Source organism: Melanerpes formicivorus, unplaced genomic scaffold (assembly GCF_026170545.1).
Source record: "Melanerpes formicivorus ecotype bairdi unplaced genomic scaffold, bMelFor1.0.p_v2 SCAF_4, whole genome shotgun sequence".
Taxonomy (NCBI): Eukaryota; Metazoa; Chordata; class Aves; order Piciformes; family Picidae; genus Melanerpes; species Melanerpes formicivorus.
Genome location: NW_027142356.1, coordinates 17,442,594 through 17,579,505, shown reverse-complemented (window position 1 = coordinate 17,579,505; position 136,912 = coordinate 17,442,594). Strand labels below are relative to the sequence as shown.

The following is a 136,912-nucleotide window of genomic DNA, read 5'->3' as shown; positions in this document are numbered from 1 at the left end:
GGCTCCTCCGGCTCTCTCCAGTAAATCAGGCCTGGAGTGCCGGCCAGCGGCTGCCAGGCCCCACGGAAGGAGGAGCTGGGAGTGCTGCGGTGCCTCGAGCCTACAGCCACCCGGCCAAGGAAAGGCTCCGCAGGCGGAGCGAGCTTGTATAGGGTGAGGGGTCCTCTCCCGCGGGCGCTCGGGTCTGCACGATGGCTGTACGCCCTCTGCTCCTAGCGCAGCGTTTCGATGGGAAGGGATGAGGCCAGGGTCGGGGGCGGCGCGGCGCTTTCCGCCTCTCTGGGCTATGGTCGGGCGCCGAGCTGTTGGGTATGGGCAAGGAACAGGAGACCAAGTACTGTATCACATCCTGCTGCCTCTCTCAGGCTCTTGCAGACTGCTCTGTAGTGAAGTCGAATGACAGCATAAAGTATTAATCTGGGGGGTGTGTATCTCTGTCAGAAGGATAAAGTTATTTGCTAGCATTGCTCAGATAATCAGCTCAGGTCAGAACTTCTTCAAATTGGTGTGTGTCTCTTGATACACATATCTGCGTTCAAGAGATGAAGTGATTGGTAGAGTTCTATGCGAAATACTTCTCTACAAGGCTGTGGGCATGAAGGAGGAAGTAAACCCTAAGGTGCATACAAATTAGCATTAAAACAAAGGATACAAAGGATTTTTTTAATGCATTTTTTTTTAATCAGATGCGGCAGCTTGTCTGTGAATGGTGGAAAAAATCTAGATATAAGCTACAGTTAATTATCTTGTCATCTGCAAATCAAAAAGGAAGCAGTCTGAAAGCTTTTCAAAAGCTTCCTTCTTGTGGGTATACTTTTGAGCTATTCATGTTTGTTGTCATCCTTCCTGAATTTTGTGTGCATATAAAAAGCCTTTTTATTCCCCTTTCTTTCTTTTTTCCATGGGTTGTACAGGTTTGTGTAAAAGTTGATAATGTGAGAGGCTGTTCTTTCCTGCTCTCTGGACTTGTTAGTTTGGTTGCTTTCTACATTAATGATATTCTGTCACTATTAGCATTTCCAAATAAGTGGTCATGTATGCATCTCTAATTTATGTCTTTTTTTTTTTTAGTAGCAGTAGAAATATTGAAAGTGTGAAGTATCTATGGTTTGATACGAAATAAGGTTTCCTCCGCCATGAATTCTGGAGTTTAGTCAAACTGATACAAATGGGGTTCTGGCCTGTGTCTGTGCTTCACGCATGTATAAATAGGAGAGAAGGGTATAAACATCTGGCACTTAAGAATATTCCTGTGTCTTGTGTAGCTGCCACTACAGAAACAAGGATAATCAGTACATTTAAAATAGGGACTCGTTTAAACAAAAGTTCAGCTCACAACTGATTTCCCTTTTGGCCATAGGTTTTCAAAAAGATCTCGTCAAGGTTCCACAGTGATAATTTGCTAGTCTTTGCAGCATAGTTTAGTAAGCAACATAATTATTGTTGTCTAAACTTAGCTTACTGCCAAAGGAATGTAAAATATCTATTTGAATGATAGAGGAATTTACAATACAGGGAAGCAAGATGAAAGTTCAGGGGAGTGGGATATAAAGATTAGCCCTTTATTAGGCTGGGCTTTGATAATATTTTCTGTAAAGTCTGCAAAATACTATATATATCTTGGGATACTAGCCAAAGCAGTAAACATGCTGAAAAGTATCAGATAAATACGTTATTTCCTCAATAGCAGCAGTAGTTAATTTTCAAGCAAGTATCAGCTGTATAATGTGCTGTGGGTGTGCGTGCTGATGTACACCACTGCCCTCTTGTGGATTGAGTGTTTGGCTCCGAGTGGCTGGAATAAGCTGACACCAGAAACAGAACTGCCTTTACACTGAAGTATTTATTCATTATCATTTCCACCCACGAGCAGGGAAATGTACACTTTGCATATTTTTAGACAAGGAGACAGCCATTCTTTAAACCATTCCATTGTTGTGTATAGTTCATTGGTTCTTTGCACAGCTTTTACTAAGTAATTGATGAAAGAAGCAATTGCACAGGGCAGACACAAATTTGAAGGCAGAGGCCTTCCATTTGCTCAAATTCCAGTATTTCTCCAATGTATATGTATTAATATTCATATTTGTGAAAACTTATTTTACATTTTACTGTTTTACAAGTTGTTCTGAAGTTGTTTTTCAGGCACTTTTTTCCCCCTTCCAGTTTATGCAGTTTCTCTTCATCTGGAAGTGGCTGGGTAAAGGAAGAAGCAAAGAGTGATAAGCAAAATTGCTGATGCCCAGTTTCTTTCTTGTTTCTGTGTCCAGCATCCCTGCTGCAATAAGCCCAGTAGGTCCTCTGTGCTCCTCCTTCCCTTTTGCTGATACCTTCATCTGTGGGCCCACCAACCTAAAGACATCACCCTACGTCTTCAGTCCTCTTTACCAAAGCAATCATACATAATATTCCACCTTAAACCCTACTGCAATCATTCTGGTTTCTATGACATTTCCAAGTATCCTTAGTTTTTCCTCTGCCTTTAAAATGTGAGGCTAATTCATAAGTTGGCAGGCTAAGCAGAAGAGAGAACTTGACCTTTGCTGCACCATTTTCTGCAGAGGGGAAATGAAATTTTAGATCTTTCCTGGATATCACCATTGTTTTTCATAAAACCTACAGAGCCTTAATATTTGTACAAATATTCTGTCAGGTTTTGCCAGTGAATTATAAATGACTGGTAAGAGAGGCCGACAGATGCACTCTGTAATTATTTACATCTAGTTCCTTAGGAAATTTAACTGAGACATTTCAGAAGAGGATTCCAACTGCTAGAATGGAAATCTTTTGAAACATACAGACATTTGTAAACTAATGCAGAAAAGAGCAACAGCATTAAATGCACTAAAATAGACTAATGCATCAAAAAATAAAACTGGGTCCAGTCTCCACTCTGATACTAGAAATGTCCCTGTAGATTGTGACCCTGATGGCAGGATAACCCGTGTGCCTGAAAAAGTCATGTGAGTGGTCTGTATGTTTATATCTGTAGAAGACAACTGAATGAATGCCAAGTAGAGAAATGCTGGCCTGTGAGAATAAACATATGAAGGCATATTTAATTTATTTGTGAATTCCATCTTTAAAATCTTGAGATTACTAACAGGAGACTCAAGGGTAATAAGAACCATGTAGCAGGAGGTGTTCTGTCATGTGAGAAAGAAAATACAACAGAAGATTGTGTCTTGTGGCAGTCATAGTCTGATTATGTTTATTTTTCATTTGCAAATTCAGGAATTAATTTTTACCATTAAGATGGTATCTACCAAGAAAAAAATGAAATATATATTCTTTGTATTGAACTATTTTTGGATCTGGTTTTGGTTGGTGTTTTTTTTTTGTTGGAAAGGATGATGCTTTTCAGTTTGTAATTGTCCACATTAACCCATCTTTTCCATGCAGTATAGATCTTTATCATGGGCCTAAAAGTTTAAACTTATTTCCTTGTGAAATGACCCCTAGAGGTGTAGCAGTGATTTCCTTTCCAAGGTCATGCAAAATTCCCACTATCATGAATTTATTAAGAGTTTTCCTACTGACAGCCATGTTAATATTGCTGTCTTTATACTGGTAAGTGCAGCACACAGTGAAGCATGACCAACTTTTTCCAGTCTCTGATGGAAATGAGCATGGATGTCCTTCAATGACTTGTTCCTTCATCAAAGAGTTAGGGATATTTTTGTGTGATTTTATTTTTGTGAGTTGAGGGGATTGTGGTTTAGTTTTGGGTTGGTTGATGGTTGTTTTTTAACAGCAAGATGTCTGTGCTGCAGCTATTGCTAGCTTTACGTTGGTTAGCTTGGTTACTGTTAGCGGAATTCTAGCAGCATGGAGCTCAGCATGGTTGACGTTGATCCAGTCAGTTTGCTGGCAACTTGAGTTTTGTGCTGCCCTTGCTGCACTTCCTGTGTGGTGAGCTAGTTGTAACTAGACCAGTGACTAATACTAAAGTACTTCTAAGGTTTCTGCATCCTGCTGGAAGGTCTTGCCGTTCTAGTATTTGTGATGAGGGAGGAGAAATGGGTTGTCATGATTTCAGTATGTTTTGGCTTCTATTTTTTTAATATCTTTATTCAGTTTGGGGTGTAGATAAAACTTGTCTGGCTGTGTTCCAGACATGACATGACAGAAATGATATTTAGTTTTGTTTGCTTTTTAGTTTCCTGTTTTCTTGAGGAGAATATATTTTGTGTGTTAATGTTGTGAACTCGCTCACTCTGACAATGTGAAGCAGGCCTTGTACCTTCACATATGCTGATTCTTTTCTAACATCTTAATTTGTGTTGCAGTGAGGGAATAAGCAACAGGAAAAGTGGCTGTGGCATTAAAGAATAAATATGTTATAAATTCTCACTATTTAGGTGAGGTCTTTCTTACTTCAAGACATTTCCACTGGGCTAGTCATAGGAAAATACTGGGCTTTATAGGTGCCTATATGATCTACATAGCCCAGCTGCAGCATCCAGTGCTGTACCTTGTAGAAATGCAGTGTGTATGTGGGCAAGAACTTGATTTAATGATCATTACACTGAGAACATCATGCCTGCATCTCATTAACCAGCAAGCTTGAAATTGCCTTTACTACAAACAAGGTTAAACAAAAAGCAAAGGAAAATGTTTGTTGAACAAAATCAAACTAGATGGCACAGCTGTGAAGATTAGAGGCACAGAAATTTAAAGATCCATTCCTAATAAGTTTATTCTAAAATTGAATTATCTTTTTCATCTATGAGTCTGTAGAGTAGGTCTAATGCTCCCCTGCCTCTACAATTAGTGCCGTGTCCAAAGGGGAGATTCCTGTGGGGACAGAGCTTGCCAGATATTATGTTTATGTTTTTCTAGGTATTTCTTAATCCTACTTAGATCTACTCTCAGAAAGATTTGTAAGTGATTCATGATGTAGTTTTAAAATTGCTGACAGCCCTAGACTTTCTGGAATACTTGCATGCTGTTTTAATAGTTTGCTACATTGTTAGAACTGTAATAGAATAGAACAGAATTAACCAGGTTGGAAAAGACCTTCAAGATCATCAAGTAATCGGCTACATCAAGTGATAGTGGGCTGGAGTGACTAAACTCCAGTTTCGTCTTTGAGGAACATTGTGACAAAGGTTTGGAGCTTTCAAAACCCCGAGCTGTAGAGCCCAAACATTTTTTTTCTTTTCTTCTTTTCTAAATGTAATATCATGATGGATATTCAACACTCACAAAAGTTTACTTAGTCTTCATTATCACACCTCATTACCAAGTCATCTAAAAGAAGCTGAACTTCTGGAAACTGGATACTTGGCATGTATATTATTTGAGCAACAAATATTACATAGGAGGAGGTGGAACTATTGAGGAGAAAGAGAGGCACTTTTGTACATGGACTGTGCAGTGGGAAGGAGTCTGGGTGCATTGGAAGAAGTCTGTATCGATCATGTCAGATCTATAGTTTACAGAGTCTGTCTTCTGTTGTACATATAGAAATGCACTATGGCTTCACTCTAAAATCCTGTGAGACAGACAAAGCTAGTCAGTAAATTTCATAAATAGGGAAGCACTGTGCTATTTTATCTAGAGGGGTCCTGCATTTAAGATAACCATCATAGAGCAAACATTCTTGACCAAAGTCTTGGAGTCCTATCCTCTGTTCCAGTCCATACTGAGAGTTTTCAGATCATCAGCTGTTTGGTGTTGGTTTGCTTTTATTTACTCCAAAGGAATTTCTGAATCATAGCACAACCTCCCCTGCTGCCTAGGGTTGGTGTGGGACACCAGGTCATGACATCTGGTGAGTCCTGCAGTTCATCCTACTGTCCAAATCAGGAAATCACCTTGAAAATTGCCATACTGCCTGTACCTAGATCTTCTCAGCAATGGGAGTCAGTTTGGATTTTGTGCCTCAACAGAATCTGAATGTAACTGTGCCACGCTCCCGGGTTTAGGAGCAGGAACTAGTAAGGCACTCCAGGATAAATAAGTTATATTTTTCCATAGGAAGCTCATGTGGGTTTAGAGCAAAATCTACAAGAATTTACTTGCTTGTTCAAATTCTAAACTAAGCTGGCTTAGAATTTTGAGAACTGTAGCAGTTAGTGTGCCAAAACAACAAAAAATGCAGTTGTTATGTTAGTTCTTAAAAGCATGCTCAGCTAGTTTTTCAAAGAGATTTCTTTCCTTTAAATAGCATTTTCCTACTAAAACTGCCTGCTAGGCAGACCTGTCTTGACAGGCAAATAGAATTATCAGCATGTTTACTTTTCAAACATCTCTGCCACACTTAAACAGTTCTGCTGTGGTATCCAACATGAATGAGTGTGATAAGATTTTGTAAGATTTTGTGTACTAGAATATAAAAAATAAAATATATTACAGCATTTAAAGTGCACTAACATTTTCATTCCACACTAGACAAAGCAGTGTCCTTACATCAAGGTGAATTGCTTTCTTTAACTGCTATTTGGAAAGTAGAAGCTATTGCCTTCCCAATAGGACAAGTTTTCCTTCTTGCATTTTCTGAAAGGAACATCAGCTCCTTTATGGCTTCAGTTATTTGCAATTTCTAGTACACCTAATGAAGGCATACAAGCAGAGGTTTGGATGTAATCAGTGTACCACCAGTACCCTAGTGAACAGTGTACTATTGGTTTTGTCTGGATTATGGTAGAAGCAAAAGGCGATCATTTCCAACATATCTTAACTCTGAAGGAAAGATGTGAGTTAAATTTAGATGAGAGGGCATAAAGGGACAAGTTCCCCAGTAGTTTTTTTGTTTGTTTTGTGGGTTTTTTTTAATGTACTGTCCCTCTGCTACCACAGTTTCTTATACAGAGACAAAAGTAGGGGAAAAAACAAACCTCTGAAACTTTCCTTGCTCAAAATAAGATTAAGAAAGGGAGAGAAATTTATAGAGTATTCATGACACTATAATGGACTTCTTTTATAAAGCTTGAGACTTGGCTTTTAAGTCGATTAAGACATTGAGATGCAAGATGAATTCTCTGTGGCTGCTAGTGCTACATGGCTGGATAATTGCTCTGGGATTGCCAAAGTTTGTGGTGGTGGCGTGGGTTGTTTGCTTTTTTTTTAGATTTGTGTCACTTTCACTCCCACACATCTGGCAAGAGACCTCTGCACTGGCTTAGTTGAAAATCTTATCTCATAGATCATTACTAGCAATAAATCCCAGCCTTTGTGCTTACTTATATTGTCCCAAAGCCTGAAGTCACTGATTTTTGTGGAACTGGGAATTCAGGCTGTAAAATACTTACTCACTAACACAACACCAAAACAAAACAACAACAAAAAAGTAACCCACCAACCCATCTCAAAACCACCCCTCTAGCTCTTCCCTTGTGAAGTCAGCTCTGAAAATGTTAATCATGTCAAACTGACTCTCTGAGCCAAAGAAAACAGGCAGCTGGATTCCATCCCTTTAGCTAAGAATCACCCTTTAACTATCTCTTCAATATACACTTTATATAGTCAAACCCATTCTCAATTAATGTTTTCCCATGTGTCCCAGAACACATGAACTGCAACTCTCTGCGTGTTGGATAGAGTGTTGATAATTGTGAAGTGTGCCAAAAACCTCTTCACAAACATCAATGCAAACTGATAATGCAGTGTTAGCACTACCCTAAGGTCACACCCACACTGAAAAAAAGGATGTATTTTTTAATCTGTGTTGTAGACCTTAAACAGAGCTAAGGCAGCTGTGCTCAGAACAGTTGTTGGCAAGTGGTTTGTGCAATTCTCCTAGGCGTGGAAACGTGCTTTTTGTGCTGTTCCTTTTCCATATGACACAGATGGGGAGCACAAAGTTATCTCATGCACTGATGACTGCAACTGGTAATGAAAAAAAATGGAAAGAGAAGGCAAGCCAAAACAGGGGAGATAAGGGCTGGCATAGATGCAGCTATCTCTGCAGGGTAAATTAAATAATTTTCTAGGGATAAAGTAAAGCAGAATTAAACCACAGATCTCCAGTTCAGGAATCTGTCTCCTGGAATAGGGGACATGAGTAGGGGATCAGAGTTAGCAATGACAAGCAAGGGTTGCTGGGTAAGGGATGCATTTTCTAGATGTGAGGAGAAATGGCATGGAGATGCATCAAATGCAGTGTACTCCATACCTGATCATCAGCTTCTGAAGGCAAAAATGGCAACTGGCAGGTAATAAAGCCAGTATATTTCCCCAGAGTCCCAACAATCATTCTTGAGTAACTTACCCCAGCAAAAACGTGGCAAAATAAACAATTGGGGTATAACAAACTTGAAATGCCTTCCCCTTGTCATAGGACAAATTGAGGATGTCATGACTCTAGGTAGTGTTACATAATATGAACCGTAGTCATTTTAATCAAAATAAAAGGATAATCCAGAAACACACAGTAACTTAATTTTTGGCATTGTTACTTCCAGTTTCCTAGGTGAATTCTAGTGAGTGCATGGAAGTGTTTTTTAATCAGTCCTGATACACATCCATATACACTGCTGACTAGAATTAGGTTAGTGCATTATAGCTGCTGTGGGAGCCTTAACTTGCTTTCATTGACTTTAGGAGGATTAAGTCAGAAACAATACTATTTTAATGCCTTTTTCTGTATTTACTTGGCAAATATTCTTGTCAATTTATTAAGTTTCCCATGGGAGGTGTCAAGAGGTCACTGAAATTTTCCTGGGCAAGGGAGGGAGAGTGGTTAAAACCTTGGGCTCCCTGCTGCTTCCTTCAGTGTTTTTCTTCATGTCATTAGTGCTGTACTCTGGCACATTTCCCCCAGCTTCCATTAGAAAAGGAAGGGAATGAATGTAAAAATGTTATTGAGAAATGAAGGCAAAAAACACAGAGAAGGCTTCCCTGCTGTTTTATTTGGCTAATTCTAGGCCTCAGTAACTGTAAACTTAGTCACAGAAAGTGAGTATAGAATATGTTGTCTAGTATGCACAAAAAGCTCCCAGATGCTTTCAGCACTTACCCCCTGCCCAGTTCATTCTGCTATTCAATACAGCGTTCTGTCCAAGGATCACAAAGCCTTCTGACCTCTCTGTCATCCTACAGCATGGAACTACAGTTCTCTTAGGCTGAAAAAGCATCAGGGTTTTATTTCCAGAAACGAGGTACCTGCAATTTCCATGAACATCTACGCAACTGTAAGCAAGCAGCATATTTTTCAGACATCACTAAAACACAAATATACAATGGAGGGGGCAGGAGAGACACCCCATGTCTTGTATGCAAGGCTTCTGAATTTAAACTGAAAATACCTGAGTCGAGGTGCCAAAGATCTTTGTTAAAGCTATTAACTCTAGGAAAGGATCTGACCTGTTTCATACCCTGGGTGAATGTGATCCCTCTAACATGCCCCTATGGTTTGCCGTATGATAAAACGGCCAGGCTCACAGTTACAGATCTGAAAAACTATTTCAGTTATACATTGCACACATTTTAACAGAATAAAATAACTGTGGGGAGTTTATCAGCAAGTGAAAACAAAAATAGTATTACATACATTGCACCATTGATTGATACAAGATAATATTCCACACTACACAGTTTTTGCTCCTCAGCAAGTTTATTTCACATTGTATATTCTCTTGCTAACACTGCACAAAGCAGTCTTGCATTGTCCTTGACAGATGAGCATTAGGAACTCTTACAAAGAGGTTTAAGTTATAACCCCCCCTTGTGATTGCAGAATAGATGATGTGTTCATATCCTCAGCAACTTGGCTCAAACTCATCTTCTCAGCAGTTTAATCAATGACACTGCTTTGTGCCAGAGCATGAGGGTTGGTGCACATTTCATTCTGCTAGTCTTCATAATCACTGGCACAGAGAAAGCATAGACAGCTGAGACAGGAGCATCTTAATAGATTGCAGTGGGTTTTGACTCAAGCTTTCTTTAACTTTTACTGGGAGAAAGGAGGCCTTAAGACCATGCTCATCTATGCTGCACTAGTGCATGTATATGGCTAGATACTGGTGTTTATGGTGGAAAATCTGTTCATTACTGGTCTGAGCAGCCCAGTTACTGCATTTAATGAAAATTGCAGGTCAAGACTGAATTATGCTCTGTCTCCCAGATGTCTCTTAGAGTCAGAAATTGCTGGAGTCTCTTCCTGGAGAAACAAGGCTGCCCAATGTAGAGAAAACAAGAATGATCATCTGAGGATAGTGCAGTGCAGTGAATTAAGTGAATACAGTGAGTTAAGTTATTCAGAGCGCTGTGATTATTAACTACTATATTAAAGTGCACAGTAGAACAGGAGATACAATTCAGTGGAATCAGGCTTATCTACAGTTTAAAAAAAAAAAATCTGTATTAATAAAGTATCATCAGAGATGATTATTAACAGGTAAGTACAGATCTGATAAATAAGGCTATACAGTATTAAGCATGAAAAAACACCAAACTAATATTTCTTAGAATTAAAAAGGTGTAAAAGTATGTCCAGCGTTAAGTCCGAATTTATTCTGCTGAGAAACTCAACTACTGTGATCCTCAGGGTTTTTTTTCCCCCTTGCAAAGTTTGATGAACAAGACTGAAGTACTTCTAACTGCTAAGTTATCAAAACTAACATCACTGGGGAAGGATCAGCTAAGTGCTCTACAGTAATGGCAAATTAGATGTATTTAACTACTATCCTCTAGGCATCTTTATCAAGAGTTGTTACAGCTCAATACAGAGAAGGACATGTTAGAAAAATACTACAGCAGTTAAGAAAAGAGATACTGTGTGACCTTTTAAGTAATAGTCATGTTGGAATAGCTTCACAATAGGTAGAGCTCTAGTTCATCATTAACAGCAATTTAGGTTTTCTGTCTTTGATTTTGATTTGATAATCACTTTTCCAGAAAAGAGGCTACATACCTTACTTTTGCAAAGCTACTCTGATGCCATTCAAAGTTCCAGCAGCAATAAACCACAGCAGTGAGAACTCTTGACTAATGATGCGGGTAGCAATAGCGGGGGAAAAATAGCATCCCTTCAAGTATTGCTTGAGATTTAAAGTTTTATTGAGAGCTAGAACTGCAGTTTTTCAATTTGGGAAAGTTCTATCCTATATTGAGGCTACAGCAAAAATGCCTACTTCATCCTTTCTCCTAGAGAAGGGATAACCGTCAGGACTGTCTGCAGGATTCAGCAGAAATTAGGGTATGTCAAGGACCTGATTATCTTGGGTGACAGGTTGGACTTAATGATCTTTGAGGTCTTTTCCAACCATGTTGATTCTATAGTTACATTATCCTCAGAGCATGTGTGGCCGGTTGACGTTGCCCCCTTAAGAAAGGGAACATGGTGGACGGAAGTTGGTAAACGGAAGGAATAGTCTAAACTAATTTCATTGGACGAGTGGGAGGAAGCACTTCTGAGCTGGGACTATACTGGACATTTCCAGCACTTCTCAGTCAGTCTTGCTTCCGTCTTTGCTCCGTGCAGCAGCTTTCTGTGCTGGGCTTTCTGCCAAGGCCTCGGCCTTGAAAACCAGATAACAGGCCTGTATACTAACTCCCTTCCAATTAACACAAAACTGCTTTTAACTTCTTTCTTTCGCTCTCTCTCTCTTCTAACCTAATCTGGGGAAAGGGGGGAGAGAGGGGAAAGAGGAGGTGGGGAACCCCCCTCTCTGCCGAGAGGGGTTTACTCTCATTTCTGTGTTACTCTGTTGTATATCTTTGTATATATTGTAGATATTGTAAATTTGTAAATAATCCCCTGCAAACCCTACATCGCTTTGTAAATATAGCTCCACTGCTTTGCTAATTCAGCTTGCGAGTTTTTTTTTCCTTTCCCTTCAATTTTTTTTTCCCTTTTACTTTACAAGGGGGAAGGGAGGAGGCTTCTCGGCCTTACCCTTCCACCCACCACAGCATGTCTGCATCAGCTTGAGCTGCAGTGCCATTTGAAAACTGAACTGTATTTTCTCTTGGCTGACTATAGTCCCTAAGGATACATCATTCAGCCAGGCAGAAGTGACTCATGCAACACCCCAGCCTCACACTTGATACAATCAACCTCAGGAATGACTTGTGAAGAACTGTCACAGCCATCCTGAAACTAAGCAAACATTACATCACTGACCTTTCCCCACTGTGCAACTCTCCTAGTTTTGGCTTTTGCTGTGTAGCCAATGTGAAAAAATCTCTCCCTGTCCTTGGCTATGTGAGTTTTTAAACTATATTGTTAAAAAGAAAGTTAATGGAGACAGCTAAATCCCGTCTTGGTTTGAAAATGTCTTGGAAATAATGTCTGTGAGAGTGCACCAGATAGAGATGCTCAAGGCAATTTATCTGGAGCAGCTAAACTCTTACGGGTCTTACAAGTAACTACAAATTAGTATATCTTTATGGAAACAATTCAATTAAGGGTTTAGTTGCTGAAGAAGTGTTTTGAAGCTCTTTACAAGCCAACCGTTCAAAGTGCTGCTATTTGAATTGATGAACTCATTAGCTCAGCTGGAAAACATATTAAGTTGGAAAGGCATTTGAAGTGTGTGTTGCATTAACACACAGACTTAATTCAAAGAAAGAAGCTCTTTATGGACTTCAAAACTAGTACTTAAAATATGCAAATGCTCCATTTAAACTGCTACACTAATAATGGCCAAAAAAAGCATATTCTAGGAATGGTAACCACAGGTTTCTATTTTGTGCTGAATTTCAGTCTACATGGCTCATGAGTGAAAGCACACAATTATTTGGGAAGAAAAACATTTAAGAGGATTGAAAAGTCAAATTTCTGTATTTATCCATGGTTTATCACGGTTCATAAAATTAAGTAGAGACTAGCTTCATTTGACCTTTGATGAGATACTTTTGGCAAAGTAAAAAGTCAAATCAGTAGTTTCATCAGGGATATGCTTCTACCCCACCCACTGGCTGAGGGGCAGACTATTGCTTGAGTCCAACCACACACAACATCATGACTGTGCCAAGAGAGTTGTATTCTTTAAATTCACTTCTAGTTGTTCGGGCAAAGTGGATGTGCTGTACCCCTGTCTCCCAGGAAAAGAAGATTGCATGGCTGAGGCAAAGCTGAGAAGCTGTACTTTGTCCAAAAGCTTGTAACTTTGCTGGGTAAGTTGTGTGCTTTGCTCTGATTTTTGGTAAGTAAATTATTTGCAAATAACTTCTGTCAGCAGAGGAAATACTTATAAATCTTGAAATTTCAGAACTTCAGCGTTTCCATGCTGATTCAGAGTCCCGACCTACCAGCTTCGGACTGTACCCAGGACAGCAGGTAGCTCCGCATCCTTGCGAGCAAAGCACGCTCTTGCACCCCTTAAGAAGCCGTGCCCCCTCGTCTGGGGGCGCGGCGCTGCTGCCCCCTCCCCGCGCTGTTCTGCTGCCGCCTAGCGGACTCACGGCGGCTCCACAGCTGCACGCGCCCGTGGGAGGTACGGAAAGCTCCGGGTTCAACCCGAGCTGGGCCAGACGGAGTTCGTAAAGGGCGGCGTTTGCCCCTGAAAACAAACGTTAGCCAAAAAAACCCACCAACATCCCCTGCAGGGATTTAGGCAAGGTTGTAAAGCCTTCGAACAAAAGGGCTAGTACAGAATGCATGTTTGAACAAACATGCCACATTTATGTGCAAGTCAGAGTGAGACACAAACACTAAAAGCTTAAATTAAAAAAATAACATGGATAAATTACATAGATGGCTCCAGAGCACAGAGAACCTTTTCAGGATTATGGTTCCTTTGTTTTGTCAGGAAACAGAGCTAAACTTTGTTTCAATCAGTTATTCACTTTACAATCTCTTACCAGAGCGTAGGGATGTAAGTGACCTGCATTGGTTTACATAGAATTTACATAGAATAAACCAGGTTGGCAGAGACCTTCAAGATCATCGTGTCCATATCACCCAAGCAGGTAATGTGTTTTTCTGAAGTACCTTCTACTCATAAGTTTAGATACATACAAATTCAGCAAACTGAAGTCAGGCTCTGTACTTCAAAAAATCTGTTAGGCATCAATGCTTTCAGGGTTACTGTACCTGTTGAGCTTACAATGAAGTCACGTAGCAGTCAAGGCTCCATGAAAGTCAGCAGGCATAGATACAGCTGTACATAGCACAGGAGATTCCAGCATCATGGACTACATGTCTGCAGGGCAGCACAACACAGGGCTTGTTTTTTTGATGTCATGGTTATATAGTTTTAGGTTGTGGTTTGCTTCTTTTGTTGTGTCTGGTGGGGACTTTAGGGTCTTTTTTGGTTGTTTTGTTTGTGGTGTTGGGTTCCCCCCCCCCCCTTTATTTTTTCCCCTTAATTCCTCATCTCAACTACAGTTGGCTTTATGGGTCAAGAATGAAGACTGATGACAGGAACATATTTTGAAACAGTTCATAGAGTTAAAAAACAGAAACAAAAAAACAACCAACCAAAAAACTAGCTCTCTGTCCCATTTTTCCACTAGAATTATGACAGAGAATTCTTTACAGTGAATGTAATATGAACAAAAGCCAAATACTGAACTAATTTCATTAAGTTACTACATACAGACCAATAGATCAGCCTGAAGTGACACTGGCCCTGGTGTTGGTACAGTGTACATTAAATAGGGATTTAAAATTTGAGATAAAAGTATTCCTTTAGAAGAAAAACTTATTTACCATGTCAATTTTAAATTAGCTTCAGGGATTTCAGAGATATCCAGTACTGGTTGGCAAGTTGAATGTGCACAATCTACTTGTATTTTCACATCGTCGCTAGATAAAAAGTTCTGTCTGCAAAGATTGAGGTCTGCAAGATTATGTCAGATCTTCTTACTAGAAGCAAGCCAGCAGGCTAAGAAATGAATAATGACAAGAGTGATATGATTTCAAACACCTCCCAATCTTACCTTCAGTAAGACTGTATCACCTACAGAGTGCACAATATACCAGTTGCTATACTTACTTCTTTCCATACAAATCTACATTATTTTAAGTCTAAAGGTGTGGGGTCCTCCCTCCCTCAAAAGTTGGGCAAAGTATAATCTGAAAAGCAAACCTGCAAAACACAGACTCATTCTTTATTCATGTCTTAAAAAGTGTATTTGTAAACTATCATGGATGATGTAGCTCATGAGGATCATCTGTCTCAAACACATCAGTCAGCAATGAAAAGTGGAATGGAGAGAAGCTTAATGGAAAAGCCCCAAAATTACCATGGGCAAGTTTAAAGAAAAAACCAAAGGGGTGGCAGGGGAGGAGAAGAGAAACAGCATAGGACAAAACCAACACCATTTTCAGCAATTATCATATTTTCTTACCATATGAACCAAGGTGTTTATCAAGTAAAGATATGGGGAAAAGAAAAATATGAAAGGTATTTGATGAATTTTATTCTCATTGCAGGTTCTCAGGATACAGCTAAAATGCAGTAAATCTGGTCTATCTTTAAGACTTGGATGTGCTTAAAATAAACAACCCACAAAATGAACACTTTTCAGTGGGCAAAACTTTAATAACACCACCATAAAACAATTATACAAAAATCATGTACATATGTTGACAGACCTAAATAATACATATATATATGTGTGTGTGTATACATATATACACACACATACACTTGATTTTACTTTGTGGAAAAGTACCTTTTGACAGTTTTACATTGTGACTGGCTATAGCTGGGGGGTGGGGGGGAAATAAAATCTATTTTTCTCCAACAGGGCAGTTAGAAGTTTAATAGTTCAGATTTATGACTTTCAGACTTACTGGTTTTGAGATGATGATTGGCAAACAGCAGCATACCCGATGTCTGACAGGAGGAGCAAGGTAATGTGGGGGTCAGAAGAAAGTTGGTTTTTTTTTTGTTTTGTATTCTTTTTAAATTTTGTGGTAGTGGAAATCAACTACAAAACATGAGCTAAAAGATGAGAAGTACTTGTGCCTGCAGTATTACATTTTCCCCAGTGGCTGCTGGAGCCATGAATGTAATGTTAACAAACTGGAGAAAAACTACTGCTTTCAACTGAGCAGCCCTACTGTGTTCTCACTGAGTAGATGACAAAATTCAAAACAGTTCAGTACTTTGCATTTTTGGAAAGGGCTGAGAGGCAGGAAAAAATATTCTAGCTCCAAATTAATTTTAACACTTTAAAAAACCCCAAACATTTCCGTCATGACAGACACGCAAGTACCAATTTGATTGAGAAACACCATAAAGATACTTCAAATGACTGGTTAAAAAGTGAGAGAAGCTTGAAAACACAGTTATTTCTTTATTAAGAAAGAAGTGCAGTACCATTAGATTAAGAAGCTATTAAAATATAACTACAAGGGTAATTTCTTTCTGTAGGTATAAACAGAGACTATTTTAAGTATGTAAGTGAATACTTAGATGTGGGTACTTCCACAACATGGTAATGCTTCCAGTTGCTTAACCATACCAGCCACCTGTTGATAGGGCAGAGATTTTGTATTCCAGGGCTCGGTTTTGTATCAGATTATCTACAGGTATTTCATTCTAGAATTATTTTGGAATTTGAGAGATTACTAGAGGTTTGGGTTTGGTTTGTTGTCAGGTTTTGTTTTTAAAATTTTGGCCATCTATTATTTACTGAACACATATGCAAGTACATCCAAGAGAAGTGTATAGGTAATCTCAGTCTTAAAAGGGATGGTTTCCTCCTCTTCATGGAATCCACGGTCTTTTGTTGAAGTCTGGCTTCTCCCACCCCACATTACATTCTCTACCATAATTTATTATTCAGCTGTGCAGGCTTCGAAGACAAGTATGTACTGCAGCACTAAGGAATTTCCTGAGTCAGTTTTATTCATCATTATCTGTAAAAAGCAGGAGAGGGAGACAGACAGGGGTGAAAAGGAGCAGGACACACACACAAAAAAGTGAAAAAAAACCCCAACGATGTATGTTTACAAAACAAAGTAGGAACCACTATCTAATAAGCAATACAAGAAATCACAGTCACCAGTGAGGTGACTGTTACCAAAACTGCCTTTAAAGCACTACCTGTACTAATATTGAACATGTCATCTCTCTTGGATTAGTGAAATTAAGATAGTTTGATCTCAAGTGGCCTGCTGCAGTTCGAACAATCCTCTTACTAAAGAACAATACAGATTTTTTCTAACTTTCCTTATTTGAAGAGTATAAATTGAGACAGATGTTTATGAACATGCTTGTCTTCTATTCACCTGTATCATAGGATTTTTTCTTTAAGTGTCTGAAATGTAAAGAACTACTTTAAATGCAGTGTATTTTAAATGCCTAAAATGTGAAGTACTGCACCTTTATGTTTTTTTACCACTGATTTGTAAACTCCACAATTAAACTTGAAGCTATTAAAAATAGCCAGTCATGAACTGGCATTTTGCAAGATGAAAGTCGGCTCATTTTAACAGGAGTCATTCAGACAGCAGCTTACAATTTGTGTGCCAACATTTCAGCAAATTGTCATTGAAGCCTTTTAGTACTACTTTTCAATTATCCTTCAAGGCAACGACGTAAGGAAAAGAAACTCTTAACACTGTAGGTACCACTTTCTTCTTCTAAATTACCAGTCCTTGGGACACTGCAAAAATGAACTACTACAATCTATTTTTCCCATTCTGTTATTAAATCAATAAACTGGGGCTGAAAAATTATTTTCAGACACTTTTCTATCATAGTGCTGTAATACAGTATGAAAACAACAGCTGGTTGTTGAATCACAGAACATTAGGGTTTAGAAGGGACCTCAAAACATCATCTAGTCCAACCCCCCTGCCAGAACAGGATCACTGACACTAGATCACACAAGAATGTGTCCAGGCAGATTTTGAGTGTCTCCAGTGCGCTGTCACTCTCACAGCAAAACAGTTTTTCTTTATGTTCACATAGAACCTCCTCTACTCTAGCTTGCAACCACTGCCCCTTGTCCTATCATTGGACATCACTGATAAAAGCCTGACACAACTGAGTGGTTCTGTATCACTAGTAAAGAAAAAATGGGAAAATCTTATTTGCATTAGATTCTTTTAAAAAATATATTTTTAGAACTGTTTTTTAAGACTTCCCCCACAGGTGTTTACATGTAAAACCCATAGAAAGCTGTAATCTTATTTGACCCTTGTTCTTTCCTGCTATTGCAACAAATGTGAAAGATGCAAAAAGGTGGTGTTAGTTACCATGCATTACAAAACTGCAATACATTAGTGATCATCACACAGTTTCCTAAAGCCAATATAATGCTTCTTATCTCAATAAAAATGAGGTTTTAGTTTTTTTTTTCCTCCTCTATCCAGTAGAGGTCTTAATTATAAGAAATCTAAAACCACCTAACTGCAGTTAAATATAGAATTATATAGCTGCTCCATTTTTCACAGGAAAGACAACAACACCCAGATCATCTCTCACCAAAAGTGAGACTCTGAAAGGTCTAGGAACTATCTGTCTAGCTAGTAATCTGTGCTAAGCTAGGCAGGGTTCCCAAGCAAGATCATTTTCTTCATGTATTACTGAGCCACCTGAAAAGTAAGATGGATGGCACCTCCACATCAAGTTCTTCTGTAAAATGAAAATTCTAAGATAAAGAGCCACATGAAATCTTTTCAGAAAAGCAGTGATACTGCAACTTGTTAAAAGTAGAGCTTTGAAGAACAGTATTGTTTTTGCTAAAAAAACCCCCAACCAAACAAACACAACAACCACCAACCCAAAACACTACATAGAATTATCAGGCTTGGAAGGGACCTCAAGGATCATCTAGTTCCAACCCCTGTGCCACAAGCATGGACACCTTACACTAGATCAGGTTGCTCACAGCCACATCCAGCCTGGTCTTAAAAACCTACAGGGATGGGGTTTCTACCACCTCCCTGGGCAACCTGTTCCAGCGTCTCACCCCCCTTGTAGTGAAGAATTTCTAACATCCAATCTGAATCCACCCATTTTTGTTCCATTCCCCCTAGTCCTATCATTACCTGACACCAGCTTTCTTAATTAATTTCATTAATTCTTAAGAATACATTTGTTTTATATCTGGAAGTTTTATTCTAGACTTGCATCTTCCCAATGTGCATAACTGTTCTACATAAGTTAAATAATTTTACAGTGCCTTTCATAAGACAGCTGTTGTTACAACTGATTGTGTATATACATACTGTGGGCAGCATGTGTAATCCAAGTTTGCCACATTTGCTTGCAGCAATAAAAATATCCTTTGGGGGGAAGGGGTGGGGAAAGAAGATGCTTTCATCAATTTAGCCAGTCAATATAACAAAGCACAGATGTTTTGGAACTGCATTATGACTTATTGTATATAACCAAGAAAAACCACAAAACAAGCTGTAACTGCCAGCATGCAGAGAGATTACCTTCTTGGTAGGCACCGTCTGCCATTACTAGGTGAAGTATTTTGGGATACAGATGTTTGTGTTCATTTCCAAGAACAGTCTGAACTATGGTTGAACAAATATCAATATTTTCATCTTCATCTTCATGGATAGCCTGTGAGAAAGGACATTCCATATTGCCAAAATTAAAATTGGTATAGAATGAAATAGTTCAAATTTACTAAAGGCCATTCATGGTTTTCCTCTTTAATCTATAGACGCAGCATCTTCTCTTAATATTTTTGTGTGCCTAACAGAATAAAAGGCTGAAGAAATAAGCATTGATTCTAGTCATATGATGACATTACTGGCACAGTAAACAGCCCTAGGTACTTGTTTTTAAAAATATTCTCCAGTTGAGGTTATTCCACAAACCTTTATTTTCTCATAAACTTCAATGAATTTGTCAAAGCCTATTTCCTGCTCCAGTTTGTATCTCAACTCTTCCAAATGGCTGAAGATACTATCACATTCTTCACATTCACTGGCAATCTCTCCATCACTATTATCTATAAAGAAAGAAGACAACAGTAAAAAACCCCTCAGTTTTCCTACATTCTTAATGCTGTGTCCCTAAAATTGACCACAGAGCATGCAGATCTCTGAAATGAAAGCAGGTAAGCTCAAGGAGCACTAGACAGTACTGGTAGATAAGCAAACACTCAACTTCCGATAAGACAAACTCTGAAATCTAAGATCATTTAAAAAAATATGTCGTATTGCCTGGTAGATCACAGACTTTGTGAGTTAATATTAAAACTCTACTAGTTTCAATTCCTATATATTAGTAGCGTGAGGTACAATCCTGACCAAATCATATCCTTGATTCATGAAAGGAAAAGTTGTAGATGGGTTAAAAACCCAGTGGATGATTTCTAACCATGCATTTAACTTCTGGGTCTTGAATAGATTTGGTTTCAAGTTCTGTCTGTTTCCCTGAATTTTGAAGGCCTTCCTCCCACCCCAACAATCAAACCTGAAATTCTGGTGAAATTAATCTAATAGGCAGGACACTGACACCTGATACCATAAGGCTTACAACAACAGAATCACAGATAGCACTGGTCCGTCTATACCGTCAGCACTGTCAAAAAATGAAAGAAGGTGGTATTTTCTAAGTTGATGAAATACTTATTGGAATGGATTATACAGGTAACATTGTAAAGGTATAGTCAGAGATTTTCCATTTGTTTAAAGTTGTCTTCAATAAACTGAAATTACACAACAGCTAAGTTACAGATTACTTACCGATTTTCTACATCTTTTTATACCTGTATTTGTAGACGTACCTTATTTTACCACAGTAGTAAAATACTTCTATTTCAAAGAGAATCTACAAAACAGAACTGAGACTTCAGGACACCATCATGTATAGCTAACACTAAATGCTAAAAGCAGTAATAAATGTTTCTGTCTCATTTTTAATTTGACTGCAGTAATAGCTATTTTGAGCTAAGGACAAGGTTAATAATTTCATGTTCCTTTTGACTGCCTGTTAAGTTACTTAATTGTAACGCAAGCTGGATCCCAGATACTCCAGTCATGTCAGTTGCTTTTTGTTTTTTTCACTCTTACATTACAGTCATGAATTATTCAAAACATGACATACACAGTGCCTTTAATCTTCCCTGAAAACAATTTTTAGACAACTGTGGGCAAAGTGACTTATGATTACTGCCTAACAAATAGCCAACATTTTATCTGCAATACTTAACATTTGGAAAATCCTATTTTTTAAAACCTTCCCTATAAAAACTATTGATTACAGAGCTTTATTTCATTGTAAGTACACTATGCACAAGCACTAATCATTCAAACAAAGAATAATGTCACCAAATAACTTAAAAAACAGGTGCAACAGAAATGATACCTGACTGCCACTCTTCATTAAGTGCATTTTCACTGCTGGGGTTATTGTCATCATCTTCATCCAGCTCTGTACCATTTGTTAGGCATTCCATGACATTAGCCTTTAAAGTAGACTCCTCCTCTTCACTGAATTCCTCACTAGGCTGCTCCCTAAGCAATTGTTCCATTGAGGCCTGGAGTTCCCGCAAATCTGTATCTGTTTCCCCAAACATACTGAAAGAAAGTGAAAGAAAGTTCATAATTACTTAACAAGACAAACCCTTTAGGAAGAGCTCATTAATTTTGTTAAGTCAACGAAGGGGAAAGCCGATGTAGCTGAAGAGGGTGGTGAAGACAACAAATATTTATGATATTTACATGATTACAGCACTGGTATGCAAGACACAGGGAATAAAGATTAGTGAAACAGATACCAAACCATTTTGTAAAAAGATAATATTAGATCTTTAAATCAACTTTATGAGTAAGTTAATTTAAAAAATCTTTGTATTCACACACTATTTGGAATCCCAGAAGGTATAACATTCCAGATAAAATATCTGGAATAAACATGAGGTCTAGATCTCATAAGAATAGATACAACACATAATGAGATCACTGTAGACTACCTAACCTACGTGAAAGAGTTAAGAGCCACAGCCAGATTTTGAAGGCCCTGAAATAATTTGGGGCACTCGAAGGACATCCCAATACAACGCTAGAGAAGAGAAGATCAGAAAGATTCTCAGAACGTACAAAGAAAGAAAATAGTCATGAAATCTTAATTTCTAGAAGAGCAGTGGCCATCAACTTGGATCTGCTTTAGCCAAATTCAAGGCACAAGAAGCCAGACATAATCACATCTTGGATGGAATTTGGAAAAGAAATTCAGGCAGCTATTGTAAGCACTACATCCCATTAGCTCCTCAATCCTCTGGAAGAAGACTCAAAGCAAAGGGTGACTTAACACAGCATTTTAAAAATTTGGGTAAAACTCTACTGGCAAACTATGCCTACTTGTGTCTAACCAAAAATATTCTTGATCTAAGATGCCTTTTAAAATACTTGATAGACTTGATACACTCACTTTTCCTCCGAATCAGAGGGTCCTTCTTTGGCTTGCTCATCTTCTGTATCATCTACTTCAAGATTATGTTGATGCTGCACATCTGCTACACTGGGAACATCGACTAAAGTTCTGTAGAGTTTGTAAAGATCTGGGAGCGAACACGTTCTCAACATCTGCAAAGGTAAAAGACAGTCTGAGGTTACAAAATACTTTGAAATTAGGTATTAGTTTTTTTTCCTTTTTCATTTGAAGGCTGATTTCAAAATATCATCTCACACATACTCTTAATTGTTGAAAAGATGACATGAATTCAGCTAAAAATAAAGTGTTCCTTCTGCCTTTAAGGGTTACAGTGATTGGAAAGCTGTAAGAGCAGCAAGTGATATACAGATCCTGGGTTTGGGCAGATTTATTCCTCACCTTGATGGCTACCTTAAGAAAACAAACATTGAAGTAGATTAATTACATATATATACACACACATACATATATATATGCAGTTATTTACAATGTATGCATGCCAATCACTTGCAGCTTAGAACCATTCTAAGTAGCTAGCAAAGGAATATTTTGTAAAATGACACAATTACTTTTTTAGATCAATGAAAATAGCAACTTTCATGGTATATTTGAAGGCAGTGCCTACAGTATTAAAAAAGTTCAAATTACAACAGTCACCTGTTGTAATGGAGATAAAGCAACACAGAAACAAAGTAACTGCTCAAAGATCTACCAGATGTCTCTTTTAAGGAGTATTCACCATAGTATTAAAAAAACAAAGGAACTGACACCTAATCTGCACTAAGAAGTTTTGATAATAAGCCTTCCCTTCCTTCAAGAAGGCTCTGAATACCTGCAAACATGCAGTGTTTGCTCCATATCAAATCCCCTAAATGTCAGTGAAAAAAGTTTCTCAGCTGCAGTTTAACCCAGCAGTGTGTTCATACGCATGCTCAAATACCTTATGTCTGTCAGCCCATGGCCAGAATACTATTGCCATCAAATGAGTAACTACCCTTTTTGACAACTATGGGACGACGGAGACGGGAATCAATATGGCTGATCAATATCATCTAGTATTGTTCCTTTATTGCTTCAGCATTGTTCCTTATAAAGCAAGCATAGTACAGAGCAGACAGTAGAGCTGACAGGCTAGTAAGAAGTGCGCAGAAGAAGTGTGTATTAAGAAAAACTTTACAACTTACATAAACTTGGGGGGCATTGCTGGCATGGCTTCACTGGCCCCTCACGAGTGACCACACACTGTACTACTATGGATTATTGGTTAACGTTGATATACGTGTGCGTTCTGTTATTCCAAGATAACTCTCTGTGTTTATGGCTACCAGTACCCTGCTTTGGTTACAGAGTGCGGGCACAGCACTGTTCTGCTATACTGCTAGCCACTTCCGCACTCATGCTGGACACGGCCTACTACCATGTCAGGCTCTAGGCCTACACTGCCAGATTGCTCACACTGCTTATTACAACCATTACCACAGACAACTACTACCAAAGAGAAGGAATAATCAGAAGACTGACTTTACCACATCATTTGAAAGCTTCCAGCTATTTTAAAAAATGGTTCATCACCTGTTACCATGCAGATGCGCCTACAGATAGGACACTAACTCTGCCTTGCTCCCTGCTATAAATTTCCCTACTTTTTGGGCAATAGCTGCAGCAGAGGTGTATTTGGGAAATTCCAGAGTTAAATTTGCAGTTATTGCAAAGGAGCACTGAATGTCCTCTTGCTGCAACCAAATGAGAGGGAACTGTTGCTGTCATCAAGTCTACTGCATGAGTAACAGCAACATATCTGTTGCTTTTCTCAAAGCTCTCTGCAATTATCTAGAGCTCATCTGGTACTGTATTAGCAATTCTGTGATGAACACTTAGGGCCAAAACACAGGCCAAATATGCAGTAAAAAGTGACACCCTGAAGCAATTCATATTGATAGATTGAAGATTTTAATTACACAGCACATGCATGACTTCCTAAATCAAATATGGATATAAAAAATGTCTATCTTCCACCTACTCCAAAATTACTTTTCCTGAAGTCATTTGCCCAAGTGCCAGATAAAGAGCTTCATAAACCAGGGAAGCTAATAATTGGCTAACTCTTGAAGAATCAAAATTAGAGTTATAAATCTGTGTATGCCAATATATGGATTTGTAAAATCAGATGCAAGCTTTATATTCCTGCAGATGTAAACAGGACTACAACTGATACTACACTTCCTAGCAATGCATCATCCAACAGATATTATTCAATATTCAAATAATCAACAGTGCAAATTCACTCATACACTCACAAAAAGAAAAAGAAAAAACAGGGTGGGAGCCAAAAGAAGAAACATTCTTCCTTATCTGGCATTCTCTGACCCAGGAAATCCTTTACTACTCATTGACTGAATGCAACACAGGTGTGCAAGTTTCCAGAAACCCTTGTCCTTGTCACTGCTGTTTTTCCCCAAACTGTTCTGTTTTCTCCAAAATTTGTTCTGGCTTCCTTCAGGCTTGGTAAGAAAATAAGAACAATATTATTATAGAAAACAAGCATTCCTTTTTGGTTTTTTTTTTTTTTAACTTGCCTTTGGGTCATTTGCATCAAAAAGCCCTGTAGAAAGTCCAATCAACAATGAACTTTTGCCTTTATGTTTTGCTGGTGATATGGAGCGTGAACGAGGTACAAAAGGCTCTTCCTGTGAAGACTGAGCTGACAGAACTGGAGAGGCTGTTGTTACAGCTGCAGGCTGCATTACCCTCTGGAATAAGGGTTCAGGTTGTGGAACGTCACTGGAACAAGTTTCTGGTGTAGTAAAAGAAAGTCTGTTACAAATCTAAATAGATTAAAACCCCCATACTCTTAATGAAAAGTTAACTAATGTGAGTAAAAGTTATTTCTGTTGTACAATTAAAATGGAAAATAGATAGCGCTTTAAAAGTACTACAATGTCTTTGGATTATTTTAGTAAATACATTATAATGTGAAATTTTCCCATTTTAACTTCTTGAAATTATACCCCTCTCAGCTATAGCCTGTTCCATTCTCATGCCTCCTAGTTTCTTATTAACTAATCCATGCCTGAAGTTATGGTGTCATCCATTTTCATCTGTTCCTTCTTGCCTTACAGTAGGCTTTTTCAAAGCAAGCTCAACATTATTCACTCAAATAGTGTTAAAAAAACCCCAGTTGCTTAAGCAACCCATACACAGATGCAATAGTATCACCAATTATACTTGACACTATTGCTGATGTACTTTTTAATGTACTGTAAAATATGCAGACCTTCTGAAGTTACTTCAAAGACCTCCAAGAGCAAGCTATTCTTCTATGCAATAAAGGTATAAAAGATTCTCATTAGCAGCTGTTTAAAACAATTTTTATCCATGCTGCAGCTTAATTTGTCTAAAAACAAAGCAACAATTTTATTACGTAAATAATCAGATGTCATAACATTTTAAACAGTTGTTTTAAAAGGTTGCAACATTCAGGAACTTGACATTCACTTTTAACTATCAGAGTTGGTTCATCTGTAGATGGCGTATCTTTGTTGTTACTTGGTTTTTTGGTGACAAAAATGACACCCACAATTTGCCTTCTTTATCCATCTAAAAGTATGATGAACTCAACTGAAAAACACAACAACAAAAAACAACACAAAACAAAAGAGAAAATTAAAACAGAAAAGCTGCTCTGCCATGGTTAGTGAAAAAGTAAGAAGGGTAACTCAAGTACTCCACAACAATAGCTACAACAAACAAAATGAGATTTTGACTGACCTTCTGGAGCTTCCTTTTGTGGCTGAACCTCATCAAGCACTAGTTTCTCAGAAGCTGCCTCATTTCTTCTGTCATGTTGTGTCCTGTTAAAGTACCACATCCAGGGGAAACACCATGTAAAATAGTCATTAGCCTATTGAAAAAGTCACCAAGTGCAGTAAAACTAACATGTCAGTCACTGCTTCATATTCTAAGTGATGGGCCTAAGCACTACTCAATAAAGCCAGTAGTCTGAAGAGAGAGATCAGAAAAGAGCACTTACTTATCCTCTTTCTCTTTTACCCACACTTCATTAACAGTGATGGGATAGTTCTTATTCTGGTGCTTTTTTTCTTCTTGTGTTTCTTCCAACATCTCTGCTTCCAAATCATCAGGCTCTAAAATTAAGTCATATACCTCATGAATAATTAATCCCTAACAACAAACAAAGCAAACAGGAAAGAGCATTCATTTTAAGATTACAGTTAAATCCCTGAACTTGATTAACTTTCTGCATTTTGCAGGAACAACTGATGTTTTGTAACCCCAGAGCATGAAGTTTGTTTCTGATACAAGACAAGAATCTTAAAGCTCCAATGAATTGTCTTTTAAAAACCTCAATGAACAATCCCCCAAATGTCAGCAGGGTGCTGGTATCATATGAGGGGAAATATTCCAGCACAGTTGATAAGGAGAAATGAAGATAAACCAAAGACAACATCAAAACATTTGAAGCACTTCATAATTCCACTTATATTCTAAAGAGTCTCTATAAGCACACAAAAAAAGTTCTGTTAATTTAAATTAGTGAGTCAAATTACAGCACAGGGATAGAAAGCACTTAATCTTACCTAGAAGTTGGTAATAAATAACTGCACGTTATTTTTGGGAAGAAATAAAACTACACAGGATCCTTACTTCCATCTCTGCCTTGGCAAACAGATAGCAAGTAAAATAACTACTGAAGTGACTTACCATCCAGCAGAGTAGGTCCACTCTGCACCTGGGTAAGTCCACCTCTTTGACATTCTTCTGGTATGGTCATTTCAGGCTCTGTGATACCAACTGGTGCTGAAGACTGAGCTCCAACAGTAGGACAAGCTTTCTCTTCCTTCTCCTCCAATGAGGACTGAGGGTCTCCTTCGAGAAGTTCTGCAGTACCTAACACAAAATTATTATTTAAACAGCGTTTTGACAGTTTGATGATACACAATGGTGGGGCTACAAGGTAAATTGGTAACTTTCTGATTCTGTATTCCTTTAAAGAAACAAGAATCAACCAGACTGGAAGAGACCTCCAAGATCATCAAATCCAACCAATCACCCAACCCTATCTAATTAAGTAGATCACAGCACTAAGTGCCTCATCCACACTTAAACACCTCCAGGGATGTTGACCTTACCACCTTCCCTGGGCAGCCCATTCCAATGGGCAATCACTCTTTCTATGAAGAACTTTCTAAAATCAAGCCTGAACTTCTCCCTTCTACAGCTTGAGACCGTGTCCTGTTGCTGGTTACCTGGGAAAAGACGCCAATCCCCACCTGGCTGCAGCCTCCCTTCAGGTAGCTGTAGACAGCAATAAGGTCTCCCCTGAGCCTCCTCTTCTCCATGCTAAACAACCGCAGCTCCCTCAGCTGCTCCTCATAGGGCTTGTGCTCCAAACCCCTCACCAGCTTTGCTGCCCTTCTCTGGACACATGCCAGCAACTCAACATCTTTCCTAAACTGACACAATTCCTCAACTGGACACAGTACTCAAGGTGTGGCCTAACCAGAGCTGAGCACATTCTGAATACAGAATGCATGCTTGCTTTTATAATAGCTATTATCATAAAGAAATTTAGAAATATTAAAATTGGAATTTTACTTCTATATTATCTTTAACTTCAGTTTATACTCAGAATAAGTCTTAAGTCCTTTTGTGCCTGGAAGGACAAAAAGTAGGGATTAACAAAAAAAAAATAAATCCTCTGATATGGTAAGTCAAACACTAAAAAGAATAATATATAGGACCTAGTGTTCACTTATGACATCCTTTTAAAAAACAGACTTGATTCCATCAATAAGCAAAGTCCAAGACTTTCCAATAAAATGAATATTCTTCCTTTTCATTATATCCTTCTTAATTTCTTACCACTTCAGTGAGTGTAAAATATTTTGCTGTCTTCTGGTGTCAGCTTGTGCTGCCATTTAGAACATTTAGTACTGAGGCAACATACAGAAGTAAAAAGCAAGACCGAGGATAGAATATGCTTGTATGACTTCAGGATTGTTCTCAGTGGATATACTGTCCATCTGGCACTAACTATTCTCGCAGTACAGATTACCACCTCTGCTTACCATTTATTACATCTAGTTCCTCAAGTAGGTCGGTTTGCAGCTGCAACTCAGCTTCTCCTAGGATCTTCAGGACTGAATCAGTGGGGCTTTTGCCCCACACTTTCCTGTGGGGTTCACCAATGTCTAACTTAATTACTTCGCCCAGAGTTTGACCTGTTTGGACATAAACAGAAATATAGAAACTTTTATTCATTTTATATGTAATAAAGAAACAACCAACCTCCACAAAACTACAAACTACGAAGCCAGATGCCACCTCGCCCCAAGTCAGGCAGCCTAAGGGTAGTGCTCAAAGGTCTAGTGATGTTCTTCTGCCAATTTCTATTAATACCAGGAGCTATTCAATGCCAGTCAGCATTTGTAACTTAATAGCAGCAGGTGATCTTTGCAGTAATTCAATTGCTCCAAAACAAAGCAGCATAAGAAATGTTTAGAACTGGCACGAGATGCTCTTAACTTTATCTGAAACAGGAAACTACGACATCTCCTGTCTTGCTGTCCCTGGACACTGGTTTCTGCTATTGCTTCCTCCAAGGAGGACAGAGGATACAAAGCAACAAAGAACATAGCAAAAGATGACACTTTTTTTTTTCGTTTTCTATGCTATGGAGTCAGTCAAATTCCCAATGATTAATTATTTCTACAATGTGAAACAGACCCTTAGCAACACAAAAATTGAGAAGACTCTCCATCTTTCTTGTTCTACCAGTAACATGAAAGGATTTTAAACTTAAGGTATATGAAAATTTCTCTTTTAAGTGCTTATTTATTCATTCTTTTAAATCAGTGCTTTTTAAAGAGCCATTCACAAAGAAAGCTCAAAGAAAGTAATCATGCATTTAATAACACATTTGCTGAAATTAGGAAACCTGTTGACTCTCCTTCAGGCCATTTAACTACTCAGCCTGTGTGTTATTCCTCATCCCAGGGAATCTCTAACCCCTTGTTTTTAAAATGACACTGCTACTAACAAGACTATAATAACAAGTACTTGTTTTGTAGGAACAGGCACTACTTACAGTAGACTGATTTACTGATATCAAGGTGATGAAAAAAAGTACTTACGGTCTGTTCCGGAGAGAGAATCCTCCATTGATAACTCAGCTAAAGGAACCACCAATTCAGATGCTCCAGATTCCCATTTTTTACGATCTCCTAGAAGTGGATGGTCACCTTCTTGTTGTTCCTTACCATCTTCAGACCCAGTTGATTCAGAAACGTTTTTACAGTCCTTTTGCTCTCTCTCATCTTCTTGAGCTTTAAGATTTTGATTTAATCTTCTCAGTATTTCTCGTTTATTCTGAAAAAAATAGCCAACATGTATTACTCAAAGCAGTATGTTTCTCAAAGGAAGAAATCACTAAATGAAGCTGAATATAACCTGGCATACTTGCATTGCCAAATCTGGCTTCTTTATTTCCTCCTCAGCATCCTGGATAGCAGTTACATTTTCATCCTTTAAGTCCAAGAAGCACGAAAAAACAAACAAAACAAAACAAAACCTTGAAAATATCAGCAGACATAATAGTGAAAAATTATGTCTATAAATTTTCCTTTGACAACTGCACACAGACTGCAAAAGAACATATGATCCTTCTGGTTTTATGGGGTTTCCCAAAGACAGAATTTCAAAGGAGAAGAGACAATTTTAGTGATATGTAAATAGACTGAAAATCCAAGTTGAAATTGTAGAATTTGTAGTCTTTTTGTACAAGGCTTTACTTCTCTAATGGAAATTGCTCTGTGTGCAATTTTTCAGTCAATTATAGTTGTCATCTTGCATCACTCTAAGACAAACTATCCATGTGTAAAAAATCTGCTTACAATTTAGTATCTGTCAAATGTTTTATTTTTCCAGCTATCAACTGACATCTTCCTATTTAGCACTTGTTACTTAAATGGTGATAGTTGAGCTAAGTGCATAAGCATTTACAATATAAGAACCCAAGATCACAGAAAAGAGAAATGAGGAAACCTCTAACACTGCTCAAAACAGTAAGGAGAGACATGACTACCAGATTCAAGTCTTTTACACCTTATATTCACTACGAGCTTTCAAACTCACTGAAAACAAGAATGAATATAAATTAGTCCTATTATTCAAAATTTATTTTCTCACTTCCACCAGGTTACCAACTCCTTAATGCCCCTCTTCAAAAGGCTGATGAAAGTGCTGCCTGGATCAAAACTGTAACTGCAGCCTAGGGTTCATCAGAAACCATTTTTTTATAAAAATGAATGAATTTGAGGTGCAGTGTGGAGATGTATTTTGACAGCTGCCATGCTTGGTTTCTTTTACCCTTCTTTTTTTCCCTAATTAGAAGAAACAAGTACTCCTAACAATTTTTTTTTTCCTACCTGGTCCATAGGTCCTTCTAAAAACTCTTTTTTTATCTGAAGTAGCTGCTTTGGTTGTTGATTTTTCCATTAATTTTACCCTCCTAGGAAAAGTACCTACCACACCCACTTCCTTCAAAGCAGAAGTCATGGAGATGACTGGTGTACTGGGCTTCACTAGAAGCTGTGGCTTAGGAAGAGCTGCTTCAAGCTCCTGTAGTCCATGCACAGGACTGTGTTCTGTAGTTCCCACATGAAAAGGCACATCAGAATTCTTTACCCCTTTTGCTATCAGCTGTATAAATTAAATTAAAAACAAGTATCATATTAACTTCAAAACTTTGCATATTAAACAGTATTATCAAATAGATGTCTGTGAACCTTAGAAAAGGACAGTCATGCCACACGTTTTCTAAGGAAAGATAATTTACAACTGTACATGTGAGCTGTTTCAAATTTATCAGCTTTGAAACATCTTTATGCTCCAGTAAGTTACAGATTATTAGTAATATACTTCAGGTGATCCTAATGATTCTTTGGTTTAACGTTCTTAAATTCTTGAACCAAATTCTTCATTCAAATATAACTACGATAAGGCTTCTCCTAAGAGAATTCTGACTGACAGATGCTCTCCTCTGTTTCAGAAGGGAATCTAATTATCTAAGCATGAAAAAAAATCACAGTACAGGATTTGAGTCATAGAAGATACAGCACCACAGACTGACTGCATTTAACAGATTTAACAGTTTTCTTACATGTTCTTCCCACGCTATCTTCTCTCTTTCATATGCTTCCTTTCTCTTTCGATCTAACCGTTCTTTCAGAACTGCAGCTCGAGCATTTACTTGGGCCTACAGGAAACCAGCAGCAAAAGCAAACCAAAACAAAAACCAAGAGACAAACAAGAAAGGAAAAAAAAATTTAAAAATCAAGATCATAAACCACATTAGTGCCCCATTCTATGGAACATTTTCAGCTTAAGTTCATTATTACTGTATAGACTGTGACAATCAAAATCACAAGTAAGCGTAACAACTGATCTATGTTGCAAACAGTGGTAACTCCTCACAACTTAATTCGCTCTTGGTTTGCTTATGTTTTTAGTATACACTGTTATCTTAAACAGTAACATAAAATTAGAATCTCTACTTAAAATTAGTTTTGAACCGAATTTTACTAAGTTACTTAACAAAGTTTTAGTAATTGTTTCACCTCTAGTTTTAAGGTTAGGCATATGGTTAGCTTATTTTCACATTGCCCCTTGCAGATGATGGGGAAAGAGAAAAATCATAGAGTAGACACAGTAATAATACTTGCCATGTGTCATATGGTAGATACAGTTATTGATATAAGAACATTATATTGATACAAGAACATTACATGCATTTACCTGAAACACACTTCATCAGAGAAGTATACAGCTCACCTTCCAAACCACATATAGACCATGTCAGCACACTTAAGGAGCTTTGCCTTTATTTTTTTAAGCTAAAATAATATTATTTAAGATACATCTTCCCTCTCAGTATCAAAATGCTATTTTAGTTATACCAAAGTGCCTTTAGGGCTACAGCTGACCTAGAGATGTCAAAGACAGATCGGAAGAATCCTTGACTTGCTATGCTATGGCACAACATTTCTTTTGGGATTAACGGTTGAACATTGTTGTCACTTCTCTACGGTTAAAATAAAAACCTCCTGTAGTGCATGTATGAACAAATTATTGATAACAAAAATCAATATAAGAAACTTCACAAAACAATTTAAGAACAGTGAGTTCTATCTCCTCTACCCCCACAATTACCTTCTGCATTTCTATCTTCTTGCGTTTCAGTTCTGCTTCCTCACTTGATTCTTGTCCATCAGAACTGGTGGCTTCACTCTGCAAAATAGGAGTCCTCAGAAAATTATCCTTTATTAATGCATTTTAAAAAACTGAGTCATTTGAGTGGCTACTTGGATCATTTAGACTGACTGTATGACTGACACGGGTCATAATTTCACTAGGTAACTCCTCACTCAAACTTAATGTCTACTTGGATAGAATTTCATATTTGAGATTTGTAAAGGGCTAGCTTTGCTTGTTTTTCTTCAGTCCTTTGGGATATTTTTCCCTTTTTCTACAAAAAGACATGAATCTCTTAGAAGCCAAGAAGAAAGTAATGTGCCTGCTGCTGCAAGAGAAGTTACCTGACAATGCTGATTCTCACCTGCCATCCCTCATCACTGTTGCATGCTCTGCAGGTAAGGTATACAAGAAAGGTTAGATGTTCTAGAATTCCAGTTTCTTCCATTGTATGCACCCCAAAGAAGTGAGGTGGTGGGTAAGGGCTAAGTGGGTGAGGGGTAAAATGGAAACAAGTAAGTCTATCTCTGAAATCTGTTTCCAGTCTCTCTTACTTCTTTTCATAGCCTCTGCATATTCCTATTTACAAAACAAACTGAAAGAGCTACAGAAAAAGGTTCTGACAGGAGCTTTTTATTGTTCATAACCAACTTGTGGAGATCTTTTAGTTAAACAATTTAGAAGGTTTCTTGCAGTGTTAGAAAAAGAGTATTAATAGAAATAATCTGACAAAACAGAATCAAGAATGTTACCAATTTTTTAAAGTTAAAATTAAAAATTATAATAATAAAAAAAGGTTAATGCTTTCAATCACCTAACAGGAAAAAAAGATGACTGGAAAGTACATTTCACTTTCCAGTGCAACAGAAAACCTTCAGAAAAAATAATTTGGCACTTGTCATAAGCAAAGAAATGAATACAGATTAATCTATTGTATATAAAATACCTGCAGCTAGGGTGGGTGAACTCATTTTGAGAGAAGTGCGGCAGCTGCTCATTGGAAAAAAAGAAAGAAACAGTGCAGTAGAGCCATGGCTCTATGCTGGTAACATCTCGGCACTGCTCTCAGTATTTTAAGGGTACTCACGACGCAGTAAGATTTCAGAGGGCCGTGTATGGGGATGACTAGTCTCACTACGGCAATCTCGAAGCTTACTTAAAAGCAGCAGAGTAGACCTAGAGTTATGAGTGTAATCAGCAGCAAATGCAACTACAGCCACATGGGTTTATGGTGAATCACCTTCGTGTTTTATGTGACTCAGGTCTAGCGATAGACTTCACTGACCAGCCTCCACAATAACCTTCCAGACCCCAAATTTCCTCATGCTCCCATGAGGAAATTTAGGAGAACAATCCATGCTGGTCACAGACATATCCACTAGCACAATTGTAGAAAGTTTGCATGCTGTTTGAGATAGTCTGGGTCATCTGTATCAAGATTTGAAGGGCTCCTCTTCAACACACTAAAATGTTTCACCTCAGTCAAGGCACTGAATTTGGTTCCCTTGCATCTGATTAATGAGGTGCAATCCAAGTTAAAGAAATTAGGAAAACAATGGACTATTTCAGCATTAAAAACAAACCAAAAGCCAACAAAAAAGACAAAATCAAAACCCAACAACCACCCTACCACAACCTACAGCAACATAATTTTGGAACTCTGTTTAGCTGATGTGGTAGTCCAAAGAAACTGAGTGGTACTGGGCATCAAGTAAATGGATTGTTTCCAGGGGTGCCTTGGACTACTTGACACCTTCGGAAGCATTCATTCTTCATCTACTTAATGAACATACTGTTTCAGTTTTGTTTTATTACAAATATATTTTGGAGAAGTTATGTTTGGGGAAAAAAAACCTGTATTGATTAACCTTATGACAGGAATTTCTAACTTTAATACACAACTACAGAATCTAGGAAAAGAATCACTTCATATGTACTCTGTTTGACCAGACAACTTTTCAAACCAACCTTCTCTCCACGCAGTTTTGCTCTAATCTGTTGACGTTCATTAAAGTTTTGTAGCCGGATCTGTCTTAATCTTGCCAAATACTCCTAAGGGAAAGAAAGTAACTAAGTTTCAGTTATACTGAAACTGTCTTCAGTATGGTTAATTAAAGGACATAAGACTCAACAACTTTTAAAAAGAACCCAAACAAGAGTTGGGTGAACTCCCCCATAACTATCATCACATTGGCATTTACTAATCCCCAGAAAAAAATCCCACGTACAGAAAATAAAGACAACTACCCTTGTGTTTTATATATTGGAGACTAGGACTGGTTACATTTTTCACTGCAGGATTAAGTTATAGAGAGTTATGTCTGTATGGATGCAAATTCAAGAATTTCTCTGAGACACACAACTATTAATTTCATTATTTTAAAAAAAAAATCCCAACAATAGACACACTCAAATCTAAAACTTTATACAGTAAATTACTTCTTTGGGGTTTATAAAGTCCTTTTATTTTGTTATACAGATAAACCATGCAGGGAGACTAGGCACAATCACGGTCAAAACAGCGCTATTCATGATGAGCACAGTGGCAAGCATGCAGCAAGCATACCTCTTCCTCCTTGTTTCTGGATTTCCTTCCTCTTGCAGAAATGGGCCTGCCTCCATAGATATCTGCCACGTTTTGCAGTGTACCCTGTTTGCCATTTAACGGTATCACATTTACAGTGGCTGGGGCAGTACAATTACCTGCTTTATCCAACAGCATTCACTTAAAAGAAACTAAATCCATCAACGATCTGCAGTTCTTCTGAAGTTAACTGGTAACACCTTTTCACTTACATGAAACATGACAGTAGTAACTCAGGAGTTATCCTGAGTAGCCAAAGAGAGAGAGAGAGCAGAGATTTAAGAATATAGTTGTCCCCTCTCTGCAATTCTGATCTCCTCCTGTGTTCGAGAACTTAAATTCTGATGGTCACAAATCTGGATTACATTCAAATTGTATAGAAATTACGGCACAAATTGGCATTTCTGCTTGTTGAGCCAAGCCTAAAATATAAGTGGAATCTTTCTATGGTCTTACACTAAGATTTTTCCACAGTGACAACTTTTTAAAAAATATACTACAAGTACCAAACTCAAAACCCTAATAAAATACTTAAATACACATGCTACCTCTAAGAAGCTGTGTTAAATCCCTAATACATATGCATTCATAGTGTACAATCTTGATTAGGCGGTGTCCTAACTGTCAACAAATGATTCAATTTTAAGGAAGTCCAATACAAAATATTGTAAGAATCACTTAACTTGAAGTTTCCTGCTTGGATTAAAATCCAAAATAAATCCAAAATAGTTAAATTATTTTGTTCATAGTGCACCATAAGCCTCTGCTGAATAGGTTAAATACATCTTGATTTGTTAACACACAGTCAAGAAAGCAAGCATCTACATTAGATGGATGTTAGATAGACAGATGTTAGTTAGATAGATCGGTCTTATTAAATACCAGCTTTCTCAAGTTTGAGTGCAGAGAACCATGAGTAAGTAAATACTCCAGTTAAGTTCTTGATAGAGAGGCCTGAAGCCAAATATTCTGGCTGAACAGCCTCTCAAAATGATTTTAAAAAAAATGTAAAAAAATCAATAACTCAAGGAAACAGCCCATTTCTGCGGTTCAGTGATTGGGGGATTAAAGAAAAAAATTGAAGGAACCATCCTGCAGATAAGAGAAGTACCGTACATTAATAAGGACTAGAATTCTGGTTTCAGCTTGAACATTAAGCCCCACCTCCACTGAGATCTACTGCCAGATAGTCAAATTGTTTTCCTACACAAATAGAAGAACTTCTATCAATGGCAAATAATAGTACATCAATTTGGAATCCTGACTTCAGGTTCTAAGTCTTAAAACATCTGGAAATTACTTCTGCAACTGCTCAGTAACCTCCTTCGTTCAGTATTCAGTATTCCTAAGGTTGGAAGAGACCTCAAAGATCATCAAGTCCAACCTGTCACCACAGACCTCATGACTAGAGTAGGAAGGACACTACTGCCCACTGCAGGCTTGAACTCATGACCTTCCCATTAAGGGTCTGATGCGCCCTTGCTTTATTACACCAGCCAGTTAAGAATAAAACATTTGGGTTCAGTTGAATGTATCAGAGAAACAGTAAGCTAAATACTTGGGTATCTTGCATATCGATCTCATACATTTATATTAATGCCGACAAAGTTAGCAACAAAATGTCAGCAAGTGCTGCTAAGGACTTGTCTAAGAGGCAGCTCTCTTAGCAAAAATTGTTTATTTTTCCAAAATTACTTAGTGGTCTTCCAAGTTTTTAAGATCAGAATCGGTTTCAGACTGCTTTAAATCACACACACACAAATCTAAGGATACTTCATCAAGCAGTGCATCCAAGTACCTAAGAATTGCTTACTGTAAGTGAAATAATGCCTGAAACAAAGACCTGGCTGTAAATCATGATCTGATGTTCAGACATAACTCAAGATGCTTCTATAAATCTGCAGTTGGTCTCATTTCACTGCAGTGCCAGCATGGTCAGTTTAATTTCAGCAGCTGACAGTGACACTGTGAGACTTCCTTGTACAGGAATAGTGTGGAGAAGAACTCAAAATCAACATTCTCTGCATTATGAAAACACAGTTCAACAAGTCCTACTGCCAATGAATAATTTCCAAGATACCTTTATTGCAAAAGACACTTCCTGAAGCAATACTGAACTTAGAACTGCAGGCATAAGAACACCAAAGATTTTATGACACTTCCCACTAGTTTCTCTCTAAAGAGTGAAGGCTTTAGAAACATTAACCTTAACAGAGAGACTGCTTCATAATACCTTCTCAATAAGCAGAATGTCTTCTTATAAAGCACAGCACTGTATCTGATCATTAGTTGTATCAAGCTTAATCAAATGTCAATCAAACTACAAACAGATCAAAACAAATGTTCCAAAACACACAATATCAAGTTAAAGATACGGGGGAATTTTTTTTTCTTTTGTAAATAAATGGACTACCATGAGAAAGGTATCATACAATTCTGCTATGTTTCCCTAAAATCAATAACAAAATGATGAAAACCTACCTTATATATTTTTTTTCTTCTTTAATACTCAAGGAAAATATTAGCATTAGAATTAACCAGGTTGGAAAAGACCTTTGAGATCACTGAGTCCAACACTGTCTAATCAACTAAACCATAGCACCAAACGCCCCATCCAATCTCTTCTTAAACACCTCCAGTGACGGTGACTCTGCCACCTCCCTGGGCAGCCCATTCCAATGGCCAATCACTCTTTCTGTGACAAACTTCTTCCTAACATCCAGCCTAAACCTCCCCTGGCGCAGCTTGAGACTGTGTCCTCTTGTTCTGGTGCTGGCTGCCTGGGAGAAGAGACCAACGCACACCTGGCTACAGCCTCCCTTCAGGTAGTTGTAGACAGCAATAAGGTCTCCCCTGAGCCTCCTCTTCTCCAGGCCAAGCAACCCCAGCTCCCTCAGCCTCTCCTCATAGGGCTTGTGTTCCAAACCCCTCACCAGCTTTGTGGCCCTTCTCTGGACACGTTCCAGCAACTCAACATCTTTCCTGAAGTGAGGGGCCCAGAACTGGACACAGTACTCAAGGTGTGGCCTAACCAGTGATGAGTACAGGGGCAGAATGACCTCCCTGCTCCTGCTGGTCATGGTGTTCCTAATACAGGTTAGGATGCCATTTGCCTTCTTGGCCACCTGGGCACACTACTGCCTCATGTTCAGCAGGATGTTAACCAGTATCTCCATGTCCCTTTCTGTCTGGCTGCTCTCCAACCGCTCTGACCCCAGCCTGTAGCACTGCATGGGGTTGTTGTGGCCAATGTGTAGAACCCAGCACTTTAGCCAGTATTTCATGGTTATGGTACTACTTCGAAGATTCTTAAAGCATAATGCAGCGTTAATATACGTAGGAAGACAAGATTCCATACCATGTGTCCCTGAGCTCGAGCTTTGTTTTCCATGGCTTCTCTCTTTCGTTGCCAGAATTCTTCAACTTGCACAGCTCTGTCTGCAGCTATCCATCCTTTTTGCCTAAGTAATTGGAATACAGCAAGATGAAAGTCTCTGAAATAAGACACTGAAAAAAATCCCTCTGCATTTATTCTAACTAGAACATACAGAAAAAAAGTAAAATATCTGTCAGGAAGACATCTTCATAAAAATGCCTTTTGTAATAAAAAATGGAAGCCAGAGTTCCACAAAATGGAGGATAATAACCTCAGCTAAATTAAAACAACAATTAAAAATAAAATAAAATCAAGAAAACCCAAACAACAAGAAACAAACCCCAAACCATTACTTTGTCCTTCCAGATACTGGTTGTCAAAACAAAAATTCATGTCCAAACAGTTACATTTTCAGAAATCTCAGCTTGATTCGTTAGTGCTACAAGTTGTGAAACAGAAGACTCCTTCCATCAGAAATGGGCAAGAATTCATCACCTGAGTCAGTCAGTAAGGTCAGTACTGCAGCAGACTTACAAGATTGACCTATGTTTGGACTAAAAGCTTCTACCACTTACATAGTTAGTAGAGTGCTAGAATTTTCCAAGGGTTCTGGCAACTCCTTTTGAGGGATAATGGGGAATTTTTGTTTGATTTTTAAAGGGACTGTAAAAGAATTTTCCTACTTTAGAATTAGCCATAACAAGATGGGGTTTTGTCACATGTTCTATCCCAGGTCAGGGACCTGCTTAGGTAGACAAGAAGGCTATGTTAAGTTACTGTAACTGAGCACCTGGCAAGTCTCCTACTGTACACACATGGTCATTTTGCAGAGGAGCCTGTTTCTGACAAATCATTTAGAAATGCACTCAGAGGAAGCTTTCTATCAAAAAAACCTGAGCAGTGGTGTAAAGTAGTCTAATAAACGGTGAAATGATGACAATCTCCCTTCCAAGGTTCGACTAGCCTAGCGTGACCGAAGAGTACTGGGGGTCCACCAACAGGTGGGAAATTGCAATAAGCCAATAGCCATAACCCATCAGGCTGAGACTGTTAAAGAATCATTTTGCAATACAGGAGCTCTTGCGAGCAATGCATAAATTAATCAGCACACTAATTAAACATCCTTGCGTCTTCCATATGCTATGATTCATTAGAAGGAAGATAGAGATAAAACTCCTTTGATATAATTAAGCAAGTGCTGTAGCTGCTCTGAGAAAGCACGATGATCCATGCAGGTGTTATTAGTAAAGAAACAAACACTTGTTAAGTTTGTATACACATACTGGACTCACTCTTAAGATTTTTACTCTAACTGTTAATTACATATGAACTCAGTTGTTGGGCAGTGAAATATACCCAAGCCTGTGTCATATAGCTAAAGTTCAGCTTGTAATGCTGGAGAGAAGCTTCCCAAGCAAAAAACTCTGTATCCATATCTCAAACCAAATTCACAGGAAAAAAATTATTTCAACTAAATTTTATGTACATTTTTCTCCCCACTCTGAAGCTGAGTGACTCATGTTGCTAAAACACATTCTAACTAGATTTCTTTGAGGCTGCATTTCTGTACAAGAGAGACTTTTTAAAGATTGCTGAAGATACTTAGCTTTGCTTTAGTTACAATAGTGTACACAGGAAGACTGCAACTCAAGGGGACAATTTCTCAAGTTATTTAGTTTATGTTAACTGTCTTTAGGAAAGTTGCAATTATTTAAATTCTTTGCTTGAGATAAACATCCTGGACACTTAGCTTTACTTTTCACATTCAGCTGAAAAAAATCAAGTTCAGGAAAGAAATAAAGGTAGACTAGAACAAAAGGACACAGTCACAGGCTGTGCCAGGGGAGGTTTAAGCTGGAGGTTAGGAGGAAGTTGTACACAGAGAGACTGATTGCTCATTGGAATGGGCTGCCCGAGGAGCTGGTGGAGTTGCCATCACTGGAGGTGTTCAGGAGGAGACTTGATAGGGTGCTTGGTTGCATGGTTCAGTTGATTAGGTGGTGTTGGATGATAGGTTGGACACGATGATCTTGAGGGTCTCTTCCAACCTGGTTTATTCTATTCTATGTCAATAAAATGACTTCCAAGTAATAAAGTACAAACACTTTGTAATTCACTTCAAAAACAGAAAATTTTAAAAGTCCACCTATTTAGAAACTTCTGCACTGCATTTCCATTTACAGTTTTCAAGTTCATTTATTTGAGAATTACTGAATCAGTTTCTCTTCAGGAACTCCATGTTACTTCTAATTTGGAGCCCTCTACAGTTCCTCTTAGTTTTAACACATTTAGAACAGTTTACCCAGGCACAGACAAGTATAACAGTAGCAGTGATACTGTTTAATGCATGAGGCAGTGTTTCCTAGCATAGGGAAGATTTGAGGACTGTGGCACTTTGTGCACAGCATGGAGAATAGAGGAGGATAAAAACATGCATCTACATCATCTGGGAAAATGCACCTTCCGGTATTGAGTTGTATCAGGAAGAATTTTAGAAGAGCTCACAACAGCCTGAATTACTATTAAAAAAAATTATAAACATTTTAGCTTGCTGTGGTAGTTTTAGGCTATGTCTTTAAAAATTTTTCACAGATCTTGAACACAAGGTAGTAAAAAGTAAACAAATCGCTATTGTGCATAAAAAGGAAAATAATGATAATTCTAAACAATCCTATTGGAAAGATAATGGACTTAAGCTAGTAATGTAAACAATTTCTTCTCTCTTCTCGCTTCCTCAGGCTAGGAGATACTAACTTGCTTCTGCTTGACCTTGGCTGCACTGCTTTTGTTGTGACTAGTATTAACTTCTCTGCTTCTATCTCTCATCCCTTTTGTACAGGAGGCAAGGGGGAGGGCACAGGGGGAGAAGCTAGTAGCTTTTCCTGGTCCTTGGCCAGGGGAAGTTCTTGCGCTGTTCATTAATTGTAAATACTTGTGCATATTGTAAATACTCTATGTTTTGTGCATATACTTGTGCAAGTTTTCCACCAATCAATAAACAGCAGCTAACAATTCTAGACACTGTCCTATGCTAGAATCAAATGCTTAGATGTAGCAACAGCGGTCAGATTCAGATGACAGGAGAAGTAAGCATCTTGACAGGTAACACAAAAAGTGGAGCTATGAAGAAAAGCAATGGACAAGGCTTACAATGTTATCTGCAACTGCATCAAGCCAAGTTGCAGCTGTTAGCAAACCAATTTTTCCCACTACTAGGGAAAGCCAAGTTTTCCACTGATTCTGAAAGAATTGTGGTCTGTGAGGGACTAAGACAGAAACAGACAGCACAGTAGCAATCGATAAAAGCGATTCTGACTACATGGAACAAGACATGGAACGAGAATCTAACACGTAGGGACAGATTTATGGATCATCACAGTCCAACCTGTTTGCATTGGCTTGTTTAGACACCTCCTTCAATCTTTTCACTTTTTTCCTAACTGCATCAGCATCAGGTAAATGGTGATGACCTGCAGGCCCCTTAGGAGCTCCTGGATGTATTCCATGTGGAATTCCTCTGCAGACAAATATGTACAGTAACTTTCACTACTTTCATTTAAAGCATATCACATGTAGCTTCGAATGGAAGGCAGCCATACCTTTGAGCAGCTTCTCGGCCTTGTACTTTTGCATTTAGTTTGGCTTCATCTAGTCTAGTGTTTTCCTTTTGCTGATGCAACTGGTCAAAAATAGCATGATAGTGTTCATATTGTCCTCTGGAAGGCACAGGAAAAGGACTGACACCACCTCCACCGCCATAATACGGTGCCTGGAAATCAGAAGAGATTGAGTGGAACAGTGTTTGTTTTTTTCACAAGTTCTTCAAATTTTCACCTCTTCAGCAGAACTAAAGCATTAATATGCCTTGCAACATATTAAAACTTATTATTCTGTTAGCGCTCCATAACAAAACATCATTTTCCCTCCGTCTAGTTACACATCTTTCACATATTTTCAAAGTTATTGGTAGCAAATCCACTGTAGTGTGACTGAAGGTAGATGTTCCACACGGCAAAAATCAAAGTTTCAGCACAGAAGCTGAAAGCAGCACAGTACTAACTGCAGTACTGGTGAGTGATTTATAGCCAAACATCAATTTTTTTTATGAAACCGGAAATTTTTAAGTACACTTCCAAGGTTGCTGAATGGCATTAAGTGAGATTTCACTGAGAATCACCATTGCTAACAATCTATAATTTGGCTTTGCACCCAGAATTCTCTACTAAAGCTCAGAACAGAGGAACATCTATCTTAAGTTTCACATGAATTATCCCTGTCATTCTCAAAGATTCTGAGTTCTTATAGAACACTTTCATGTAAAAGAAATAATAAAACAAAGCAAAAAACCAAACAAAACAAGATGTTGCAAGCAGCTGAGTACTAGCCAAGGATGGAAGCAGAAAATGTGAAACTGGCAAAATAAGGTTAAGGTTGTCAGCACAAGCATCAAAATGTTCCCTTTTACACCTGCAGGAAGCAGTCAAATAGTCCATCTTAGGGAATCTATGGAATTTGTTTTAACAAGTATCAATGTTCCTTCCAGAGTGGTCTTAAGCATTTTAAATAAATTCAGACATGTGAGTGCAGATGTGACAAGTTTAAGATAGCCTACTTAGAAGCTCTTGAACAGATTATGTTTGACAACAAAATATAGCTTACATCTTGAATTGCTTGACTCCCATCAATAGCTCCCAATAGTCCATATGATAGAGTAGCAAGAATGATTTATCCAGGCATTCAAATAAATATGCAGGTATGTTGTTCACCTTATTAACTTACTGTATGAAACTATACTTTCTACAAACAGAAGGAAAAGTCTTGCTTTGGACACCATTTCAGGTTCCAGCTATCATCAGAATTCAGTTTTCAAAGGGATTATCTAAAGAAACAGGATGATCAATTTATAGGCAAAAGCTATGAAGCAGGTGCTCATCAACAGCCTGCAGAACAGGTACAACCCATGCTAGAACCACAAACCCAAAGCCAAGTCCTTGCTACTTCACTACTCTCCCTCAGAAACAGGTGTCAGCAACCAACCCAAAAAGACAACAAAAGAAACCCATAAAGTGCATGACCCTGCCATGCCTTCATAAGAGGCCTTATGGTCTGCATTATCGGAAAGCTTTAACAAAGCTACTCAACAGCACTGTCAGGGAGTTGCTGGATACACGGTTTTCATGTAGAAGAAAAGTAAAATTAAGTCAAGAATACTCTAACAGCACATGGAAGTCTAGAGCAATGGTAATCTAACAGCCTGCAATAAAAACTCTGCTGAACTACCCAATTTAGAGAAGACAATTCAATGAATTTTTAGGCATGTCTGCTGTGACATTTTATATCAGTGATGCTTAGATACACACAATTACTGATCCTCAGTTTCACTAGATGACTAGGAATACTGATAGAAGTGCAGCTGTAGCTACAGCAGACAACTTCATAGGTTTGCAGAGGATCTTGCAATAAAACTGTTACAAGGTCATCTGAAACATCATCCAAACATGACAACACTGATACACTATGTCACATGGAATCTTGTATGGAGTGCCTGCCAGTTCCATCTTGAGAGAGAAAGATGACGTAAGAACCACATGATGTTATCTGATCTTAAAATGAAGTCAAGACCTAACAGTTTTTAAAGTCTAATGTGTTTACATTAGGTTTTATATTTAGTCTTTACTTATATGACATGTGGCACACCTCCAAAGATGTCTGTTTTGAAATAATATATAAGCAGCTACTGAAACCTGGTCAAGTACTTGTTCATTCCTCACAGAAAACTGTCACAGGAATCAGACTACACTAAGTAATTAAATTATGTAAGAGGCAAATGACTAAATGATTTACCAATCAGGATTTACTCAGGATTTTTTACCCTCCTCCTGAATAATTAAATCAGCATATATAAGCATTTACATTGCTAAATAACAAAGAATGTTAGAACCAGGTGTTTAATACTGGGAAAGAGGTCCATGATCATAATGAGAATGTGGAGAAAGATTTCAGCATAAGAACTCAAGAACAAACTTGAATGTAAAAGAAGCTGTTCATGCATAGATCCAGCACAAGAATAGCAGCAAAAGCAGGAGTGGAAAAAGAAAGTGGTGCATGAAAACCATTACTCGCAAAAAGAGAAGAGATTCTGAAACGTAGTTAAGCATGAAAAATGAAAATTGCACATGATCTCCAAAAGCCAGGAAAGAGACTCTGTTATACAGTTGCTTTTAAATCATTCATAGATTTATAATGGGCAACCCCAAAAGTTGACCTCCAAGAGCAGATCATTCTGAAAAAAGAAGACCATGCCACATAGCCAAAGGTGGGGAGGGAACAGACTACACCACATTTCTGCATCTGCTGCCAACCTTAACATCACCACTTCCACCAGAACCAAGTACATTCCTCCATCCTTGTTCCCTGGCTCTGTTCATTCGTTCCATCTGAAGGAGAAAACAATACAGGAAAATATATTTCCAAGAATCACCGAGTGAAAATCGAACTTCACTAATAACACATTTTAAGCATATTTTACCCTTTCTTTTTCAAATCTTCTCATTTCATCTGCCTTCAGTAAACTCTGCAATGAGTAAGGATTAAACACGTTAAGCAACTAGGAAATCAATCTAATCCATCTTCCTACACACCACAGTAGAAGGTATTTCACTGAAATTACTACAGTTGGAAAAAGAAATTCTCAAGGATCTCATCTACCTGATTTCTCTGACGTTTTTCTTTTTCAGGCACTTCTAACCTTTTCTTTTTTGAAGGTTCCTGAAAAATAAGCATGTCATTTGATGTTAGTACTGAGCCATTATTTTGTCCAGATAGGTTAGTGCTCCAGTTGCTGGTGCATATCCACAAAGATTAACAATAAAATAAAGCACTGTTACATAATGTTTAGGGAAAGAAAAAAAAAATGAGAAGGAGGAAAGGTTTGAAGGTTTTATTTTGTCATTCTTGCTCTGGACTTATCTTTTGCTTAGTTTGAAAATTAACAGATAATGATACCTCAAACATTTTCCTCCTTTCTTCTCCTGGATTATTTTTCTTCACTGGAGATGGAAAAGCCTGAATAAAAGGTGAAACTTCAAATTAGATAGTATGATGCCACAGTAAGAGAAAAATTCTGATCAGAAAAATGATAAATCTTAAACTCAGAATTTAGTATGTGCAAAAAAAGGTTGAAAATAATTACTCAGGAGGTTTTCAATAAAAAGACTGCTAGAACCTATGTGTAAATGCGATTGTACTTGCTCATCTTCTACTAAAAACTCTGTAATTTTCAAATGTTTTGTCTTAATTTTTCTTTGCTGACAATACAATTCTGCATTACAGTCTTTTCCTGTAAGTCTTCAGGGGCCCTTAGATACCAAGAGTCTCTTGTATTGGAAGAACAGAGTTATTAGGTTATCTTTAGGCAATATTGCCTAAGAAACTAACCAACAGAAGAGAAGAATATAGCCAGTGTTGAATACCTGGTATAGAAGGCAGCTGTGTGTAATAAACCATGCTGCTAACATTTTTTTCCTGAGAACTACATACTGTTTTATTTTGATGACCTAAAACCCTATCAAATAAAAAAGAAAAATACTCAGAAGACAGAAGCCTTTAGAGACAAGTCAATGTAGTGCAATGACATTGGAACAGCAGGAAAAAGAAGAAAATTTACATTATGTTGTAGCCAGTTACCATCCTGCCTCTCATCCCTTGACAGGAGGTATAATTTGCATGAAGAATATGTCTTAGAATTGCAGCTGCTGACCGCTTACATGCGGCAAAAGGGTATTTCCTCAGTTCCTACCCTGCAACTAAGTCTATATGCAAGTTTGATCAATGCTGGCTGGTGAAAATGAAGAGCAGCAAACAAACTAGCTGCACAACCAAGCCTTAAAAGATGAAATATGCAAGGTTTCATGATGACACCCAAAAACCCTCTTTATTTCCTTCTTGCTCTCATTTTCAAACTCTTTATCACAAGCCAACAAGGCTTTGCTCATTGTTATCAATAAGCTTTTCTTTAAACCCCCAATAATTTCTGAACCTCATTTTTTAACCTCTACCTCAAAGACAATTCTTCTATCCACCTATCAAACTTGACAGATGGATGAATATAGAGTGTTAGGCTGCCAAAATACTATGAGGTGGAAAAAAACCCATAAAACAAAACCCCAAAACCAACCAACCAAACACTATGACCAGAACAAAAATGCTACTTATCCCCAGAAGAAAATCTCCATTAGCTCTCTTGCTGAAGTGGGAGCTTAGTTGCTTGACATGTATGGTAATTAAACAAAGAGAGAAAACCCAAAAATTTTATGTAGCAAAGGACTACAGAGAAAGTGACTAGAAGAAATGTCCAAAATACTGCATGAAGGCATACAGAAGACTTTTTCATTAGCTCAGGGAACAAAGTTTGGGAAACTCCACCTTCAATGACCATTTCTCTGGCTGACAACACATTAGAAAAAAAACTGCTAAAAAAAAGTTTTCCATGTTTTGACAATTTGCTATTATTTTTTAACAAGTTGCCATAATTCTTACCCACTATCAATAATCTTGGTATATCTGACAAACTTACACTATCTTTGACTGGCGAACAGCAACAAAAGAACTAGATCCATGAAAAACACATCTAATTCAGCAGCGGCATTATAAACCTAACTCAAGGCAGCAGTCTCCAAACATCATTATGTTAAAACCAACTAGAAAATAGTATCAGCAATGAGGTAAGCCAAGCATTTCAATTACTACTTTCTCTGCAGATGCATGTATTCACATAAAAGACATTTTGAAAAGGAATGAAGAGTATTTTCCTAGAATTTAAATACGGTATGGTGGTAGAATCACCATCACTGGAAGTGTTTAAAAAGAGACTGGATGAGGTACTTAGTGCCATGGTTTAGTTGATTAGATATATTCTGTATGAGCAAAATGGTTCAATTTAAGTAATTTGGCTTCTTACCTGCCTAGATTTAGTCAATAGCTTCTTCTCGTTAGGCTTTTTAGGTGCATCAGAAGATTTCCTGATTGCTAAAGGCACTCCGTATTTTGCAGCAGGTTTGGTGATTTTGTGAGCTGGTGCAGCTGAAGACAGTGATTGTTCTTGAGCTGGTCTTTTAGCTGGAATGAGAAAACCCCTGTTTTACAGCTATTTAGGTTACATTACCAAGGGTTGTGTTTTGCCTGCTCCTGGCATAAACTGGCCCTATGTGGCAGGATGCATCTCAGTATGTAACAGATCCTGCGATACTGTGTGGCAACCAACCAACCAACCATCATCGTCATCACAGGGACACAGCCTGCTAAGAGTTGGTGCCTTCCCATCTTGGAGTCTGGATTATGCTCCACTGCATACTATTCTATCTACTGGGGTTGATGGCATGTGCGTAAGTATTATGCTTTTGCTGTGGTAGGCAGTAAATTGCTTTTACTATTATATTATAGTTAATGAAGTAGTTACAAAATACATAACAGTGCATATATAGTTTTCCAGTGTGACTCATCCTCTACTAACTGTAACATTCAGTTGTCACAAACACAGGGAAAAGTTTTCCTCATGGCACAGAAAGACAAGCCTCTCTCCACTAACAACGCTGGACTGCAACTTGTGATGCTAATGTCAGCAGATTATAAATCCTAGAAGAGCTTCAGTGGCCTTTCAGGATATTGTCTTCCCTATTGAGTTCCTTAAAATACGGTAGGATTGTGGATTTAATTCTCTTGTTAGCAGGGATTATTAACATGCAGTCACAGGACAGCAGAGAAATACACAACACAGTCAAAAGACACTAAAGCACTTATCACAGCTTCAAACAGTTACAAAGAAATAAATAAATGGAAAGAAAAATTGGGGGGGGAAAGGGTAAAACAATGGAGGAAAATTAATTAAGGCAAGAAGATCCTGACAAAATGAACCATTATCTCATTTGCTACCAGAAACTCTACTGCTTTGGGCCAAAGTCATGGCTTAAACCTGGAATCTGCACAGAAGCTTGCCACATTTTTACAAGACACAGTATTATCTCCTTAAATTTGGAAGTGTAGCATATTGCAAAAGGAAAAAATACACCTAAAATATTACAGGATCATAGTTTATATTTGCACCATTTGTACCCTATGTACATCCAGAGTGGGTAAATTTGCTTCCTTCTTTTTCCTTAAACTTCTAGAACACACCAAAACTAATTAAAAAAAAAAAAAAAATAGCTACATGCACTGCCTCACTAGAGCTGAAAGGAAAAATACTCTGATACTTATTTACCTGGTGCAGCATGTGGTCCAAACTTGTGGAAGATTTTGTGACTAAATTCTTCTGCAATAAGCTAAACAAAAAGTTGAACAGTTAGGCAAGAGCACACATATGACAGCAGCTAGAAATAACTCTTTTGCAAGGAAGTGTGCCACTCCTAAAAAGCATCCAACTGATGGCTATTTACTGTTGATTTAAATGTAAACAAATATTCAAATTGATTTATTCAGTTTACTATCACTAAATTAATTTTTATGTATCTATATAAATTTCCTTAATATGAAGCTGGATTCAGTACTTTCTAACATTTTTGCATAATTACTCAATTTTTAAAAGGCATGACTTCTGGGTGGTCCATGTCACCTATTTTATGAACTAGTTAAGAGTCTAGAAGAAAGTTATCTAAGATAGCTAAGAAAGATACCCAAGTCAAACATGTTAGTAATTCAGTTGGAAAAGTTGTGTGCTACTATTCGCACTCATTCTAGGAAGAATTAGTATTATCATCTAGTAGTAGTCTATTCCTAATTATATTTTGCCTGACTAACTCCAAATAAAAATTTCATATCCATTCTAGCTCCAGGATAAAAAAATAAATTAAGAGTTTCATCTGATTTTTTTTTAATGTTGTAAAAGTTAGAACAAGCTTATCTGCAAAGACTTCTGAATTCTACCTTTCATTAGGACTTTAATCTGAACAATTATTAGTTGAAAATCTATTTCTTATAGAGTTGAAAACCAATTAAACGATACGGTGTTCCCAGGAAACTTTAGTAAAGAGTAAGAATCCATTAGAATTCTTTACACTTAGTGAGGTCTCCTTTTACAGTAATTTCCTCCATGTCCTTACTCTGTCTATACTGCTCATATCAGAGCTACTGTTCACTTGTTAATCTTGATCTCTTTGGATTAGATATATTCAGAAGACATGAACAGATGTAAAATGATATCAAGAGATTTTAAACAGAGAAGTGAGAAATTTCTTCTTCAAGGTTATATACATGTGGTACATTTAAGCATCAAGAAATTTAAAGATTACTTAGCAATATTTCATAGAACACACTTTCAAACCATTCCAAATCCCAAACAAAAATGGATTGGATGAAGTATGATAAACCAGCAGTGCTGAAGTCACTGACAGCAGCACCATTTTATGAAAAAATGCATACCTAAACAAAGTATCACACTCATGATTCCTCATTACATAGAAAACCACCAAAACAATGCTCTTCAGAATTGTTTTTTTTACCAAACATTTCAGCAATCCACAATTTTTCTTCACAGTTCACACTAAAACTCTTTCCTCAACTGACAGTGCCTCTATTAAAAAGCTCTAGGGAATGCCATTACTCTCATTTCTCATGTTGCGTATTAATATTGGAATAAAGATATTTTTAGCAAAATTGGAATTAAAACTAAGCCATACCTGTGGTGTGAGAAATTTTTCAACCCTTTTGGCTATAAAGGTTTTCTCCAATATGGAGTTTACTGACGGTCTGTTCCTAGGATTCCTCTTGAATAACTGTGAAAGCAGATTGCGTAGGTCATAGGAATAATGCACAGACACAGGAGGAAAAGGTCCCGAGATTATCTTCAGTACCAAGTTCTTCATGTTACCAGCTTCAAACTGTATCACATAAGACAGAAAACAGTTACTAGATTTTAGTTCCTGTCTCTCCACTTGCAAAGCTACATATACACATGAAGGAAACAACATACCTTCCCTTGCCTCAACATAAATTTTTAAGGCCATCAATAGTTTACATCAACAGTTTAAAAACATCTGCTGCCAAGTAATCTGACTATAAATCATACTGCAGGTATACAAAATTTGCTAACAAATAATTATTTTCCTCAAGATCTAGGTTGACAATAATATATAATTAAGGATAATCTCTCCTACATACTTTCAACCATCGCATAGCTTCTGCCCTTTTTAGTGAAGGCACATTTCGAAGGAAATAACATAAAGCACTCATTCAGTGTCAAATCTACAGGAATGCCCAGACTTCAGCTTAAGTTCAGGGAACAGAATGCACCATTTCAATTCTCCTGTACACTAAAATAACCAAACAACCCATCACCTAGCTCCCAGAAAACAATCTACTGCTATAAACTCTCAGAAAAACAATATCGCTGCCACAGAAAATATTGAATAAGAAATTACAAAATTTTGAAATTAAATTCTTAACCCTCGATTTCCCTCCAATTTTCATATTATTTCATATTATTATTTTTCTTTTAATAAAACACAACAAAAACCCACAAAAAACAACAAAACCCAAACAAATCCAAACCAAAACAGAACAGAAAACCAAACCATCAAACCCAACCAAGACAGAAATCAGTTTTTCTTCCTCCCTTCCTAACTGTGAAATTGTTTATAAAGATACATTTTTGGAAATAACACACCTAAAGGTAAAAAAACCCAAAACCCCACACTAAAAAACTCTCTTAACTTGGGAGCTTTTTCTCTAAGAATTATCCCTGCTCTAAACAGAAATGCAGTAATCCTTCTGCACAAAAGCTGACAGTCCGAATTCAGACTTTCCATGAAAAAGTCAAGGTTTTTGAAAGAAAGCAATACTATTCACAGTATCATTTGTTACAACATCTAAGAATTTCTATACCTAACTTTGCTTGTTAAAAACCTACACTAAACCCAAAATGTACAGTGCTAAGACTTCTGGAGAGATAAGCATGAACCAGAACACAGATAGAAAACGTTGGTCAGTACAGGAAGAGAAGATGCAAATGCTGAGGGTAGTTTTAAATACACATCATGAATGCCTTTCATCTACTGAAATATCTTTGCACAAAGTAAGGAAAAAATCCTGTTTGAAACCCACTATTCTTTTAAAGACAAAAAAAGTTTCTACTTACTGCGTGTTTAAGTGTGCACATCTCATAGAGAACACAACCAAGGGCCCAGATATCACTAAATCAAAAAGAACGCATCCTAAGAATTAGCTCTAGATGTAACATTGCCAAGTAACTCATACCCATGAAATCTATCTTTGAAAAGCAAAACGTTGTGCTTTGAGTATGTATAAGCTCCCTTATATGTACCTCTTCCACTTCCTACCAAACCACAAAATCCCACACAAAACCACAATTGAGCAACCAAAAATAAAGGCAACCTAAAAACCAGATGAGGTTATTTTGGCTTCAGATTTTATTTTCACCTTTTTATCTCAACCATACCAACCAGAAAATAGACAACATACAAACAAAGGCTTTTTAAAAATATATACACTTCTCTGAGGTCTTTGAATTAAACAATGATAAATGGGCCCAAAACTTGCCACCAAGTTCAGCAAATACAACTCTCAAAGCAAGTTTACTCTCTACCATTGACTTGCTCAACTGAGTCACTACAGGCTCTCCTTTCCACATGGAAGATACTAAAGGGCAAACAACCGTACTATTTTTTTATCTTTTAAGAAACCATTTGAAATTAGTATAAGGCAATGGATGCAGCAGCTTAGTGCAGTATAAGACTAATTTGATTAATGACCACTTCCATTACCTTAGGAACGTTGTCGCTAGATACAACCTACTGCCAGGACAGCAAATGTATAAGCAAAGTATCTGTATGACTTTGTTACCTGAAGCAAGCTGAGTCACCTATGCAAGAGCTTAGGGAATCCAATTACCATCTGTGTGATTTCACCCTTAACAAGTTTCACATTCGTACTGAATCAGTTAAAGCAGTACAACCAGTGTGCAGGTGATTACAGTTCTACTTTTGCCTAAGAACACAGCTAGATCCAGAACTCAGGAGCATTAACATAAGTCATCTCTGCATCACACTGCTTTGTACTGCACAGCCTTCTACAGTGACACTCAGTACCTCCTTGGGTAGGAAGATGAACCAGGAGCTGGTCACCACCACACAAACAGAACAGCTTTAGATTTCTGAAATAAATCACCTTACCAAAAATGTTTACTAATATGTTTGTTAGTACCTTTTATTGTTGTAAGGTTTATTCTGACATATTTCAGGAGACAAATAGTACGGTGTTCCTATGCAAGTGCGAGCCAACTCTGCAGTACTAAGAAAAAATAAGAAGGAATGTTAACTAGTTAACTCACACAAAGTGCAGAGACTGTGTTCTCCTACATCATAGCAATTTAGATTAAGCTGAGAAAATAGCATCAAAAAGGAGTTACCTGTTAAGAACTCTGGCGATGCCAAAATCTCCCAGCTGTATTGTTCCATCTTTGGTTAAAAATATGTTCTTGATACAGAAATTTTAAGAAGTCTGTTAATTAAAGCATTCATACAATTGCCCGCTTTTTATTCTCAACAATTTTTGGCAAGAATAAAATTTTCTACCAGTCACCCTGAAGCTACTGACTTACTGACTACTAAGAAGCACAGGACTTACTCTAATCCTACTTCATCAAAATTAAACATTATTATACATTTTAAAATATAACCTTTTCTATCCTGCACATAAGTATGAGTAGCACTCAAGTAGCCTCACCAAATAGCCTCATCTGTTAGTACAAATAGCATATAAATCACTTCCAGACAACTCCAGAAAAAATACATGTTTCCAGCATTAGAATTGTTTACATAAAAAGACTGCTTTGCATAATTCACCAACTTACACCAGCAAGATATAAATGTAATCACTTTGGAAGTAAATTTAATTAAAAACCAGTTACCTACCTACCTGTGACTTTATGTCTCGATGCAAGATTTTTCTATCATGTATGTGTTTTAATGCTAAACAGATCTGTACAAACCAATCCAGAATCTAAGCACAAAATAAAATGCAATTATCAGTACAATTTCTTTGAAGTTTTCCTAGTTATGTAACTGAAAATCTCATCAAATCAGTTCTACAATTATAAGACTTTATCTTCTTTCCACAAGCCTACCTTCATTTATACCAGAGAATAATTAAAAAAGTAATGTCACCACAAAGCTGTAACCAATACACATTTTCTTGCAGTCAATCAACCAAGAGTCCTAAAAAGCCAAACACAGTAATTCAACATATTTTACTTTAAAAAGAAAAATGTACAAAAGTAGATGATGCCATTGAGAAAAACGGCAAACCACATACAACTAGAAGATTATAAGCAAGCTAACAAAACCCTTTTTGAAAAGTATTTTGAAGATCACATTATAAAAGGTGACCAATTGCAAGAGCTTTTCCATGTGAATAGAGTTCACATTTCAACTTAGAAGCACATAGATGTCAAAGCTACAGTATAATGCAAGGTGTAATTTTCCCTTTTCTACTTCAGATTCTTCTTGTAGATGTGACCCAAAACGAGGTTTTACCAATTATATCCAAAATGTTTCATGATTGCCCTATTCTAAACACTATCAACAGACCAAATACAAACATTTTAAACCACAGGTAAATTGAGATCCTACCAGCTGCAGACACAAAAGCATAGAAACAGATTTTTAAACAAAATGACCTGAATCCTACATAAAGCGTTTTTACTTTATTTAAGCAAATTCATACATAAAATTCTCCCATGTATTCCAGATTCTCCCACAGTACAAATGACTTTATAACCAGTATGGTATAAAACATGCTAATATACTTCCAATACAATACTAATATTTTTCTAGTGGAAAAATAAACTTTTTATTTGTCACCTACATATTGCTGTATTTCATATTGTATAGTTCTGATAAATTATTATTTCAAAACAAAAATCCTGTGCCATTATGTACACTTTTTAAAATAACCATTTCAAAGGTTTGAAAATATCCATGTTGTCCTTCAGCATTTTTCATTATTCAGATTTGGTTTACTTTGCAAGACATCCAACTTCTTTTTCCAAGTATCTTATACAAGTAACACACCCAGGATTTCCAGCTACTTTTAAATTATCTTTTAAAGATACTACTGTGACTGATGGCAACAAGAATCACAATTTCAGAACTTTCTTTTAGATGAAGTGATTATATCTACCAAACTAAACCAAAATAATTTAAAACTCATTTAAAAGTATAATGGAACAAAACACCAGAGCAGCAGCTTGCTGTTACCTGATCTTCAGGGAATAAGACTCCTTTCTGGGCATTTATTTTTTTAAATAAGTCTCCTCCTTCACAATAATCCATCACTATGTAAAGACAGCCATTTTCTGTAAAACAAAAACCAAAAAGTACTTCAGGAAAAAAACAAACTACCCTCCCCACACCAAAAACAAACAAACAAACAAACAAAAACCAAAAAACCAAACCAACAACCCCCACCAAACCAAAAAACTCCCAAAGCCACAAAAAACCCACCCAAGACATCTTTACTGTAATATTCCAAATATTGCAAATCTCTGAGAGATGGGAAAAAATAAAATAAGAGAAAAAAATAAAATTAAATCACATGTGCTGAATCAACACCGCAATGTGGTTCAAAACCAGTAAGAAATTAAAGGTGTCACTTTCTAACTGCAATATAAAAGGAATTCTTCAACCTGCTTTCAAAATCCTACCCTAAAAAAAAGGAAAGAGATCTCATTTAGGTAGTTGCTTTTATTTTCCTAATTATTTCTTGGATCTTCATCTGGACAAGGTACTACTTGCACTAAGTGCAAGAACAAAACAATCACTAGTTCTTATACCAGACATGCAGTTCATTTCAGAGACCAAAGAACAGTAACAAAACCTCCAGCAAACAATGACAGATGGAGGCAATTATTTTCCCATTTTTGCATGAAATTTAGGGAGACTTCCAAAAACCCTATGCAAGTTTTCACTAGGAGGTATGTATACATACAATACATTTCATTAAAAGTTACAGTTCGGGTCCCAAGTGCAATCTTTCCCAGTTACTGGTGAAAAAAAACAGATTAGGCAGAAGCAAATTTCAAGTTACCAATATCCTAAGAACTACATTACTCACATATTAAACAGGTTTTGGAGAAGTGCTCAATAAATGCATAAAACTAATCATGTTCTGCTCAAAAGAAACGCTCTTATTTTATTAAAGGAGTTAATCATAACACTTAAACTCTAAACAAAATAAAAATTAGTTAAGCCATCTAAATCACTTAAACTTCACTCCTGCAGAATGCTTCTGAAATCTGACTTTTGAAACATCAAATCAGGGTTTTTCTTTTATGCTTGCAGCTGTTTGTATCTTGGCTAAGCTTTATAATCTGTATGATTATAATGGATGATCCTAGGAGTCTGGCTTTCTTGCAGAACTGTTGCTGAAATAATTCTCTTTTATAAACCAAATCAGTATGTTCAAACTCAATTACAGAATCTACCTTGCAAGAAGAAATACAGGAAGAAAAAAGCAGTCTTAAAGAACAGGCCTCAATTACATAGAAGACAGAAGTATGGCTTTATAAACCAGAAGACTATGGCATATATGTGCAATATGACTATGGCACAAAATTCTAAATGAATGAAAGACTATAAAAGTGTCCAAAAGACATATGAAAGTCATCAGGAAGGGAGGAAAAGAAAAAACAGTTGTGTCCCTAAGTAGTATCTCAAATAACATTTAGTTTTTTTCAAACAGTATTTTAACCTATATGACAGGCTCTTGGAATCTTTTGTCTGATCTGATCATTTCCTATAGCATTCGCTGCGCAAACAATGGGGAGCTCTATTTCTCCTTCCTTCATAGCTTGAAGTAAACAGTCCCATCTGCTTTTCCAGCTTTGAAAGCAATGATATGATTGCAGTTACTGAAGACTGCATTCTAAGACAACAGAATTTCAGTTAAAATTGCTCTTGCAATACCCAAATTTAGACTGGAGGTATATTTAACCTACACAGGTATTCAAGCTGTTACAGTATACTCAACTAACAAGGAGGCATACACTCTGGAGAAACGAGAATATAACGCTTCCATTTAAGATTCCATCAAAATATATTCATGTAAGGAAGAGACATGAACATTTTTGTTTAATTCTTGCACTTCTAAAAATTACTATTATTTTTAAATGTGCAGGAGAAGGGTCAAAAAAATACAACCCAAAAGCACTGAAGTAATAAAATTATGAAAAAGACTGATTACAAAGAGAAAACATACTGACTTTTAAACTACATACAGTAAGTAGTGCACAGTCACCATCGTTACTTCGGATTCTAGCGTATCTTACCTTCAAATGACTCTCTATACAGGACAATGTTCGGATGTTTCATATTCGCCAGTACAGCAACTTCTCTTCTTGATTCTTCTCTCTCCTTACTTGACATCTTTAGGAGGAAAAGAATTTTTGAGAACAGAAATACAAAGAGAGTAGAACAGTAACTAACAAGAATCACTCACCTTAGAGATGTTTATTTCTTTAATAACATACTGTTGGCCATTTTCTTTAGCTTTGACAAGGATTGCTTTCCCAAAGGATCCTTCTCCAATCTTTCGCACTTTAATATATTTATCCATAGTTATCTTCTTAAGGCATCCTTACTTGACTCCTGGGGGGTGGGGGAGGGGTAGAAGGCAACCAAACATAAACCAGACTTAGTTAGCCATACTTAATCACCTAGCCTGCCAGGTCATGTTACTTTTTTAAATAAAACCAAAAGATCAATCCATTTGTCTTTTCAGCTGCATCTTGTTTCACAACTTTTCTGAAAATCATCTAATCTCCATTTCATTTCAGTACAGTTAGCTTACTTGGTGCGAAAAAGAGAGCTGCATTGCTAAAAGCAGCTTAAATCATTTAACTTCACAGAAAGTATGAAAAAAATGTGTTTTATCTTTAAATAAAGCAAGCAGTCAGTGTTATAACTTCCAATTCAGATAGCATGCAAACATCATTTAGAACTACAGCATTTGATTAACTGAAAGAACTTGGAAGAACTACAGCATGGTGGAGGATCTGTGTATGTTGTTTCTTAAGCACTAAACCCTGTATTTTGGAAGTCATCATACCAAGCCAAAAACTGACTGAATTAAAATTATCCCCACCAAGTTTAGAATTACTACTCAATACAGAAAGGTGTGACCTTAATTCTGATTGAAAACAAAGATGATTTAGTTTTCCATGTTACATATAAGTTCATTTCAAAATGGTACAAATCAGTATTTTTACTGAACCGACTACTTAAAACCACCTTTTGAGATTAAAGAGATTACTCAGCTAAATGTTGATGGTGTTTAAGGTTCTGTACTAAGAAACATTCAGATAAAAATAAGACACCAGTGAGTTGCATGTGCAAGGTACAGCAATACAGAGGTGTCAGAACAGCAAAGAAAACTGGAAAAACAGAGACCAAAGTGATGAATGCCAAAACAAATTTACAGTGGACTGGAAGATCATATTTTCTACACTAGAAAGACCTTCTATACCCTGAGGAAGTTTTGGAAAAGTAAGAATCACAAAAGGTTCCCAAGTTTTTCTGCATCCAAGCCTGACTTGAGAACATTAATGGTATTTGTGCTTTGCTGTATCCAGCTTACTTCCAACAGACCTTAGTAACTTGGATTTACTTCACACACATCTCAGGTGAAGTTCCTCTCCCTGAGTTGGGATAATGCTTTGTCATAATTACCATGCACCAGACATGGATCCTGCTAAAGAGTCTCAGGAAGGTGGACCCATAACATGAAAGCCAAGTAAAATAAGTAAGCTTTGCTAGTAGAGCAAAAACATACAGAAGAGAACTGAAGCAATCTTTTCTGTAAAACAAGAGATGGGAAAACAACTAAAACTGGGTGACAGGAAAGAAAAAGAGTGAAAACGACAGGTCTACAATGTCTCGGTAGATTTGTCTTTTAAGTACAGAAACTGTCTAGTGTGAAGTTACACTTTAAATAAAAAAGGTAAAACTTAAGTATTAACATCCTTTTTTGGACAATGGTGAGAGACGATTTTAACTTCACATGGCTTTACCAAGTTTCCTGCCCCTGCTTTGCTCACGAAACCACCTTTACTGTACTAAAGCTAGACCAGCACCATTAGGCATATCTTAGGGCTCCTACTGCACGCTGTTCTGTCCAAATATAAATGATCGATAAACAGCCTGTGGGGAAGAAGACAGAGTTCAAAGAGAGAATAGACTTTTGTGCCCGTGGCACGCTAAATACGAGTCTTGAGGAAAGACATCAGCGCTGACAGGGCGTTGGCTTTTGCAGCCTTGGGCAGTAAATCGTGTTATCCATTACGGACACGCACGAAAGCGGCTTCTGCGCCGGGGCACAAGTCACACACCCTCAACAGCCCGACCGACCGCTGGGCGCAAAAAAAAATGAGGCGACAAACCCGAACCGTACGGCCAGGCCACGACCAAGCGGACATAAAGAATAGCGTCCCGGCCCAGAGACAAAAAAGGCCGCCAGGCCAAGCACCGGGCCGGGCCAGGTAGCGCTCCTCAGCTGGGCCCCACCAGGCCACCGCCCCCGCACAGCTGGGGCAAGACCGACGCCAGACGAGAAGCGTTCCCACGAATATCCTCCCCACCATCCCAGGCCCATAGAGGCCGACAAGTTGCATCGGCTCGGTCCCGCCACCGACTGCTGCCACCGGCCTTGCAGAAGAGCGGCCCTGCGCCCCGCCTGCCTCACCCACGACCAGCATACCTCCCGACACACTGCCCAGCTACAACCGCTGCTACCACGGCCGCTCAACCCAGCCTCACGGCCACCGCGGCCCCCCCTCCTCGGCCCCTATTGGCGGGGGCTGCCCGCATCTCAGCTGCCATTGGGCGACCTGTGCCAAGGCGGGGCAGCAGTTCGGCAGCCCTCCTTTCCCGCGTTAGCGGTACTTCACCCTAGTAACGCATGGCCGAGGGCCCTGTGATGGCATGGGGGTGCGGCTCTGGCGGCATACGGCGCGGCACGGCGAGAGGACGCGGCGAGTCGTAACAGCTTGGCCTGAGTTCTTGTGGGAAAGAAATGCAGCAGCTATCTCTTACGAACTGACCACAATCTACGAGGCCGCTCAGCCTGACACTGGTGGTACGCGTCTTCCCGGAGGCGTCCCCGGGGCGGGATTTGTAGGGGGAAGCGCATTCTGGCCATCTAGTAGGACTGTGCCCGAAATACATCCGCAAGGGTCAGACTGTCCACAGCAAGTGCCTCCGAGGTGGAACCCGAGTTCTACCTCTACTTCCTAGTTGTGAGAATTGAAGATGTCTTCTACAGGGATCTGTGCCCTTAATATGTCATACCCAGACAAAAATGAGTCTTAACTGCGTGTACGAGTAAAGGCTTGTGATTCATAATACTCAGTCTTGATCCGTCACGCAGCGTGCACACTGAAAAGCACTACTCAGATTTCTTATCCCTTTATATAGAGACACACTTGTGATTTCGTTGTTTGTGGTTTGTTTGTTTTTGTTTTTTTTTTTTTTTTTTCTCTCTCCTTTGGAAAGCTGCCACCGGTATTTTACTGGAACCTCCATTGTGCTCATGTAAGTTGAGTAAACTCTTTCCTAGCCTCTATCTCGGCAAGTTGGCAGTACACTGTAGTTACTTGCTCAGCCCAAGTACTGCATTTCATCTGCAGATAAACATTAACTCTTGGGGGTCAGAGCTTACAAAGCCACCCGGCTTAGGCAGATGCTTAAACGATGCTGCGATGTACCGATGCTCCTCCTGGGAAACCGCATTCTCGTTCTGAAGCATGGAGATTTCTTTCCTCCACGTTACCGCCCGCTCTGTGCAGCGACAAGCTGTAACCCACCTTCGCAGACACGGCCACCTCCAGCACAAAAGGCAGCCGGCACCAGAGAGCGGTCACGGCCGGGAGCACACCGGGACGGTTATGGCCCCTTCCACAGCCCAGCTGCCACTACCGTCAAGAGCCGCCGAAAAGCGGCGCCCCTTCGGTCTTAGCAGCGGAAACCGGAAGTAACATCGATGACGTTAGCTCCGGCCGCCCGACCGGCGCTGAACGGCGGCAGCGAAGCGCGTGCGTTGCAGGAAGCCCCGCCTCTAGGTCGAGGGGGCGGGCTGGCTGGCGGAGCGACCGTCGGGCCGGGGGCTGAGCCGGTGTCCGCGGCGTCTTCCCGACCCCGCCCCGCTGCTGCAGAAGGATGAGCCAGCGTCTCCCTGGGGAGCAGCAGGCGGCGCCACCCGGACAGGTAGGGGCGGGGCAGGGCTTGGCTTGCTTCATTTTCTATCGGTGGATGGCCATAGTGGGGTATAGGCCCTGCGACGTGACTGTAAGGGGCCCACGGGCCGGCCGCTCGGTCCTGCTCTTTGGCAGTGTAGCGAGCGTGGCCAAGGTGGGCTTCAGCCTGACTGCGGTGGAACGGGAGGAGGAGAGAGGGCAGCTCCCGCTGCACGGCCTGTTCGCGGAGCAGCACCTTCGTTCTCCTTAGCGACACCGTTTCGTCCTGCGGCTAGCAGGCAGGAAGGGACAGGAATAGTGGTTCCCCCTGGACCCTTCAGCTAACCTGTCCTCTTTCCCCGAAACGGTAACGGCCGGGGTCAGGGGGAGTACCCTGCATGTTTACAAAGCGTGTAATCTGTTGTCGCCTGGTTTGCGCGTTCTGTGGCAGCTCTTGTTCACGTACGGAAAACTGAGGGGCTCTGCAACTTGGAAGATCGAGGGTCTCTTCCCAACGTAGACAGTGATAGAAATACGTGTGTGTTGCTGACTTTATGTTGGCTCGTGGCTTTGGTTAGAAAGCTGCTGTCACACCAGAGATAATGGGCACGTCTTGGATCCTCTTAATTAAATGAGAAGGGTGCAGGTGATAGAGGTTAAAACCTAAGATTGATTGCATTCTTTCATATTATATTTTCAGCTTTTCCCAAATAGTTTTCTTCCCTAGCCAAAAACAGGGAGCTGACAGTAAAACGAGTATGTGGCAATTGTCACCTAAAATGAACAGGGGTAAGCATGGCAGTGGAAAATCATGTGCTGGTAGTTAACTATGTTTGATAGTAAATTTGCTGTGTCACACTTTACTGAGGTAGTAAAAAAAGGCCTTAACAGCAAAAATTTTATCATTTTTGGAAATTTTATTAGAATGAGTTCTTAATATTTTGGAGAAAATGCCCCAAATTATAATTTGGAGTTAAAGACTTGCACCTCCTTCCTGAGGCTGTTGGACCTCTGAAGTTTATGTACAGAGCTTTTTGCATTCAGATGCCTTTCTTCTTGGCAGACCTGTGAAGGGTTTTATGTTCTGTATCCCTTGACAACATAGATGCTTTTCAAAAACAGTTACTGGAATGAAGGATGTGTTGGCATGACAGATTAGAAAGCAGATAGTTATCGTTACTATTCCTCTATTTAAAGAGACTTCAGAATGCTGTAATGTAAAATATTTTAAAAATCACTTGTGTTATAAAGCCCAAGCCTTTGTGAAGTAAAGTAGGTCCCTAGAGAACTCACCAACTGTCACTTTTTTTTTTTTCTAATACAAAAGTCTTACACTGAGTAACTGTTTTAAATATGATGTTTTGTCTTTTTGGTTGGCAAGCAGATGTAAACTTGCTGCTCAGTACTCTGGGATGTCAAATTGGGAAGCAGTTCTGCTGTGGAAAAAATGCAGCTAGCATGAAATTCAGTGTGAAACAAAATGGCTTTGCATCTGTCTGCAACATCTGTCAAAATAAAAGCTATTCAAGTGCCCAGAAAAACAAAGTTTGTTTCCCGTCTGCTTTGGTTACTCTTGGTATGACAATTCAAAGAATTCTTTGTCTGAGAATAGTTGTTGTTATCTTGAGAAATAATACATTTCTTGGTATACTCTTCCTAAGACTGGCTGTACCCAAATCTTTACAGCATCCTACCTGTGAGTGGTTTACAGTAGTGTTGTTCTCCCTGTGGTGCATGCTTGCAAGTTAAAGTGATCCTGGGGTATATCTCTTCTCTTTCTCACTTAATACTGCCTTGTAATAAGAACAAGCCTGTCCAAATCCTCAACTGGAAGACGTGAACACTTGAAGCTGTTGGTCTTTGCTCTTTGTGATTGCATTGCTCTGAGCCATTTCATGAGTTTGCCTGCTTTTCTTCTTGCAAATGTTCGTACTTGTGCTCTCTTTTGTACTTGATGTTATGTTTCCATGACTTAGAAGTGAGAGACCAGTGTGTGCTGGTACTGTATGAACAGGTGGATCTAACTGCATAATATATGTTTGTTCAGTGAATAGACACTTTGGTGTGGTTTTTTTTCATGCCTACTTTGCTTTGAGGATTCTCTCTGTGTGTGGCTTACCTGGTGATTTGAAGAGCAGAGTTGCGTTCTTTGAGTATAAGCACTAAAGCCCAGACAGCTGCTTCAAGTTCCCAACCACTGCCAAAAGGCATTCTAGGAACATTCAAAATTCTTTCTTCATATTTAAATGACTTCATATGGATAGGTGTTACTGTGCAGATTGTGTTTTCAGGGTAATATGTTACAGTAATTCAGCGTTAGTGATGTTTTTAATGTGGTTGTAACAACAACAACAAAAAAAAAGTCAAGTAGAACTGTTGAAGAGAGTTGTGGTGGAAATTACTGTAGCCAGTTCATATTGTTTGAAGAATTTATTCCCTAGTTCTCAAACTCTAGGTTGCATGTTCCTAAACTTGCTTGGCACCTCCTTCGCAACAGAATAACCCAGTAATCTCTGAAGGCAGTTAGCAGTGACAGTGATCATGCACATGAAACTGCTTGTGTACACCCCCTCCCTGCTTATTTTCCCAGAGCTAAGATTTCAGCTTTATACCTACATGCTCTGACAGCAAGTTCCCAATTCTGTGCTCCCTATGCTGGTCTTAATCCTTTGTTTCAACCTGTAAGTTCAGGTTCTGTGTTGACTGACTTCTGGCCTCTATTGCTGTAGTACTTCGTGCTTGGTGTATGTGCTAGGCTTTGGAAACTGAAGAGGCTTGAAATATTAGACAGATAACAATTACAAATTTCGATAGCTGTTTAACTTGAAGCTTGGTTTTGAAAGCTTTTATAAAATCATCTGACAAAGTAATGTTTAGACAAAAGCCTCCTGCTCATTCAAATTGATTCTGATAAGAGGGTTGTAAACAGACTGTAGAAGTAATGTTTGCTGGGATGTGTGCTCTACTTTAAAAAGATAGAAACCTGAAAAGTCAACATAAAATACTGAGGTAGTGTTTACACTTAATGAGTTGATAATACCTGGTGTTATTGGAGAGGAGAGACTTCAAGTGGTTCCTGGGCTTAACCTATAATAGAAAATATCCTAGACAAAGCTGTTAAAATAGTTGTAAATCTGTTTACATCTGGAGTATCCTTATTTGTATTATGTAGTCAGTAAACTTGGATCTGTAGTCCTGGAAATTAATGGAAAGAAGATGATTTAGAGCTTCACACTAGGCACCAGTGTGGGTTTTGGTGTGTGTTTTCATTTGTTTTCTTCTGTTTGTAGGTTTTCTTTGGCGGGGGGCGGGGGGGGGGGGGGGGGGGGCAGGGAGCAGGGAAGTGGTGTGTTTTGTTTTTCTTTTCCCCATGACTTGCAGAGAGTCTATAGTCGATTCTTTCCTCTTGAACTTTCTAGACATTCAGCCTTTTTGTTTGATAAACATTTTGCTTGGCCTTTCTAGTTACAGGCATGGACTATGCTTGTTTTGGGAGGTTAAGGAAGAATAGCAAATGAAACAATTCAAATTCACTTCTAAAGCACTGGTCCTTTGTTAAAAATAACCTTTGCTGTTTAACAAGCTTATGAGAGAAAGTACTGAAATGTGCATTTAGTGTGTTCATAGTGCAATACAGTATAATGAAGAAACATTTTAAATTGAAATAGTAAATATGTAATTTCACCTCAGTAATATGTTGAAATTACAGATGGAGCTACTGAGGTGATTTGATATTTTGTCATCCAGCCAGTTAAAATTGAAGTACTCATTTTCCTGAAAGGTAAGATTGTGTTTGAGTTCCTTCTGATCTTATCTCCAAATTACTGTTCTCTGCCAGATTTGTTGGTTTTCATGTGTTATCTGCAGTTGTTGAGCTACTGCAGCTTTCCCCCTGAGGTTTCTGTTGCTAATTTGCCTCCTGTTTTAGGGGGGGAAAAAAGGACAGTTCTCCACATGCTTCCAAACATGCCTATTTTCTGATTCTGAAAAATGAAAACACAGTTTTCCAAAGAGGATATCTCTAGGAAAGAAAACTTAAAATGTCTTTTTTTTTTTCATTTTTTTAAAATTATTATTTTACTTTTTGCTGCTTGTCTTGCAGAAAACTTTATATTCTCATATAAAACTGTACCAAAGATGAATAAATAAAAATATTATCAGTCTTACAGACTTACTGGCTTCCTCCTGTTTTGTACTGAGACACAGATATTCTTTTAACTTATCCTTCCCTCACCCTCTGTGGCAGGGAGGTTGGAAGAGATGATCTCTGATCTCCCTTCCAACCTAAGCCGTGCTATGTTCTTTTTTCTGTGTTTTTCAAAATAAAAAATCTCTCATGAAACCACTTTCTTTTTTTTTTTTTTTTTTTACTCATAGAATATTCACTTTGATCCTTTGTTTTGACTTCATACCACTATTTAATAGTAATAAATTATCTCCAGGCTCTTCTGCCACAAAACTGACCATGATTTGTAGATCATGCCGAAGTATGGATAATTTTAGAAGTTATACTTGCCAACCAACCACCTAAGTTTTAGAGTTGGAGAGAATATTTATGTGAGGGAAACTCACTTGAGCATTCAGAACTGCTAACACATTTATGTAGTGAATAATTCACTTTTGGTGGTGTTTATGTATCTAGACCTTTGGGGTTTGTTTGGCTTGGGTTTATTAGTCACCCTTTGGTTAGTGCATATGTTTTTATTAAAAATCAGAAACAAGTGATAAATTAAGATCAGATTCACAGTTAGCTCTTAACAGATGTATTTATTTGCTTTATCATTTGAAGAAGAATGGAATGACAATCAGTAATGGTTGGATGTTCTTTACTTACAAAAAATGAGGTGGCTTCTGTCTAGTTAGAGTCAAGATGATCAGACATGAGCCAGATCCTGGTGTTGACTGAAGATAACTTCAGTCCTTCCTCACTTTGCAATGGTAGTGTTGATCCAGAGCAAGAGAGAGAGCAAGCCTGTTATCAGGGCTCTTAGCCATGAAGTTTGAATGGCTTTGCATAGTGCATCTGCAAATTTGTGTCTGCTGGCTATACCAGGAAGAGACACCAGCTTTTTACTTTCTTGATGACCAAAGACTTGTCATTTCCAAACAGAGTACAGTGAATGTGTTCATCTTTAGCTGGCAATTTCTTCACTTTGAAGTCTGAAAATTAGTAATCGGGAAAGGAAACAAAGAGGAACCGACCGGTGTGCCTACATGACTTCATGAGCAGTGGTATGCCTGGAGTGTAGTTTGGAGGACATTAGCATTTTATTCTTTATTTCATGGGATTTTGTGTGTTTATGAAGCAGCTGGAATTCAGTACAAAGACTCTTAAAAAAATCTGTGGTAACTGTTGTCAAGAAGATGCTTAACTTGGGATAATGGCTTCAGGTTCCAATTTGACAACTCTGAAGTACAATTTTGCCTGTCAAGGATTAATGCTTTTCCAGTATTCTTTTCGATGGAGTCAGTGCTCTCATTTGTCTTGGCTCACAGAGCCTCTTTTCTGTGATAGTGTCTTATTTCTTTCTTATTAAAGTCTTTTTCTTCTTCTTTGATTAATTTCAGATCATTCATACAGAAGTACATTGAACTTTTAAGTATCTTTCAGATAATCTTTTTACTCAGGTGTGACCATGAACTTAGGGATCTGTGCACAGAGCTGGGGACCGTTCAGTGCATTTCTCTGAAGAGCTAAAGACAAGTAGTATAAACACTTGTGCTTTTACACACCACCAGAATAATCACATCTCCAGCACTTGTGTATCCCTCAGGTGATTGCAACAGAAGTCTGTATTCAGATGGAGCAAAATCCTTTAACAACTGTAAAGATAATGTGGCATGTGACTGTATCTTTTCATCAAACAGAAAATGAGCATTATTCCCAAAGGCACAAGGGAGCAAAGTTAGGTTGTCTGCAATGGAGCCTGTAGTCATAGTTCCTGACCTTCAAAAGAAGACTCTGGGTTTTACCTTCCAGTTTTCTTAAGGAACTGCAGTGTTAGCTGAATATGGTCACAGAAGGAATACTAGTTTATTATTTTTTTTTTTAAAGTATTTATGAGGAGAGGCTGAGGGAGCTGGGATTGTTTAGCCTGGAGAAGAGGAGGCTCAGGGGTGACCTCATTGCACTCTACAACTACCTGAAAGGTGGTTGTAGCCAGGAAGGGGTTGGTCTCTTCTCCCAGGCAACCAGCACCAGAACAAGGGGACACAGTCTCAAGCTGCGCCAGGGGAAGTTTAGGCTCGAGGTGAGGAGAAAATTCTTCACTGAGAGAGTCGTTTGTCATTGGAATGGGCTGCCCAGGGAGGTGGTGGAGTCACATCCCTGGAGGTGTTCAAGAGGAGATTGGACGTGGCATTTGGTGCCATGTTCTAGTCATGAGATCTGTGGCGACAGGTTGGACTTGATGATCCTCGAGGTCTCTTCCAACCTTAGTTATACTGTGATACTGTGATATTTTGCTAAGAGAACTCTCCATGTTTTCTGTCCCAGATAGACTATTTGAGGCTACAGGTGCTGACCCATTAGTTTAGAAACTAATACTATATATTACATTGATTTTTAGGCTTTCACTGAAGTGGCAGCCATGGACACAGTTACTTACTGTGACTTGGCTAAGGAACAGTACTTGCCTGTGAAGCTTAAGCTTTTTCACTTTTATATGTAGTTCAGGTTCATACTGAGAGATTAGGTTCTGAATAACTTAATTAAAAAAAATAATTAAAAAAGCTGACTAAAAAACTCCTTAAAGACCTTGCTGCTCATATAGGTGCTGATTGCTGGGCTTGTGTGGAAGAGCACTCTTCAACTCTGATAGCAGAGGTGTTTCTAAGATATCGGTAAATGAGGTTAGGTTAGTAAATTTAAATCTGTTTTTTCAGTTAATCTAGCCAGTATTGGTTGAAAGCAATTAATTCACTATGGTAAATACATTAGTAACTTGCTGAATGTGAAAGAAATGATCCCTTCATCAGGTCAGGTAATGTCTTTGTACCAGGTGGTACAAGTCTTTGGCTGTCATTACTATGACCTAGTCACAGGCTTAGCGGTTAAGATATTCTAGAGAGCGGAGATGTGGTCTTGAATACTTGATACAAACTGAAGTCAATGCTCTTAATGTTTGAAATCATATGACTAGAAGCATGAGTTCACCATTTGTCCTGTAAGCAACTGGTAGCTTTCAGTTGTTTTAAAGCTAAGAAAATAAAAAGTGTTATTAAGGATGAGTATTTATTATTGATTCTGCTCTTCTGAAGATTAGATGTAACAGTGATATTCTGTATTGGTATGTATCATAAAAATGAAAAACCTTTTCAGGCTGTTACTGTGTTATGTTAAGCTTTTATAGCCAAGAGTGGCAAGATTCAGTAGAATCTAGAAAGTAAATCTGAGTTTCTAAGGCAAGATTGTCTTTGTGCTTTTTATATATCATCTTTTCATGTAATTTTGTCTCTGTGTTTCTGTGCTTGTCCTTGGTTTTTGTTCTTTAAAAAAATACTTGAATCTGGGTCTTTTTCCTCCTGGAACGTTGTTATTTTTGAAGTGGCTATGAATGGAGCTAAACTCAGTATATGTATGTTGCATATTTATCAGAAATTGAGTTTCTATTTTATATTTTAAGAATGCCTGCTGCATAAACAGATCTTTTTAAAAAACAAATATTATTTATTTTAAACTCGGGTGGCTCCAGTTAACTGGCAGTGCTCCTTTGTGCTTGGTGTTTCCATTTATGACTTCAAAATTGTCAAAGATTTTTTTCTCACTAAATACGAACAATATTGTTGTGGAGATTTGTTTTAATGTGATTTTTTGAAAATCAGGATTCTTGAAAACAACAAATAATCACTTTTGAAGTTTCTTACCAATAAACATTTAAAATCTTGTAATTTTTTTCCAAAACATTTCAGCAAATGACTCCTCTGTTGCTATTGTTGCATTTCCTCTACTGTAGAGCATTTTCTTCTGTGTGAAGATGTTATTCTTAATTTTATCTGCTTTTGGTTATGTCTGCATAGTATTTCTTAGTAGGTACTGTCCTTGTGTAGGGTTTATCAGAGTTAGAGGACAGATTATGCCTTTTAGTTCTTAGTACTGAACAGAAAGATCAGAAAGATTTAACATTACACTGATTTGGAGGTTTATCAAGACTCTTTTTGTTTTGAGAAGTAGCTCTTTTGTAGCAACTCCGATTTTGAACAGTGTGCCTCTTCTTTTGTGTGTGTGCATGTGTGTCTTCCTCCCCCCACCCAGGTATTTGACACAAACTTGTATTCTGGGAGAGTACTTCTACATTTTCACTCCAAACATCTCTCAGGAAAATAACAAATTTAAGATATCTTTGTTTCCTGTCGCCCCTTTGAGGTATTTAAAAGTGTTTTTAATGTGCTTTTACAGGACAACAGAGAACATACCTGAGATTTAGAGATTACTCCAATTGCCTGACAAGAAATGTCTGTAAATCAGACTGCTTTTGTCCTGCTGTGTCTTCTCCAGAGGCACTTCACTGCACTAGGAAGTCATTCTCTCAGCTGACTCTCCTCTTTGCTTGACGTTTTAGTTGTAGAGCTTGAAAGATAAACTGGATGTCTGGTGTTTGAGAGCAGAGAAGTGCCCAAAATACTAGACTGTGCAGGAAGGTGCAATAGTCAATAAGCTTTTTCCACTGTTAATGTAGCTGTTTCTGGGCTTCTCGTTTTAACAATGTGGTTCTGCCTGCACTGTGTTTAGTTAGATCCCTCCAACCTAGTTCAATGATTTTGTGGAGCTCAAGGGTCATCCTGCCAGCCTTGTTTTGCCAAAAGTGCAGTCTAGATAGTATGACCCTTAACTGCTTCTTTGTTGTTTTGATATATTTACAAACAACTTTTTGAGATTGCTAACTGAATAGTGGTTTATCTTGCTTATTTTCACCTTTGTGATAAAGATTAGGGAAAGTATTAAAAGAGGTTGTGTGTACCAGCTCGACGGTTCAGTGCATATTTGTACACATGGGATATGCACAAGTATCCAAGTATCTATGTTGAAACCGAAATACTTTCATGATGGTAACAGCCCAAGAAAGGAGGTGAAGAAGCATCATCCAGTTAAAAATTGCTGAAGATTTGGGTGAAATTATTTATGTATAAAATGTTCTATATTCCTGCTACACTTTTTTGTAAGTTGTAGTGTTTTTGCCTAAATATTTGCTTCCCCAAAACGTGAAATACACTTGTTATATTTCAGATAAATCTATCAGTCTTTTGGGCATATTCAAATAGGAAATAACTGATTTTCTTTATATAGGTTTTAAAGCAGCTAAATGGAGTCTGAGCAGCTGTTTCATAGAGGCTACTATCGAAACAGTTACAACAGTATAACTAGTGCAAGCAGCGATGAGGAGCTTTTAGATGGAGCAGGTGTAATTATGGACTTCCAGACCTCTGAAGATGACAATCTCTTGGATGGTGATGCATCAATTGGTAAGTTAATGTTTATTTTAGCTTAAAAATTCCTCTGGGTTGGCTTTTCATGGTGTTCTAGGTTGTAGTTTGTTTTTCTTGTGTTTCAGGATTTTTAGAGTTTTAGTGTGTTTTATTTTCTGTTTTGTTTTGGATTTTTCTGTTGCTTGTTTGGTTTTGGGGTTATTTTAATAAATAAAACTGACCCATGCACAGGATGGACAGTATTTCCAACTTGAACTGAAAGTCTGGGGCTATTCTGGTTGTTGTTTGCATAAATCCTCTTCATTGCTTTAAGGAGAAGGAAGTTTGCAGTAAATAGTTTCAGAGACAGTGTTTTCCCCCTCACTTACTGGGAAGTTGGGTTTGTAAACTGAGCCCTAACAGAATAAGTGGTTATTTTGTTTGCATTGTCAAAAGCAATACTAAGTGCTGCACATGCCAGCAGCCAGTTTCTTATTGTAATGCTGAAGTATTAGGATGTGCATTAGAGCACAGATACTACTGGTTTGTTGTCTGGGGGGGGGGGGGGTGTGTGTGTTTTCCTCTTGGAGTTTAGTTTTTTGATACTGATGTCTCCACTTGCCAAAAGTCTGGTCGCTCAGTAAGAGGCAGTGAACATAATAAGTGCTATTATTTAAGTGAACAGTGTTTTATGTATCTATGCATGGAAGATAGTTTCTTGTACATTAAGTAGTAGTAAATATCTCAGTCATAGATCAGAATCTGGTGTAAATTGACTTTTTGAGGTGGTAAGAGTGTACTTCCAAAAATACTTTAAATTTACATGCAGGAGGTCAACATTGTGTGTTTCTCACAGGAGGTGCACATCTGTGTTTCTTATTCCTTAAGGTAGTTTTTCTTGCATCTTTCTAATTCAAGTCTCATTGACAAGACCAAACATTTTCTTGCTCAACTGTATGTGCCCTTTTTGTCCTGTGTTACTCACCTAGCATCAACTGTTCTGAATATTATTTAAATATTATCATCCTTTACTCATCTCTTTACTAATGTGTTTTTGTTCTATTGAGTTGTAAGTGCAGATGAATTCGATGTGCAGAATGTGTCCCACCTCCTGAGGAAGGGCAGGAAGATTCTCTCTTTCAGCTCTCCAGTGCATGTAAATGCAGAGGCATTAGATCTAACTATGTGCTCTAACTGGTCAACCCTGCCACAGTCAGGAGCCTTGTTTAAACAGATAGTTTCTGTGTTAAGTGTATAGGGCTGGAAGAATTTATGAGCCTGGTTTCTTAGCAACATGAATAAAACGGCAATAACATATCTGTACTTAAAATCATTGTGCAAATAATGTAGTTAAATTGAAAGCTGCATAGCTGCAAATTGTAAGCTTGGAGTGTAAATGAGCACAGACATGAATGTATCCAGCCTGGATAAGTTGCCATGGACAATAGTGTGTTCATCATAAATTTACAGTTTATGTTGTGAAATGAAGAATTACAGATTTTTTAGAAAATCAAAGCCATGCAGTGCGGACAAAATGAAGGATTCTGAAATTATCTTTGTTTTCCTCCTTTTTTGCCTCATGAAAATTAAATTGTACATATATTACGCAGATACAAAAAGAGCAATATGGAATTTATAAAGTCTTTTTTTTTTCTCCCTCGTGAAGAGGATGGAGATTAACAGAATTCTGCTTCTTTTAGTAGACTTGATAAATCCCTTGGCTGTTAGGCCAGAAATTCTGTGCAGCACAGCCATTCACATTATCACTCATATTCAAGCACTTAACTGAAACTTACAAAGCTGTTGAGGCTTTATTCAATGGTGAATACGCCTTCTGTTGAAAACGTGTGGAAATTGGGTGATATTGGGAAAGAATACTAATAGTATATGCTACTGTCTTAAGTTATAGGGAACTAAACAAGTGAATGTTGACTGGAACTCAAAAGACTTCAGAAAGTCTTATCATGTATACTTTAAGGTATCTTTAATATTTAGTTGATAGAGATTTACCTTCCAGTGTCCACTTTGATTTGTGATTTTAATAGTTTTGTGTAGTTCCATCTGGGGGTTTCACCATTATGTTAGAAACAATGCTGTACAACAGTCTTGTTTCTCTTAATGCCATCTGAAAGCATGTGTGTTACCTGTCCTTCACTGTGTCATCTGGAAAGGTTACAGAAATTGTGAGTGTGTAGTATAGACTAAATACGTGTGTGCATAGTGATCATATCATAATTACCTATATAGTATATATGTCTGTTATGTTCTTCTCTAGCTGTTTTCTTTTTGTTTAAGTTTCAGACTTTTAGTGGAGCATTATGAATACCAAGCAGGTATCATGAAATTGTAAATTCTTTGAGCGTTGTGTGTTTTATCATGCTAAATAATTGAATTACAGTGCAGATGGAGGCTGCAATGGCTTGCATCAAAGCATTGCCAGGAATGGATACTATCTCTCAGGTTTGGTCAAACATGCTTTTATGGCTTATCAAAATCAGTATCTTTGTAGTAGTGAAGTTCCCCTATCAAACTGCTGTCTAATGAGAAGTATGGTGATACTATACTGGTAACAGGTATCTGCTTCTTGGAAGGGAGGATGTCTTGCCAGTACTTGAACATGGAATGTACAAGCATGGATGCAATCTGTGGAGCTCGTTTTCATGGTGGCATATCTTTGTTTTGGTTTTAGACTTTGCTCTATTTCTTGCTAAGTCAATTTAAATACATTATACTTACCATTGAGAAGCTATCAGTTCTTCAATATTGAAGTCATATAAGCTGATATTTGCTGCTTTAACTTTTATAGGAATAAATCAATACAATTTATTTTTTTTAAATGTTACACTAGGATGGGTCATTGCTTTCCATGACTTAAGGGAATATTTTTTTTTTTTTTTAATACAGAAGTGAAGCTTCCAGAGTTGAAATACCTAGTCAAATTAATATTTTACCAGAGGAATATAAATGAGAAGATAATGTCTAATACATTATTATTCTCTCAGCATAGACTTGTGTTGGCTTGCTTCTGAAGTCTGAGAGAGACACAATTCTTTGCTGCTGGCTGAACCTAAGGGACTTTAACGTCTCTCCTAAGAAGAAAGACAGAGAGAACTGGGGCTGCTTAATCCTGAGAACGCTGAGAGGGGATCTTGTTAATATCCATAAATATCTGAGGGGTGGGTGTCAAGATGAAGGTGCCAGTTTCTTTTTGGTGGTGCCAGTAATAGGACAAGAAACTGTGTGTAGAAGGTGGATCACAGGAAGTTCCACCTCAGTATGGGGAGAAACTCATTACTTGGAGTGTGCCAGAGCATTGGAACAGGCTGCCCAGGGAGATTGTGGAATCGTCTCCTCTGGAGACGTTCAAAGCCCACCTGGATGCATTCCAGTGTGTCTTGCCCTAGGTGATCCTGCTTTGACAGCAGGGTTGGACTAGATGACCTCCAGAGGTCCCTCCCAGCTCCTAACATTCTGTGTATGATTCAATGATTCAAACCTCTTCTTGTTGTGAGTCAGGGTTAGCCAGCTGTTGAGTTAAAACTGGGAGATCTTAATAATTTTGCTCAGAATTGAGGGCTCTTTGTATGATGTAAGGGAGGACTGCATCAGTCTGTACTGTATTTGTTAAAAAGTTTAACTGTAGGGCAAGCTCAGTAGGAGGTGGATTTTTGTGATGTCAGACTGCAAATGTTTCAAGGCACTGACTAATCAGATGATTAAACCTTATTTGTAGTAAAAATTGTTTGCAAACAAATGATCTCACTAGTGTTTACATCTCAAGGTACTTTGTCTGTAGGAGTCAGAGTCCTGAAAAAGCTGGGTGTTCTTAATAGCTATTTCTGCTTCAGTTGGAGGAGCATGGTTGCTTATATTGTGGCTTCACTGTGGAGACAGTTTGCAGTCTGGCATATGGTGTTAGCATAAAATTGGCAATAGTTAACCTTAATATGACAACCTGTAAACTGGTAATTCAAAAACTGCTGCTACAGCCACTACTATCTCCTTGCAATGATGGCAGAGCCACTAAAAAACACAATATGTCAAAAGTTTGTGTTGTAAAACACTGCATCTCTCCTCAGCTGGCCTTACCCATGAGTTAGAGTCCCTCACCTGAATCCATTTTTGGCACTCTGAATACTGGCATTTAAAATGTGATAGAGTCAACAAATATGGCATTTTCTGACGAACAGAGTGTAATTTTCAACAAGTGCAGGTAGTCTTTTAGAATCAAGGAATTCATACCTCATCAGAGGTTAATCATTCAAGCAAGACTTAGCCATAGTTATTGTTCCAAATGACACAAGAATGTTCTTTCATATGTATGCTTGTTTCTATTTAGCTATCACAATTTATAAAGAAAAGAAAGAATGCAAATAAAATAATAACTTATCTCCTGCATAAAGGACTTAAGTTCCTGTTATATTCTCTGTGTGGAAATCACATTAGTAGATACTTCCTGTCTACTGCAGATAATACAAAGAAGTATATTCCAAGTAATTTTGTACCATTGGCATTGTTTGTGTTATCCATGTTGCACAAAACTGATTTGACTGAACAGTCATGATGACAGTTTCACCTATCTCCTCAGTTACGTGCAGCCTGTTTTCCAAGATAGCATTTGCATTAAAGGTCTCATTGTTCTCAAGTAAGGAATATATTCACTCACAAGTGATGTTATACAAATTGGAGCATGATTTACTCTGATCACAGGGGCAAGCATGAAGTGCAGCTGGTTTATTTTGAGTAGTTAAATTGTTAGTAACGGGTTATCTTCTTTTTCTTTTCTGTTGAATTGTATTTAGAGCTACAGACATTTTGCTTGTGTTCTATAGTACTAATGCAGCTGAACACAGGGTATCGGATAATACGGATCCATATTTGCTTTTGCTTTTCTATTAGTGTTGTGTTAATTTAGTCCATTTATCTGGAATAGAATGTATATGTTATGTTTGCATGAGTAACTGAGTTAATTAACAAAGTTACTCCTTAAAGGATTTCCAAGTTCTTGGCAGAAAACAAAAATAGACTTGGAAGATTCTTAGGTTATGGGTAAAAAAATGTTTTATCTTAGTTTCTGGGTGTAATTTTTAAACTGAGTGAGTTGCAGGTGTTTCTTTTGCATCTTACCTGTTTATCATGACAGTGATTTTTCCTGAATTCTGATGTTTCGGTGTTTGTTTTGTCATTTGGGTTTTTTAAAAATAATTCTTGTCCAAACTGAAAAATTAACTTGATATTGTTTGAGTTGGAACAGCCTGTCATGATGATACGGTGATAATATTTTCAGCCTTCAGATTTTACCTGGATCGGTGTGGCATTAGACTTTGTGAGGTTCAGAAGTTATGGTAGTGTGGATGTGGAGTTTTAGTAACCAGTTTGGTGCTTACCTTCTTAAGCATTTTGAACCAAATACTGACCATTTCAGTTTCTCACAAATGCCATGGCTGCTTCTTTGAAGACTTTTTTTTTTTTTAATAGTATGAGAGAACTGTGTTAGTTTTAAAACCTTACCCATAGCAGTCCTTTAGTGGTCTCACCAGTCTTTCTTGACAAAGTTATATTTGCAAATTAGATTTTATCATTTTCCAAAACACAAGCATCTCCATTTCCAGCCTGATACTTTGAAAGAAGACGAATTCTAATACTAGTAACCCATTGTCTCCATCTTTCTGATAGTATATAGTTTTGTTGTTTCCTTTCTGCAGTTCTGTTGAAGTGCTTAAGACACGTTGGCTTTGTTAACAGATGCTGCTAAGGCAGTGCTGATTTTACAGCCTGGTGTAGTGCTACTATTATGTATTTCTCCCAGGCATACTGTATGAATAGTGTAAGACGAAGGAATGAAAGCAGAGGAAATTTGATGGCATGTATGTAGAAAGAAGAATCTGAAGTGTACAGTAACATAATTTAGTCTGTTTGTAAATTCTTTATGTAGTAAGTAAACATTTTTCACTACAGCTTTAATAATATTTCATTTATTCATTTTACCTTTGATTTGTTCTCTCAAGTCAACCATAGGAAGGAGTTACAATTTTAACCAAATTGGTATCAGGCTGCACTTGTTTTCTACGTTCGAGAATATCTTGCTCACTATCGTTTTTAAGCTGAAAGCTTTTTCTCTGCTTGGATTAAACAGAAATCTTATTCTAAAAGAGGATATCATGATGTCCCTGAAACGCAAGAACAGCTATATTGGGTCAAACCACAAATCCACCTAGCTCCGCATCCTGCCTCTGACAGGGGTCAGAAGTCAGTGCTTTAGGAAGCGTAAGTTACAGGCTAAGTGATAGGTGTCCAATTACTCGTACAGCAGTTTTGTATGGCTGAGGGCCTCTCTCAATTGAGTAAGGGGTTTTAAAGTTTTAGTCCTTATCAGTGCATTTTTTTCCCAATGACATTTTCTTGAAGCAATTCTTTAGAGTTTGCCAAAGGATGGTGTGGTTACTAACAGCTTAGCTACATTTTATGTGAAGAACCAGCTTTTCTTTATTTTGAACTGAAGTCCAGGTATAAATAGTGCTGAGAACAGCTCTAACTTGCCAGTCTTGCCTAGGAAAACACCAACCTATGTGTTAGTGCGGGCTGACACGTTCCTTGTCACTCACCCTTAGACAGCATAAATGCTTAAGCTTTTTTTTTTTTCCTGTTGTTGCTAGTTGCAGCTGTGAAAAAATCTTTTTGCTGATACAGAGGGGTTTTAGGGGGTATTATTAGCTTATGGAAATGAAACTGCTGTTGATAAAAAAAGGTTTGATATGGAACTAGGACAGGGTGACCTGAAACTAGAGTGACTTCACTGTCTTGCCCAATACACATACTCTGGTAAGGCCTGTAGCATAGTGCTGGCACTATGAGAGGTGGTAGTTCCTTTTCCACTTTCAAGAGGAAAAAGAATCAGGATTAAAATCCCAAATTTCCCATCAAAATAATTCCATCAAAGCAGTGGTTCAATTACAGCAAATCAGTAAGCAGGTGTATCTGTTAATCATCACTGAGAGGTATCAAACTATTTACAGCTTATGGTTTGCTGTAGCTATATGTTATATGTAGGTACATTATACATTAATAAAATTTTTTTGTTGTCCTTGCTGTTATTATTTGTAGTGTTCTTGATCCTCTAAAAAATTAAGTATCTTAAGAGCTCTCTTGTTAAAGTGGATGATTAAAATTTTATTTCCATTGCTGCTTACCTCTTTCCATCCCCAGTTTTCTCTTTTACAGGTTAAGGACTTCTGGTTTGATCAGTTGGACCTTGCAACTATGCCATGCTTTGGTCCTTTTTAGTACCTCTTACTGAACCTTTTCTGATAAATTAAAGTTAAGGAAGGGATAAAAATGCAGCATTTTGGAGATGACCATATCATGGAAATAGAGTAGCAAGTCTTACTTTGACAGTTACTAAACATTGAGTTTATAGTTTCATGGAATTCAAATATACCTGACATAGTATTATGCATTAATAACATATAAAACTGCTATTGACACTATATTCACACATCTTATGTTTGTATGGAGAAGATGTAATGTTTTTGCAGAGTGGAAGCTTAATATAATGACGTATCTAGGGAGAAACACATATCAGTGCTGTACTTGTATCCCCAGCACATAGTTTCAACAGTAAGTTGGAAATAGTGGCCAAAAATAAACAACACTAAAACAGAATAAGGGTGATCTAGCAGATAAATTAATATAAGGAGATAGATTTTAGGTACAGAATGAACTCAGTAGCAGAATTTTGGCTAGTCCTGGAAAAGGAAAAAGTAAACTTTAGGAAAGCTGCTAAGTAAACCAGGATCTCTCGTACTAAGGATGCTGAAAGTTCTTGTTGATGAGTTTTAATTACAGTGTTAGCACATTGGAATGTAAGGAAAAGTCACATATGCACAGGTGAAAATACAGCAGGACCTGAAAAGAACAAGAGAATAGATAGAAAGGAGTTAAGAGGCTCTTTGAGACTCAAAGTAACTTACATCCAGCAAATAGCCTGCTTTTCTTTCCAAGTCCTCTTCTCATGACTGGTAGAGTAAAAGTCATTTTTTATGTCAATGTAAAGCTGACTAACTTAAAAAAAACCCAACCACAACAACAACAATTAAAAAAAACCCAAACCCAGCCCCAAACCCAGCAAAAACAATGGGAAAACCCAACCTCTCATAGCTGTTAGCTATATATATATATAGTCTGTTGGTATCAAGGATTTTCTTCCAGCATGGTTGGGCTAAAGATGAGGAGTATGATGGCAAACATGTGAAAGAAGTGAAAAGAAAACCAAAAAGAGTAATCATGTCTTCAGTGTTTTGGACCTAAATGTCAAAGTAGTCTTTCAGGAGCGAACATATGGAGGTTTTTTCTAGTTTATTTTTGGTCTTCAGTGTTAATGCTGCATCATTATTTCATTTTCTTCCTTTTTTTTTTTTTTTTTCTATTAATTTCTTTCTTCACCTGTCCTAAAGTTTTGCATGGCAGGGAGAAGCCTTCACTTGCATTTCCCTGATTCACAGTGAAGGTTCAGCTAGCCTGGAGGAAGTCAGCCTCAGAAATGATTACACAACGTGCTTGTGGCTATATGACCTGTTCTGCTGCATTCTGTTTGCTGGTTGGATTTGACTTCAATTACCATTTTCCTTCTCTGGACAGCAAGTAAAAGCACCATTGGAAGTTGTACAATATTACAGAAAAATAATTCAAGAACCTGTGATCAGCTGGTGAAGAAGCAAGCTTATTAGGCTAGATTCTAGAATAAAGTGTTCTCTGCTAGGTGAAATGGTATGAGTGGAATTAACTAATTTGTGGAAGACAAATGGTTATGGGGAAAAAAAGCCCCTGTGATTAGTAGCTTCTTTTTTTTCCTTTTTATGTCTAATAAAATGCAAATTAAAAAATCATGCTGTTTATTGCTACTAAATGCATTCCTTGTGGGGGGGTGGGGTTGACTCTTCAAGGCCTGAACTAATCAACAGCATAGGTTACAAATTTGGTTTTTTCTGCTTTTATACTTAGTCTGCAATTTTTCCTGTCATTGTCTGTCTGTCCGTTGAGGCTTTTGATGAGGTGGCAATAGAAACAGCTTAAAGGAATGTGTTTATAGCCCAATACAGAGCTGAGAACCTCTTGCAAACACCACTGTGATCAAGCACAGAGTTCTGTGTAATGCTGATGAATGAATGAAGTTTGGGACTCCATAATTTAAGATTTTAAAAACAATATTTTTTCCCCAGTGTAATAATTTGAAGCCACATGTAGCTGAACTTTTTTCCCCCCTCTCTTTTCTGACATTGCATCTTTGATCCTGGATCCTGTTGGTACTGAAGCTGGTAGAAGAACATTTGTCCTCCTTTTATCATCTTTAGTGTTCTCAGTGCTGACCCTGTTTAACCTAGATTTTGTGATTGTTGTGTGATTCTATGCAGAATGAACAAATTCAGACTGAAGGCACTACAAATTCAGTAAGCTGAGTAAGAGAAGTCAAGATGGTGGAGGGATTAGATGAGCTTAATTACTTCACATAGATCAAGAAAAGGGTAAATTAAAGAATAAACTGGAAAAAAAAGACAGGACAGTAAAGCTCTTTGAGGAGTGCTCTATTATGTAGCATTTTTTCAAGATAACATTTCCAGCTCTGCTGAAGGAGAAGCCTTAGTTTTGAGTAATAATAGCAAAGAAAATGGCAGTTAGGGGTTGCCAAAATCTTTTGCATCAGTTACACCAACATTTGTAATTATCAGACACATTTTTGTCATCTCTTGTTACTTTAATGAAACCATTCAGTATCCCAAAGCTTACATTCAGAATTTCATGAAAGGCTTACTTACATTTTCATTAACTGATGCAATGGAATTGCACATTCTGTTACTGAAATAAACCAAATAATTGAGAGAATGCATTTGGTTTATATGCAGCGATGTTCTTCACTCTCTTCCTTAAACCTAGCTTACTTTTTAATATGAAATGATGGAGTAGTGCTTTAGAATTAAGGTCCTCCATCTAGCCTTGGGTAAGCAGGCTGTCATATGTCTGTGATACTCCTCTTTGCCTCTGTTACCTCAAAATACCTCTTCCTGGATGTTTCTCATTTGTTCTTAACATTTTCAGATACTTCTAAGTGTTTTTCTTTCTGTAAAAGGGAAAAGATAAGGTATGGAGAGAGGATTAATAAATTTTCTTCTCAATTCTTAGTAGATTTAAAGGTGTGTAATCCATATACATTGTGATATTTCTAAAACAATGGTCTAAAAGCCCTTTTCTGCAGAGATAGATGCATCTCAGCAGTGTGTGCCCATTGAGAACAATAAGAGCTTTCACACATGGTGATTTGACCATGGAGTTTTTTTGGAGGGGATTGAGGCCTTAGTCTGTAATTAGTGTGATGAAATCTCCTTGAAAGCAAGATTGTATGTAAACCTGCTGTTCATGAGCTCTGTGTACTAAATTGGCCACTTCAAAGCTTTCTCAGTCACTGAAAATAAGGCCAAGTTTAGGCTTTACAACAAGGTTCCTAATGTTATGTGCACCATAACACCTAAAATAGTTATTGAAATGGTGTCTCTAGTTAACTATGATTTTGAAATTTGCTGTATTTCACAACAGAAATAATTGACATACTCTTTTGAATATAAACCTGTCAGTTAAAGACATATGCCATTTCAGATCAGATAGCAAAAGAGTAATTTGGAAACATTAAATAGTGTAAACTTTAAAAAAAAAACACCATGGCTTAACTAGGTTAGGTTATCATGCATAGTACCTCACCCTCCTGCTTGAAAGCCTCCACATTTCATGCTGCTGGAAAGGGAATACACACAGTGGTAGTGGTTATGAACAAAGGAGAACACAAGCCTATGGTAATTGAGAAGGGAAAATGACTGTTCTGCTTTTTAAGAGTAGACAAAGGACTGTATTTGGCAGCCAGTCTATAAGCAGTGACGTTGGAAGAAGAGCTGTTGCAATTTTCAATTAAGTGGGCTCTTGAAATTGTATGTAGCAAATATGAAGTTGTATCTGTTTTAGAATGCAGACTTTTTAGCATTCTTTTCCCTTATATCTAAAGTGTATCAGAAATGCCCTCCCACTAGTTGCACTTTATTTTTTTATAACTCTGAGTGTTAGACTTGCACAGACATTTTGCATTTGCCTTAGTTGAATAAACAAATTTAAGCCAACCAGTTTGCCATTTCTTTGCTATGACTGATTTTTATCATCAGTTCTAAAACATTGTGGCATTGGCGTATAAAAGATATAACTTCCTTAAGAACAGTCTTGGAAAATTATCTAAGAAACAAATGCATTTGAAAACTTGTGTTTGTCTGTCATGCTTTCAGATGTGGAAAAGCATACATAATAAAATCAATTCCTGTATGAGTGAAACTGTGGTGCTGGAGATGTGCAGTACTCTCAGCTTTGCTAAGCCTGGATGCTCTAAGTAATAAGTGGGACCCCTCATGCAAATTGTGTATGTTGTTGTGTATGCACATATACAAGATATGTTAGGGTTAGACTGAGGCTATGATGACTTGCATATCCATTTTCAGCTCTGGAGAGCTTTTTTGTTGTTTTGTTTTCCTTTTATGCAGCTTGACAAATAGGAATCTCTTAAGCAATAATGTAGTTAATGTATGACACATTTTACTGAAGAGGAACACTTAAAACAACAGGGAGTAACAGATCAGGAAACAATTTTGTATTACTTGCTGGAAGGGAAGAAAAGGAAAAACAATATGCACATTTTACATATGCATTCCCTTATAACTGAACTATGGAAATTGTGTAAAATAGTTTTCTTATCAGTACTTGCAAAATAAAGCCAGTACAAGATCATACAGTAAACCTAAAGTAATGTATGGGTTACATAATAACGTCTGTTTCAAATGCAGGCAATTATGTAGTCAGTTGAAGATTTCCTGTCTTTAGATTCTGGTTATTTGAAGTGCTTGGGTTTTGCTATAACTGTAACAGTCACTGATTATGTATCCCTTGAATGCCTTGATTAGCGTTCATGTGGGTTGTTGCCTATTTTGGGTATGTGACTTTTAAAGCGCTTGTACTGTTTTGTCAGTGATTTGAAGCAAGCTGAAGTATTGTCTTGTGTTGTAGTATGTTTGACCCTCCCGCCCCCCCCAGTCGTTTTCCTATGTATGTTATGCAGTTGTAATTATCACTAAAAAAAAGGAGACGCCAGACCATTGTTACATATGCAATTAAACTTTTGGTTATATAGGTTCAAATCTGATACTCACTGCTGTAGAACTGAACATTCTACATCATGAATGGTTGGAGGAAGGAAAGGGGACAGTGAAAGTTAGGTACGCTAAGCCAGTGGAGCAGAGCGGTTGGCTTGTAGCAAGTTACACTCTTCTTCCTTGGGGGTAATAATTATGGTATTTGAAAAGAGTAAATAAAAATTACTCTGAGACAGGCGTCCCCTCCCACCAGTGGTAACGCATGAATTTTGCCTTCTAAATGCGGTTGTGTTAGAAGTTCCTGCTGGTGTGGCTTTAGCAGGCTGAACAAAACAATTGCAGACAGAGATTTTTGCGGGTTTGCTTTTCTAATGGAGCCGGTAACGCCACTGTTCGCTTACTGCAAGGGCGGCCTGTCCTGGCAGCTGCACTCGTGCATGCGAACTTCTGTGTGTCTGGCCCCACGGCGCCTTCCTTTGACACCGAAGCCGTAGGACGGGCCGGGGTGTGCCCCTCCCGTAAGTTGGAAACGGTTCTTTATTGCGTTCCTCTTCCCGCCACCAGTAAAGCGCGTTGCTGTCTTTTCTCGGGCGGACGCGGCAATCCGCAGCAATAAGCGCTGCGGCCGGGGCGGGAGGCGCAGGTAGCGGGGCCGGTGCCGGGCGGCGGGCGCGGCTCGCACTGACAGGCGCTGGCAGCGGCTGCGGCCGCCCTGCGCTGACATCAGCAGCGGGGCAGAGCCCGGCTCCTGCGGCGGCGCGCAGGCCGGATCCTGGTCAAAGATGGCAGCGTCCCCCGCGGCCGCCCTTGTGTGCGGAGTGCCGCGGCCCCTCTGAGCAGGCAGGCGCGCTACGGGTTAGGCACGTCCATGGATGTCTCTTCTGATCCGTACCTGCCCTACGATGGCGGGGGAGGAGATGGCATTCCGCTCAGGGAGTTGCATAAACGAGGTATGTCGAATTTACGTTTGAGTAGCTTGTTTGCATATCTGGATATGCGAGGCTGCTGTTCAGATATGAAGCAGCGGTGGAAAGGCTTGCTAATGATCGCATTGCTTTGTTTCGCCAGCCTTTGGAGGGAGGAGAATTCAGTTCTGGCTCGTTCCCGTGTTGTCAGTGATTGTTTTCTCTGTGGGCAGATTAGTCCTGCTCCACGTCTCGTCGGCTTGTGACTCCATCTTCGATATGTGGCATTCGTGTCTCTCGCTCTCCCTTTCTTTCTTTTCTTTTCCCCCTTTTTCTTTCTTTATTTTAAATCAGTGAAACTGCCTAGCGCATTGAAATAACACACAGATTGAGTCCGTGACTGGCGATGACCAAATTGGCAAGAGTTTATTAAATCGACTATTTACATGCCTGTGACTAACTTGAATAGGAACAGTGTTTATCTAGTTTTGAAGTTTCCGTATGTGCTTTTAGCCTTGGCTCTTTTTTGACGTCTTTGATACGTGAAGAAAAAGCTCTACAATTGTAACACGTCAGTTACACCAATATTGATGAGCTCTTAAGAAACTCGAGCTTTGTGGTAGGTCCTTTACACTGTTGCTTGCAAGGAAGCAGATTTAAAGAGAAAACGTTGCTATCAGTGTTTGGAGAGGGAAAAAAATCCTCTTTTAAGCTTGCCTTCTGTTTCTTTCTGCGAATTTAAAGCAGAATACCTTCTGTACAGATTTGTTTTTTGCACTGAGAAGCTGTAGTATGTATAAGTAAAGCTAAACCTTCACATACAGAGGATATAAGTAGTTATTAGTGGTTGTTTGGGGTAAATGTGATAAAATCTTTAAACAAAAATAATCTAAATTTGGAAAGCTATCAGCATGTATGGCTGCTGGTGATGGCATTAGAGAGGAAGTAGGCTGAGAATAAAGGTCTGATTTATATACCATTAAGGGCTTTTTCTGTCTGTGTTAGTTTATCGAGTCACCTTTCTGTATATACTCTTAGTTCTATAAATCAGTTCACACCTTTTTTTTTTTTTTTTTGCATCTAGCATTTTTTTTATGTTTTAGTAGTTTACATAAAAGTTGTTTGTTGTCTTTTTATGATTCTTGGAATGTTTTTCAGTTTATGTTAAGAACATCAACAAGCTTGAATACAGCTTAAGGCAAGCAGATTTCATTCTGCCCACATCATTATTATATAGCAACTGATAGATAGTTCTCTAAGGCAGATTTTGGAATAATTTCAAAAAAATCAGGGGTGTTATTTTCTTAGAACATTTGAAGGATGCAAATTTGAGATCTAATTGGTGAAGGAAAGGTGCAATGAAGACAAAGCCAGGCTCTTTTCAGTTGTGCCCAGTGACAGGACCAGAGGCAGTAGGCACAAACTGAAACATGGGAGGTTCTCTATAAACATCAGGAAGCAGTTTTTTATTGAGAGTGACTAGGCCTTGCAACAGTTTGCACAGAGGGGTTGTGAGGTCTCCTTCCATGGAGATATTCAGAAGCTGTCTGGACATGGTCCTGAGAAGCCAGCTGTAGGTGGCCCTGCCTGAGCAGGGGGTTGGACTAGAGGACCTAAGGAGATTCCTTCCAACCATTCTGTGAGTTTAGATTTGTAGATAGATTTAAAGATGAAAACTGGAAAACAGCCTTAATATTACACCTTCAAACTTTTCAAATTATAGTTAGACATTGAAATGTGATTAGGTGTATATTCAAGATTACCAGGCTTTAGATGATTTTACAACACAGAAGTAGATATTTGCAGTGCTTAATAGCATCTGGGGCCTTGGAATATTGCTATTAACCATACAGATTATGAATACTGCAATGAAAACAGTCAAGGGTTCAAATATGTGTGCCCTCTGTGGTGAAGTAGCCAGAGGCCAGAAAGAGAATTTCCAGTTTTGACTTGTCACTTTTGTGTGGTTTCACTGAATTTCATTAGAGCCTATACTTCCTCTATTCTAATACTGGATTTCAAAACCAGTGTTGCTGGTGCTTCTTGGGTTTGCTAATAGTGAGTTTAGATTTAATTAAAACCAAACAAAACCCCCAAAACAACAACAACCCCCCCCCCCCCACCAAAACAACTAAACAAACAGAAAAAACATGCCAAAACAGATGCACCCCAACCCCCCTGAAAACAACAAATAAAAGCAACAAGCAGCAACATGACCCCGACAGTGTTACCACAGTCTTGTCAAGTGCATAGAATTCATAACAAAATTGAGGCTCCAGACCAGTCGGCTCCATAGATTTAATCAAAATTTGTATTTCCTGCTGATTTTCAATACCACAGTAATTTGTTATTGTCATCTAACCATCAAAGTAAGGCTTAGAATACTAGCAGAAAAAATGAGGAATTTAAAGTAAATTCTTGACATATATTTATATTTGTGAGTCCTATCAAAAGATACTAACAAAATTTTTCTTCCTATCATGTAGGTCTCAAAGCATTGTAATAACAGGCTAAGAGAAAATGGATATTTTGAGAAAATGAGCTTAATTGGTAGAGCTTGTGGATTTTTTTTCTCCTTACACACTAACAGATGTGGGGAGAGGTGGTTTTCAGATAGCTTTGGAAGGCAGAGTCCTTACTCTGTCCTGCAGATTAATGTTAGTGTCATGCAAAACTGCTTTGTAACATCAAAGCATTTGAAGCACTAATTGAGTGCGGTGGCATACTCGAAGTGCATGTACCTCAGCAAACATGAAATGAAAGTTCAAATCATTAGGGGTCTTTGAGATTCATTTGACAGCCTTTTCTAACATTCAAGTGTCAGAATTCATTATTATTAAAAGCCTGACCTGTTAGTTTGCAGTAAGATGGTGTTTGTGGGGGTTTTTCTTGGTGCTAATACACTGTGGAATGTCAAATGGAAATTCTAAAATCTGTGTTTATTGTGTGATGGTTATTCATAACTATGTGAAAAAAAATACAGATTTTATTTAATATTTCTTATCAGGAGTTCCTCTTACTTTCTCTGCCCTGAGACTTCTCTTTATGCAGTACTAAATGCACTGTTCCAGACCCCCTTATCCTCTCTGGTACACTAAAATAAAACTGCAGGAACACAGTTCACTTCTTTCTCTGGTAACTAAAAGAGTTAAAAGTATTGCATCTTTCTTCAGAAAGGATTGTAATATCTTTAGTTTGAGTGGCACATATTGTAAGTAACTGACATGTACACTTCTTCATAAGAATGTTTATTATAATAAACCTTATACTGGAATAGATGTTGTGTAAACAGATTGTGTGGCTCAGTTCTTTGCCTTTGGATTATTTTTTGCATCATTGTTGCTAGCTGGACCTTTTTGAACGGTCAAAATTATCAGTATCTTGGTTGTCTTCCAGCCTTTCCACAGACATGCTCATTCTCGTTGATTCCCATTCCCCCTTTTTTTTTCCTGAGTAAGAATCCATTTTATCATTCATTAAAAACTTGAAGTCTAACCAATAGTAGCGGCAGGCTATTAGTTGCAAAGCTTGAGCTTCAGCAAGCATGAAGATAAACTCCCTTTTATTTGTTGCATATACATAAGCATGATTTGAGTTTTAGGTTTAGGAAGTCCACGAGTGAAATTAATGAAATGCTCTTCCACTAATAATCTGCAGTTCAGTCAGTAGCCAGATGTGAAGTTTACATATCTGAAGAGCACATTAAATTTATTGATAACTTAATTACAGTAAACCTGTTATTTTTTTCTCTTTTTTGAGAGAGAAAATAACTCATGGTTTACTATGCACCAGTCATCATTGCATGTAGGTGCAACTCCTGCTGCTTACACTACTGAAAATGGGCAAACCTCTCTTCCCATCTTCACCCCCCAGCACTTCACCTATTATTGTAAGCTATGGGACAGAGGATATTTAGTGATACCCTAGGAACTGTTTGGGTCAGATGCCTGCTGAATTGAGGCCCTCTAAATGGTAAAAGTCACACTTTTGTATTTTAGGCTGCATGTCTGCTTATGGGTTTCTTATGCCCATAAACTTAAGGATTACTAAAAAATCAAAAGCCATTAGAGACTGAAATTCTCGGTGTGATCTTTAAAGTAAATGGGTGCAAAAGTTGTATACACATGCTCAGAGCTAGAGTTTGACCCTGGAATTTTAGTGATAGCAGAGGAAGAGTAATAAAATTAATTTTTTAGACTAATTATGGATTCATGACAGAAAATGCAGTCAAGATGATTACAGTTTTGTAACACAGAGCTCATTGAGAAAAGGCATGACTTGAAGAAACTCAGCATAATTGCAACACTGAATTTTTGCTGCACTTTGGTTTATGTTTCCTAGTATAAAAAAGAGAATAAGGATTTTCAGTTACAGGTTTAACGTATGTGACTTCAGTGGTTAACAGTAAGTACCATGAGAGATGACTATCGTTCTTTGTGGGTAGTTACAGTTTATCTGTCTACCTGTGCTGTGTGACTGCTAAGTTTCTCTATTAGGCACGTATTTCATAATTTTGGAAATAATTTTGAGGTGTATTGTTATCTGAGATATTAGAAAGCCTAATACACAAACCAAGATTATGCCATCCTTGGGCCTGAGTGTGGTCTGATTGAGATAATCATATTAGCAGACATTATTATTACTGTATCCTGTCTTTGCCTTACAAAACAAGGTATCAGTAAGTAGCTCTTAGGTCCATGCAGCAGCAGTGCTGCTTAAAAATCTGATTACCACTATTTCTGTTGTTCTGACTCACAGTGCCTTGGCCACTGTTAGCTTACTTTCCTTTTTTAACATTTGCCTTACCTAACTTTATACCTTCTGGTTTCCCCCTTTCTGCACTGTTCATCTTATATTTAAGATGTAAATTCAGTAGTGCGAGTATCCCTGAAACAGCACGCATACCTGAAGTCTCATTGTAGACATAACCAAGTAAATACAATCCATTCTGCCTTTAGGAGTGCAAGAAAATAAATCTGTAATAATAAAGCCATTTTTTTTCTGCTGCATCATAGAAACAGAAGTGTTTCTTCCATCATAAGTAAAAAGCCAAAGCCATTTATGTCGTTATTTTTAATCTTGCTGTTCACACTGAGCAGTACTTAACCTCTATTTTGCTGTGCATTTGCAGTACAAGCAAAGTTTCAAAAGTCTTCATTTAACTCTGAGGTGCTATTATTCTACTTTCATTTAGTTCTTACTTTTTCAAGGTATTTATAACACAGATCTTAATTATTTTTTTTTTGGCAGAAGAAATGGAGAGGAGGGGATTATCACTCAGTACATTGGTAAAGCATTTTATTTCTTTTCCATGTTCTGCATCTTTCTGTTCCCTATCTATCATGATTTTTCCAGCTGATCTTTTTCAGTTTGTGTACATACAGTTATGTAATTTTTGGATGCATTTTTATTGTAATGCAGAGATGAATTTGTGTTTATAGGCCTTTGATACAGTTTAGAAGAGCCACCTGAAGACACAGACTGACAATTCATTTATATACAAGGGGAATGTATTACTTGATTAAAAAGACTTTAAAATCATTTTTCATCAATAGTAGCAATTGACGGCACTGTGGCATGGCGTGCTGTGGTTCTGGCTCTGAAATGTCAAAAATACTTCTAACCAAGAAGAGATGATAGTGCTTAAAGACTCCCCTGCAGTGCTTGCAGACACATTCAAATAAATTGTCATTCTTTGCTCGCTTGTTTGTTAATTAAAAGCCTCATATTTTTGAACCTGAATATAGAGGCAGAAAGAAGCTGAGGCACTAACACAAACCCTGTGTGTACAAGAAGTGTAAATGACCCTTAGAGTCTGCATTGCATTCAGGATGCTTCCACACCTCTGTTCACTTTGCCACCTAATACCCAAGGACGCCTGGGTGAAGCAAAGCCTTGGATTAGTATCTGGCATCCTGAAAGCTACAGCCCTTGCTGATGTTAATGCTCAGCAGGTTTGGATGGTCAAGGAAAGCTTATTCCAGCCTTTGGAGTAAACTGATTAGCTTCAGTTTCACTTGGCAGAGGTGCATTTTTTTGCCTTTTTTTTAAACACCACCCACACACACACTGCTTGGAGTAATACAAATGTGCTATTTCTGTGCTACACAAATGTGGCACTTCTGTCAGCTAGAAGGGTTGCTGAGGGAAAGACTGTATGGTTGTGCACTATCTAGAAAAATGGATGTGTGAGCAGCAGCAAACTAGTGTAGTTTTGATATAAGAGTTAGTAGTTAAATATCTTGCAGACAAATACCTTTGAGCAGTTGGGTCCTATTATTGGTTTGCCATTGACTTCAATATTGATATTGTTTGTCTGTTGTGTTTGCAACTCTGAAATGTTTATCATAGGCACTTTGGGGAATTTTGAGCTCTGACAAATGGATCTTACTGTCCAGTGTCTGGTTATTAATGTGCATGTACAAATTTGAGTAATTTCAAGCAGAAGGACAAGCTTGGGGTCAAGCTGTGCCAATATGCCTTGTTGTGCTAAGTGCTTGTTGTGGTTTTGAAGACTAAGGCTGCTTGTATTTTGATGAAAAGCACTTGCAGTGAGTTGTAGCCTGAGAAAGGGTCTTGACATTTGAAAACTGGAAGAAAAGGGGAAACAAGGAAGGGAAAATACTTTCTGAGCACTGAGAATGTTGATAAGGCTATGTTTACTGAATCTTAAAATGTATTAAGGTAATGATGATTTCCTGTTTGAAGGTTACAGTGTTTTGATAAAAATGTATGGTAGGGATTTTAACTAAATCCATTTAATTGAAAATAAATTTAATAATATTTTGATGAAACTGGTAATAAATTATGAAAATTTGCGTATGTTTGTGCTGATGAGAGCCATTATCACCATAGCCGGAAGAAGCTTCTTACTGTGTGAAATGCTAGGGAAGGAAGGGAGGTGGAAGTTTGGAAAAGTGTTGAGTATTGGTAAAGGTGTATTTCTTGAAATTCTCCTGTTGAATAGTTATATACTACATGGATTTTACTAGCTGGAGAATGTACTCTCACAGCTGTCAGGTTTATGTATGTTAGATAAAGAGCATCAGATTTTGTATGGCTGTCTTCACAGTGCTCTGTAGGACAGCCTTTCTACCACATTAATGCAGGGTATTGCTGCTGCCTGTTACTTGGTACAAGATTGTCGCTATTCAGCTGCATCAGGTGTTCATGGCAGCTCTGTATTCTGCAAAAACACTTCTTTAGCTGTGTATCTTGTTCTATGTCTTCTCCCCATCATGCAGTAATAATTTACATTCCAGTATTTGCTTTCTAATTATGAGAATTGGAAATGGCAAGAGAATTGAACCCCTTATCCTAAAGCAAGGTTTTCACAATCACCTCTATTAGCAAATCCGATTTAATTGGTTGTTAACCTTTTATTAATGGAAGCATAGGTAGTGCCTCTCTACATTTGCCTTAAGAGAGACTAGCAGCAGCTTGGGGCAGAGATTTGCAGAGCTCATCTATGGGGAATAAATGAGGGAGAATTTAATATGGCACAGACTGGGATAAAAAACAGCACTGAGAGAGGTGGCAGCCAGGCTAGTATGAGAGAATGGTATTAACAGGATCACAGGATGTTAGAGTTGGGAAAGGATCTCCAGAGATCCTTAAGTCCAACCCCCTGCCAGAGCAGGACCATAGAATCTAGCACAGGTTGCTGAGAAATGCATCCAGATGGGTCTTGAAAGTCTCCAGAGAAGGAGACTCCGCAACCTCTCTGGGGAGCTTGTTCCAGTGCTCTGTGACTCTCACACTGAAGAAGTTCCTACTGATGTTGAGGTGGAACCTCCTGTGCTGTAGTTCATCTCCATTACCCCTTGTCCTATTACACGGTGCAACTGAGAAGAGCCTGTCCCCTCCCTCTTGACACCCAGACCTCAGATATTTAGAATAGAATAGAATTAACCAGGTTGGAAGAGACCTTTGAGGTCATCGATCCAACCTATCATCCAACACTATCTAATCAACTAAACCATGGCACCAAGCACCCCATCAAGTCTCTTCCTAAACACCTCCAGTGATGGTGACTCCACCACCTCCCCGGGCAGCCCATTTTACAAACATTTATTAAATCCCTCCTGAGTCTTCTCTTCTCCAGACTAAACAGCCCCAAGTCTCTCAACCTCTCCTCACAGGGCATGTACTCCAGTCCCTCAATCATCCTGGTAGCCTTCTGTTGGACTCTCTGGAGTAGATCCCTGTTCCTCTTGAAGTGGGGAGCCTGGGTATTGGCATTGTTGAGGAGCTACCTCTTGTGTTTGCATTTTCTTTTTTAATTTGAAGACTCTTTGCTTGCTTGTTTGTTTGTTTTTAAGTAGTCTTTTTACAGAATTTTGTAGCAGGTATAAATGAGACCTCTCAAGCAATAGATGACTGAGTATAATGCCAGGTGTCACACTGCTTTTGCTAGATCTCAGACTTCACAAATTTCAAAGGGAAAGGCACATTTTACCTCTGTCTAAATCTAATTGTCAGTTGTCGGTGAGAGCTGGGGCTGGTAAACTCAACATTTGTAGTATTTGGAAGGTAAAATAGGCCCATTGAAGACTTTTCTGTAAGTTGGAAACTTCTACTGATAATACTAGGAAAATTAAAAAGAAAAACATCAAAAACCCAAACAAGCATAGCCAACTCAGAAAAAGCCCACCTGTCTAATCATCTGAGTGCTAGTCTAGTGAAGTGAGTTCTAGTACCTGCCTGAACTGATAGAAGTCCTGGCCAATTAGGGCCTACATTATTAAGAATATAGATTATTGTGGTATGCCACATGCTGTTAACCAAATTATTTTGTTCTTAGTCAAACAAGTGAGAGTAATCACTCTTTAAGTCATTGTCTATATGAACCTCATTATAAACATTCTTTTTACAGTGATTACTGTTGCAGAAACAGTTGGTGTTGGGTGGGCAAATGGTGACCATAATGTATTTAAGCAGCCAGCCATTCATTATACTTTGAATCTGTAAATATACCACAGGAATTCAAAAAATCTATATTGTTGCATAACTGATGACAGTTTTAAGCTTAAAAAGAAAACAACAAACAACTTTCTTGATCACTTGTGACTAGGGAAAAGTTCTCAGTACCCCTCTTGTTCTCATTACTCTGATCACTGAAAGAAATACTGTTGGAATGTTGCTCTGCTGGCTGCTTGTGAATGAACTAGCTAGTGATGATGAATTAGTACAAGACATTTAAAACTTTTCAAGACTGAGGGCTGTTCTGTGAGTTACCTGAGAGAAATAAATTTTTAAAAAGTAAAACTTTGCTTGGCTTTCTGTTACTTTATTTTAGCTGTGCTGATCATCTGTTGCTAATGTATTCATAGGTTTGGTTTAGAAATGTAGGAGATAAGTAATCAATGGTGTGTGTATTTTAACATAAGGAAGTGCTGTGAACTTTAATCATCTGGTTTTGTTTTCTCACAGTCAGATTTTCTTCTGGTAGTTCACAAACTGAACAGTAAACTTAAAATGTGTGTTGAAGCTGCTCTCTTTTTCTGCTTTGTTCTGTTGAAGTTTCTCTGAAGTCTGCATACAAAGCAGAAAAACAATTGACAAATACATTCATGTTTAACCAATGGAAATAGTATCACTAAGGTGCAAATTTAATCTGCAGATGAGTGACAGGAAAAATAGATGTGCAGCACTGAAAGACCTAAATGAAGTAAAATATGCATATTATGGGAAGGATGTCAATTTTTTGTTTGGAAATTGTGGATGTCGTAGTGCTAGGAACATTACAATATCCATCTTTGCAGAATTAATTTCTTCCTGTCTTTCCTCTGCCACAGGAACTCATTATACAATGACAAATGGAGGAAGTATCAACAGTTCAACGCATTTACTGGATCTTCTGGATGAACCAATTCCTGGAGTAGGAACATACGATGACTTCCATACCATTGACTGGGTTCGAGAGAAGTGCAAAGACAGAGAAAGGCACAGACGGGTACTTGAGACAAATAACATACTGGGAAAATACTTTTTGTTGGATGTTGGTCTGATCTAGTAATACACACACAAATATACATACTTTACATTGCAAGTTAAAATTACTTGAATGCTGTTAAAAAGCACTTATTTAATTGATACCTACAGTCCTGCAACAGTATTAGAAATTGGAGGGGAAATAGTAATTTAATGGAGGGGGAATAGCTTGCCATTATCCAGGTGACATATTTACAGTACTGTGTTGGTTTTTTGTTTGTTTGTTTTTATGTATGCTAGTATATTTAAGGCTATTGTCCAGTGTAGATATATTTGTACCAGCACAATAGTGCTAATGGTGGTACTTGTACGGAGAAGTGAGCACCAGTCTATATTGCTTTTACACTGACACAAGTGTGTCTGTGCTAATGCTCTGTAGTGCTGTGTTTGTTAGAATTATGCAGAGTGAAAATTCTCTCATCTGAAACACGTCATAGCTTAAAAGAACAGTGATCTAAATATGTGTGGTAAATGTCCTTTCCAGTCTCCCATCACAGAACTTGCCTTTTGTCTCCCCTCTATTGATCTCTTCAGGAGATCTCCAAAGCTCAGGCCATTCATTTTTATCAGTTTTGCACTAGTTTAGAACCCAAAACGTTCAGAATTGCACTATAGTGCTTTTTTTAAAGAAAAGATCTGAGAACACACAGCTTGTTTGAATGCTTTTAATTGAAAGTAAGGTGTTTTCCATGTAATACTTCATAGCTTTGTGTCTGTGGTGGGTTGAAAATTCCCCCCACCATTAGGTTTGCCACACCAGCACAGTTCAAAGCAAGTGAAAGCTGTGTTTACAAGCAAAACTACAATGAAATGTACACAATGAATATGTACAAAATATATGGTATTTACAATATTTGCATGTATTTAACAACTAATGAATAGTACAAGGACCCCCCTGGTCAAAGAAAGACCAGGGGAAGTCGTCAGCAAAACTCATTCACCTTTCAACACCCTCCCTGCCCCGTCTCCCCTTAGCCCCTTGTACATAAAAGGAACAAGAGGCAGAGCAGAGAAGTTAGAACTTAGCCAAAATAATGCAGCCAAGGTCAAGCAGAAATGCGTTAGTATCTCTCCCAGAGCGAAGAAGTGAGAGAAGTGAGATTGTTTTGGTACAACTAGTTTTAGTCCCTTATTTCTTCCAGTGGGATTGTTTAGAACTATGGTTATTTTCCTTTTTACACCCATTAGTGGTTTGTTTACATTTTACTACTTTCTGTTCAAGATCGATGGAAAAGTTTTAAAGGCATAGCCTAAAACTAGCACAATGTCTAACCAGTAATTAACACAATGCAGATGTGTAGGTTAGTATCTAGTGGATATGCCATTGGGTAGAACTCTGAGCCTGACTATCCTGGCAAGGGAGATCACATCTGGAAGCAGGTTATCTGGAGTGAAATCTCCCAGCTCTAGCTCATTTAAATGTCTGAGACTGGAAGAGTCAGGCAACACAGTTCAGAGTTAATAGTCACAGCCCTGTTGTGAAATCTATAAATACGTCCTAAATGGTAGGAGAGTATTTGGCCATGTAATCAAAGATGTGGAAAGAAGATGGAATGAGTGCTAGTTGATGGTGGTTTTGAAAGACATGCTCCTATAAAATTAAAAATGTAGAGGGGAAACTGTATGTTATCCTGCTTTAGTAGAGGGCTTGGACTAGATGATTTCAAAGGTCCTTTCCAATACCCAACATTCAGTGATTCTGTGTGGCATTTATTTGCTTTAGGGGTGGTACTTTTTTCTAGGTTTCCATGTGCAGTATTGTACTTTCTTGGTTTGTGGTTCATTGTTTTATTTTTTTCCCTTTCTGTTTGTTGCACATACTTTCTGCCTTCTTTTACAGCATGAGAAAATCCTCAGAATAGGATCCAATTACATAATGGAGGTTAAATCATAAAACAAGTTAAACACAATTTTCAGCTAAGTGTGCAAAGTAAAGTAAATAAGGCTAAAATAAGAACTACTATTTTTTTCAGTACAGTAACTTTAGATGTCATTAGTAATAGTTGTCTATAAATGTTATAAGGCAGTTAAGCAGTTTCTGGGTTGGTTTTATTTTTATGTGGGTTTTTGCTTATAAGTAAAAGAAAGATGTTTGTATTTGAAATAGGAGTTTAGGAATTTGGACTACATGGAATAGCTTATTAATAGCACACAAACAGTTTATTTGAGAATAAAAAAATACTAATATTTAGAAGATAACTCATTTTGCAGTTATATGTTTTAGATGTGTATCACTGACAGTATCCATTTGTCTTAAATATATATTTCCTTGGTTTTAGTTCTTTAAAACAAACAAACTTACTCTTTTCTGTCAGTTGTTTAACATCTGAATAACCAAACTAATTTTTCTACATAAATCACTAGATATGAGGAGAATACTTGGAGATTGAAGAGAGGGTATATTTGCCTGCAGCCTGCATCATGTGATTTGTATGACATACTTTTTTCCCCCTCCTATTTATATTGCAGAAATACGCAAGTACACATACAATTTCTCTTTGCAGATTAACAGCAAGAAGAAAGAATCAGCATGGGAGATGACAAAAAGTTTGTATGATGCGTGGTCAGGATGGCTAGTAGTCACACTGACTGGTTTGGCATCAGGTAAATTAAAACCCAGGACTTTTCTTACGTTTGTCAGCAAGTGTAGTTACTGTGCTTTTCATTTGTGCCTTATCTACCAGTCTGGATAAGAGCTGGTTCAGATTACTGCCATACTTCCATGAGGGAAGGAAAAGGTTGACTACCTCAATTTACAGGCATTAGCACATTGAGGTTTTGCTAATTAAGTGGAAAACCAGATCCACCCAAAATTTAGTGAGAGTTTCCCAAGGTTACTGATCTACCACCTACTAAACTACCAATATTATTTAGTGCTGTCATTGGGAATGGTGTTTTCTGTTTCTGTTAAATGCTGGGTTTTCCCTGTAGGATTTCTTGTGAAAGTGTATTAAGTGGTTCAGTTCTATGAATTTGGTTTGGTTTGTTGTTTGCTAGGAACTTTACTGGATTCCTTAGCTTATTTCATGTGGACCAAACAGCTGATATATGTGTAGTTTTGGTAAACACAGTTGTAAAACGTGTTATACCTGAGCAAAGTCTAGGTGCGTTTTGATTTCATACCTTCCTAGAGGCTGTTACAAAGAAAATACTAGCTTTAACAGGCAGAGCATGTTAGCTTCTGCTTCTACTCTTTAAGGTGTTTTAGAATACGTTTTACAGCAAAAACCATCTGATAGTTTGTGGCCCACCTGTCATGCAGTCCTGCTTTCTTTCAGTGTAGTCTGGAGTGGCCAAAATGTGCAGGAGTGAGAAGTCACAAACACTGTGCAAAATTTTTCCACAAAAGTATTTTGAACAAGTCTTTGAATGCTAGGAAAATGGGTTTAGCTGCAGAGTATGGCTATACCTATTAAAAAGGCATGGTAACTATCTAATTGCTACTTAACCACTTTGACAAATCACATATAAATTAATATGTATGCAGAGTTTGTAGCTTGTTTATGCACCTCTGAATGTACAAACTGGGAGTATATAATTATTGGAAATTGCTTGTAGTAATTTAAGTGTTGTGTTTCCACACACACATACACACATGAAACTGCTATGTATATTGAAATTCCTTTACTATATTTCTGAGCACCAAAGGGAGCAAACTCTGACCATGAACATTCTTGGGTTTTTCCAGTTTCAGTTGCTTTCTGTTGTATGTGTCTAATGAATCTTAAATGGTACAACCTTGATGTCAGATAGGGAGGTCTTACGTTTATGCATTTCAAATAATTTTGTTAAAATGCTATTCTCCTGAAGTACTGCCTTTGAATTTGGCCCAGCATCTCAAATGGAGGATCTGCCAAGATCAGTAAATGTAAATTAGTAAATCAGAGGTAATTCTCTGCTACCAATTTACAATGGTAAATTCTAGTTATCTCTAGACAGCTATTTCTAGAAGTGATTAATACTTTTAAAAAAAACCCAAATTATAACTAATTAACAGTTGTACGTGTTCACAACAATACTGACTTTGGAAGTAGTTTTTCAGTATAATGCTGCCATGAAAAACTGTTCTGCTATTGTGAAGTAAAAAGGATCTTAAACTGTTTTTAAAAAAACCTTTGAAGCAATTTTGGGAGTAGTGCCTACTACTTGAGGACTCTTCAGGAATTAGTTACAACACAGGATGCCCCCTAAGCTTTGAGTTTGTGAACTGCTCAGCATCTGTAGTGTTTGTTACCTACAGTAGGAATTTTACATGCTCACCATGTTGCGGAATGATGGATCACATTAATGTCATCAGAGTTTATTTGGTGGAGTTTTTTAATGTTCCAAAGTACTGTTGAAATGAGTTCTGTCAGAAGATCTATTGTCTCTTTCACCACAAATTGTGTCAGTCCTCTTCTGATTTTTAACTCAGTGTCAGTGAGCTGTTGGAGAGCTGTGGCTTAGTAAAAAAAAAAAACCAGGAAGAAAAAATGAACTTGGGAAGTATACAAGGGATTAGATTCTTCATTAAATAGTAATCTTACTATCCTGTAAATAGGACATACTACTGGAAGTCAGTAATATTTTAAATGTCATCTTTTTTTAGGATTTCTGTCATTTCACTTTGTGTCAAGTAACACCACTCATTGCTTCATTTTAGCTGTTTAACAGAATATTAACACAAAACTGTTTCTACAACAGGAGCATTGGCAGGATTGATTGACATTGCTGCTGACTGGATGACTGACTTGAAGGAAGGCATTTGCCTTAGTGCTTTGTGGTTTAACCATGAGCAGTGTTGTTGGGGTTCAAATGAGACAACGTTTGAGGAGAGGGATAAATGTCCACAGTGGAAAACATGGGCAGAATTAATAATTGGACAAGCAGAAGTATATATCCATTTTTCTGATGGTTTTGCTTAACAGCTCAACAGAATATGGAAAGAAAACAATGGCCTTAAGGTTGGGGTACTAAACAGAGATTTGGGTTGTACAGCCTGCTCCACTTTTTCGGTGTTTGAATTTATTAATAGGTTATATAGTAGTAAATAAGCATTTTGTGCACTGCAGAGGGTCTTGGACTGTTGCAGGTGTAAAGTGTAAGTTAACAACTGTTAATAACACAGGAGTCTCTGTTCTTGATCATAGCTATACATAAAAAAAAAGGAAACCTGTGGAATCCTTTGATAGCAAAGAATAGATTTGTTTTATTTGTTCTACCACAAAGTTTTTAAATAAAAAAGATTTGTTCAGTGTTCAATAGATTTTAGCAGTTAATAGCTATTAAAAATACCTGTGCTGTGTTTATTTTTTCCTTTTTAAGGTCAAGTGTTAGAGCACTTCCTGCCTTGTATAACCCAGTTTTTGCTGACGTATGGGTATTCGTGACTTTATGTTTTTCAAACAAAAATCGTCTCTTCCTTGCTGAGTAATAATTACTGTCCCTCAAAATGTGTACCAAGTGTACATGCACAGCAAGAAGACATCTGGGTTATTTTAAATGGTGATTTTGCTCCTACCTGTAATCTATATTCTGACAAATTTTCTTGTGTTTTTGTTTCTAGGGTCCAGGTTCATACATAATGAACTACATAATGTACATTTTCTGGGCTTTGAGCTTTGCCTTCTTAGCAGTTTCTCTGGTGAAGGTATTTGCTCCCTATGCCTGTGGCTCAGGGATACCTGAGGTGAGGTCTAATTAATATATACATTATAGATGTTTCATATTAATGTGGAAATTCCTGCTGCTTTACAGGGTCACGGGGGAGGCAAGAGAGAGTGCCCTGTAGCTTTAATGAAATACACTAATACAAGTATTGAAAGTGGCATAATGTAATTGTACCAATTGTTGCTGAGAAAATTACTCCAAATTTCAGAGTATGTCCTAAATGTGTAGTTTTTGCTGCACACCTGTGTCTGGACTACTCTTTAAGGAGCACTTAGCTTAAGAGAATTCTGAAGAGTGATTTCCAGATCTCCTCCCAGTCTCCACCCTCCCCACAGTGACAAGTGATTCATGGACAGAATAGGGGTCCGTTGATATAGTAATTGATCTTTTGTGTTGCACTGGCTGTAATAGCCTTAACTAGCACAAATAGTCAGACAGTCACAAAGTAAAATGTGTAGTATCCTCAAAACCTCTTTGTTGTTACAATTGCTGTCCTTGGCTGTGCACAGAACAGGAGGGGAAAATCTGACATTAGAGCCTGGTCACTCTTCAGTTCTCCAGTCACTCTGTAAATATTTCTTTATATATGCGTATCCTATAAGTTGAAGGACAAGCTCTGTCTCTGAATAAGCCAGAGTAGTTCTTTGCCATTGTTCCAGAAGCGATTTCATCCTAAATTGGTTTCAAATTTTAGCTGACCTTTACTTTCTAGACACAACTGCCCAGTGTTTTGTGTACATGTCCTCCTTTCCTATGAGAACTGTACTATTTCCTACACAGGGGCATATTTTCCAGGATAGTAATATGACACTGTTAGGCAAAATAATATCTTATAGAAGTGGCACATCTTTCCTAGTGGAAAAAGGCTGATCTTTTCCACCTTTATGTCAGGGTGTCTACTGTTATGTTTTGATGCAGAAAGGAGAAAACAGAGAGGGGTAAAATTGCTCGAATGCAACATTGCTATGATAGGCAACCTTGACTATAGTTTTTGCAGTTATACTTTTCTTTCAGGAGTTTTATGACTTCCGCTTAATAATTTACATCATAAACCAAAGAATGTAATCTTAGAAGCTACTGGAGATTAACTTTCCATTAAATGTAGTTGATAATGTTGTTGTTCTGTCTTTTAGAGCAAGTTACAAATGGAAAGCCTCTGGCAACCCAGTGGTCTCAGTGTAGCAATCTGAACAATACATGGTTTAAAGTGTGATAAAGTTAGTCATGTCCAAAGGCTATTCTTGAACTTATGCAACAAAAGTTATAAAATTAATAGTGCTCTAAAGAAAGCAGAATACAATACAGAAATTGTTTTTTGTTTCTTCTAGATAAAAACTATTTTGAGTGGCTTCATCATAAGAGGTTATTTGGGGAAGTGGACTTTGATGATAAAAACAATTACTTTAGTCTTGGCTGTCGCATCAGGTTTGAGTTTAGGAAAAGAAGGTCCCTTGGTACATGTTGCCTGCTGCTGTGGGAATATTTTTTCCTACCTCTTCCCAAAGTACAGCACAAATGAAGCTAAAAAAAGAGAGGTAAGTTCTTGTAAAAGCATTTCTAAAATGTATTGAATATCATACATTTTACAATTACTTGTTTAAAATATTTGTTCTTGCAGACAGTGTTTAGGCTTGCATTATCAATAGTTATTTATTGTGTTAAGAGCACTTTATGATTTCTAGTATTAGCACTTTCATAGACTCCTTTGAGTGTTTCACTGGGGAGGCTTTAACCAGCAGCCTTAGCTTCCTCATGGTTGGTACCTGGTCAGTGGCTGCGGAGGCCATGCCTTAAGAGCATTCTGATGCACTTGTTGCTTTTCTGTTAGCAAGTTTGTGTGTTCTTGATAGAAAGATGGAAGAAACTGATCACTGTAATGAGATTCTGTTCTTCATGTTTAAAGTGTATCACAGGCTGCAAAAAAAACAATGTTCACAGTAGTGGGTTTTTTTCCCAGGTGTTGTCAGCTGCCTCAGCAGCAGGGGTATCTGTAGCCTTTGGTGCCCCCATTGGTGGAGTCCTTTTCAGTCTGGAGGAGGTGAGTCAAGAAATGGCACTGAAGGGTCAATAGTTTAAAAAATGTCTTTTAGTATGAATAACCTCAAACTCCTTTTAAGCTACAGAATCATTCTTAAGAAGGAAATTATGTTTGCACCAACATGTTAAAGTCAAGAATCCTCTTACTGGCAAACTTTTTTCTTTGGAATGTCAGCTTTACTTTGTTCTCAGATATATATTTCTGGAGAGGGGCCGAGTCAGTCAATAATTACAGTTTATCTACACCTAGAGGTACAGCAGATTTTTATTCTAGGAGTGTAGTCTAAAAAGATAAATAAAATTGGGCCTTTTTAATTTTGAAAAAGGTTTTAGAAACCTATTCAGTTTTGTGAAGCAAGTTTTTAAACATAGTTTATCTTAAAGTTTCAGACACTAAACACTACTGAATATGTTAATTATTAAAAAGGCAAATATGGTATAAAACTGACCTCCTAGGCAACCAAACTTAGTTCTTCAAGAAATGGTTCATATTAAATTAGTTTTCATTAGTTGTCTTCAAACTTCATAAGAATGTTATATAGATCCTTAGCAGTTTTAAAGATAGCAAAAATTCTAGAAGTCTCTGAACTAAAAATAGAAGTAAAATATTCTGTCAGTTATAATGTTCTGTTTCAGTGGGGGATTTTGAGAAATTCCTTTGGTGTCCAAAAAAGCTCAGAAGACAACTCCTGCAATTCCAGTCAGGCTGTGTGGGGCATTAGTATGAAATGGCTTGTTCTCTTTTGAGGATTAATACATTTTTGTAAATGTTTTAATTATACTTCATAAAAGTAACACATCTGCTAGAAACTTTTCAGTGTGGCTTGAATGGAGATGAAACTGTATTTGCAGGAAATTTGAGAGAGCAACTAGTACACAGCCTGGTTCTTATCGATGCTAGAATGAGATGCTTATAAACATAACTGCTATGCATTGTTTCTCAAGAGTCTTAAACCAGCAGTGGTTTCAACAGTGGTTTTGACCACACATTCAACACTGCTCCATACTGACTTTAAAACTGGTAGAGGTATGAATTGTTGTAGAGCTTTTAAAAAATGTAGTATGGAGCTCCTGTGGTCCAAGTGAATAGTATTGATAATGTTCAGCTTACACTATGAGAGCAGCAGTGCTCTAACACATGCATGAAATGGTCTTTCCAGGATATTTAGTGTAATCACTAATAATTGTCATGTGTTGCCTTTTGCAGGTCAGTTACTATTTCCCACTGAAAACTTTATGGAGATCATTTTTTGCTGCTTTAGTAGCTGCATTTGTTTTAAGGTCCATCAATCCTTTTGGTAATAGCCGCCTAGTTCTTTTTTATGTGGAATACCACACTCCTTGGTACCTTTTTGAACTGCTTCCTTTCATTCTTCTGGGAGTATTTGGTGGGCTCTGGGGAGCATTTTTCATCCGAGCAAACATTGCATGGTGCCGTCGACGTAAATCTACAAAATTTGGGAAGTACCCTGTCCTGGAGGTTATTATTGTTGCAGCAATAACAGCTGTCATTGCATTCCCTAATCCATACACAAGGCTAAACACCAGTGAGCTTATCAAAGAGCTCTTCACAGACTGTGGGCCGTTGGAGTCCTCCTCCCTCTGTGACTACAGAAATGATATGAATGCAAGCAAAATAGTAGATGATATTCCTGATCGTCCAGCAGGCACTGGAGTCTATTCAGCTATATGGCAGTTGTGTTTAGCACTCATATTTAAAATAATCATGACAGTCTTCACCTTTGGTATCAAGGTAAGTGTGAATGCAGTGATTATTATTGCCTTTGTCATTTTCCATCTCTCAAAGCTAGCAGCTTTATTTGTAGATTTCTTTTTTATGTGTAGATCTTTAAACAAACAAACAGAAAAGTCTTTTTCCTGTTAATTAGGAAGCAAATCTTGTAGGAAACAGTATTAAGTTTAATTAAATTCAAACTAGCTCTTTGTTCAGCTGAACAGAACCATGTGCTAACTATAACAGAGAACAGTAACTGTATGGATGGATCACTGTTTACATGGGCCTGATTCAGCAATAAGGTTGATTCTAAAATTTCCAAGTGAAACAACCACTTAAGTTCCTTGGTCCTGTTATGTGGAGAAAATGAGGCTAAAGGGAGACCTTACCTGTCTCTAAAACTACCTGAAAAGAAATTGTAGCAAGGTGGATGGAATCACTGTCCTTGGAATTGTTAAAAAAAGGTGTAGATATCATGCTTTGGGACATGGTTTAGTGGTGGACATGGCATTGTTAGGTTAATGGTGTGACTCAATGGCCCTGGAGGTCTTTTGATTGATTCTATGATAACAGCCATTTCTTAAATGAATCCTCACTTCTTGGAGGTGCTGATAGAAGCAGAGTTGCAATAATACTTACTAAGCCATGTTGGTGGCTATGTGGTCTTTTCAGGTTTTAATTAATAATGCAAAAAACAATTTAAATAACTAAAATTACAGCAGGAGCTGGTTTTACAGTAATGTGTTATCTGCTTTTTGCAGTGGGAGTTGTCCTGCTTTTTTCTCTCTCCGCATATTTAGCATTCTGTATATAGTCCCTTGTATAGGAAACTGCAATACAGTAAGCAAAGTTTCTTTTAAAATGACCTGTATAGTGGGCCATCTAATTTATAGCTGTGTCAGGAGCCACTCTGGGAAAGCAGTCTGATGTGCAAAGCTTGTTTAGTAAGTGAATGTTGACTCAGATAAGCATGAGGTAATACAGGAAGACTTTTCAGTACTAGTAGCATAGCCGATATTGGACACACATATGGTTAAGAGTTGCGTTGCTGGCATTGAAAGTCTGTGGCCCTGTATTGATGATGGATTTGCTACTAAATACACTATAACATAACAAATGTGCTCACAAAATGGATTCAGCTAACTGTGTTAATCAGAGATATCAATAGCATTGTGGTTTACTAACCTTGCAGGATCAGTTTATATGGTTTTAACCGGACAATTTGAGCATTCTCATCTCTTTTTGGAAAAAGGCAATAATTTACTTGTAGAACAATGCATCATGTATGTTCCCATTAGCATGACAGCAGGTTTTCTGGTTTTGTTGCAGGTTCCATCTGGGTTGTTCATACCTAGTATGGCAATTGGAGCAATAGCTGGAAGGATTGTTGGAATTGCAGTGGAGCAGCTGGCTTACTACCATCATGACTGGTTCATTTTCAAGGAGTGGTGTGAAGTTGGAGCTGACTGTATTACACCTGGTCTTTATGCCATGGTTGGAGCTGCTGCATGCTTAGGTAAATAAAAATATTTAAAAGTAATTAAGTATCTGATTTACTGTGTGTTGCCAAAATAATGATTTAAAATTTGAAGGAAATACAAATGTGTGCTGTTTTAGAGCACCTTCTCATATGGACTTCCCTCTCTTCAGAATAATGCATTCAGATCTCTACATGAGACTCAGAACTTTGTGGTCTGAGGAATAATATGTAAAACTTAAATTCTTCTGTTTCTCATCAATAATAGTGTTTGGCCTTTTTTTTTTTTTTTTGGTATCAATCAGAAAAAATAGTTTTTTGAAATGGAGTAGAGGATTTGCAGAGTGAAGTACTGTTGAAATGATTAAAAGGAGGGGACATGATAAGCTGCCAGGTCTATATGAAATGCAAAAGATGTTCTTGCAATTAGTAATCCAAACAAAACTTTCTGAAGTGTCTAATGTCTTTAGTCCAGCTTGAGGTATCTTTAAGTCTGATTTATAAATAGTTGAAAATCAGCTTCATGGAAAGAGGCTTAACTTGAATGTCTGAACTAGGAGAGGTTTTTTGAAGGCCTTGTCTTGTGCTAACTTATAACTTCATTGCCTTAGAAATTAAACTTAAAAGCTGTTAGTATGGATTCCACAAAAACGTAGTTTTACTTAAAGTGCATTTGAGCAATCAAACCTGTGGTACAAATTTAGTTTTTGTAGAAGTTGTTCTGGTTCACAGTAGTTTAACGTCATTCACATTTGAATGCATTGAAGGAAAGACCATATTCTTTTATTGAATGAAGATACGGCTTCAGAAACCTTGGCAGAAAAACACAACCTGATATTAACAAAAGTGAAATACAATCACTCTTGTCTGCCATTGTCCAAGAAAGATTTCTTGTCATCAGTCAGAATTCTCTTTAGCTTTTATTATTCCAGCAACAGCATTGAATTCCTAATCCTCCAGACAGTGTAGCTGTTGCATTGCTACCTGTGAATTCCCTGCATTAGTTCTATTCTTCTAAATTCTTACTGGATTTCCTTGCATTTCACAGTATTTCTAACCTTAAAGAGGTATGGAGAAACACATCATTCTGTTCTTAGTTTATGTGAAATAACTACACATATTTCTCAAATTCCTTTATTTTCTCACTTTCTAGGAATTTTACATAAAGTTCTCTTTTTTTTAACCTCTTAAAGTCTTTATTTTTTCTGTATGCTTCTGTTTGTGTTATACAGAATGATGGTTGTCAGATGACCTTTAATGGCAAAGTTGTATTTGTAGCTCTCAACAGGAGGGCAGAAAATTCTGAATTCATTATTATCTGATACTAGAATATTTTGGCTACTGTTTTTCTTGCAGGTGGTGTGACAAGAATGACTGTGTCCCTCGTAGTTATTGTCTTTGAGCTAACAGGAGGGCTGGAATATATTGTTCCCCTAATGGCTGCAGTCATGACCAGTAAGTGGGTAGGAGATGCCTTTGGTAGGGAAGGCATCTATGAGGCACACATCCGACTGAATGGATATCCTTTCTTGGATGCAAAGGAAGAATTTACTCACACAACCCTGGCTGCTGATGTTATGAGACCTCGAAGAAGCGACCCACCGTTAGCCGTTCTGACGCAGGATAATATGACAGTTGAAGATATAGAAAACTTAATCAATGAAACCAGCTATAATGGTTTTCCTGTTATTATGTCAAAAGAATCACAGAGACTGGTGGGCTTTGCTCTAAGAAGAGATCTAACTATTGCAATAGGTAATTATCTTCCAGTATTACATGATCATGTATGCCAATTTCAATGCTTTTATAACTTAAACCAGAAATTACACTGTAAGCTTATTTCAGATTCAGATACCTCACACTGTATCTTCCTATATTGTAGTATATGATGATCTTCAATAGCAGGCTTTGAAAGAGCAGAAATGTTAATCTTTCTGTCATAAAACCAGAAGCTGACATACTGAAGTAGACCAAAATGATTGAGTCTGGTAATTTCATTTGTTTCAAGGCTTTTGCTAATATCTCTTTTCCTCCAATGACACTACACCAATGTTCTTGAAATTGAGAGTTCACATTTTAGAGCAGCAGGATCCTGTGAGGGTTAGTGTCCAAGTAATTTTAAATTTTAAATGTATATCATACTTCTCTCTGACAATATGTTACTTACTGTTGTTATAACAACTAAGATTGTATTATGAAGAGAGAAGTGAAACACTGATTATTTTAATTTTATATTTTCCAGTTTGCTTGTGTAAGGGAAGTTTGGCTCTCAGTGCACGAGCACACAAGGCCTGTTTGGGCCCTTTTGATCTATGTGTTAGAACTTGTGTGATACTTGTAACAATGCTTTGTGCTCTTGCAAGAAACAGTAGATTTTGAGGATAATCATAACCAAATTAAAAAAAAAGTAATTGTTACATAAGAAAGTGTTACAAAACTCATATTTAGTGCACGTTAAGCTATTTTTTCTTTTTTTTTCCTGTCATTTGTAAGATTTTACATTGACAAGGTACACCTGTAATATTTTGTACATTAACAAAGACACTTGAGAAAAAGATGCAAAAGTCTCCTGAAGCTTTAAATTTTTAAAGTTTTGTGAACACAATATTGTTTACTTGAGTGAAACTCCTCCCTGTGGTCTTAATACTGTGGACACCACAGTGTTTTGCTATGTGGGGTGTATAGGAGTGACCAAAATTTGGAGATTATTATAGGCATTATGCTGGTTGAAGTTTGCATTTACTTAAGAGTAAATGGGGGAATGGCCCAACATTTATCTAATAATAGACTTCCACAGGTAAGACTCATTTCAGCTGCTGAGACTCTACAGAGCAAGTTGCTTAGTCTTGGATTTTGACTGGCTTAAAAGAGCTGAAAATGTTCAGTACAGGGGGGATGCTGTTGTCACCAAGGGGATGAAAACATGGAAAGGGAGAAGAGCCAGTTCACAAAAAAAAAATAAAATAAATTCATTTTAAACAAGGAAGAAAATATCTGCAGAGTGCTCAGAAATGAGCTTCTTGGTTTCAAACAAACAATACTACAGCCACTAGAACCATAACATGACAGACTGGTTTTCTTCTGGACTGTTTCGTCAACAGCTATCTATGTGTTTCCTGCATCTTATTTTTAAAGTTTTTACCACTTTACAGTAAATAAAAGTTATTTATTGGAGTGAGAGAAGTAGTGTGGTAGATAACATTTGCGGTCTCTGCACAAACAATTCTTAGGAATAAACCAATGGCTGTGCAAACACATCAAAACAAGATATAGCAGAGCATCAGCACCTAGAGAAAAACACTGGGGTCTAGTAGCATTAATTTGATCTGTTTGCACTACATTTCCTAAATTCTTCCTTCTTTGCTCTTTTTCCAACCCCTTCCCTCTTTTTCTTAAAGAAAGTGCTAGAAAGAAGCAGGAAGGGATTGTTGGGAGTTCCAGGGTCTGTTTTGCCCAGCATACCCCATCACTTCCAGCAGAAAGCCCTCGACCACTGAAGCTTAGAAGCATACTTGATATGAGCCCTTTCACCGTGACAGACCACACACCAATGGAAATAGTGGTGGATATTTTCCGGAAGCTAGGTCTGAGGCAGTGCCTTGTCACACACAATGGGTGAGTAAAGTGGCAGCAATGTTCTTCATTCTGTTAGAAACAGTGATTTTCACTTCCAGCGTGAAAGTATTTGAACCAGGTTATACTCCAGGATCATGGTGCTTGAACCTGCAAGTTTGTTACTGCAACTGAGGGACCCCAACTGTTTGTTAAGAAGGTGCTGTGCTGTGGCACCTCTCTTAAATTTTTACATCTCCCTTGTATTTCAAGTAAGCAGACAATTGATTTCAGTCATTGTAAGATGTTCTGTTCAAAATTAGCTCTCAGGTTTGTATGTACAACTGGCTATGTGGGGGAGACATAATTTGTCTCACAGAAATTTAGTTGTGTGGTGCACAGTCCAAGGGCCTGCATTGCCCTTAGATACATGCTGGCAGTGTGCAGTGCATCAGCTACTGAGCATCTACAAATGTGTGAGGTCATGAAAAGTAAGGGAGAAAATAATCCAGTCAGTATCTCCTCCTCTGGAGCTTAGTGACGGCCATTACCACCAAGCTCTTGTTTTTGAATACTAACAACTAAACTGCTACTAATTGTAGAACTTCAATCTGCAACTTTTGTTTCTACATTTCAAAATGTTTCAGGGAAGTAATTCCAGATTCAGAATGTTTGTAAATGAGGCTACAAGGAGTTGTCATGTGGATTATCCACTAAACAAATCAGCCCTAGGCATGGAAACATGAATGTTCATTATAATTGCCTCTTTTCTAAACTGCTGCTGCCTTTTATTTTTTTTAATATATATGATTTTCTTTTCTGTCTAGCTGTTCCTTTAACTTTCTGCTTTCCTGTATCTCTTGTGCTAAACACACACAGCATTGCAGCTCCTACTGCAGTATCTTCCTTACTCTTCAGCATGTCTTTTAAGGCTCATAGGAGTGAAATACTGTCTGCTAATTCACATTACGTAGGACCAATGTCCGTAGGACGAAGCCCAAGAAACCTGAAATATGGATGAGATTTCCTTGGTTTGTTGTGGGCAAAAGGTCTCTGCTACAAGTGGCAAATATTTAAATATTGAATCAGGTTTTCAGTTTATTTTTTCAGATGTATCTTAAAGTGATTTTAAATGTTCTGCTTTTCTTTTTCTGCAATGCCATCCCTGCACTGAATGGCAAGTAGATGTTTTCAGAAGCATACATTACTTTTAAAATCTTCCTGTGATGGGTAAAGGGCATAGTGATCTGACACTTAGAAGTCAGTGGAAGCATGCAATTCTTGTTTTGGGAAGGGAAATTTGAATTGATAAAACTTCAATGAAGAATATTTACTGTGATTTTTATTTTTTAACTTAGTTTCTGTTGTGGTTGAGTTCTCAAACATTGACATTGACATTAGAAGTTGACTCTTAAGAGAGCTTTGACAAAACAAACTGTACTATAAATTTTAAACTATTTTGTGATGAAGTATGAGCAAGTCTGGATGGCTTTAACAGTTTACAGGCATGTGATACTGCACAAACACGCTGTCAATTACAACAAGATCAGGTAGTAAATACTACTACCAGTGGTATTTGGCCGTGGCATATAGCCATGTGGACATCAAGGACTAATCTCCACTCATATAAATACACATATCAGTTTACAGCTTCCAATCCAGATTGGAATAGGAGCTGTGCAGAAATCAATGCTGATGACAAGTGTAAAGACCTATAAAAACTCAGCCTCACTCTTCCTGATGTGTACCAGAATAACCACTCCAGGGAGCTGCTCTTGATGAGAGCATGAGTGATATGCTCTGTCATGAATGACAAACCTTTCTGAATTTGTCCATTTTAGGGACACCAGAAAACCCTTAATTGCAATGACTTTACAGTTATTGCTTGGTTCATCTACATGGCTTCTTAACATGTGAATAATTATCTATATGTATGAGGAAAAACAACTGTTAAATGCAATGGAGCAGATTTTAGTTTCAGTGCCTCTACAACATTAAGATATGTGAATTTTGGGAGAAGGGATGACATACACCTCCCTGATGTATACTTGATAGGAGAAACATGCTCTAGGGTGCTTGAAGATTCAATTGTGTTCATAATTTTGGGAGAAAAAGAAAAGAAAAAAGGCAACATCTGGGAAAGGCTACTGACTGTCAAATCATTTTTCATTTAATTATCTCATTAGTCATTTAATTATCTCATTAACTTTTCTGTAACCATTCCGTTTTTTTCCCCTTGCATTTTTGTTGTTGTTTTGCTTTCCTCTAATCCTTTTTCATTATGATTAGAACTTTTTATTTGATTTCACACACAGTTATTAGCATAACATGATCTGTTTCAGGATTGTCTTGGGGATCATCACAAAGAAGAACATATTAGAGCATCTCGAGCAACTAAAGCAGCACGTCGAACCCTTGGTGATTAGATATATCAGATCTCATAATTAGACACATTAGAAGTCAGGAAGCATGAAACTTGTGAACTGTTCAGGGCCTTTATAACATCAGCTGAACAATGAAACAATGTTATGCTAAAAAATTTGTATTAAAACCATAAAACAATATGTGCAAAATTCTTTTGTAGAAATGAAGCTGTTAATATGGATGAACTGTTAGTCACAACATGAAAGGAAAGTAAACAAAAGACTTTGTGATATTGTTGTTCTTAAGATCATAGAGATCCATCTAGTTGTTGTGCTGATTTCCCCAGGTGGGAAAGCATGCAGCTGGGAATACTTTTCCCTGCTTAATGCAAATTAAGAGTTTCATATATATGAATTTATTTTTCTGACCGTGACACCTTTAAATAGTTGTTAAATAGCAAAGTAAGTATCACATCTCCTGAGAAGCAAAGCCAAGCATGTTGTTCATGTACTGCAACATTTATCAACATGGATCTTCCATTTATCAACATGGTTTTTTAAAAAGTACTCGTATTTTCAGTGAAATTCTGTGATTTTACATGAAGTCTTGTGATTCTGCTGCTGTTATCTACAGCAATGAGTGTAGTCCTGGATAAAACATTCAATGACATCCCAAGCCACTAAGTGGCATACTACTGTGTTACAAATAATTTCAGAATCTAGACACTGTTTTAATCGTGATGTTGTGAACTAACCTTAGATAGATGGGAAGACTTTGTCTTAATTTGGACATGGGTTGCTGGACACATCTCTACTAAACATACCCACCCAGTTTAGCTGCTTATGTGCAAAATATGCTAATTATGTTCTCATTTTATGCTAATATTTCACAAGTATTTCATGCGTCCTTTAATAAGACAAAATAAAATGTACTGACCAGAGTAACAAGGGCAGCAGCTCATTCATTCTGCTCTTTGCTTCTCCTGTGATAATATCCTTTTGGACGGTCTCACCCTTTTTCATATCTCACAGTGTTACATTTTTTTTAAAACCATGAAGACTTTGTCATAAGAGCACAGTACCTAAATTTGAAAATTAGAATTTCCTTTTATTATTCACAATATGTTTTCTGAAGCTGTGAACTCCAAATCTCTAGTTAACTGTTGTTTACTTCACAAAAGTTCATGGCTAATACCATGTGCTCCTATGAATACATTCAGCCTGAGCCAGTGCATCAATTTAAAAACAGAGGGAAGGGGAATTCAGTTTTCTTTTAGGATTCTGGGCCATCAAGCAGTACCTCACTTGTGATGGCTAGGTTGGAACATGCCTCCCTTATGAGATGGAATCAATATTGCTTCTTTTTCATGTTTTTTTTTTTCTTTGCCCCTCTTTGTTACTTTTTTGTTGGCATATGCTAATCAAAATTTCATTTTCATAGAAACAAAAAGTTAAATAGAAATTGTCATGGGCTCTACTTGTATTACTGGTATGTCATTAAAATGGACTACAGCTGTCAGAGACCATCTGATATGGTGTCTCAGCATTGTTGTCTTTTAACAAACCTTTGGTTCCTCAATGTTTTGATTAATAAAATGTTTTTGTTTAAGTAACCAAATCAGGCTGTTTACTTTTGCTCTATTCCTGTCAACAAAAAGTACTTGGCTACAGATTTGTTCTTCTTTGTTATTGTCCTGCTTGGATTAATATAGATCTTCCATTTATCCTTTTCAGGCGCCTCCTTGGCATTATAACAAAAAAAGATATCCTCCGTCATATGGCCCAGACGGCAAACCAAGACCCCGCCTCAATAATGTTCAACTGAAACCTATAGCTGAGGAGAGAGAGGAAACAGAAGAGGAGGTTCATTTGTTGAATAGCACAACACTTTAGTCTGAGGGATACTTCTATAATCAGAGACGAGAGCTGGGTTTTTGCATAACAGTGCTGCTGGCAATCAATCAGGAGTTGGTCTGAGGGAATACATGGCGAGGAGGAAGGCTGATGGGAGCGTGGGAAGGGAGGAGCTGCTGTCCTGCACTGGATGCGTCCCGAGACGTCAGGTCTGCCATGATAGTGCAGTGGGTGAGCCGTGCGAGGTGGCACAATTCTCCCGCCCCAACCTGGTACTTCAGCATTGAAGAGATGTGTTATTAGTCCCTGTTTCTGGAGGGATCATTCTGAATTGAGCCATCTTACAGAGACTGAAAGGTCTTGCCCTTTTTACCATTGAAAACTGTTGTGTTAACTCATGAAACGTGTTAATTATTACATGTCACCTTTCTACATTCCAGAAGAGCTTTATTTCTCTCTCTCCTGAGCCGTAACAAAGCCTCTTTAAAATTGGTATGCCCTGTTGAAGCAGTTGTTTCTCATATTGAGATGTACTGTGAGTTACTGAGGTTAGATCACAGGAAGGGAGGTTTTTCTTGTGCCATTAAACGCATAAGTTTGTACATCACAGAATGCCTGGAGCAGTAGAGACCCACTGCACCTTATCCAGGTTGAACAGGGAATACCTTGCAAGAACCATGTGAAACTTCTTTCAACCCCATGTGCTGTTGTGATATGAGAAAAAATAAAACCAGTTGAAACTAGTGTTTCAAAGAAAAATACTGGTTTTGTTGCAGAAAATATCAGTAACGTGACCTGGTCTTATGCAATTTTTGTATTATTGAGAACACTATGATGATATATACCAATGTTGTGCAGTATAAGGAAAAGTACTGCTATTCTACTAGTTAAGAGCTGGAACAATTCTGTATACGTGTATCTGGTAAAAACTGCATGCTACAACACTGGAGATCCTCCCCTTGCTCCTGACCCCCCTCCTCCTACAACTTGAGAACGGTCAGTTTTTATTTTTCCTTCTCCACAAAAGATGTTCCACTGCTGACATGGTAGGAAGAAATGTAACTCATAACTTGCACTAGATGTATATTATTTTTCTCAAAGTTTTACCATTCTTTATTTATATTTGTATGGATTAAAAAAAAAAAATCTATTAAATATGAATCAGTTAATATCTCACATAACTAATTACCTTTTTAATGTGATTTTATAGAATAATTCATAATCCTCTGCAAGTAATAGAGGATTAGCAAATGTTTACAACTTGATGAAGGGTTAAACAAAATGGTTTCTTTATGATCCAACATGCATCTATGATCATTTTCCAATGTAACTCTCACTGCCGTTACCTTGACATTTCCTTTTTCCTTTACTAAGCAGATAACTGGAACAGCAATACTCAAAGTTTATTATCAAACAAAACAAAACCAACTGCAGGGTTTAAAAAATAATAGGAAGCAAGCAACTATAATTATTAGGTTTCTTTTTACCTTTTCCAGAATTATATAGAGGTATAAATGGTATATAGCCACAGAAGATGAGCAGCAGGGTAGAATCAAATACTTGAAATGTTGGCAGGACTTGAAAATTCAGCAGAAACATACAGGTTAGACTCATTGATCTCCAACTTCTTTACCTTCTTCTTTCCAGCCCCTAATTTGTTTCATAGTCATTGTATCAAGTCACCACCACCACAAATGTGTGCAAAGGAAAAAAGATGATTGGCTGTAAGCCTAAAGAAGAGAGGAGAATGAAGAAACCTGCCTGGTAAAAATCATGCTGTATTATAGGGGATGATGTAAAATGTCCTCTTTTAAATTATGCCAACAAGACTGCAACATTCTAAAATGCCTCAAATAATAAGTGTCTCTGAAACATTCGTTGCAGTTACCTCAAACATCTTTATGTGCAAAGTACACCCAAATTCTGGTACTTCTGGCAAGCTCCAGCATAGTGCCTGTGCTTAAGTTGCTCTGCTGCAGTCACAGAAGTTTTTATTTTTTCTGAGTACAAAACTGCCATCTACATCTCCTCTCCTGCAGCAACTAAAACCAGCAGGAGGTGGAATGTGCCTGTGGGCTCATGCTGATTGGCCTTCATATTGGAAAAGAGTTTAGAACTGTAACAGGGAATCAGCTTGTGTTAGAACGGAAGCGTTGCAGCAGCCCGCTGTATTCTTCAACATCAAATCAGTGCTAGTGGTTCAAAATTTATTTTAAATTACATAAGCCAGAAAAAAACATCAAAAAGAGCAAGATGTGGCCCTCTGATAGAAGGTAGTTCTGGAAGTTACCTGTACTAGTTTCTGTTGTCTTTTTCCTACAGCGGAAGAATGTAAGCGCTCTGCATCTTTGAAACCTCTGCCCTGTTGATGTTCTCACTGAACGCTGCTGCGTCTGTTGTAACAACTGGCACCTAATTCTACAGGCCATGCTGCCTGAATCAAAATACAGCTCCCACCCCTGCTGTTTCATCATTTCAGTATGGATCCCAAGTGCTGCATATAAGTTGTGTATTTCTGCTCTCCTTACCTGCTCAACTTTCCCTGTTGACATGTAAAATGTCTACAGATAAGCCTATGTTGGAGGTTCTGATTATGAAGTGTGTGTGCCTGTGCTGTGCAACAAGAATTTTCTAACATTAAAACTTCCAGCGCCTTACTCAAGTTAATAATTTGGAAAAAAATAAAAATGTGATGGATGGGAGGGGGAAAGTGTCAGCATTTTTTTAATTATTTTTTTTAGACCACTCAGTTACTGGTTCATGAAAAATGCATTCTTTGTTAATCTGTGATGTTGCCTAGAGCTGTATTTAATATTGATCTTAATGTTTTTATTTATAATAGTGTGGTAGAGCTGCATATCATTACAGTAAAAATTCTGATTACTGTGATGATTTAATGAAACATTAAAAACTTCTGTATGACCATTTCCTGTTCTGTCCTGTTTTCCTGCTGTTTTCATGCTTGCAATTTTTTTTATTTCCCTGAGAGAAAAATCACAAGTAGGCACTTAGTGTACAAAACTAATAAGCAGATGAAGAGAACAATTTTTTCAAGGAAGTACCTCTTTTAGAATTTACAAAACATAAAAGTTCCACTCCTGTTAAACAGTCCCTGGAGGCTTGTGCTGATGTTTGAAGAGGAACATTTATAGACTGAGTGAAAAAGGGGGGGGGGTGTCAAAAGTAGAAAAGGTGGGCAAGTCTAGGAATGGAAAATACTTTGAGAACTCAGGCTATACTTTTGAAGCCATCTAAATTACTTGCACTGTTAATTAGTTCAGTTTTTGCTGGAGGAGTGCTGCTGAAAAGGGGAAAGCTGTGCAATTTGAGCATGTTGCTAGTGGTGTATAACCTTTGTTAGCAGTCCTACTGTCATTAGCAAAGAGGTGAAGTCAAGTCACTCCGGGCCTGTTAGAAGCAAATTTCCATTGGCTTCTGGACTATCACTTCAAGCACTTGCTTAAGAATAAAACTATGTGTAATGATGAGAAAATAAAGCAGGGGGGCTGTGAATTTGAAAACAATTGATTTGCATCTTGTACAAAATTATTTTTGTTCTATTTATTGAAGTCCTGGTTCATTAAAATGGCATGATTGCATGACTAATAGGGTAGCAACTACAGTGGAATTTAGACTTATCTTGCAATGTCAGCTGGGTTTTAATCTTATGTTGCCTGTTAATTCAACTAGATCCATTAGACTGAGCCCAGATTTAGTGCTTTGTTGTAATGCAAAAGGGAGAGCTGCTGCAACTTGCATTTATACCTGTTTGTGGGACACAGTTGAAGAAACATAGGTCAGTAAAAAACACTAAAAACAAGGAAAGTGTGGTAAGTGAAATAAACTGTGATTGAGCTATACCAAACTGAGTTGCTTCTCTGCTGCCTACAAGTTACAGCATTTAACTAAGAGCCCGCCCTGGTCCTTCTTCTTCAGAGCAAGCAGCATACCAACACTACACTGCTCAGCTTCAGCTTCACATGGCGGGCGGGCCGGTCGTACTTCGACTTCTCCGGGGCATAGCGCGGGAACCCCGTGCGGCCAGGCGAGCCGGGGCCCAGGGGACTCGCTCTGCCCGCCCACAGCCAGCCCAGCTCCTCCCACAGCTGCAGCCGCTGCATGTGGCTGCCCTTCCCACCGCCTCTGCGCGACGCCGCGGGCGGGAACTCGCCAACCCGCACCCTCCTCGGCACCCACAGCCGTCCCGCGGGGTACGCAAACAGCACGGCAGGCAGCTGGTTCTTTACAAAAGCTTTACTGACTGTGGTCAACAGCGCCACCCGCTATCGGAAAAAACCAAAACAGACACAGAACAAGGAAATCCCACACCCGAGGACGCCCATGCTTCTGGGACCCGGCTCAGGGCACTAGCTGGTCCACCTTCTCCTCCCGGCGGCTAGCCAAATGCGCCTCGATGATCTCGGCAAAGAGGTTCCTCTTCAGCAGGGTGTATGCCAGAGGCAGCAGCTGGCCAACGGTCTTGTGGAAGTACTGCAGGTGAAAGGGAACACAAGAGCAGCCCTGGGGCCTCAGGGACTTTGTAAGCACAGCCACCCCTCCTGGCTGCACCCCATCCTAATGGCAGGTACACCTCTGTGGCCTGCAGCAGAGCTAGCCTGGGTGACCTGAGCTGCTGCAGTGAGAGAGGAAAGTCTGTTCTTAGTGGAGGAAAAGATGACACTGTTAAGCAGACATCAAGCAGCTGTTCAGTTTCTGTCCTTTCACACAGCACAGCTCATTACAGAACAAAAATTAAGTAGAATCTTTACCTGTGATTAAGTGCTTGTAAGCTAATGACTTTCATTACGGTATTCACTAACACAACCAGAAAAAGACACATGGTGGGAGGTCTTTTGTGCAGCCATACAGGCAGTGGGCAGGTAGTAGGCCGAGCTTCAAAGTATTTCACCTGGGGTTACTACAAACATCAGTCTGTTCCTTGACCCCATTGAAGATGCCTGCACCCATACAGGTATCTGGGGACAGGGGCTAGAACTGTTCTGTCTATCCGGATCAGACATCCTGCACTTCCAGGAGTCCAATGACAGCTAATTGCCTTACCCACATCAAATCACAACAGTGAAATGCTGCTTAATGCTTCTGGATTGCTGGTTTGTGCTTTCACACAAGCAGTTCTGAATTCAACATGGAATGGTACCTTAAATGTGACTTTTAAAAGGGCCTCTACAAATCAAGGATATTCTTGTAGACTTGCAGAACTCATAAGGATAATTATGCAACAGAGTTGGAATAAGGTCTGACACAAAACAACTCCTGATCCACGCATAAAATAATTTTGTGAAGTAGGATTGTTGTAATACTCACATGTGATCCATAGCAAAACAGGTCCATACCCAGTTCATACCCCATTCCATAGTCACACTCGTCATTAGCAAACTGAACAAAGGTCAGCATTTCTTGGATAGGTGCAAAGGCCTTCAGTCTCTCATCATCTGTGGGAGCATCAACTATGGCCTTACAAATCTTTTTAAGGTTAGCTGCAAAAAAATAAAAGCAGAAATACTGACAGGTTTAAACAAAGAATTTTAGTATTGCACAGAAATAGGTTGTGACCAATGCTCATGTCATGCTTTACATGACTAAGTGAGCATAGCTTTTTCACCAGCAGCTTAGGCTTTCTCCTTTGCTGCTCACTCTTGCCCTGTTCCTGTCTCCGTTCCCCATAGACAGACAAGCATTCATATGCTGAACTTGCATCAAGGAACTGATTTTGGGTAAAACAACACAGAGAAAAGGACAAATAAGAAATAAGCACTTAAATCTGTTAGTGTAGATCAGTTCTTCAAATCCATTTCTTGCATGGCTGTGCCAACACAAGAAAAGGTCACCTGAACTACTTTGGGAATTAGTATTTCAGATTTGACATGTTTTAATGATTCTCATGTGGTTAATTTGAAGAAAATACTTGAGCTCAAGTGTGATGTTTAAGACTTCTGCTTTCTACCCCCTCATATTCTCTAAGTGGGAAAAATGAATGCAGTTTGGTTTCAGAAAAATGCCTCTATAACTGACGGTTATCGACTTAAACAATATAGAAACAAGATGTTTACCATTTGTTTCAGGCAGTTCTCTGTATCCAACATCATTTTTGTCTACAGGAACAACTAGGCCTGCTCCATGAAATGCTTTGGTCACCACCTAAATAAAGAGACAGGAAGCTGAGTATAGCACTGCAAATCAGTACTGTGACATAAAATCACCTCACCTCATTAATCATTAACACCTGACCACTAGTGATCACACCCAATATGCACAGGCTCCAAGACATAGACTTTGTTTCATATTATATAGCAGTTACTTTTAAGTGTTAAGGTTTAAAATAACTGGAAATTCCACTGCAGTCGTGAACTTTAGGAATCCTGGTAGACACTTCTGTAGCACTGGATTACATTTGTTTAGGCACCTCCTACTTAAATTTCTGACAGGTATGTGAAAAGCCTCTATTGCTAATCCCCACCATCCTTAGTGGTCCAGTTTCAAATAGATCCAACCCAAATATTTACATGAAACTTCGAAGCAGTTCCTCACACTCTTCCTCTGGTTTTAGTTTGTAGACTATTTTCCCTAGTGGTTTTTTTTTTTTTTAATTGAATGCCAAACTATGGTTTATAAGAGTAAAGTGTTTTGATTTAATCCTCTAATTTGAAACACAGTAATATTTATCTTGCTTCTCCTGAAGTTTTATAGAGGGAGCTGATTAGCACTGGGAAATCCTAAATAAAGGATGCTTACTAACTAGAAGGAAAAAAAAACAAACCACACAAAACAAAAAAACCAGACCAGACAGGTGAATGAAAAGAGTTTAACAGAACTTAGTTCTTTCCAGTGGATGAGGAAAGTCATACTTTCTTATCTCTCTGTTTCATCTTCATGGTTTTCTGTTCCAGAGAATAACCCAGTTCCTTTGCTGTTCTTGTTATTTTTTCATCTATGTCTTTCAAAAGAGCATTTTTCTTTTTATCAGTCACTTCCTTAATTTTTTTTGACAGAAACAATCTGCAAACAGAAAAACCATATCTTAAAAGAGCTTCGTATAACACAAACAAATGAATAGCCTTCTAATCACTAAACCTCCAAATCTTATACTGAAGATCAGCAGTCATGGGTTTATTCATACACCTAGACTTGGGAATGCAAGCCTCTTAAGAAAGAAAAAAAGAAGAGTTTGGCACAAGCAGTACTGTGGCATTTGCTGTCCATATTTGCATTACAACATGGTTTATGCAGCCTATAGGTGCTGAAGATTCTCCTGTTCATCTTTCTATCTTAAGATTTCCATTTGTTGTTTCGGTGCCCCACACAGTATCTGTCATCCAAGTCATGGACATAAATTCATACTTACGAGTTTCACCAGAGTGCTTTCAAAACAAATGTCCTCGTTTAACTCTGCAGCACACAAGAGCTCTTTTGCAGAAGCTACTCTTCAGCATGCTTTCACCTACTGACACATGCCTGTCCTTAGAGAGCTTTCCATTTCTAACTGACAGGTGACAAAATCTGTTGTTTACTTTCATGATGCAGGACCATGTAAAGCTTCATGAATCATACTGAGTTCCACATCTACATAAATGTTATCCTGCCCCCAGCCATAAATGGTATTTCCTGTAGCTACTCCTTATAAACAAAAATACATTAGCATTTTTATGTAGGCAAGAACAAATAGATACTACTCATTTCCTACAATATTCAGACTTCCTTCACCACTGTTTCAGATGCTCATACTTTATTTATAAAGTATTTTAACACACCAAGTGGGCTTGTTTCCCCCCTGTAACGTCTATCCTTGCTGCTATATTCAAAGAAAGAGGTAATTAACACTTGTCTGATTTGTTTGTAAAATGAAAACACTGTCACAAAGTCTTTTAAGGCTACCTATCTTAAATCCTGCCAGCAGGAAAAGAAAATAAATAAGTGAGGGGCTTTGACAGACAAAGATACATAATACAGTTAGTTGCATTATTCCACACCACATGTCCTGATTAATAGTTTCCCTTTTAATATTTATAAAAATAAGTAAGAATCTTACTTGACTGCAGCAAAGACATTATCACCAACTTGTGAAATCACACAGCCTTTCTTAGCTTCATTTGCACCAACCCACACTGGAAGCTCATCTGGCACATCCCTGTTCAGGAAAAAAGTACACGCAAATAGTCAAGCTGCATGCATTTCTCCTGTTTCAAACTAAAACTGCCTCCTCACCATACTGCCATCTCATTCAGAAACCTAACAAGAAATACTGTTACATCTAAAGCTCCACAGGCTTTGAAAGGAGTCCATGTCAATACGTGCAGAGAGAATATACATTCCTTTTGTAAAGCTTGAATTTTTCTTCCAAGTATCACAGCAGAAGTTAAAAGATTAACATCAAGGTGCTCAGGAGGATTAAATATAGTCTACAACTTCAGTACTTCTGGTCTTTTTCAGTAAAAGATACCAACCCACATGTTCATATCCCACTACAGAAGAGACTTGTTTGGCTGTAATACACAATTCTCAAACCCTGTCTCATGGAAGGAACATGAGAAAAAGCTGCATAGTTATAATCCAGTGAAAGTGTATATTAAATACCTGAAATATCCCATGTGATACTGTGTTTTGCTATCCCCAACAAGTATAGTCTGAAATTCAGGAGGATCATAGAAGAATCTCCAATGAATATTGAAGTTTGGATCCGTTGATTTTGCTTTTCTGTGTCTTCCGGCAAGGATATCATATGGTCCAACCAGCCTAAGTCCAACACTTGACATAAGTGCATCTGAAAAACAAAGAACAAACTGCTTCGCTTTCTGGTGGGTACTAAACCAAGAAGTTTGTGTCACTTGGGTATCAAAAGCTTCCAAACACTCAGTTTAATGAGACAAAGAAAGCCAAGACATTCTTTTATTCAGTTAGCTTTCATTTGACAGGTTATTACAATTCTCTTAACAAGTAGTGGTTCAATGTCCAGATGGAAATCAGTAATGAGTGGTGATCAGCATTGTGACCAGTACTGTTTAGTATCTTGATCCATGAATAGACAGTGGGATTGAGTGCACCCTCAGCAAGCTTGAGAAGTGAGCTCAGGTGAACCTCATGAGGTTTAATGAGGCCAGGTGCAAAGTCTTGCACTTGGAATGGGGCAACCCTCAATATTGATACAGGCTGGGACATAAAGGGAGTGAGAAGAGTCCTGGTGAGAAGGGGTTGGGGATACTGGTAGATGAAAACCTAGACATGACCTGGCAATGTTACACTCACAGCCCAAAAGGCCAACCATATCCTAAGCCGCATCAAAAGAAGTGTGACCAGCAGGTCAACAGAGGTGATTCTTCTCCTTTATTCCATTCTGGTGAAATCTCACCTGGATTACTGCATCTAGCACAAGAAAGATGTGGACCTGTTGGAGCAGGTCCAGAGGAGGGCTGCAAAAATTATCAGGGACATAGAACACCTCTCTTGTGAAGAAAAGCTGGGAGAGTTGGGGTTGTTCAGCCTGGAGAAGAGAAGGGAGACCTTACTTCAGCTTTCCAATACCTAAAGGAGGCCTGTAAGAAAGATGAGGGCTTTTTAGCAAATCCTGTTGCAACAGGACAAAGGGTAATGGTTTCAAACTAAAAGAGGGTAGATTCAGACTCAATCTAAGGAAGATGATCTTTACAATGAGAGTGGTGAAACAAGGCAACAGGTTTCTCAGAAGGGTGGTAGAAGCCCCATGCCTGGAAACATTCAAGGTCAGGTAAGATGAAACTCTGAGCAACCTGATTTACTTAGAGATGTCCCAGCTCATTGCAAGGGGATTGGACTAGATGACCTCTAAAGGTTGCTTCCATCCCAAACAATTCTGATTCTAAACATGTGTAATATCTAGGGCACTAAGAAATGCCATGTTCTACTATGTAATAAATTTGGGCAAGCTGAAATCTGGACTGATATAATGAAACTTCAGTTCCATATCAAACATTTTAAATGTAACTACAAGAAAGGCAGACTTATTTGACAACCTTTGGTGCTTTTGCACTCCACAGTTTAAGCACCTATATTTCAGAAAGCTTTAGAAAGAAGTGTACCAATATCTTTGTGATTATCTCCAGTTTTCCCGTTTACAGTCCCTGTGGTAGTTTAGGCTGGATGCCTCCTGCTGCTGCCACACAAGATACACCTCCAGTGTCCCGAGTGCCCAGCCCAGTAGGCAGACACAGAAAATAGTGTATTTCATACCCATAATGTCCTGCTCCCTATAAATTCATCTGCAAAGTCTTTCACTTCCTCTTTCTCCTCTCCCTGCTCCCATAAGAGATGCTCCCTATCTGGTAATGGTGGGGGAGTATCTCACAGTCTCTCAGGCATAGCTAGGCCTAATGCCAAGAGAAGGGGGATGAGTGTCTCAGATCTGGTCAGCTGAGATTAGCCTAACAGTGGAACAGGAGAAGAACAAGCCCTGGGGGTTTTTTGTATACCCTCAGGTAGGGAGAAGGGAAGGGCTGGGAGGCTTCTGGGTATGCTGTAAGGGATTCTGTGTACTTTGGGTTTCTTTTGCCACTGTGCTTGTAGCTCTCTGTAAAACACTTACTGCTTTACCCCTTCAACTTTCCATCACTTTTGCAATGCACTTGTGCGAGTCTCATTTTTTGCCCTGGTTTGGGAGCAAGAGAGGATCTGCCTGGCCTCAAACTGGGACAGTCCCATAAACATCCTGCATCTTAAGTGAAAACTGAAGCAGCATTAGAGTGCAGCTGATCATTTGCAGTTTGCCTGCCTTCAGGCTGTCTTTGAGAGTGAAGGTTAGAAAAAGCAAAAAACCCCAAAGAACACCAACAACTCACAAACTCACCACTTGGTTTCTCAGGATCTAGTTCCTCACAGAACTTCCAAAACTGATAGAAGTCTTCAGGAAGCCTAAGCCTATAGCATGTTTCTGCTTCTTGACGAAGACTGTCAGGGATATCTGCCTGATTTGATCTTCTCTTTTTGCTACCTCCATTTTTCTCACACTGCAAATTGAAAAAAAACCACCCCAAATAACAACAAAGATTCCAACAATACAACCAAATTTCCTTTAGTTACATTCTATCACTTCTACTAAAGGTTTTCTAACAGAATGTCTGTATTAATGGAGGAACTAAGACCATTAAGTCATTCTTGTTACTGACACCTGCATAGGTACTGATTAGACCATCTACTCTGGACAGAATCCCCAGGAAGTGCATTACCTCAGAGATAAGTGCTAAACATATGAAAATATCACTTTGCTATTTTATATTAATGGGTCAATAGAACCAACAGAAGCACTTTAATTAATCAAGCGAAGGACTATGAAATCCCACCATTTACTCTAAACTCTACATTACTTTTAAAATGCCCAGTTCCAATAACAGCAGCTTGCATCCAAGAAGCCTGTGTGCTTTACATACAGTTTGAAGTAGGGATACTATTTTGTCATGTTTGGTTAAATGACAAGTAAAACCCACACGTTCTCTACTACCTGAACTGTGCTATTTAACATCTGAATTGGTACAGTTGACAGCACATTTCAGAAAGAATTTTAAAGTTTTAAAAGTGTAACATGATGACACAGGCAAGGCAATGGCCCATTCAGGTATGCACACCCCTGAAGTGGAAGCCTCAACTACCTCATGCCCATAGAGGGCTTCAAGAACTGGTAGGCGTCACTACCTTTGTTCTTAATTGTACTTTTTTTTCTGTTAAAGGAAGATTTCCCCGTTACACCAGTACAACGAGGAAGACATTTCACCTCTTAGGTGGGCCTCCATCAGGCACTGTAGCACAAATACCGTGACAGACAACCCTTGCGGATGGAGAGGCTGCGGCTGTTTACAGCACACCTGGAAGGGGGCAGCGCCTCCGTTGGGAAGTGATGCTCCCACGCCAGAGAACGAGGAGCCCCGGAACAAACCAGACCGAGAAGCAAGGAAGCGGAGCCAGGCATCACCACAAGGCATCCGCGCCAATCAAGGCCTGCGCCCTTCGGAGCTCGCTCCCTCCTAGTCCAGGGGTGCCTCAGGCCGCAACTGCTGGCCCCTCTAGCCGGGCCCCGCTGTCCCCTGTGGGGCTGGGGCCCGCCAGCAGGCTCTGTCCCGCCGGACGCAGCCACTCGCCCGAGCCCCCCTGCTCCGCGCGCGCCCGCTAGCAGCCACCTGCTCGCCGGCCGGGCCCGCCACCCCGCGCGGCCTCCGCTTCCCGCCACCTGTCATGCTCCCGCCGTACGCATCGCGCCCGCCTCGCTGCTTCCGAGGTCGCGCTATGCGCTTCTACGCATGCGCAAGCTGCGGCGCGCGCCTAACCGCTCACAGCCATTCTCTCGTCTACAGTGCAGGGGGAGGAGCTCCCTTGAAGCGGGTGCTGGTAGCCACCCCCGACAGCTCGTGGAGCTAAAAGTGGCAGTGCGCGCGGCCGTGGTTGCTCCCTTATTAGACTCCTTTCCACAAGGTGAATGAGCACTTTTTCAAGGGCTATACGCAGTTGTACATCTCCGCACCCAGCTTCTTTCGGAGCTGGCTGGCAAGAGAAGGCGGCATCGGGCAGAGGGAGCACGGCGGTACAGCGCACGCTGTGTCAGCCCTGAGCTAGAGCAGGCATTGCAGCGTCTGAGCGGGAACGAGGTGGGATGAGAACGAACGCAGTTAACCCTTGCTTGCAGACAAGTCAGTCGCTGGAGCTGAATGCTAGAGAGAAAGCCGGTACACATACAACCACGTTCCCTTAGTAGTAGGGGAGCTCGTCTCGGGGCTGCCTATAAATATTTCGAGGCTGATTTTTTTTTTTACCCCAATTATAGATGAGCAAATTCCTATAATGCAAATTAGTCATATGCTGAGGCGAGGTGGGAAAGAAAAAAAATGCCTGAATAAAATGTGAGCTTTCCCTTAAGAACTGAAGGCACAAGATAAAGTGATAGAGTTTGGGGGTTTTTGTTGTTTTGTTTTTCTAACTACACAGAAAAAGGGAGAAAAAATAAAATCCAATCCTCTGAGCTTCTGCTTTTATATTCCTGGCAGCTGTCAAATGCTAAAGTGGCATTGCATAATTTCCAAGGGGTAAAAAAAAAAGGCAGTGTGTGATCAAAGCAGCAGCATGTAAGATGCAGCAGGTGGGACACATATCCTCACTTTATAGAGCAACACATGACCATATTGTACAATGATCCACTAATTTTGGCAGAGCATTTCAGTAGTGTGCTTAAAAAGAGGCCTGGAAAATCAATAGCACAGAATGAGGTGGTGGGAAGTTAGTTATACATAAACCTTTGCAGTTTTGTTTCAGTAAGTTAGATTGCAGTGTGTTTAATTTAAAAAGCATAATAATAGCTTAGCTACCGGAATGTTTTTATATGCATCCTTGCTGAACATGGATTGCAAAATGACTCCATTGGATTTATGCTGTACGCTAAAGTTGCAAATGCTTGATGTGGCCTAGATGATTATTATCTTAGGCCTAAGAATAAATTGCAGTGCCTTTCAGCCACCTATGACACATAGTTATGTGACTAATGCAGAAGCTTATTAAGTTCAAGTCTGCTTAGAGTGTTAAGAGTTACACCATAATCACAGAAAACTTGATCCTGACTGATGACCCGAGTTCTTGCATGTAAAACCAGTTAAGCACTTCATAGAAACCACAGCTTGATACCTCGTAGGTGTAACAAGGTATTTAGATGAAAAAACCAACATTTAAATCAACATATTAAATTCTTTGGTTACTGAAATCCTGCACACTAAGGAAGAAGTTTCAAAACCAAACCTTGTTTAAGGGATAAATTACATTTCATAAAGCAGAAATGAGGTACAAAATCTCACCAAGAAACCACAAATGTGATTTTCTTCCTGAAAAGTGTGAAGAGTGCTGCCCTGAGGTTTCTTTAGGAAGTGCTTCCTAATGTTAGTCTCAATCCATAATTTCTCATATACTAGACCTGAAGAGTGAAAGCTAGACAGAATGGCACCCAAAGGAATGACATTTTCCTCAGTAGCTCAGTGTAAAGTGTGCTAGGTGACTTTACAATAAAGGCACATCTTCCCCACCCGTATCATGGGTATCAGATATATACCCTAGTTTAGCTTACCTGAATGCTAACCTCAAGCAGCAACCTGATCATGACAAAGGCACCAATACTTCCAATTTCAGTATTACTACTGAGAATTACTGGTCTGTCACTAATTACTATTTTTTGGGAATAAGATTTTGTCCTATTTCAAACCTCTTGTTTTGCAGATGCTTATCCTGCCTTCCTGTTCTCCCCCTGTGTCTACTGAAAGAAACCCTTTGCATAACCATTTTCAGTTCCACAGTTTTTCTAAGGGGAATGTGAAAGTGACATGGATAGCCCAAGTGTGCCTCATGACTTAGCTTGAAGTCTTAAGTGTGTATTCCTGTCTTGTTAGTCTTATGCTACACAAGTAAATGAAGTTGGCATGAAATCTGTTTTGGGTCAGGAAGGAAAACCAGAACCTTTTCACATAGGAAGAAATGTTGAAAACCTATGAGATTTAAAAATACCTTATACACAAAAGTCATTATACCATCAAGAGAAAAGTAACAGAGGTATGAAATAAACCTGTGGTGTATTAGGCATGCTAATATATTTTCATTCAAATCATAGAATCAATAAGGTTGGAAGATACCTCAAAGATCATCAATATATTGTAAGTCAAAGTTGTGCTGAAAAAAAAAACCAACCCTGAAGTCAACTAGAAAAATACTCCCCTGCTGACCTGCTGTTAATACTAATGCTAGGTCTCAAAAGCCTAAATTGGAGGGCCTTTCTGCTTCACTGGATACAGCTCTTGTGAGCAATGTTTTCAGAACAGCAGTTTTGATCTTGAGTACACACTTTAGATGTGATAAACCCTTTCAGTTACTCTGCAGTTAAATCTGTTCTCATCAGTTCTTTCCTGAAATATGGAAATAGATTGTGGGGTGCCATGACACAAGCCCTTAGAAAAGAAACTGCAAGACAGCAGATGATTATTCAGTGCAGTAGTCATTTTTTCCTCTGTGAACAAGAGGTAACTCAGTCTGTGTTTATCTACTGCTGAATAATTCTTGTTTTTCAAGCCCTGGATTTGAAAAACACATGATTTTGATATTGGTAGTTGTATTGTCATTCCTTCCGTTTGCTACGTTACAGCCTTACAGATTGTTTATTTCTTACAAAAAAAAAAGATAAGCAGTTAAAGCAGAGTTTGCAGTATACTATCTTAAAAACCTTTCCTTCAAATTCGTAAACACGGTTTCCTGTATCTGTACCACTGGACTTCTGAATTAGCATAAATGGAGATTGTCTCAATAAATATGTCTGCAAAGTAGCTTTATCAAGCTCTAAAGCCATCTGTATGACTAACTATGCAATAACAGATTTTGAGAGATGCCACAAAGCTGGGTCTTTTCTTGAAGCAAAGGTTTTCAGATCTGCCTTTTGAAGAGCTGTGGTGGAAACCTGCCCCTTGAGGTCACCTAGACCTTAGTGTCTTACAGGGATTTTTCCTCTCCTATATTAGTTTAAGATTATTGCACAATATGTAAAGTTACCAAAGCATGTCCCATGCAAAGTCTGTTCCTTAACTTCAGAGTTTTATTGTGAGAAAGCCTTTGTAAGTTAAAAGCCTAAGCAAAAGCTTTATCAGGTAACAGGTACTAGAAGAAAAGAGAGCTTGCAAGGTTATTAAAATCCAGTTTATGCTTCATCATAGCCATTCACTGACCCATTTCTGCTCATAGCTTTCCTGCAAAGTTGATTGCTTTCCTCCCACCCATTACAAGACTCAGATTGCTCAGTGAAAAGTATCAGAAATAAATTGAACTGTGGTGTCCAAATCAGATACTCTGTGCTGATATGTGTATTGAAGGTCAGAGATCTCTATGAGAGATATTCACACAGTAAGATGCCAGTAAGGTTCTCCCAGATTTTCCTCCCCTGCCCCCAGACAAAAGGATACCTTTGATTAAAGTCTTGCCTTATGTTACAGTATTTTTGTACAAAGATGGGAGTCCAAAATCAACTTGTTAACTGATATTCCCTTATTTATTTACAGGGTACTGGCAAGAACCTTCATAAGGCAACCCAGTCTGCATTAGGAAGTTAGACAGGATGCAGCACAGGTGGTTCATAATCTTATTTTCCCTACCCTTCTGCATATGCAACTGAAAGGCAACAGTTAGGTACTCTTCAAACTACCTTAAAGTACTTCAAGCAGCAAGGGTATGCAGTCTCATCAGGCACTATGACATACCGCTAACTAGATTATGTAGTGTATATATATACACACACCTATTTCTGTTGGAGGACTGATTTTTGACAAAGAACACGATACTGCGCTATTCTTGCCACAAGAGGGAGCCAGTGAAATTAATATTGTTTAAAAGGGATTCAAAGAGAAAAGACAACAAATACACATCTCAACATATGATTTGCCACGCTGATAGCCTTTTGTATCATTCAGTAGAACTTTAAAATTAGACATCTTGTTTCTGAATACCAGACAATCTAATCTTGTTCTAAATAATCCCAGCATATGTAGAAAACATTGACTTTTTGTGCATGCCAGCTGTCATGTTGGGGTTGTACAGAATGCAGTGGAATTACACTGTTTAAGAATAGTTTTAACCCTGCAGCGTAAGTGAAGGTCTGGTTCTTAATTGCTTTACAAAACTGCCATCTGCCTTCTCAGGTTAAGCTTCAAATAATCCTCAGATCACATAGCACCTCTGTTCCTTGGGTTATTAGCTTCTGTAGGGCAGCTCAATGTTTTCAGGTTGAGAGGATGCATCCTTTGTTCCATCAAAATAAGGATGAGCAGGAACTGTGGACATATTGAACGTCAAAGAGAAGATTTGCCTCCAAGAAGGTTGTGAGCAAGCAATGCTGCAGCAGATTGCAAAGATGAGCAGAGCCACTGCTGAGTCACCACCTCACTGCTGCCTGTGGTGACAGGTTGTCCTGAATCACTGCCAGCTCCTCTTACAGTTCTCCTAAGTAGGCTATAGACATGACAATGAATGAAATAATACAGTAGGAAAAGGAGGAAATAAAAAAAGTCATGTCACTGGAAGACAATCCATCAGGGTACTGCAGGACATATATTTGCTGAGAAATCCTGAAGGTTCCATGTTGTTTTGTATTGTGAGTGTTTAAAACAGAATATGGGTGAAGATACACAGTAGCCTCACTGCAAAGGGCCTGAAGTTAGATGTACATTTTATTATAGTGATTATTATTATTCTGCATCTCTTCAGTGAGTTTTGCAATAGCTTCTCTACACTGAAATGTAAACTCACATCTTGGTGCTGCATTTTGAACTGTTCCAGATCTGGCAGCAACAGTAGACTATCATTTTAAGGCGATGTTAATGTTTTACTGCAAGCTAAAGTCTTTACTTCTGCTCTATTTTAAATGTAGGGAAACCATTTTGATCAGTGCTTGGAACACTGATCCCTAAATCTATGGTATTCACATTTAAAGTACTGTGATTGTACAGAAATGAAATTTATGTAGGGTCTTTTCTTATACCTACCAGTTAAGTTTTTACAAATAGCTATACACATAGCATTATAAGTTGCCTAATTCACTTGGAAACACAGCTACATATGTTCCAAGCAGCAGCGAGGCACAGTTCAGCTGATGTATTATCCCAAAAAGTTAAGGGTCTTCCTGTAACAACTTACTTTTTTTAGATAAACATTTACATTAGCAGCCCTTTGTAGGAACTGTTTCCCCCAGCAAAAGTAGAACGATTGAATTAGCAAGTCTAATCCCATTTAGTTTCTAGCAGGGTAGTTTTTCTGAGCCAGGCAGTCTAAGTACAAGATCAATTTTTTTGTTATGTTCCTTTGTCATTTATGAGTATTGTGCTTCTCTATCTGTAAATTTTCACCTTAAACCTCTCCCTGCTTACCTACAAAACACAGCATGCAAGTAAGGAAGATAAAATGCATTAAGTCAGACTCTTATCTTTGAGGTCTCTTCTAACCTTAGTGATACTGTGAAGTCAAATGGGTGCCACTGGACTCAACTGAAAAACAGTCTTTACTCTGATACATGAAAGTAGACAAACAGCAAGTTATTTTAGTCAGTGATTTCTCACTAGAAATGCCCTTGCAAGCCTTTACCTTCCTAGTATAAAAGAAGAATCACGTGGTAAACATGCTTACCACCAAGATAAACCCTGTATACATCACTTAACAGCTGGGAGCCGCTAAGACTTATATCTGTCATATTTACTTACATTTATACATACTACGCAATCTTCAGTTTCAGAACCTGTATTTGTGGGATAGTTCCCTAACATACAACGTGATCCCTGTTCTGCTGTCACTAGATGCTAGAGTGACAGTCTATACAAATAATGAAACAGTATGTATTCACCAAGTGTTGACGTGCCTGGGTTTCCTCCCCCAACAGATAATAGGGTGAGGGGTAGAAAATCGTGGCTCTGAGTCATCTTATCTTAAGCTAGGATGAGTCAGGAAGCAAGCAATTCAGTATAGTTTTTTTTCCACTTCAGAGCCTAAAGTTGGGTGAAATGATCATATTCCTGTTATCTGGTCTTTAGAGAGAGAATTACTGGCTGTAACTGACTGGCAGGACTCCTTTAAGAGCAGGGTAATTCCTTTTTTTGTATTTTAACATCCTGAGAGGCAGTAGTTAACATTTTCAAATAAAGTAGTCTTTAATAACTTTTGTAGTCATTACTGCTGTGAGAGTCCCCCATTCTCCCAAAGATTTCACATATGATTCAGGTGAACAATCTAGTTTTATTTAGCAGCTTCTGTAAGAAACATTCTTTCTTGCCTTTCTTTTGCACACCCTAGCAACCATAAAACATTAAAAGGAACAGACCCTGGCTTTAGCATAAATCTTAGAGGCAGCACTGAAGTATAGCATTTACTTTGGATTTATGTTCATATGTATGGCTCTTCCCTCAGACCTCCACTCCATATGGCTTTTAATGCAGCAGTACAGTGGACTTCTGCTTTAGACTTTTACCTAGTAACACAGAACCTGCTGTATTATCACTGTGCTATTGCCAGCTAACAGCTTCAGTGCCTAGAGCTATCTAGCATTAGCACAGTCTGTTCCCAAGTAAGTTAGCTTCCTGTCTGTAAGCAAAACCAATTGATTCAGGTGCAACACTGTGCTAACACAGCTCTACTGTTTCCCATTCTGGAGCCAGTCAAGGATGATACCAGCCTAGGATTGTTGTACTGTGCCATTACACTACGCAGGCAATGTGTTCACTGTGATCCCATTTCCCATTCATCTGTCTTTATACTGTAAGCTACTGTAAACAAGTGTCATAGCAGGGAAATACACCTAAAGCTCTTCCCTATGAATATAGCATATTCAAAGACATTGTGCAAGGCAGCCTTACACCTAAAATCAGAAAATAACCTTCTCAGGGTGGGGGGGGAAGGTGAAGCCTGGCATCCCCCTTATTGACATCAGACCTGCTGAAGTCTTGGGGTTTGCCAACCCTTTCACATCAGGGCTGCATTAGCCCTTAGAGCAGTAAATTAATGACTGCAGACTCCACCAGGAAACTGCAAATGCAGTGTGTGAAAGACCAGGCCTTCACACCACAAGAAAAGACTAATTTAGAGAGCTATAGTATTAACGTTGAAATACAAAAATAGGTTAATAACGCCAAAAGATAACAAATACTTCTTTCACAGTAGGATTTTGCTTTTGGCATCATCACTGTTTCCTGATGAGATTTTGTAGTTAAGCTTTGTCTTTGTTGGGATCTACTGCTTGTCATAAGCTGGAAATGGCCACAGCTCCCAGAGATTAAGGATACTCACTCAAAAGTATTGCAGTATGAAACTGCATTTCACCACCTATACATAGTAGTGCACTAGCTTTATAAGCTATCAACTTAATTACCAGGACAATACAGACTTCAATTTTTTTTTTTTTTCCTCATAATATATTGTCAAAAAATACACAGGCTCTGCCTCTATCTTGAAAGCTGATGTGGCACCCTCCTTAGGGACTCTGAGTTAACAGTCTTTGGCCAGCTAGCAAAAATGGCTTCAAAGAAAAATGCAATCCTCCGACACCAAGGAAAGCCTCACAACTTCCCACAGCAAGAAGCAGCATAAGAAAAAAAAAACAGACTACTGAAAAAAACCCACAACAACCTACAAATCAACTCCAAACTAACAATACCACACAAAAAGCCCAAATTATAAAGAGTTTTATCTAAGTATTACATATACACAAGTCTCCACAGCTAAAGAACACAGTTTCCCAGTTTAGAGACCAGCAACTGTCATAGGTTTGTCCTCAACTAAACCTTTTGTGCCAAACAGCAAAAGAATAATCTCCAAGGTGTAGGGGTGAAGAATTCAAGGGCAGCCCTCTCTCTTCAGTCCCTTCTGGTTCTGGACATATAGCAAGAAAGCTGTTTAATTTTTTAATTTTTTTAAAGTGTTTTCTAAGCTAACAAAGACTATATACAAAAAAACTTCAGGGCACAGAACATTCTATGTTACACTGAGAGTCACAATTTATTAGCTACAGTTTAGTCCACTAATCCAGTTCTTACCACTCATCTCTCTCACAGCTTAAGTATTTTTTTCCTCACTTCACAGGGAAGTTAGATCAGCACTTCATTTCAACACAACCTAGCTGGTACCTTTACTAATACACAGTTATTGCTTTCTCAGCAGAAGAGTAAGTACATCAGCTATTGTTAGACAAGCTCTTCATGCTTCTACTGCTCTCAAACCAAAACTGAACAAAACCTCTTACTAAATTACTCATCTCAGCACACAAAAAAAAAAAAAAATCCCCAGTCAACTCTAAAACCACAACTCTTACCATTGCAGGACAAATCCAGAGTGTTCACAAACATATGACTTTATGGGAAAGGCTGTAAGACTTCTTAGTCAGTGTTGTTCTCTTATATAGGTGTGCCCTTATCAAGGTATCAGCATTGGCTAATGGGTTGCAGGATCTCAGCTGTACCTGCTCCCTGGCCATTTAACCCCTGCATTTTCATCAGATATAACTGGAAAAAGGAGGCTTGGGAGTTTTGATTGTTTAGGAGGGCATAGCTTAAAGAATTTATAGTTCCACCGAATGCACAGTATAACTCACCATCACTGCTTTCTTTCTTTCACTTGTTCTAGGTTTTCTTAATTGCCCCCTCTCCTTTGCATTGCCTATCAAAAGAGATAATAGGCTTAAAATTTTCTCTGAAAGAGAAAAGGAATAAGCTAGGCAGGGACTTCATGATAGAAAATGTACTCATTAATTGGCAGTTGTAAGAGAACTAATTAAGGAAAAGGAAAGTACCAAAAAGCAGCAGACAGGATGGATGTTGCATGAAGGACTTGTGAAAACTCATCTTCAAATACCACTAGTTGTGCTTTCACTGTAATTGGACCATGGTGCATTAATAGTAAATAATCAATCTTGGGTATTAAAAATCAATTCTAGCTCCCACTTCTTTTTAATGCTGTTTAAGGTCTCAGTGTCTTCAGAGTGCCTGTCTCCCCATTTAAGCAGCTAAGTACACCATTTAAGCATTACTGATTTTTTTTCAAATTGGTATCTTAGTTTTTATCGTCTGTTACGTGCAAAGCCCTCATGGTGCTGAGGCAGCCCACAGCATGGAATTCAAGCTAAAACTTCAAATATCCTAAAATCAAAATCCTTTCTCCTAGAAAATCTGGGGTCCCTGACAGCTTCTACAAGGTTCTGGGAGCTCTGAATTGTAGGTCAGATACAGCTTTTAGGATCAGACTTCTATGAACAAGCTTATGGCATTGTATGTTTTGCAGCACAATTCATAGTTCCTGCACAAATGTTAAAACAAGACCACACTGCAGTGTATAGCAAAATTTAAAAAAAACCTTGCAAAGTCATTGACTCCATTTCTTGCCTTTATTTCATCATCAAGTGTGATTCTCTCAGAAGTCAGGCTTCTACAAGAACATTTCTTCCAATTTTTGTAAAATTGAAACAGTTATTTTCTTTGCCTTTTGATCCTATCTGAAAAGAACAACTTATTTGTGAAGCTTGGTGCCTCCTAGCAGAATTAAAAATACTTAAATTGTTTTCTGCTAGTTTCCTGTATTATTACACTGAAAGACTTCAAGAACTTAACTTCCATGACTGTCATCAGAACAGTGCTGTGATCAAACAAGGGAGAGGTGTCCTCTCGGTACTTTGTCATAAGCCGTTGTTTCACTTTGCTATTGTCTTCTCTCATATTCACCATTAGTATTTTAGCTTTGCTTTGCAATAGTCCATTTTCTTCCTTTCCATCCTCTTCAAATATATATCTTGACAATATTTAAGTTGACAATTTATGTAAAATAGTTTTTGAATTTACTTCATTTTTGGAGAGGGGGGAAAAAAAGTCCAGAATGAGTCAGCAAAGCTAACAAAGACATAATTTGAAGGTGACAGGGTTGTTAGGCAATTATTTTGTGCATACATACTTTGAAAAACAGCCACAACAACAAAGACTTGTTTTCATCACCCTACAGTTGACTGCACACTTATCATATTAGCAACTAATGAATTGTATGATATCAGTAATCAAGTGGGTTTTGTAGTATGAAAGAAAACCAAGTATGTCAAGACAATGGAGAGCTTGATTATGAGAGAAATTAAAAGTTATAATAATTAAATAAGTAATTTTTCCCTTTAAAATAAAGCATGGTGGTTTAACCATGTGGCTGTTAATGGTTATAGGAAGCAAGCAGTTAACTTTCTGTAAATCATAGCATTAACCTCTTACAGTTCCATCTTTTCTAAAGTAAATTAAATACCATATGATCTGGCAGCATTTCTGACTAATAATAGTACATATCAGCAATTCTTGAATCAGTCTGTTATCACAAGATTAATTAGTGTCACCATTTTTGTCATTAATTAACTAATTTGTAGCTAATTGCTTACTCCTTGTGTTTCTCAGAAATCTTTCCCTAGGATTTTTCCCTTCTGCCTGTATGATATCATCTCTAATGGGATGCAGCACAGCTGTTGAATTAGTCCACAGGTTTTTTGGAAAAAAGGAGGAAAATTAAATAGAGCCTGGCACTTCTTACATGCATGTAGTAAGTGCATTTAATCTTGTTTCCAGGTAATTAATTTGTTTCAGTTCTGACGGTCACTTTGGATTTCACTGAATTGTTCCACAAGTGAAAAATGGATCACACTTTTCAGGAGCCTTAATCCTGTGAAGAATATAGCAGGTGGCTAAAGAAGCTGGGAATCTCTTGTGAGTATCTGATCAGAATAGATAGAGTAATATGGAAGGTGAGAATTCATTGCATCTAGCTTTGAACCAGAATGTGACTTATCACTTTAAATGAGCAGCTTTACTTGGGGTCCATCATGAACAAAAACGTTGTCATGGAAACCTTGATGGGATAATTACTCTCTGGGCAAAGCGGTAAGGCCCGAGAGACTGTAATCAGGTGGCCATTTCTTTCTGAAGACTTGGGCTTCTGTCTAGTAAAGCAGTATGGAATTGGTTGATGAAAGGAAAGCTGTTCTAGTAGGATCCAATAATGCGATATAAGCAGTTTTTCTTGTCTATCAAAGACAATTACTGCATGTCACTTTGATTTATTCACTGGTAAAAATATTCTAAAGTTGTTTAGAGGAGCCCAAATGTGGAAGCTAAAGAAGGTTTTGTTACAGAAGATAGTTTTGCTCCAAGTTCTCTTCCCTTCCACGTTGTCCACACTCTTACTGTAATTATCACGATTGTGTTCTTTCCTGTTAGCCTGGGTATCTCTGCATTACGATGTACATATACCCAGAGTGCCAATTACACTACTTGAGATAAATATCATCCTGTATAATTAGTCTTCTTTAATTTCAGAATTTCAAAGTTTAAGTGTAAAGGGCTAAAATAATCATGCAATTGTGGTTGAAAATGTTTAGGAAGTACTTCAAGTACTTTTGTGAAATAAATGATTGGAAAGCTTATCAAGCCTTCTGAGTCATACTATTCTGGTTATCCAGGAATCCAGAATTCAAGCTGCACGTGTCCTTGATGTAGTTTTGGAGCAGTTTCCTAAATTCATCAGATGGTAGATATCACAACAGACAGAAAACGAGAACTAAAAAATGTCCAGGTTGTTTAGTAGCTGTGTACCAGGACTCTGAATTTCTTCAGGGTCATGGCTCACCCTTTAAAAGTCTGTAAGGTAACCATGCGGAACTGTCCGCACTGGCACTGTGTTGGAGATAGATGTGTCTGAGATTGTAGACGTCACTTGTAGGATGATTAAAAATAAAACTGCAATTCAAACTGGCTCCTTCTGAGTTTCAAAGCTGTCATGGAAGCAATCTGTTCACACAGTACTGCTATACATCAGGGCTGTATGCAGTCAGGATGTGAATAAGGGTGCTATTGAACAAAACAATGCATCCTCTGTCATATGACATGGAGAGCACATCAATCTGTGCAGAGCAAATGGGGTTGAGCAGGAACTGTAGCTCCATTATGTGCCCCCTGGTAAATCTGTCCTTCCTTCTGGAAGCACAAATACTGGAAATATAGGTATATATAGAGGCTTTCCAAAGGACTGACTCCCCTTCTGGGTCTGCACAGCTAATGCTTATTATGAAGTTTTGGTCAAATATCTCCATGCATGAGGCACATAAGTGGATGTAGTCAAGTGGTTGGTACTCTGTGAGACTACCTGAATATCATTCCTTTAAGCAGATATTAACTTCATGAAAAAAATATGTGCAAACAGAAAGTACTAGAGTGGAAAATCAGTTTTGCAAAGGTGCTGGAGAAGATTGAGGAGAGGGTCTGTGTTTACTTCCATGAATAATTTTTCTGAACAAAGAAACAAATGAATGAGAGAACCTGTGTGAATGTTTGCTGTAAGGTAACTTTGCAACCACAAACTCAGCCAGGTTGTATGCCTTTTGAAAGCAGAGGCTTGTGTGTGGTTGTGTTTGTCTCTCTGAGATGCACACCTAGTCTCACTGTAAGATTCCTGTGGATTTAGAGAATCAACTGGAAATTTAAGACTTGATTTCACCTACAGATG

The 136,912-nt window shown here is 38.3% G+C and overlaps 3 protein-coding genes across 27 annotated transcripts; 1 reads left to right on the top strand and 2 right to left on the bottom strand.

Annotated features, from left to right (window-relative positions):
- Positions 1-15,416: 15,416 nt before the first annotated feature.
- On the bottom strand, positions 15,417-60,457 carry NEK1 (NIMA related kinase 1). 19 transcript variants are annotated; one of them, XM_068137097.1, is made up of 35 exons: positions 59,589-60,457; positions 56,990-57,138; positions 56,820-56,916; positions 54,751-54,848; positions 53,411-53,494; positions 52,902-52,969; positions 52,697-52,783; positions 51,612-51,666; positions 50,155-50,355; positions 48,741-48,801; positions 47,442-47,599; positions 45,488-45,547; positions 45,191-45,250; positions 45,012-45,056; positions 44,845-44,919; positions 42,082-42,251; positions 41,868-41,999; positions 38,465-38,567; positions 35,089-35,172; positions 34,491-34,574; positions 32,481-32,558; positions 31,432-31,527; positions 30,798-30,971; positions 29,721-29,795; positions 29,405-29,639; positions 28,340-28,492; positions 26,973-27,158; positions 26,281-26,395; positions 26,019-26,101; positions 24,827-25,044; positions 22,248-22,402; positions 21,183-21,394; positions 19,688-19,821; positions 19,295-19,427; positions 15,417-16,762 (listed from the first exon to the last, which is right to left on the bottom strand). In XM_068137097.1, exons 2-35 carry the CDS (start codon positions 57,104-57,106, stop codon positions 16,749-16,751), a joined length of 3,900 nt encoding a protein of 1,299 aa, XP_067993198.1. In that variant the 5' UTR covers positions 57,107-57,138; positions 59,589-60,457; the 3' UTR covers positions 15,417-16,748. The 19 variants fall into 19 exon arrangements, with proteins under 19 accessions (XP_067993198.1, XP_067993197.1, XP_067993200.1 ...); XM_068137096.1 differs by lacking the exon at positions 59,589-60,457 and adding an exon at positions 59,246-59,428; XM_068137099.1 differs by lacking the exon at positions 59,589-60,457 and adding an exon at positions 59,246-59,427 and having other exon boundaries at positions 29,730-29,795.
- Positions 60,458-60,583: 126 nt separating this feature from the next.
- Positions 60,584-114,790, top strand: CLCN3 (chloride voltage-gated channel 3). 6 transcript variants are annotated; one of them, XM_068137117.1, is made up of 15 exons: positions 60,584-60,750; positions 64,429-64,500; positions 70,006-70,181; positions 93,003-93,160; positions 95,703-95,802; positions 97,882-98,069; positions 98,744-98,866; positions 100,176-100,382; positions 100,805-100,885; positions 102,092-102,637; positions 103,949-104,135; positions 105,453-105,851; positions 107,495-107,711; positions 109,991-110,066; positions 111,746-114,790. In XM_068137117.1, the coding sequence occupies exons 3-15, from the start codon at positions 70,022-70,024 to the stop codon at positions 111,902-111,904; spliced, it is 2,601 nt and encodes an 866-aa protein (XP_067993218.1). In that variant the 5' UTR covers positions 60,584-60,750; positions 64,429-64,500; positions 70,006-70,021; the 3' UTR covers positions 111,905-114,790. The 6 variants fall into 6 exon arrangements, with proteins under 6 accessions (XP_067993218.1, XP_067993217.1, XP_067993222.1 ...); XM_068137116.1 differs by lacking the exon at positions 64,429-64,500; XM_068137119.1 differs by lacking the exons at positions 60,584-60,750; positions 64,429-64,500 and adding an exon at positions 60,809-61,086.
- Positions 114,791-116,101: 1,311 nt separating this feature from the next.
- Positions 116,102-132,749, bottom strand: HPF1 (histone PARylation factor 1). Of its 2 annotated transcripts, none has more exons than XM_068137095.1 (8): positions 132,705-132,749; positions 122,700-122,859; positions 120,458-120,644; positions 119,913-120,011; positions 118,732-118,882; positions 117,937-118,024; positions 117,191-117,363; positions 116,102-116,356 (listed from the first exon to the last, which is right to left on the bottom strand). In XM_068137095.1, exons 1-8 carry the CDS (start codon positions 132,705-132,707, stop codon positions 116,225-116,227), a joined length of 993 nt encoding a protein of 330 aa, XP_067993196.1. In that variant the 5' UTR covers positions 132,708-132,749; the 3' UTR covers positions 116,102-116,224. The 2 variants fall into 2 exon arrangements, with proteins under 2 accessions (XP_067993196.1, XP_067993195.1); XM_068137094.1 differs by lacking the exon at positions 132,705-132,749 and adding an exon at positions 124,024-124,129.
- Between the last annotated feature and the right edge of the window lie 4,163 nt (positions 132,750-136,912).

Coding starts and splice junctions, on each gene's coding strand:
- CLCN3 (XM_068137116.1), top strand. CDS start 70,022: ATGGAGTCTGAGCAGCTGTTTCATAGAGGCTACTATCGAAACAGTTAC. Junction 105,852..107,494: donor AGATCTAACTATTGCAATAG/GTAATTATCTTC, acceptor TTTTTCTTAAAG/AAAGTGCTAGAAAGAAGCAG. Junction 107,712..109,990: donor TGCCTTGTCACACACAATGG/GTGAGTAAAGTG, acceptor GATCTGTTTCAG/GATTGTCTTGGGGATCATCA.
- NEK1 (XM_068137097.1), bottom strand. CDS start 57,106: ATGGATAAATATATTAAAGTGCGAAAGATTGGAGAAGGATCCTTTGGG. Junction 31,528..32,480: donor AGAAGATAGAAATGCAGAAG/GTAATTGTGGGG, acceptor GGTTTCCTGTAG/GCCCAAGTAAATGCTCGAGC. Junction 22,403..24,826: donor TTGATGCAAATGACCCAAAG/GCAAGTTAAAAA, acceptor TTACCTTTGCAG/ATGTTGAGAACGTGTTCGCT.
- HPF1 (XM_068137094.1), bottom strand. CDS start 124,080: ATGACAGGTGGCGGGAAGCGGAGGCCGCGCGGGGTGGCGGGCCCGGCC. Junction 122,860..124,023: donor CGGGCCCGGCCGGCGAGCAG/GTGGCTGCTAGC, acceptor TTCAATTTGCAG/TGTGAGAAAAATGGAGGTAG. Junction 120,645..122,699: donor AGATCCTGAGAAACCAAGTG/GTGAGTTTGTGA, acceptor TTTGTTTTTCAG/ATGCACTTATGTCAAGTGTT.